The sequence below is a fragment of the Podarcis erhardii genome, assembly GCF_964252035.2.
Source record: "Podarcis erhardii genome assembly, chromosome: 8".
Lineage (NCBI taxonomy): Eukaryota > Metazoa > Chordata > Lepidosauria > Squamata > Lacertidae > Podarcis > Podarcis erhardii.
In genome coordinates this window covers 74,255,282-74,399,460 of record NC_138499.1, presented here as the reverse complement: position 1 = coordinate 74,399,460, position 144,179 = coordinate 74,255,282, and the positions used below count along the sequence as shown (strand labels likewise).

Genomic DNA, 144,179 nt, shown 5'->3' with positions numbered 1-144,179 from the left:
CCTCCACACCAGGTCTGGTGGGTGGCAACACAAGAACGAGCCTTTTCTGCTATGTCTCCCCACTTGTGGGATGCTCTGTCAATTTGCATCTCTTAGTAAGTATTGATCTGATGTGTAGAGATCTTTCCTATTCTGATTAGTACAAGAGGGTTCTAGAAGGTTTCTTCCTATGTGAAAGAAACAGGCAGAAGTTTTCTGATGTTTGGGTTATTCCTTCCAGGAAGCTGAGTACAGCTGGTTAAAACTGGTTCTGTTATCTTTTCTGTCAAGGTCATGCTGATAATAATAGTCAAGCCAGGAGGAGCCTGGGTTTCACTCACTTTCTCTTTCTAGCTCTTTGTTCTCGTGTGGTGCTCTGTTGCTATAGTGTTAAGGTTTAGTCTTATTATAAGTCATTGTTAAGGTTAAGGTTAAGTCTGCTGCAACTGGATTTCTTATGGACTGTGCCAATCCTGAATGTATTGGATTTGTGACCATTATGCTCATTTGTCTTCAGTAGCAGTAAAGCTCTGCTGGATGAAGTACAATTGCCTCTGGTCTATTTTTGAGAACTCTGCTGCAACGTGTTTAAGTTTTTCCTCCTCTGGATGACATGCTCTCCCCAAGAAGGCTTGCATGGTGCCCTTATTTCTTGCTCACAAGGATATATTCTTGAGACATTGGATATATATGTGCTAAATAGCTTATCTTCCACCATTTACAAGTATCTTATAAACATAGCTGTCAACTTTTTCCTTTCCTTGCGAGAAATCCTATTAGGAATAAGGGAATTTCCCTTTTAAAAAGGGAAGAGTTGAAAGCTATGCTTATAAATGCAGCGGACCACCTGGGCACAGATCAAGGACAGAGAGGTGGGTCTATCATATGTTATTTTCAGCCTTTAATTTGAGATGCAAGGGATTGAGTTTGGGATCTTTTGTATCACTGAGCTATGGTATAGAAAAGGAGATGTCCATTGTTAACAATGGGCTTGGAATATCTAACTTTAACACTGTACAGCAACTCATAAACAAGAAAGGGAGCAGGTGGCACTGTGGTCTAAACCACTGAGCCTCTTGGGCTTGCTGATCGGAAGGTTGGCGGTTCGAATCTTCGCGACGGGGTGAGCTCCCATTGCTCTGTCCCAGCTCCTGCCAACCTAGCAGTTCAAAGGCATACCAGTGCAAGTAGATAAATCGGTACCACTGTAGCGGGAAGATAAATGGCATTTCCGTGCACTCTAGTTTTCGTCATGGTGTTCTGTTGCACCAGAAGCTGTTTAGTCATGCTGGCCACATGACCCAGAAAGCTGTCTGTAGACAAACGTCCGCGTCCCTCGGCCTGAAAACAAGATGAGCGCCACAACCCCATAGTCACATTTGACTAGGCTAAACTATCCTGGGGTCCTTTACCTTTTTTACCTTTAAACAAGAAAAGAGCTAGTTCCAGAGGGTGGTAAAGTGAGGCATGTTCTTGGGTCCCAAGTCCAATAAAGGTCCCACTGCTTCAAAAACAACACCATACTAACTTTGCAAAGAACATCTATGAAGGTCAGAGACAACATGAAGGAATTTCGGGCTTCTCTGCCCTATTTTTTTCTAATTTAAAGGTGACTATCCAAGGTACAAGGGACGCGGGTGGCGCTGTGGGTTAAACCACAGAGCCTAGGACTTGCCGATCGCATGGTCGGCGGTTCGAATCCCCGCGGCAGGGTGAGCTCCCGTCATTCGGTCCCAGCTCCTGCCCACCTAGCAGTTCGAAAGCACCCTTAAGTGCAAGTAGATAAATAGGTACCGCTTTATAGTGGGAAGGTAAACGGCGTTTCCGTGTGCTGCTCTGGTGCCGGTTCGCCAGAGCAGCTTCGTCACGCTAGCCATGTGACCCGGAAGTGTCTGCGGACAGCGCTGGCTCCCGGCCTCTAGAGTGAGATGAGCACACAACCCTAGAGTCTGTCAAGACTGGCCCGTACGGGCAGGGGTACCTTTACCTTTACCTTTTTACCTTGCCCAAGATGCACACCTGCATTTCTGCAGCCACATCTCTTGTTCTTGTGAAAACCTGCTTCCATTTGTGGGTCCCTCTTGCAGCATCAAGGCATTTATTTTCTACTGGTCAAGGTTACGCATAGTTCTGTCTCCAGGAGTGATGTGGGGTGGAAAATATCAACACAAGAAATAACATTTCAAATATAAGCCTTAATATGATGTTCTTTCCGAAATAAAATTTAAAGACTTGAATGATTTTTTTTCAAAACTTCTTGGCAAGCATCTGTGTCCAGACTTCACAAGTAAATCTAAAATATCTGCTGTGATACAGGCAGTGGCATTCTGATTTTTAAACACCTTTTTAGTTTGTTTGTTTTGCTGTGTGATTTCTCAGTTTTATATGTTGTATATCACTCCTGGCTTATTCACACTAATCCTCTAGGCACACAGACAAGATTGTTAAGGTGACAGATTAGTTTGGCATAACCATGTACTAGTCAGAAAAAATGTCTTTAAAAAAATAATCAAGTTGAGAGGATCTCCTGGGAAACTGTTTGAGATATCGGCTTTGCTCATTCTTCTCCCTACACCTTCCCATTACTTACACTGAGTAATGCATTCCACTCATTTTAGTGGGCAATTATGTTAAAACTATAAATCACAACTTAATAGCATTCATTGTTCCTATGCAATAAAAATGCCTTAACTAGATTTCACAGTGTTTTAAGAAAGAAATTCTCTGTTGGCATATTTCATTTCAAGCTAGTCTGGCTCTTATGGCAACAAAAAAACTTTTCCACATAATACAATGCCTTATAAATCTTCAATGACAAACTAATTATATTAAATAAAACACTGTGCATGGAGGTTATTCAACTGATTTCCCCACCTCCCAACTACTTCATAAATTCAAAGCTTCCAGAATATGGCCTAATAAAGAATGCAAAAATCACAAGAAACCTACGGCAATTATTAAAATTGCTCAGACCCCACCGCACCCACCAATTTGATTTAAAACATAAGATTGTAACTAAGATTAGCCATATTTTACAGCTCCCCATGAGGAAAGAACTGAAGAAACAACTAAAGGAAAGCAGTTTAATGTGGTAACAGAATGCAATCGGAGTTTTGCTAGTTCCTACAAATACTTCACACTTGGTGGGGAAGGATCTGTCCATTTATCATGGACAGATGGAAATTTACCACATTGTACATGAAACTATGGTTGTTTGCAAAAACTTGTCAAGTAGTGGAGGAAATTTTACCCACATGTTTTTAATTGATATATTTATTGAAATATGAACACATAAATGGGAGAAAATAGTCTTTAACATATAAGCAAAAACACACATACACATCTGGTGTAATCAACATAAATAGTGAAAAAATATTTTTAATATTATATGGAGAAAGAGAGGAATAAAAAAGGGGGGAGAGAACAGCACAGAAGTACTTCCTCGATCTCAGCTCAGTGCACAGTTTGTCTCCAGTGAATTTTCCCCGAATAGCAAGCTGGAAAACATATGTTCCAGGAGCAAGGGTCAAAGACATTACCTGCTTTAATAATTAGTCTTGGCTTTCAGCCACGGTGAGTAGGGTTTAATCAGTAGCCTGACAGACATTTCGAGAACAAGTTAATGTGATGGTCATTCGCCTGATTGGATTGACAATCATCCATCTCCCCATGCAGCACTGGGGGGATTCAAACGGGATGACCTGCTACCAGATGTTCTCCTAGTCCTTCATATATCTCCTGTAATATACAGAATGATGCATTTGCCACTGCTGCATAGGACCAGCAATAAGATGGATCGACTGCTGCCTTTTTGTACCGTGCTGCTCTTTGGGAAGATTCAGGCATTCTTTTGGAAACTGGAGATGGTATCTCCATTTTCAAGGGGTTCATACTCTCAGCATCAAGTGTCTGGCAAAATCTTCAAGTTGGAGGGCATGGGATTGTTATTGGGGGTTGCTGAGACACCTAGTCTTCCAAACAGTACCACTCCTGAAAGAAACATGAAAGCAGAGCCCATGAAGCTCAGTGGAGTGTGCTGAGAATTTGGGCATATCAGCTCCTTGGAGGAAAAGTCCCACAGATAAGCGTACAGTGGTACCTCAGTTACGAACTTAATCAGTTCTGGAGGTCCATTCTTAAACCAAAGCGTTCTTAAACTGAGGTGCATGCTTTCCCTAATGAGGCCTCCCACCCATGGTGTTCAGCTTCCATTCGTCTTCCGGGGCAAAGTTCTCTGGTCGGAACACCTACTTCCAGTTTTGCGGAGTTCATTGTCCCAAGCACTTGTTAACAGGGCTGTTCGTAGATTGAGGTACCACTGTAGAGTGGTACCTTGGGTTACGAACTTATTTCGTTCCAGAGGTCCATTTGTAACCCAAAACCGTTCTTAACATGAGGCACACATTCACTAATGGAGGGCAGTACATAACATGAGGTTCCACTGTATATCAAAGCAAGTGACTACAGTGGTACCTCAGGTTACATACGCTTCAGGTTACATATGCTTCAGGTTACATACACTTCAGGTTACACACTCCGCTAACCTAGAAATAGTGCTTCAGGTTAAGAACTTTGCTTCAGGATAAGAACAGAAATTGAGCTCCAGCGGCACGGCAGCAGCAGGAGGCCCCATTAATTAAAGTGGTCTTCAAGTTAAGAACAGTTTCAGGTTAAGTATGGACCTCCGGAACAAATTAAGTACTTAACCCGAGGTACCACTGTATGAACATGTATGAGCTCATTGTTGTAACTACTATCTATTTGTTTGGGTTTATCTTGACTACCAAGATGGCAATTGCAGGACTTCCGGAACATTTCACCTTTGGTTCAATTCACTACGCTTCTCCATAAACCACATGACTTTCCTCTGGGTCGCACTCCCTTCCAAACCCAGCTTCATGCACTCCCTGAATGGTTTTCTTTGGCTGGAATATGTCCTTAAACTCAGAAGCGTATGGAGAGAGGCTAGAGAGAGCTCTGCATACAAAGTAGCCAATGGCACAAAGGTAAAACTTACAAAGGTAAAATTTTGCATTAGTTTGCCCACCCAGTTTTGTCTGTGGGCAGAAGGCTGCTGAGAGGAATGCAGCTCTCAGGATGAAAAAGGTCCCTCATCCCTGACAGGGGCAAACGTTGGTGCTTCAAATTTCAATGGCACCCTGTGCAAGGCCAACATTTGATGCCCGCCCCACCCCCGTCCTCTTGCCTTCCATTCTGCTTAGTTCACTGCATCATAACTGTGGTGCCCTACAGCACCCACTAGGCTCGGGGCCCAGTGCAGCAGAATTGGTCGCACTGCCTAAAATCCACCTCTGCCCCTGAACTAATTGCACAATCCTCATGCCAAAGTTCATTTTAGTTCTCTCCATACAAAGGGGAGGCAGATGGTAACTTCAGCAACCCCTGTGCACATTCTGGTTGGTTGGAACATGTGTTTACGGGTTGGTTGGAATGTGTGGGCATAGCAGTAGCATAGAAGCGAGGCTCCTCACAGGGTCTCTGCCATGGGAGCATATTCAGCCACTGCTTTTCAAGCTGCACTGGCTCCCGGTGGAGTACAGGGTCAGATTTAAGGTGCTGCTTTTGACCTTTAAAGCCCTTCATGGCCTAGGACCCTCGTACCTATGGGACCCCCTCTCCCAGTATGCCCCACGGAGAGCCTCAAGGTCCATAAATAGCAACACCCTAGTGGTCCCGGGCCCTAAGGAAGTTAGATTAGCTTCAACCAGAGCCAGGGCCTTTTCAACTCTGGCTCCAGCCTGGTGGAACGCTCTGCCTCATGAGACCAGGGCCCTGCAGGATCTGATTTCTTTTCGCAGGGCCTGTAAGACAGAATTGTTCCACCTGGCTTTTGGCTTAGAGTCAATTGGATTCCCCCCCCCCTCTCTTTCTTTTTTTCTTTTCCTTCTCCTCCTGCAATGAGGCTACATTTTAATATTTTAATGTTTCAATATTTTAATGTTGTATTTTAATTTTGTTTTTAAGTTGTAATCATTCAACTTTTTTATTATTGCTTGTAAGCCACTCTGAGCCCAGCCTTGGCTGGGGAGGGCGGGGTATAAATAAAATTATTATTATTATTATTATTGAAAATGAATGTCTACACAGGGATACACTTGGGTGGTTTCGCCCATTAAATACATTAAGATTCTAGGATCAGAAAACCCAGCATTTAAAAGAAGAGTTAAATGCTTCTTCATGTGCTCCAAAGCATGAAAATTGTAAGACACCTGGGCTTAACTTCCATATCATGCAATCAGGAAAATCATTCTGCGGTCTCACAATTTAGCCTCCAAACATATCTGCTTTCCCTTGGTCTTTCAGCTGTATTCTCTTCTTCTGCAAATAGGAACCACTGCACATCCCCAAATGTGTTCCTATCAGCGGTACTACAGTGGTACCTTGGTTCTCAAACTTAATCCGTTCCGGAAGTCTGTTCCAAAACCAAAGCGTTCCAAATCCAAGGCACACTTTCCCATAGAAAGTAATGCAAAATGGATTAATCTGTTCCAGACTTTTAAAAACAACCCCAAAACAGGCATTTAACATGAATTTTACTATCTAATGAGACCATTGATCCATAAAATGAAAGCAATAATCAATGTTCTATACTATAAAATAAAGAAGACAGTACTGTAAATGATTAAAAATTAAAATTATTATTATTATTTTCTTACCTGCACTGATGATAGTCATTGTTTGTATGGAGGCTTTTATACATTTCCGCAGTAACACAATCAATCAATCAATCAATCATAAAGCGAAAAACAAGCCACAGTCACAAAAATGAAAAAGCCAAAAAATGCAAAAAATAGCAAAAACAAAAGCACCAAATATCACACTTTTTTTTAAGACTTCTGGGTTGGCGCCTACAGGCAATGGTGGAGTTCCTCCGATCGGGAGGAATTTGCTCCGTGGAAATTAGGGTCTGACCGCCACGGCGAAGGTGGAGACCCGTTGAAATCACAGGCGGGAGAAGCTTGTGAACTTGGGATTCGGCTGGCACCTTTTTCGCCTCCCCTACTCACTGGGAAACCCTGATTTGGAGATCTGGAGTGAAGTGGGGTGAGCGGCGTGGTGCTTTAAATTGACTGCTTCTTTCACGGAGTGAAGCCGCATCGCTGTTGCCGGAGAGCGCTGACTTTTTCCTGTGGACAATTTGACTTTAAACAACTACCCATGAGTAGAACGGAAAATTGGATCTTTAAATTCATTAATTTGGCATCGAAGCGGGAAGGTTTTAAACAGGAAGTCCGCCTTCCTCTTTTGTAAATAGATTGAAGCAAAGACGTTGCAAGTTAAAGCCTTGGAAAGTATTTTGTAAAGGATTAAATCTCCATCGGTTAAAACTGTTAAAAACCCCCCTTGGAAGCAGGAGAAGAGGGGGAAAATTTTGGACTTAGTGAGCCTGCAGGAGAGAGTGAAAAATTAAATTACCACTGCTCTGAACCTGGAAAAGGGCTGCCAGCAGAATTAACGTTTTGGGAGAGTTCATTGACTGTGAATGGATAGCATGTTGACAGATGGCTAAATAAGAGAAATATATTGTTTCCATTTTCCTCTTCTGCGTTCAAAAAGGAGGAAAAGTAATTGAAAATTGAAACTAACTTTATATTTTAAAATGCGCATGAAAGGATCAATACAAGTGGAGACTGTTTCCCTCTAGAGGGAGCTTTTGAAACTGTTACAAGAGTGGAGCTGGGTTTTCTCCAGCTGCAAGATAAGAGCTGTGAGAATCAGAGATTGACCTTGGACTTTAAGAATGTTGACAGAAGGAGCTTTAGTGACTGTTTTATGTAAGATAAGCTACTCGCTGGAACAGCTTCACAAAAAGACGGATGTTATTAATTCCAAACTTGAGAATTTGGAACAAAAAGTGATAAATTTGGGACAAAAAGTGACCATCAATACAGAAATTGTTCAGGATCTGATACAGGAAACTACTTTGACAGGACAAACTGGGGAGAAGAAGGAGAAAGTTGTGGTTGTTGAACCTAAAGTAATACAAGTGGAAGCCCCAGCCTTTCAGAGGCAAATCGAGGACTATAAGTGAAGGCCTCTTATGAATGAATATAGAAAAAATCAGAATTCGAAGACTGGAGTCCTGCCTGGACTGGAGAAGGAAGGTTGGATAGACTCTTTCATGCAGGGATTTATTGACCTTTGGATTCTGAATCTGGGTCAGGAGGTGATTGGAGTTGTGGGGGTCTTTGGATCTGGAGGAGTCTTGAAACATGACTTGAGACATTGTATGGACCTTGGTTCTAGCTGTGGAGAGTTGGCTGGTCTGTCAAGAGGGAATGGGGGCATGGCTGGGTTGGGGCCTCCCCGAGACTTGCTCTTCAGCATTTTTAGCATCAAAGAATATGAAGAAGAATTGCAGAAGGGACTTGGAAAAGATTTAAGAGCCTCGAACAGAAGAGCTCCAGGTTGATGAACTATATGGAATGGATGGAAATGATTGGCAGAATCCGAGACCAGGGAGAAGAGATGGTGGTAGAAGATTGGGAAAGTTTAAAGTTTGTACATAGAAATATTGTAAAATTAATGAGTGTTTGAAAATTGTTGGAATGAAACTTTATGGCTTTAGCAGAAATGCTATAAGGAGTTAAGTATAAATAAGTACGTTAGTATTAATGGAAAATAAGGTTTAAAATATATTAAGACATTCATAATGATAAAAATAGAGAAAGATGGAAAGGATTTGCTGAAACAAGTAACAGAAGTGGAATACAAAAAGGGAGGTGAGAGGAAGTCGATGAAATAAGGGAATGAAAGATAGACTAATGAAATGGTATGCTATATGTTTTTTAAATTGTTGTTGCTTTGTTTTGTTTAATTTAGTGTTAAGGTTGTGTTTTGTATTATTGTATTGTTTTTTCTTTTGTTCTTTTTTCTTGTCTGCCGTAAGTTTGAAAAGTAATAAAGATTTTTTTTTTTTTAAAAAAAGAACACTGCAATCAGAAATGGAAGGCTTTAATTACAATGGGAGGGGCTTAAATTAGCTGCTCAAGGGTACAAACAGGATGAAAAAAGCCTTAATTACGATGGGGGCGGGAGTTAAATTTGCTGTGCAAGGGTAAAATGGAAGCTCAGGAGCATATTTGGATTCTGAGGCAAAGTTCGAAAACCAGAACACCTACTTCAAACACCGGTTTGCAGTGTTTGTGTTCCAAGTTGTTCAGGAACTAAGCTGTTCGAAAATTGAGGTACCACTGTATATGTATGTCTGTGTTTGCAGGGATAAGTGCCAGGGTGTTTGTTTTGTTGAAGGAAGGGCTCTCTATAGTCATAGCACAGAATATCTTTACTAATTTGTGTCCTTTCATGCCCCCATTTTTTTTAAGGATTCCACCCTCAAGCTTAAGAAAGTATTCTTTAAATAAAGTAAGACAGTGTTGGCTCAGTTTAGACAAACAGGACTAACATTTCCTGAAACGTAGTTGAAAATAAAGTCACACAGCTCAGTGCATTATGTAATCTCTTCATGTTTTATACCACCATGTGTTTATCAACTGCAATTTTATTTAACAGTAGCACCCCCCCCCAAAAAAAGAGAGAGTTTTAGATATAATACAGAGCTGACAGAAATGAAAATTTGTGTTGTGTGATCATAAAATAATGATCACAAATAAAGCCTACAGAGCTGACAGTGCGGTGGCTTAAATTACCATGTTCCAATTCACATTTCCTTTTCTGACATATTTATATTTTATTTTACAATATAAAACAATGATTCATGAGTGCAAATGCTTGGGAAATTGGGCATAGTTGACTAAGCATCACTTCACAGTCTATTTTCTACAACAGCCGCAGATTCAAAAAATGAACCTTGCAATTTACCAAATGGCTTTAAATATTTTCTTTCTTCTATTACACATTCCTTCAGTGTGAAGTTGTCATCTCTTTACTGTTACATTTTGTCATCTTAAAATGAGGGAAAAAATTATTAAAGCCCGTCAGATGGAAATTTACTTGTCATAGAGTTCTTACATTCTGCCCTTGGCACATGAGTTTCCAATCAACAAGGAAATAGATTTTTCTGGAAAATGTTAAAACTCTTTAGGTTAACACTGGAATCCTAAGCCTGATTTCTGGGATATAGGTTCTACTGAAATGTATGAGTCTAACTTATGAGTCAAAGTGTTTTACACTGAGGTGTTTATCTCAGACAGAAATGGGGGAGCTTTTCAAATCATGATTATAGATCCATAACTCTGGTGTATTTCAGAGAAGTAATGGATCACTAAGTTCACACAGCCCCTTTAGGTTCATCTTTGAGTTATGAAGGCTTAGCATTTAAAGTTTAGGGCCAGGTTACCTGAAGGATCACCTTCTCAGGAAACCCAAGTAACAATAGCAGTATCTGACCTGTTGCATAAACACTGTGCTCAGGTATTTGGAGTGGCATTAGCCAAGCTACCAGCTAACTAAACCTGAAGTTTAGTTAATGAAGGTCATATTTCTACATCATCCGACAGATAGTGATGTAGTTAAATTCAGGTGGTTTCAGCATCTTACTCTGTTTGTGTTCGTTCTTCCTTTCCATCTTCTTAATTTAAAAACAATAGAGTATGAAATGGCGTAAATAATTCTAAATATTAGGGGCTACACATACACATTTTTTGATGAAGGCAACATCAAGTGGTGATCACTGGCATGCGTAAATGTCCATTGCAGATACAAAACCGATGAAAAAACCTGTATGCACGTCAGACACAATACTTTTTCAATATAGGTACTTCACACATTCAGTTGCCAACCAGAAAGGTACAGAAATCAAGCCATGAGACTTATGTATGAACATGCACTTTGATTCTAGGCTAAAAAGTAAACTGTTGAGAGGTTGTGTGGGTGTACTAACACCTTGCGATTTGTCACACCTCTGGTTATCATTGAGAGATCCTTATATTAATAAGAGTGTGCAGGTGGCGTTCGGTTGTGCTTGTTTTTTTTTTTTTTTGTTTTACCTTCTGGCAACTCTCAATAAACTCCACATTGAATATTTTTTCATGCTGTGTTAAATCACACTTTCAATGACAGACTAGGCTATGGTCTGTACAATAACAGCAAGAAGTTCAGGCATCCAGAAGTGGGGAAATCCATTTTCAACAATAATGGTTTCAAGGACGAAGACTGATACTGATGGGAGGGAGGATGTTTGAGATATTGCAAGATGGTTCATTCAGAAACTATTGGTTCCTTTAAAGATCTGATGTGCTAAGATATCTGACCCCAGTCCCCTAAAAAGAAGATACTGTAAGAAAAGACAGATAAAAGAAAATTTCAGAAGTTTGTAGGTCATACTCCCCTCCCCGCAAAAAAAGGATTATAGGCTAGTGAGAATTGCAGCATGATTCGTTGTTGAATTCAGAGTTGTAGCAACCAAGCTATAATAGCCCCTCAACAAATAGCTCTATTTGGCATGCATTAGAGGGGGATATTTCAAGGTCTAACGGCTTACATTTCTACACTTACTCTACTCTATAAAATAAAAAAGTAATTTTATATGTCTGCTAGGGTTCTCTCATCAAACCTGATCTTTGTCACCCAGGAATTCTACTAATATATCTCTTTTGCTTTTAACCAAAATCCAAACAACATAGGAGGACAGGACCTGGTCACAGCAACACTCTCCCCACTTGTCCTCTCCAGCAAGAGAGGTCTCCAGCACTGGAGGCTGAGCATAGTCTTTATGGCTAGTTGCCACTGATAGCCATATCATCCATGAATAAGGACATAGGGAGAACCCAAAGCAGATGCAGCTGTGTCTTTCCAATTCTGAGAGTGAAGGTTGACGTATGATGAGAACATACCCTCCAACATTTCTTGGTTGAAAATAGGGACGTCCCATTCCATAATGATAATTTTACTATTTATACCCCACACATCTTGCTGGGTTGCCTCGGCCACTCTAGGCAGCTTCCAACATTTGTAAAAACATAATACAGTGGTACCTCGGGTTACAGACGCTTCAGGTTACAGACTCTGCTAACCCAGAAATTGTACCTCAGGTAAAGAACTTTGCTTCAGGATGAGAATAGAAATCGCGTAGCGGTGGCGGGGCAGCAGCAGAAGGCCCCATTAGCTAAAGTGGTACCTCAGGTTAAGAACGGATTTTTGGAACGAATTAAGTTCTTAACCCGAGGTACCACTGTAAAACATTAAACATTTTTATAAAAAAAACTTCCCAAACAGGATTGCCTTCTGATGGCTTGGGAGTCGGAGAACGCCATACCCTCCAACATTTCTCCAATGAAACCAGGGACATCCTAAGGAAAAGTAGGACATTCCAGGATCAAATCAGAAACCGGAACAGCTTGTCTAAATCAGGACTGTCCCTGGAAAATAGGGACACTTGGAGGGTATGTGAGAAGAGTTTCAGGCCTCCTTAGCAAAAGAGTAAGAGTGTCACCAAGTCATGTTTACAAACTTAGGTACATGTGGGCTCTGTAGGAATTCTAGTATTCTGCTGCATCCTTCAGAGTCTATAGCCTAGGGCACTGTCCTATTTGTTCACTCAGATTTCAGCCACAGTACATTACGTTCTCATATAGCATGGATTAAATTATTGATCTAATAACTTCACTCATCTAAAGCAGGTTTCCCCCTCTCCAGTCTGGATCAGGAACAGGAAGCACACGAACTTCCTGCTCCAACTAATGGCAGGAATGCACTGAAAGATAGAGGGAGAAAGCAGTATTTTACCAGGCCCTGTGGTGAAATTTCAGTTATAGCCATTAAAAAATAAATAAATGTGTATAACTTTTAAAAAAAATATAGTGACACAAACAATGCATCATCGGAGGCAATGGCCCTTGTTCGATTTTCTTTCCCTCAAGGTTCCTCTCTGCCTTTTTAGCAGCTCTTTTGAGCACAGTGCATCTTCAATTCAATTTAGCATTAAAGAATTCTACATGAAATCTAGCCCAAATGTTAGCATTTCTGCCAAGCCTTAAAATGAATCTCCTGCCAAAAGCATAATATTGTTTAACCAGATCAAATCATTATAATTAGATTCAATGATTCTTTGGAACTCTCCTACATTCATCTGTATACGAACCAAATCTCATGAAAATGTGGATTTTTTACAATTAAAAAAAAAATCAACAGCTGTAGAATGCTTTGGGTTCAAAACAATTAGTGTTTTCCAAATTACATTTTATATCTTCTATACCAAAGGCAAATGTATACCCTCTCAAAATTGTAGGGATTGATTTTAAAAGAGGAACAGTTTCTTCTTACCAGAATCAGAATTGGGTCTAAGTATGTCTTACACAACACTTGGTTGGGGGAGAACTAAAAACTCGAAGAAATTCCTCTGAATAAAAACAATTGGTGAATCCCCACTTTTTTCTTCATTGCTGCTCTGCTAAATTTCCTATAAAAGTGATGAGAAGAGTGATATTGCTCTTGTTCCTTCTAAGAGGCTTTTCTTTGCTAGCTCTTCGATTACGTTTTCTCTGAGGAGAATTGCTGCCCTATCCTTAATGATGAGTTTCACTCCATTTTGCAGAATATAGCTATACTTGGAAAAGAAGAGAGTTTATAACTTTCGGTTGAAATTCCTGCTCCAGGTAGCCATATCATTTAATGCTCAGGGGTTTTATTTCCCTCATTTTAAAGCAAACCAATATGATTTACATTCCCTGGACTTATATGCGGATTGGTATGCTGTGATCCTTCAATTTGCATATTTCTACGGATCTTGTGATACAGCTCATGGCTGAAGAATCAGTATCAAATTTTATAGGAAAATGTGCATTTTTAGGTTAAAATGCATACAGAAATGCAAATTTTAGGATCTTGAATTGTACTCACACCTACTTCAGTGTTACCTGTGATTTTCTTTCAGCATGCCACAGGTTACTGTTTCATTTTGGGGTGTGTTTTTTACATCTAATACATGGGTAGCATGTACTTGTCATTATACAAAAATAAATTAAGAGCCCTACCCAGTTCCTAAAATTTCCCATGTGCAAGAAGAACACTTTATTCTGGATTTGGAGAATTTGGAACCCACCAAATATATGTCATCATCCATTTATGTTGGATTTCTATGTTTTATGATGACATGTGTCCAAGTGTCCTTATTTTCCAGGGTCAGTCCCACGTTTACAGAAGTCATCCTGGTTTCTGATTTGATCCTGGAATGCCCCACTTTTCCTTAGGACATCTTTATTCTCATCGGAGAAATGCTGGAGGGTATGGAGTTACTTGAGCCATCTGTAGGCAGCCCTGTATAGGGAAATATTTTTTAATGTTTAATGTTTTGTTTGGTTTTTATGTATGTTGGAAGACACCCAGAGTGGCTGGGGCAGGGTATAAATAAAATCATCATAATGGAATAGGACATCCTTAGTTGGAGAGGTATGGATGCATGATTTAGCAAGCTCAACATCAAAAAAACGAAGATCATGGCCACTGGTCCCATCACCTCCTGGCAAATAGAAGGGGAAGAAATGGAGTCAGTGAGAGATTTTACTTTCTTGGGCTCCATGATCACTGCAGATGGTGACAGCAGCCACAAAATTAAAAGACGTCTGCTTCTTGGGAGAAAAGCAATGACAAACCTAGACAGCATCTTAAAAAGCAGAGACATCACCTTGCCAACAAAGGTCCATATAGTTTAAGCTATGGTTTTCCCAGTAATGATGTATGGAAGTGAGAGCTGGACCATAAAGAAGGCTGATCGCCAAAGAGTGATGCTTTTGAATTATGGTGCTGGAGGAGACTCTTGAGAGTCCCATGGACTGCAAGAAGATCAAACCTATCCCTTCTTAAGGAAATCAGCCCTGAGTGCTCACTGGAAGGACAGATCCTGAAGCTGAGGCTCCAATACTTTGGCCACCTCATGAGAAGAGAAGACTCCCTGGAAAAGACCCTGATGTTAGGAAAGATGGAGGGCACAAGGAGAAGGGGACGAGAGAGGATGAGATGGTTGGATAGTGTTCTCAAAGCTACCAGCATGAGTTTGACCAAACTGCGGGAGGCAGTGGAAGAAATGAGTGCCTGGTGTGCTCTGGTCCATGGGGTCACGAAGAGTCAGACACGACTAAATGACTAAACAACAAAAAGTATGTGTTTGTGGAAAGCTGAAAGTAGGGGTCAAGAGGAAGAAGCACATTAATTTTTTATGCTGAATATCCCCCAACCCTAGCAGTCTACAAAAGTGGACTACGAAAGTGTGTTGGGATAGAGGGACAACTGTCATTTACTTGGCAGGTTGCATACATAACAGGTGAACTACTTTTGACTTAGTGGGTCACACCAGCCTGCACTATATAACTGTTGCATACAGACTCATAGACTAGAATTTGCATTTTAATTACATACTTAGCTTTTCAGGGCAGGAACAGTCTATTGCCTTTATATTATGTGAGCCACTTAATGATAAGTGCTGAACAAACACAGAACTAGACATGTCTTTCTCTAAAGAGATTAGAGCCTTTCACTGTGAAGTGGCATCTCCCATTCATTTCAATGACTCATGTGCCGATGCAACATTTAGCAAATGGATTGGACTTAGTCTTTTGCTTTTCCCGCAATAAATAAGTCTACCCTCTAATTATGAAGTACTGCAGATGGCCTCTGAAGTAAGTTGGGCTTACAATGACGTGATCTACATGACTGTAAGCATCCGGTGTAATACAGGATTTGTGTCTTCATCACTTGTGCATACAGAATGCCCCTGTAACATTTTGACAATTAGCATATTGGCTTTGATCACTTACAGTGCATCAATACAAATTGATTGCAAAGAACCAATAAAAGACCTCTGCATCTTAGGAAGGATTAATGGTTTATCCAGCACTTTCTATTTTGAAAGAACAAGGGTAAATCAGCAGACTGAGATGGGCATTTTCAACCAAAGCAGATATTCTTGCGGGCAAGAGCTTTGTGGTCACAGCTCTATCTGAGCAGAGTTCCTCATCTATCATTATCAAGGCCCTTTTCTTTCCTCCATTCATCGAATTTTGTTAGATGCTCACAATATACTATGCTCACAGTAATGCACCTTGGATGAAAGGCCCATCCATATCTTCTGCAGAAGAATCCAGCAGCCCAGATGATTTCTGACTCTCCAAGATGAAAGTTCCCCTTGCTAAGGTAATCAGCAACAGAATACCAGCCCATAGCCGAAATAGGGAGAGACCTGAACTCTGATAAGGACTCTTGCTTGCCAGGATGATTGATTCTCTTTGACTGGGTCTTTGTGCAGTTCAGCTGAGCCATTCTGTGTTCAAGTACCTGGTCTTTAGTAGCTCAGATGCTGATTCATACTAGTATATGCAGGTTATCCCAGCATATGGTACAATAGGTAGTCATCTCTACTGCCTGAGCCACAACATCCTATAAGGTTCCATCCTCTGAAAATAAAATACAGTGGTACCTTGGTTCTTGAACAGCTTAGTGGTCGAACAAATCAGCTCCCAAACACCACAAACCCGGAAGTTAGTGTTCTGGTTTGTGGACATTTTTCAGAAGCCGGACATCTGATGCGACTTCTGCTTGAGTGCAGGAAGCTCCTGCAGCCAATCGGAAGCCACATCTTGGTTTTCGAATGGTTTCAAGAGTTGAATGGACTCCCAGAATGGATTAAATTCAAAAACAAAGGTACCACTGTAGTTGCTACAGTGGTGCCCCGCAAGACGAATACCTCGCAAGACGGAAAACCCGCTAGACGAAAGGGTTTTCCGTTTTGGAGGTGCTTCGCAAAACGAATTTCCTATGGGCTTGCTTCGCAAGACGAAAATGTCTTGCGAGTTCCTGCGGGTTTTTTTTCCTTCCCCCCTTTTTCTAAGCCGCTAAGCCGCTTATCAGCTGATCCGCTAAGCCGCTTATCAGCTGATCCGCTAAGCCGCTTATCAGCTGATCCGCTAAGCCGCTTATCAGCTGATCCGCTAAGCCGCTTAACAGCTGATCCGCTAAGCCGCTTATCAGCTGATCCGCTAAGCCGCCAAGCCGCTAATAGTGCTAATCCGCTAAGCTGCTAATGGGCTTGCTTCACAAGACGAAAAAACCGCAAGACAAAGAGACTCGCAGAACGGATTCTTTTCGTCTTGCAAGGCACCACTGTACTTAAATTATAACAGTCTGATGCTGTCAGATAATGGTATCAAAAAACAGCTATTCCTGCCTCTCCAGTTTGATTTTGAAACCAAAAATTTGTTGCTTTGATGGATGACCCTTACTAGTCAACGGAGGAAAATATTGCCTGGTCCCTTAGCAGCCTTTGATATTATTCACAACCATAAAAGCCAGCTCATGGTTTGGCGATATCCTCTGGCTGAGACAAGGATGAGGGAGCTAAGGTGGTATAGCCCAAGTATGCCAGGAATCTCCTTCACCAGCCTGAGATCTACTAAATACTATCCTGCTCACCCCAGCAGATGTTGCTATAGGATTGCTTCCTAAATCTCTGCTGCTGAGCTACAACTCTTATTGGTAACCTAGGTGTCATGATTTTCCAGGGACATCTCTTCCGCTCTTTTTCACACCTCTCATGAACTTTTATAGCTCGATGAGATTTGGCAGAGATCATTTCCAGTCGCTCTGTGTCTGTTTCGCTCTCAGTGCTCTGCAACTGTCTTTCTTCTCTCTGTGTTATGTCCCCCCTTCTGTGTGTACAAAGGTCGAATTCCTGGGGCTAATTGTTTCCTCCCCATCTCTTAGGAATTCTCGCTGTTCTTCCACTGTTCCAGTCTCTGTCTTGCCTGTCAGAGAATCCTGTTCTGACACGTGGGCAGCTTGTAGGAGAGCAGGCAAGGAGGAAGAGAGGCTGCTGCCATCGAGGCCCAGCCCCATGTGCCATGCTGGCTTTAAAGGAAAACTGGAATGGTTCTGTAAATCCGGGACTCTCTGTGGAAAATAGGGATACTTGGAGGGTCTGCTTTATCCTACAGCCGGTCTAGCCTAGTGAGGATGGTCATGTCAGGAACATGACTCCCCATAGCGTAGCAGAAAGAGCAGTCTAGGGAAGTGAACTAGAGACTGAATCCGTAGATGAGGGAGAAGAGTTAGTTTTCAGGCGGAGCAACCCACAGCCCCCCACAGAGGAGGATTTGGATGCCGGCTAAAGCGTGGCTAGGCAACTATCAGATAAGACTGGGACAGAAAGCTCTGGGAATGAGACAGGCCAAGTTTTTAGTCCCCGTAGTAGGAGATGGGAAAAACTCTGTGCCTTGCAGAAAGGTAGAGGTGCGAAGAAAGGGTTCTGGCGTCATTCCTGCTGGAAGCAGAATTCTGAGTCAGACTAGGACAACTAGTGTAAATGAGAGGAAACGGGAAGCCCCACTCTGGGTGTGTTTTCTTGTAAATAAAAACTAACTTGGAACTAACAGAGTCTCTCACTGCTCATCAGGCTGGCTGCTTGCCAAGGATCATTATAGGTCAGGTCCCAGGGTCCTATTTGGGCGCAGAAAAGAAATTGTGCCACATCGGCTGTGGTGATTAGCAAGCAGTATGGAGTTTGCGGATTGGCCAGGGTTGAAATAAATACTAGAAGAGTTTCTGTCTTTTTCAAACCAACAGAGAAGAAACTCCTGCCTACTACAGTTCATTTGGATCCTCAGCTTCAAACGCTAGCTGCTAACTGTGGGGATTTGGAGATGGAGAACACAGGCCAGCTCTGTTTGGTCCTTTGTATGGTCCATCACAAACTTGTCCTCATCACTGACATCATCTACCTCTTCACCTGAGCCTGAGGGTACATGCAAAGCAGGTAAGCTAGCACTAGGCCACAGTCCCTCCCCACATAGGCCCTGCCCGTGGCCTGAGGAGCTTGTAACTTGGCACACTGTGTGCAAAATCAGGAAGCTAACCAGATATAAAAGATCTCCTGAGAAGCAATACCAACCTAGGTGGGAAGAAAGTGGGAGCAGAGTGGAGCACAAGGAATCTTGATTTTTTTTTTTTTATGCTTTGTGTAAAAGGTAAAGGGACCCCTGACCATTAGTTCCAGTCATGGCCGACTCTGGTGTTGCGGCGCTCATCTCTCTTTATTGGCCAACCTTTATTAGCTTCTGGGTCATGTGGCCAGCATGACTAAGCCGCTTCTGGCAAGCCAGAGCAGCGCACAGAAAGGCCGTTTACCTTCCCGCCGGAGCGGTACCTATTTATCTACTTGCACTTTGACGTGCTTTCGAACTGCTAGGTTGGCAGGAGCAGGGAGCAATGGGAGCTCACCCCGTCGCGGAGATTCAAACTGCCAACCTTCTCATCGGCAAGTCCTAGGCTCTGTGGTTTAACCCACAGTGCCACCCTTTGTGTGCCTGTGTGTCTTTGTGTGCCTGTGTCTAATTTTGTCCCTTTCTAAAATTTATTTATTCCTGTATGTTTTTCTTTTTTGTAAATCTACCCCAAATTCAAATAAAACTGGGATTAAGGGGTTTTCTTAGAATGGTGGAGGGCATAAGTGAGGGTTAAGGAGGGTCAATTAGTGGTGAGTGAAAAATGTCCCTTTGTTCACCTGAGGAATGTTGGAGGGTGTGTTCTTATCAACCCCAGTCAGTGTGGCTAATGGCCAGGGATGAAAGAAGGTGTGGTTCAGCACATCTGAAGTGCCAAATATTCCCCACACCTGCTCTAAGTGGTTAACATAAAATAGCATGCAATAGTCATTAAAAATAGAAATAGACACAGACTTAAAAAAAAAAACCAATAGAAATAATAAAATTACCAGAAAAAGACAGAAATCAACAAGAGTTTAAAAAACAAATGTACACAATGAAATTACATGCTCAGGTTTGGTTACCTCTCCCCCTTTTAAAAAGCAGGTGTGGAAATGAAGGCACTGTTGTGTTTAGTTTATCAACTATAATTCTAGCATTTGTATAACCATTTTCATAATTGGAAGTCTCTTTGTTTGCTTTTTTTTTTTTTAAGTACTTATCAGTAGGATAGAAATAAAGATAATAAATAGAAAAAAAGTTGCCATGGAACTTTTCACATCTCTCTAATCTATGTGTATAAAATGTTCTAAATGAGGAATAAGCTGCAGTTCTTTGGCTGGGAGTGTGCAGAATGTTACGGGCTTTTTTAAGTAATCATTTTCCAAGTAGAGCCCTAATAGCACACACAAAAAAGAGGTATTATCATTGTTGGATATTTGTAGAGCTATCACTTCTAAGGGTGACATTTATTCCCAGCTCACAGTGATACGCCCGGAAACTAAATTATTTTTTCTTTAGAATGCAGCACTGTGTATTCTAGACTTCCCTTCCCCATTAGCACTTAACAGCTTTCTCCATTTGGTGACTGACAACAAGAACACAGTACCAATCACCAGGTGTTAAATTCAGCAGAGTTTTGACAAGGGGAGAAGCCTTCTACTGCTTCAGGGTAGACTGTAGAAATCTAGCTTTTTAGCACTTCTTGAAAGACCGCATTACACTTCTGCTATAAATATCCATGGATCTGCATAAGATGGAGTGCTGCTAATATATATACAGATAAAAAGTCCTACCTTTGACTTTTAAGAACTTTGCATGATTTATTTTTATTTTATTTATTAAATGTCTACGCCACCCTTCATCTGAGGAACACAGGGTGGTTGAAAATATAAAAATGCATAACATAAAAAACAAAAAACCCAAATTAATTTCTGGAATCCCCTTACAATTTTTGCATCAAAATGAAAAAGAAATGCCAGACAATTATTGCAATCATAGCTACTGGGAAATTATCCACTTTTATTTTTTCCATCTATTTGTTGCATGCATTCCATCCTGGGCTTATTTCCATTGCCAGCAGTGTTTTAATCACTAGAGTGAAAGAATGCAGCAAGGATTGCTGGCCTAGTCAGCCTTAAACAACTTCATCATCCCAGTTCAAAAAGGTCAGCTCTGCCATAATGAACAGAGTGCTTGGGAAGTCAAAGTTATGTGCCAATTTGGCACATAAAAGCACACTGGGATATTTCAAACAAAATATCTCAGTGTGTGTGTGTGTGTGTGTGTGTGTGTGTGTGTGTGTGTGTCTGGAGTATGAAACCATTTTGTATTGCTGGTTCATCCAAGATCCATTTTGGAATGCCTTTAATTGTACAGTCAAACCTTGGTTGTTGAATGTAATCTGTTCCAGAAGCCCGTTCAACTTCTGAAACATTCGACAACCGAGGCACGGCTTCCGATTGTTTGCAAGAGCTTCTTGCACTCAAGTGGAAGCCACGTCGGACATTCAGGTTCCGAAAAACATTCGAAAACCAGAGCATTTACTTCTGGGTTTTTGGCAATCGGGAGCCAAAACGTACAATTGCAAAGGTGTTTGGGAACTGAGGTTTGGCTGTTACTGCTTTATACTGTTTTAGAGTGTGTGTTTTTATGTGGATGATTGGCACCCAGGGAGTAAGAGTGCGATGTAAATCAAATGATATATAGATAACATTATAGGACCCAGAACCAAGAAAAATAACAACCTCTTTTAAGGGTTTGCATTTTGGCATAGAGAAGGAGGACATCCCCACTACAAACAGTCTGAAATTACATCACACATTACTGTGGCTCAGGCAGGCCAAGGTGAGATATTCCTGAGGCTTTAGCAAGTTTCATGTAGTTCCTGACACAGTTTATGCAAAACATTAGCATTTGATAAGACAATTGGGATGCCTGTCAAACATTCCCCAATGCAGAGCATCTGGGCAAACAATGACAATTAATACAGAAGGGGGTTCATAGATATAGGAGAGGAATCCCTTCTGGAACTTCCCCTGATTGCTATCTAACATACGTGTTCACAGGGAAGAGGGATTAAGGAGGCAGAGGAAATATTTAGGAGAGCCAAGATGGCTTTTGGATTGTTCTCCTGTACGTACTATTTTAGACGTGTGGCTTATATACTTACATATGTGTGTTTACATTGTGCAATTATCAATATTTATTCTATATTTGAGATCCTTGCTAGGAGGGAAGGGAACAGAAAAATAAATATCTGCCTTGCTTTCACTGCATCTTGCCTTTATCCACTCATCTCTGACCAATCATGGGCTTAGGGGACTCAGTCGCTTGGGGAGTTGGGCAGCAAAAGATGATAAGAGAGAGAGAGAGAGAGAGAGAGAGAGAGAGAGAGAGAGAGAGAGAGAGCTCTGTTTTGTCTAGAAAGTGCTGGTTTAGATGCTTCAAACAGTCAGTTCAGGTGCAAGGCAACTCTGTGTTCCTAGGAAAAGGCAGAAGAAAGATTCCTTTCCTTGCCTTGTTTATTTCAAAGGAGATAGAAGGAAGCAGTTTGACAGCAGAGATGGGACAAGTTTTAAATTTCATCCTGTTTCGGTCTCTCTGGCACTCAATCCCAGGTCTGTTCTGTCCCATTCTCTCACTTAGTATGCTATTGCATCCCACTGTGTGCACTTTTTAATATAACATATGCACTTTTAAAAGCTTTTCAATACATTCACCAGTAAAATATGAATTGTGCATCTTTATTTGAAATGCATATTTTATGCATACAGTGGTACCTCAGGTTAAGTATTTAATTCATTTCGGAGGTCCGTTCTTAACTTGAAACTGAAGCACCACTTTAACTAATGGGGCCTCCTGCTGCCGCCGCGCCGATTGTGATTTCAGTCCCCAATGAAGAAACTAGAAGAGACCTGAAAGTTTGGACAGTGGACACTAATCATCATCATCATCATCATCATCATCTCTGTATTTACCTTATTTCTTTCTGAATTCAGCTGCCCCTGTATGGGTACTAGCTGGAAAGCTATAAAATGTCATGTTCTTGGGTTTGGTTTGGTTTTTTTTTTTTCCATGAAGAGATTTAGAATGCAAAGCAAAGCAATCAATGAAAATTGATGCACGCTCACAAAAATATTTACAGGAAAATCAATCTAACTTCACTAGAATGCACCGTTGTTTGTTATTTGCTCTTCCATGATAGAAAATAATCTGAATGGAATTAAGGCAAAAGTTCATGACTGTTAAGAATGCTGAGACATAAAATGCAGGTAATGCAATAATGAGGTTGTGCACTTAAAATGCTTCCAGGAATGATGGAGGAAATAATCTGCAGATTGAATTGCAAATGGCTTCAGATATTGTATTTGACTGTAAGTTAATATTTGCTAATGACATTGTTTCATATTATGCATCTCACGTCAGAAGTATCACCCAAGGGGCCATATCAGACCTGCCTCCCACTTCCCTTCAAAGCCCCACCATTGCATCCCCAGAGAAATATGACATTTGCATAGTTTTGGCACAGCAGGGAGATATTCTGATGAACATGCAGTCCCAAGGATCCAGATCACTGTGCCTTCAGTGTACACAGTTGATTTCCAGGGTCTGTTCAGACATGCAGAAGCTTCTATGCTCTATTCTATTCTATACTATGCAAAGTTGGATGTGCTCTTATTAATTTGAAAGTTTCAGGCCTGACTGAAAATTGGTTCTTGCTCGCCTTTTTCCTTTGCAACCTCTTTTAGAACTACTTTAGAAAAGAAAAGAAACACTCACTTGTAAGTTGATACAGTTTTATTCTTCCAGTTGCCCCCTTCATGAAGACAGATACAAATAATTCATTTAGCTTCTCAGCAGTATCTTTCTTCCTTGACTGCATCGTTTTCACCTTGAAAGTACAATGGCTCTAGTAATGATCTGGCAAGCTTTCTGTTTCTAATATATTTAACATCCTCTTATTGAGGTTTCTGAACTTTTTGCTAGTCTTTCAAAGAATGTTCTTATCTTCCCTTAATGTGGGAAGATAGATTCTCTATCGTCTATTAGCTTTTCATAGTGTTTGGATTAACTTTATAGCTAGGATCTCTTCCTTAAAACAGGCAGCCATTCAGTTACATAGAAGAAACTCACTTGCTCTCAGGGATAATGCTGGAATGGGAAGGAAATTGTTTCTTCTCCTTGACACCAGAGTCATTACTAGCAGATTGTGCAATCACCACAGAATCATAGCGTTTAAGGCTGGATCCAACACCCACTTCAATGCAGGAAATCTATACTTGCAAAATCCCAGGTGGCTATCCAGTCCATGAAAATCACCAGTGGAGAACCCACCACCCCTTTTAGGTCAGGGATAAGAAACCTTTTCTGGCTGCTGGGCAGGATTAAATCTGACAGGTGGATAGGGCCACCGACCTGTCAATCACCTGACATCATTACGAAGGCAGGCAATGTTGCACTTTGAAGTTCCAGGTTTTAGGATCTCAAAGGGCACTGTAGAATAATAATACCAATGGTCTGATATCCATTTTTGTCATCAACAAAAATGAGAGATTATTTAAAATAAATACCTTTAAAGTTACATAAAGAATAGCAAAACAAACTTACCTAGCACAATAATAATTCCCAATTATCTGACCTCCTTTGTTCTTTTTGTTTTCAGAAAACAATTGATCGAGTCATATCTCAAAAAGATGGTAAGAAAAATGATATGTTACTGGAATGGGAAATGATAAATTCTTGATCTTTAGGAAACTATGCTCAGTTATAAAGACCCCCAAATAATGAGTTGATTTGTAACAAGAGATAAAGATGTAAACTGTATCCACTGTGTTTTCAAAATGATAATGGATGACATCTCTCCATCCATCAATCATAAACTAGAACCCATTCTCTCCTTATCCCTGGATGCATTTTCAAAATGACCTATTTCCTTCGTTATTCTTGTTTTTCTCATGCATAAATATTCTCCCATTAATTTATTGGGAGTTTTGCATCTTTCTGACTTTACAAATCCTCTTGAGTTTTAATTAGGTTAGAATCCTAAGGCACATCAAGAAACATCTACTTGCAAAGCAGCAGGTTTTCTCAACGGGGTTGCCCAGGTCTATTAAAAACAATCCTGGTTACCAAAAGTGTAATAAAAAATGCAGCGCTTTTCAAGGAGCAATGGTTTATTGGCAGCTCCAAGAGGATTCTGGCAGCAGAAGGAAAGCTGATCAGTGCTATCCTTTCTTCTTCTACCCCACCACTCAAAAAAAGTTAGAGCTAAAAGTGGCAGCCTATTATTTGGTGTAAATAGTACAGCTCCCCCCAAGTATCTGAAATTAGTTAAGCTAAAAAGAGGTGCCAGAACTCGCCATGAACGACTCCCTTGTTCTTTTATAACGGCAATGGTGCCCACCTGAGTTCTGGTGAGTTCTAGCTGGGGGGGGGGCGAACCCTGGATTTGCCTAGAAATGAGCAAAACTGCATAGAACAGCCCTTGAAATCCATTTTAGGTAGTAAATGTCCTATTTGACTCCCAGTAAGTTGGGATGTGGGTGGCTCTGTGGGTTAAACCACAGAGCATAAGACTTGCCGATCAGAACGTCGGCGGTTCGAATCCCCGCGACGGGGTGAGCTCCTGTTGCTCGGTCCCTGCTCCTACCAACCTAGCAGTTCGTAAGCACATCAAAAAGTACAAGTAGATAAATAGGTACCGCTCTCGTGCGAAGGTAAACGGCGTTTCCGTGCGCTGCTCTGGTTCGCCAGAAGCGGCTTAGTCCTGCTGGCCACATGACCCGGAAGCTGTACGCTGGCTCCCTCAGCCAATAAAGCAAGATGAGTGCCACAACCCCAGAGTCGGTCACGACTGGACCTAATGGTCAGGGGTCCCTTTACCTTTACCTTTACCTTTACCTTTACCTTTACCTTTAAACTAGCGGAAAGGTATAAGACAAGTACAAATACCTGCTGGAAATGTGGAGAGAAAGAAGTTACCTTCTATCATATGTGGTGGTAATGTAAGGTAATGAAAGCTTTCTGGGAAATGCTATATAATGAATTAAAAAAATGTGTTTGTTTGTTTTGTTTTTTTAAAAAAAACAGAAGCTTTTCTATTAGGAATTATAGGTACCGACATTCCAAAGGAGCAGAAAAGACTTTTTATGTGTGTGACAACAGCTGCAATGTTGCTATTGGCCCAGAGATGGAAAGAAGACAAAAGCCCCACAAGAGAGGAATGGCCAATTAAGATGATGGAATATGTTGAAATGGCAAAACTGACCAGAAAGCTCAGGAACCAAAAAGACAACAACTTCAAGAAAGAATGACCTTTTAACCCCACAAGCTTATAACTAAGGATAGGGAAGAAACTTGACTCAGTTCTCATTGAAATGCAAATTTATCAACCATATTTACTCGAATATAACGAACACGCTTTGGGGGCCAAATTACGTTGTGAAAATTAGGGTGCACATTAGATTTGATGGTGCATTTACATTCACCAGCAAATAGTTTTGGGGTTTCAAGGTTTTGAAAATTGAGGTGTGCATTCAATTTGATGGCACATTAGATGCACGTAAATATGGTAATTTGCACTTTCTGAAACAATACACAAACTGAAACACAGCCATCCTCCTTTCGTGCTTTTTAATGTTACTTTTTTTTTGAGCTCTTTGAGATGCAAACTTATCAATTATATCATTGTGGTGTTTGCCCTCCTAGGTGTGTGACATCATACTGGGTTCATAAGGAAAGGGTTATCTAATTGTAAAATGACTAACCAATGGGAACCCAATGGGCAGAGTTAACTGTGTATAAGGTTTAAGCACAGAGGTTTTTTGGGGGGAGTTAGAGTTAGGGTGGTTGAGAAGACAGTCTGCAGTTAGAAGAGACAGACAAGATAAGTCTGTGGGTTGGGCTAGGCTGGTGTGAGAGAGTGAGAAAATTTGTTAAGGGGAGTCAGTCAAACAGTTGAGATAATCAGTCAGAAGGTATTAGGAAGGTATAGGCCGGTAAAGAAACTAAAGTTAAGATACTGACAGGAATATTATCTGAGAAACCATAAACTTGTTAATGTTTGTAAAATAAACTTTTTTTTTTTTTTTTTTTGGTTCACTTTTAACAAGTGTCTGGACTCAGTGTTTTACCAGAGGGTAACGAGTTGGTGGCAGCGGGGAAGCGAGCGCAGTGGTACCACAGGGATCAATAGACCATTAAATGTCCGGGGACCCTGTGTGATCGCCACAATAATTTAAATCAGTGAGTCACAGTTTATCATTTTATTCTGGCTCAGTGCCCCACCCTTGAAGCAGCACCCCAAAGAATTAAATCCTTCATTAGATCCCTGCGATGTTTTGGTAGATCACGGTTGATCTCTGGCTCCCTTTCCTCTGCATCTGTAAATCTGACTCCTGCCCCTCCCCCTCGTCCCGCCCTCCATTGTTGTTTGAACTCAGGAAGGGAAGATGGAGCTTCTTCTATGTGGCTGTTTTCATCCATAGCGATGTGTTTGTGAGTGACTTAACTCCAACTTCCCTTGCCTCCCTCCCCCCCAAAATGAAATTTCCCTCCTGTACCTTACCCCCCCCCAAAAAAAACGGGGCTTTCTTCCTTCCAAAAAAAAAAAAAAAGCTCAACTTTGAGCTGAATCCCATAAATAAGGGGGAGGGGTAGATCACTGCCAGATTTTAATTCTGGGAGTAGATCTTAGTCTCTTGGGAGTTGGCCACCCCTGTCCAATGCCTTGAAATGCAGGAATAGGCAGCTGTCCCATATGGGATCAAACCTGCAACCTTGGCATTATCAGCACCACACTCTAACCAACTGAGCTATCCAGACTCATTAAATCAGTTTCCTAAAAAAAATAGTAATTCAGATATAGGGTAGGGTGGGTAATCCCTGGTTCAACTTTGGGCGAGGGTCCTTCATCAAGATCACAGGGCAGGGAGGCTGTCCACAGTTGTAATAAAAATTATTAGCATAGACTGCTGTTAACTGGGCAGTGGAATGGTCTATCTCTTACCAGCACAAAGTTCTCCGCACAGAGTTTAAGGAGGGAAAAAGAATTTTGAGACTTCAGTCTCTCAAGCTTCCACACAACCCTTCCATAAAAATGTATGATAAAGGGTTAAAAAGAAAGAATTTTTAGATTTACTTTCCTGCAGGAAAAAAAAAGCTCCTGCTAGGATTTTTAAAAAATATATTATTAGAATTGTTGATTTCATCTCTTCATCATTTTTGCCTGCAACAGCTTTTACTAAAGATGAGTCATAATCCCTAGGAAACATTAGGGTAATGCAATAGATATTTGGAACGGCACTCGGCATGCGATAGAACTCAACAGTGCAAGAAGCAAATTAACGGAGACGATAAAAAGAAAAAGTTTAGCCAGAAATTTATTAGGATAAAATATAATGACAGGAGGGTTTTTTGTTTTCTTTTGGAACTGTAATTCTTTTCCTTTCCCTTAGTCTCTCACCCACCCACACCCTTCTTTCAATAATACTACATTACATTAAAGTTTGGTAACTGAAATGCTCACGACTTTTCAGTATCAGTTATCATTCACAGAATTACCTGAGCTAATATAGAAATTAACATGTGTGCCATATATCTTGGCCCAAGTTTCTGAAACCTATGTGTCATCAAGGATTGCCTTGAAAAATTGCCTATGTATCTAGCTGTGTGGGAAGTACGTCTGTAGTGTGCAGATTAGAGGCCCCCTTGCAGATGGCATGCTGAATATGGATAAGGTGATCATGACGAGGGGTCACTGCTGAAGTCCAGTTTACACCTTCTTCACATGTTTAAATTATGCAAGGAGACAATCCGAATAGGGCTGATCAGTGGCATAGCATGAGTTACTGGTGCCCGGGGCACGACAAGTGTTATGCCCTCTGGTGGATTGGGCACACACCAGGGGACACACACAGAGTCTACATGAAGGGTGAATGGAGCCTGCCTCAAATAGGCTCCTCGCTCGCTGCCTCCAGTCAGGATGCTGTCAGTGGCTCCCAATTGGTTGTCCAGGAAAGTATAAAGACAAGGAAAAGTTTCTTACACTAATTTCCCCCCCCCCCAAAAAAAAACTTTACAGAGAGAGGCTATAGAACCCAGCCTCTTGGATAATGCTGTTGCCCCGAGTGAATCTCCACCCCCACCGTATCTCCCACTTCCCCATTATCATCTCCTCCTCTATGGGTTGTCAGGAACGTGGGCCCCCAGGACCCAGCAGAAGGGTTAACCTCTGAAAGTGAACAAGAAGCTAGCTTTCCTGAGGATGCAGAAGGGTTAAACTTCAGAGCTAGCAGTTCACAGGCTGATAATTCTGATGAGGGCTGGTTTCCAAAACTGATACCCCGCAGCCCTCTCTTCACACTCCTAGCTCAGATGAAGAGGGAGGGTTGGAAGATGGCCAAGGAGAGGACAGGCTGCCAACAGATAGGAGAGAGACCCTGTCCACTGACAATGGAGAAGAGACAAGTCATACTCTCAGTCCTCAAACGCAGCATTGGGAATGCCTTGAAAAAGAGCGAAAGGGGAAGGGCAGACATACAAGTTTCTGGCTTAGATCCTGCTGGAAGCAGAACTCAAATTCAGATTAGCGCATCTATTGTTGCTGAGAGGAGTGAGAAGCTCCACTCGGGATGTTTGTGTAATAAGAACTCTCTTGAACTGACAGGAGTATGCTTACTGCTGGGAAGCTGGCTAGTCACCAGGAATCATTATATGGGTGCCACTAAGTGCCCTCTGTCTTTGAGCTCTTTGCTCTGCTACTTTTAAGGCTTACTGGATTTTGGGAGATGGAGGGTCTGGAATGCTTTCTAGTGACAAGGTGCCTGCCAGCTGCTGCTCCAGCTCTGCCTGCTCCTCCTCTCCCATGATTTCCCAATTTCCCTCATCATCTGCCTCTGAGCTGCTACCTCCCTAAGTCCCCTGTTGTAAATCTATGCTGTCTTCCTCTTCCTCCTCCCTGGAAGGGTCAGGTGGAGAGGTGGTCTCCACCACTTCTGCTCCTCCTCTGCCCAGTCCCTGACAATTTGTTTTCTTTAACAGTGGAAGCAGGTTTTCAGATTATACACAGCTCTTATTCGGGCTTTGATTTTGAGACCAAAAATTAGACATCCAATAGTCTACAGAGAAACAACTGGGTAGTCAGGCTGATGGTTACTTGGCTGCAGAAGTTTACTGGCCATTGCTGTTGGCATGGAGATAGTCTAGGTTGAATGCAAACATGCCATTCTGATGTCATGTGTGATGTCACAAAGAGGATATGCTTTAAGTCTTGGTAAAGCCAGAAACAGTTAACAGTCAGACTGCATCTCAGCCCTGTCAAGATGGATCTCCATAACAGGTGATGAACAGTTTTATTTGGGGACTATATTAACTTTTACTATTGGGGGAAAGTTTTAGATTGGTTTGCCAGTTTTTACCCCATCAAGTTGAGACCAGTAGATATACATTCACAACCCTGTACCCATCAAATAATCAACTATATGGGTGACTTTGTAACTGATTCATACAACCACATTCCCTTTCTCCACTCTGTAGCAGCTTTTTCTCTGTATTTGAAAAGATAAAGAAGGAGAATATAATGAACAAGGAATATGATCTGGATGAGTATGGTGAGGATCTAACCTTGACAAGTGAGGGAGCTAGGAAGATGGCTTTGCGGTCCAGCATAGCATATAATGGGTGCTGCTTCATATTATTGAATTCCTGTTCCACAAAGAAGTAGTCTTTGAACTCTTTACTCTCCTACTTTTAAGACTCACCGGATTCTGGGACATGGAGAGTCTGGAATGCTTTCTAGTGACAACGTGTCAGCCAGCTGCTGCTCCAGCCCTGCCTTCTTCTCCTCTTCCATTATTTCCCAGTTTCCTCCTCATCTGCCTCTGATATGTGACCTCCAGCAAACCCCTGATGTAACTCTATACTGTCTTCCTCTTCCTCCTCCCTGGAAGGGACAAGATGGGGCGGTGGTCTTCACCACTACTCCTCCTCTGCCCACCCCTGACACCTCCATCCACCTGCCCACTAGACCAACCCAACCGCTGCCATGTATCAGCTGCCAGGCTCTGTGCCTGTTGTGGGGGCAGCTGGTTACATCTACTAAAAAATGTGTGCCCAGGGCCACAGCCCCCCTGCTGCCCCTTACTATGCCTCTGGGGCTAATGAAGAATAATAAATTTGATCTGTTCCAAAATGGTGGTCCTGGAGCTGCACTGAAAGCTGTTTAACAATCACATTTGAAACTTCCATTTAAGGGGTCCCCTTTTAACAGTGAAGGAGCCACTGAAGTGTGGCTCTTTCCTGGACTGCTTAGATCCCCAAAAGACCATCTCATCCCCAAGATACCCAACTGATCACTGCACTGCACCCCTCAGGAGAGCCCGCAGATCTCATTTCATCAGGAGGTTAATTCCATGCAATGTAGGAAGTGGGCATTTAGTGTGGCAGCACCTACCCCTTGGAATGACCTCCTCTTGTATATCTGATATACTCCATCTCTATTTTCCTTTCAGGAACTGTTGTAAACATTCCCTTTTCAACAAACCTTCTAAGTAGATATTGTTATCCCAGTTGTATCTTTTATGGATTTGTGGTGTATTTTATCTACATAATAGTTGCTGTTAATTGTTTTATATGTGACCAACTTTTTAAAAAGTATTTTTATATAAGGAACTTCCTTAACAGTTTTTATATATGCCATTGTTTCATATTGTCAGAGCTGCCCGAGGTCCCAGCTCACAAAGGACCAACACCAGTTCGTTGTTATATACAAAAGTCTTTATTGAAGTTCAGTTTCGATTTCAAAGCCGCGGCGCGCAGCTCTACGTCTCAAACTCTAGACCGCTGAAGCTCCGTCTGAATCTCCTCCCCCCAGACACCAGTTTAAGACTCTAGCCTTGCTCCACCTCTTCCTTTGCTCTTTCCTCCTCTGGGTCCGCCTGTCCGCTGGGGTCTTGCCCTTTCTAGACTCTTCTGACGCTGAGTCCCCTGAGTCTTCCCCCTGCCTCCGGCGGGCTTTAGGACCTGGTTCCCAATCTGGGTTTTCTGCTGTCCCGCGCGCCTGTACATTCGAACTTGGCGCGCGCGCCCAGCCGGCAACCTTTCTCCTGACCATTACACTGCTCCTGTCACTGCTTCCCCCTTCGGGGAGGCTAGCTGGACCTGACTTCCCCTCCGTTCCCTCACTCTCCGATAGAGGCGTGGTCAGCCCTGACTCATCTTCTCTCCCTGCTGGAGGAGACGCTGGCCCTGATACATGGGACTCTTCCCCCCCACTACGCTCTGGTGGGGGAGCTGGTCCTGATCTCCCGCTGCTGCTTTGGGAGTCCCCGCTGGCCCCTTGCTTCTGGTGCACCCCCCCGGGACCCCCCTTGCCCTGGCCCTCGGCGCCCCCTCTGGGAATCTTCTGATTCGCTGGAGAAGCTCATGGAATCTCTCGTGCCCCTGTCATACTCCCCTACGCTGCCCTCAGATTCTTCCCCTTCGCTCTCCATTTCCTCTCTCCCCTGTGCCTCTGCTCCTGAGCCCCTGACACATATACACTTTTATTGTAGTGAAAATCACTTTGGGATGCCTTACAGGTTGTGATTAATAAATGATATTAACAGTGCTTTTTTTCTAAAATGAATGTTTAGGGGTACTCTCATTTTGACTCAAGAAAATCACCATTTTATAGTTCAAATCGGAGGAAATAAATACATGGCAAAAGTACAAAGTACAAAGAACATGCATTATCTCATATTATACAACTGACAGCTCACAGTAACTACCACATTGGCATGAGGTTGTGTACACTAACATCTTCCCAATTCCTCTGCTTGCTGTTGGTGTCTGACACCAGATGCCGTCCTTTCAAAAACCATGAATTTAGTAATTGTCCTACTCATATTGAAATACTGCCCCTCAATGAGGCCAAACCTTCATCAGAGGTAGGGCAAAACAGGGCTTACCAAAGATCTGTAGGATCATATGCAGGGATAGGTGAATCAGTCAATTTCAGTTTCTCATTTTCCAGGCTTAAATTCAGTTTTCCACATTTCCACAGCCACTTGCAATTATATCTGTCATCTGTCTATCTCAGGAAAATTCATCAGCATTTTAGCATGAATGTCTCCATAACAACAACAACAACAACAACAACAACAACAACAACAACAACAACCCATCCATCTGGCTGGGGTTCCCCAGGATTTTATATGTTGTTTTGACTAAAATACACATTTTTGCAATTCATTTCCCTTAACATAATGCATTTATGTGTGTTATTTCCATATATTGCATACATTTTTTGCACATTTTGCCCTCATTTATGCATTTTTGTAGACATTGTATGGTTGGAGATTTGCATTGCAAAATTTGGAGAACTACACGTTTAGAAGTATGGCTGTGTTTTGGTTCATGTACTTGATCAAAAAGTACAAATTGGGTAGTTACTCATTGAAATTCAAGCAGAACCCCAGATAAGAGGCTGATCCAGGCCTCCCTGCTACAACAGCCTTGAACTGCTGACTCAACAACAGAGAAAGCCCATTTCGCTCCTCTTCTCTAGCCACTGCAAGTTGCAGGGCTTCAGATATGGTGGTGGTCCTGGTGCTCCATTCTGCCCTGATGTTCCCTGGCTAGAGATAAGATTGCCCCATTGGCTATTTGCATTCCCCCCCCACCCAAAGTCTTATGTGGTTTTATACTGGTTTTCAAGACTTGCAGCAGGAAGCAGGAAAGGACCTCTACAGGCCCTGTTCCTGCCATGTCTTAACAGAGAAACAGTGAGAGGCAAATTGGAGTTGGAAGCTAGAGCTTTTTATGGGAATGGTTTTGTTGTTGTTGTTGTTAATGGAAGGTCTGATGGGCTGGCATGTTTTTCACATTCCCTAGGGCGCTCTATCTACTGGGCAGTTTTTATGTGATTTGATAATCGGTTGACTGTGGCTGCCTGGTGAACTCCTCATGTTGATTTTTCATCATGGCCTTTTGTAAATGAAGCAACAGATGGAGGATGAAAAAACCCACATTAGCAGTATGGGGAGCATGAGATGGTTTATCAGAGGACAACCTCAGCTGAAATAAGGGACGGCAGGACACTCAGAGGAAGAGACTGCTGTCTATGGCACTAGAGATATGGTATGACAACCAACTGTGTTTTAGACAGCTCTAGTGGGTGAACCTCTCTCAAAAGCAGGCTTCCTCAACCTCGGCCCTCCAGATGTTTTTGGCCTACAACTCCCATGATCCCTAGCTAGCAGGACCACTGGTCAGGGATGATGGGAATTGTAGTCTCAAAACATCTGGAGGGCCGAGGTTGAGGAAGCCTGCTCAAAAGCGTCTCTCCTCACAAAGTGAACAAATCAAATGAAGATCCTGGGTGACTGGTGGAGGAAGTGGTGTATGGTGGTGGCAGTCCACCCCGCATGTCATCCCTAAGGGGGGGGTGACATCGCCGCTCCACCCCCGTGGGATGCTCGTCGCAGGCAGGTGGCGCCCCCCCCCCCAAGGGACATCGCAGGAGGGCCTTATACCCAGCCTTTGAATCACAAGTAGGGTTGTAATCAACTCCTGCTCACATCTGTTAACGGCATATGATTCATGTGCCCCAATTTTCAATGGACGGTTCCAGAATTACGAAAGTCATCCCAGCATCTGATTTGATCTTGCCAATGTTGCTGCTGCAGTTGAGCTCAGGAGGAAGGGTGAGCCTGAGCTTGTCTCGAGTGGAGACTGTGGCAGTGGCAGCTGAGAGTGAGCATCCTATTGCCTCTCCATTGCCTCCCTTGAGCAGCTCGTAGCAGCTTCTGGAGAAAAGGCGACAAGGAGAGGCTGCCACCGCCAGGGCCCAGCCCCACATGGTGCATAAGCTCTGAGGGGCAGTCAGAGGGCTGGGCTGCCCTGCATGGAAGGACAAGGTAGGCTTGCCATACATCAGGAAAATTCCTGACTTGTCCTGGTTTTCGGGTGTAAAAATGACGTGAGGGAGGGAATTGGCAAAATGTCAGGGGAAACCCGGATGTATGGCAACGCAGCGGAAACAGCACCAAAAGTTTAAAATCACTATTTTTGTGGGAGGCGTCCCCTCAAAAGCTCAGAAATCTGGGTTTGTTCCCCAAAAAATAAGGCAACCCTAGGATGGGGGGAATAGAGGGGAGTGCAAGGGGTCTTGATCATTTACAAAATCCTTTGTGTGACCGTATCTAAACTTGCACATTTCTAAAATTCATTTATTGGCGTGTGTTTTTCTTTTTGTAAATCTACCAAAGAATGAAATCAGGATTAAGGGGTTTTCTCAGGACGGGGGGGGGGGGATGAGTTCTGTGTCCCATGGGTGTTGTGGTGGCGGCAGATAGGCATAGCTGTCAACTTTTCCCTTTTCTTGCGAGGAATCCTATTTGGAAAAGGGAATTTCCCTTAAAAAAGGAAAACGTTGACAGCTATGCAGATAGGATAGGAAATGCTCTACACAGTGGAAGGGCAAAAAATGGGGTGTGTGAGAGGAGGGTCAGTTGGTCAGTGAGAAATGTCCCTTTTTTCATCTGAAGAAAACTGGAGGGTGTGTAACAGCTATTGTTTTATGTTTTGTTAATCAAGTTGTTTTGGTATGTTTAATCCCAGCTATTGCCACGATTCTCTTTATTTCCTTCCCATTGCATTTGCTCTATTCTTACATTCTTCCTCTGGCTCTGTATTCCCATGTGTGCCACCTATTCCTTGAATCAATGAGCCTCTTCCCACACGAAGCATCTTATTTCATTGGACGTGCGAAGGAGCCCTCAGGAATCAAATCGGACAAATAGAACTTTCATATAAACTCAAACATGATGCATCGCAATTGAGTTATTTCACAACTTTGGCTACCGGTATCCCAGCACAGGACTGTAGCTCAGTGATACAGCATCTGCTTTGCATGTAGAAGATGCCAGGTTCAGTCCTCATCAAGGATGTTTCCTATTTGAAATCCTAGAATGCTGCTGCCACTCACTGTAGGCAAAACTGAGAAGGATGAACCAATGGTCTGATTCGCTATAAGGCATTGCCTATGCTCGTCTTCCTAAATACAGTGGAAGCTTGGTTCTCAAACTTAATCCATTGTGGAAGTCTGTTCGACTCCAGAAGCCTTTTGAAAACCAAGGTGTGGGTTCCAGTTGGCTACCGGAGATTCCTGAACTCAAGCAGAAGCCGTGTCGGACATTTGGCATCCGAAAAATGATTGAAAACAGGGACACTTGCTTCCAGGTTTCCAGCGTTCGGGGGCCGATTTGTTCATCAACTAAGCTGTTAAAGAACCAAGGTTTCACTGTAAAGTGATATACCTGCTTTTGTGAACCAGCCCTTAGTAAATCATGTGGTCACAATCATCTGTCCACCTTGTGGAACACCCTCCCATCAGATGTCAAGGAAATAAACAACTATCTGACATCAGAAGGCAGCCCTGTATAGCAAAAAAAAATTAATGTCTGATGTTTTATTGTGTTTTTAATATTCTGTTGGCAGCTGCCTAGAGTGGCTGAGGCAACCTAGTCAGATGGGCAGCATATAAAAAACATTATTATTATTATTATTATTATTATTATTCACAGGTTTCTGGAATTCTTGCTGCCTTTCAATGTGGAGGCTTATTTGACATTTAGGACAGTTGCCGAGTCACACACATCAGTTTCAGGAGAATTGCCCAAGGCTGCCGATCCTTTTTTTACCCAGAAGAATGAGGTGTAATCACCGAGACACATCACCGAAGCTGTCAACAAATGTTGGCATTCCTTCCTGGCTGCTGTTCATTGCTTATCAAATAATCACTTCTTGTAATAGGGGAGCAGAGTGTAAACATGCTCTTTGCTAATTTGCCAGTCCTTGAACATCTGATTCTAAGGCAGAATGAACAGGAAATACTCATGAGCTCCGTGACGGCCTAGTTTGGTTCCAATTAAAATTTTAATGAAACTCGAGCAGAACCCAACTGTGACTGGTGGCACAGCTTTTGATTCAGCTGTGCCCTTCTTATGTCACCTCATTTGGCGGGGTTTCTATGATCAGACATTGATACTGGAAGCTGATGAGATCGAGATACATTAAAACTGAGGAGGGCTTGGAGCAAATCGCTCTACAGAGTTGCTCTTTCAGTTGTTGTTGTTTTTTGCTGTTGGCAGATTGACAGTCCAAATCACCTAGATCTCTGTTGCTTATTTTATTTTTTAATAATAATAATAATAATAATAATAATAATAATAATAATAATAATAATATATGGATATCCCAGGAGACTAAGAAGGGAGGAAAATGATTATACTGTACACCAGCCAGTGGAGGATGCTTGTGGCTATAAGAACAAGACTCCCCCACCCCTAAGAGAGGCTGTGGAAATAAATAACATTTCACAGGGATCCATGAGTGGATTAGCAAGTGAAAGGACTGTGAGATGAGTCCCATTGCTAGAAACAACTTCATAGCCTGAGCATGTGCTATGAGGTACCCTGGCCTTTAATTCTAAGTGCTCCCATCGTGTGGCATCATTCTCTAGCTGACTCTGATTGGCATCTTATCAGTGCACATGAATCCTCACACTTATTATTATTATTATTATTAATTGGATTTATATACCGCCCTATACCCGGGGGTCTCAGGGTGGTTCACAGAATCAAATCAAGATATAAAACCACAAAATACCTAATAAAAATAAAAACAACAACCCAATAGCCCCCCTCACAAAAAAAAAAATAAATACATTTTAAAAGGGCATAGGATGTAAATCAGATCAACCAAAGGCCTGGTTAAAAAGGAATGTTTTTGCCCGGCACTTAAAGGTGTATAATGAAGGTGCCAGGCGAACTTCACTGGGGAGAGCATTCCACAGATGGGGAGCCACTGCAAAAAAGGACTGTTCTTGTGTTGCTACCCTCTGAACCTCTCGAGGAGGAGGCACACAAAGAAGGGCCTCAGAAGATGATCTCAGGGTCTGGGTAGGCTGATATGGAAAGAGGTGGCCCTTGAGGTATTGTGGTCCTGAGCCGTTTAAGGCTTTATAGGTCAAAACCAGGACTTTAAATGGGGCCCATAAACTATGCATTTTTATGGTAGGGGAGGTACAACAGATGCAAAGGAACTGCAGGGGTTAAAACGCAAGGAAAACTGAGTGTTCTCCATTTCAGTTATTATTATTATGAATTGATTTTCTATTATCAATTTTGGAAAATCATCTGGATAAACTGTTATTCATTTTTTTTTTAATTTTTATTAAGTTTTGCATAAGTATATTTCACAAACATACAAAAGACAAAAGTAAATAAAACAAACATAAAAAAGAAAAAAGACATACAATACATACTACCTAAACAACACAACTTAACATTAATTTTACAACAACATTGATCGACTTCCCTTTATCTCGATTTCGGATAATGTTATCTTAGTTGTCTATCTGCTGTATCTATTCCAAAATGACATTTGTAACGTAGTAAGCGTTATCTCATGCCTACTGTGATTTTTTTTTTTTTTGATACATATATATTTCTGATTAACATTTTGATGTACCCCTTATCTCTATTTCCATATATGTTCTAAATTTATCCCATTCATTACTAAATTTTGTACGTTTTTGATTTCTTATTTTTTGTGTCAATTTTGCCAATTCTAAATAATCCAATAATTTAAATTGCCACTCCTTTAATGTTGGGATTTTTGGTGTTTTCCAGCACTGTGCTATGAGGGTTCTAGCGGCAGCTGTTGCGTATTGGAAAAAGGTCCTATCTTCTTCTTTGATATCCTTGCCAATTATCCCCAGCAGGAAGGCTTCAGGCTTTTTGACAAACGTATATTTGAGAATTTTTTTTAATTCATTATAAATAGATTCCCAAAAATTTTTGAGAATCTCGCACGTCCACCACATGTGGAAGAATTCGCCCTCCTTGTTCTTGCATTTCCAACACAATTTATCACCTGTTCTATAAATTTTATGTAATTTTATCGGCGTTATGTACCATCTGTACATCATCTTGTACATGTTTTCTTTGAGTGTCGTGCATGCTGAATAATTCATATCTTTGCGCCATAAAGCTTCCCATTTATCAAATTCTATGTTATACCCTAGATCTACCGCCCACTTCACCATCACCTCCTTTACTTCCTCGTCCTTGGTGTCCCACTCAAGCAACTGGTTGTACATTTTTGATAGTAATTTTGTTTTACTTTCTATTATTTCAATCTGGAATCTGGATTTTTTCTCATTTATTCCAATCTTTTTGTCTTCCGTCCATATTGAATTTATTTGATGATATTGAATCCAACCAGTCAACTTATTTTTTATTTCTTCATATGGTCTAATCCTCCACCCGGATTCTGTTTTGGTTAGTAGGTCCTCATATGTCCACCGTTCCCCCTCAAGATTTGATTTTTTAATTGTTAAAATATCAATTGGTGATAGCCACCAGGGTGTTTTCTGCTCCAGCAATTTTTTATTCCTTTCCCAGACTTCCAGTAGTGGCCCTCTGAAGATATGGTTAGAAAAACCTTTATGGACCCTTCCCTTATCTCGCCATAGATAGGCATGCCATCCAAATCTTAAATTGGATAAACTGTTATTCAAATGACATATTAGTGTAGGTTAGCGTAGAGTGTACAAGAGTATTGATAACAGACTAAAATGGAGAAAATCTGATCCACAGAAACCATAGGGGATAAGGAAGTGAAACATTGCTGTTTTAGAGGGTAGGGAAGTCTTTGGCCTTGCATCATTTTCTGACCTTGAGGAAAGAGTTTACTGTGGTCTTATAATGGGGAACCTCCTATTGTTTTCCCTACCTGTTTGCTCTAGTCTTCTAAGTTTCCCCAGGAGAAGCAAACAGATACATTTGAAGCAGAATTACATTGTGTCTCTGTGTGACTCCATTTGCTAGATGCTGAGAACAAGTAGGATCTTTGAGGCCAAGAGTCGACGTCCTAACCGGCCGTCCTCCATGGCTCTAATAAAAGTCAATTACTATCTCCGTGACCTTGGACAAGTCAACTCAACTTCATGGATCCTCCTGCTGCTCAGCTGTAAAATGAAGCGAGAGCTTAGAGGGAAACAGATGCTGCGTTTATGCGGCATTTTTCCAGGGTAAATAAATTATAGGATAAAATAATAATTAATTAATAGCTGGCAGTCAGTGCGTGGCAATTAGGCTGTCAGAGCCATTAGCACTGTACCTAAACAAAATTCATTTTCATTAGGGATGCTAATGCATTCAAGAAGCTGTTGACACCCCCATGCACATTCAGACTTGCCTTCACCATTGCCAGAAATTGACTTGCCTGAGGTTGGTAAGATTTGTTCAGTTGCCTGCCCAAAATTCTCATCCATGTTTGTCTCTTCTGGGGATAGCATTCTTGGCATTGCTGTAATTGTGAGATGTTATAATCATGTAATCATAGCACGGTGTGTGCTGTTTCTCAACCAATGAGATTTATGTGCTATCACTGATGTTGTGTGCTGTTATGCAACTTTGAAGCATAGGGAGACAGCCACGTAAGGCAGAGCCAATTTTGTGTATCATGAAAGGGCAGCACATGGTTAGATATTTAAAGGATGATGATGCTTGCCACCAACAATCATCCTTTTGGAGTTTTCTGTCTCAGGGACCAAAGTAATTTGATCACTCTCCAATACTTTAGATGCTGGGATGCTGTGAGCTCCTTTTGCTGCTCCAACTTAGCAAGCAAAAAGTCTGAGGTCTATCAAGCCAATGTTGGGCTATTCCATTGCACCTTTTGTTGCAGACATGGGATTGTTGTGTGTCACATGTCTGTTTACTTTCCAGCACAGATTGCTGGGTCCCGTGAGAACTTCCGCTCTGTGTATTGCTTTTCTTTTGAGACTCCAAGAAGACAGCAAGGAGAGACGACATGTTTCTTTGTTCTGATTTATGTAAAATAAATCCATGGTTTTAGTATGTATCCACAGCCTCAGCCTCTTCTGTTGTGCAGTTTACACTGCTACATATAGTGTGCTCAAGTCAGCTAGCTTGAGTCTCTGGTTTACATCGAAGCCAGAGGTTGATGAATCTCCACAGTGTGAAGGCTGAGAGGGAGATGATCCAGCTGGGGGCTAGCCAGGTGGCCTTTCGACCCCCGGATGCTGACAGCCCTATGAGGAATGGTTGAAGGAGCTGGGTATGTTTAGAGAAGAGGAGACTGAGAGGAGATAGGCTAGCCATCTTGAATATCTTAAGGGCTGTCACATGGAAGATAGAACAAGCTAGTTTTCTCCTGCTCTGGAAGGTAGGACTCGAACCAATGGCTTCAAGTTACAAGAAAGGAGATTCCGACTAAACATCAGGAAACACTTTCTGACAGTGAGAGCTGTTCGACAGTGGAATGGTCTCCCTTGGGAGGTTGTGGACTCTCCATCATTGGAGGTTTTCAAGCAGAGGTTTGATGGACATCTGCCTTGGATGCTTTAGTTGTTATTTATTTTGTGGTCTCCTGTGGCAAAGTTGCATAACTAGCATGAGTTATGTTGTCATCCCTTTATTCCGCTCCATTAATTTCAATGCATAGGAAACACAATGCAAATGGACCAGGAAATGTAATCAATTATATATCATTTGCAGACTGAAAACAACAATGAATACCAGCTGCATCTGCTGGGTTGATTTCTATTCCAAACATTGAATGAATAAGTGAGCATCATTAACTGCCACTCCTGTTTCCATTTTTTGTCTGAATTCTCCAACATCCCTAATGGCATGTTACCTTATTCACTGTGTAGACACGTGTGATTATATTACACACTAATATAAGGAAGTATTATAAGGAAGATAGATCCCCAAAGGATCTATCTTGTGATGTTGGTAGAGAGTAAAAACTGAGTGCTGTGTGGGAAAAGTGCTGTAATTGATGCACCAAAAAGCCTGAATAATAATAATAATAATAATAATAATAATAATAATAATAATAATAATAACAACAACAACAACAACAACATTTTTCACTAAAGGGGACACTCTTGTTTCAAAAGTAGTTCTTGGCTCTGGCTTTTAAAAAAATATTAAGAATAAAACATGGCAAATATTCCAAATATACAAATCAATATTCCCAAGCATACTTGGTTACTGTCTGGAAGGTGTTAAGGTTTATTTTTATAGACAACCCTGACTTTATTTTCCTCCATCCTTGCTCTCCGTTTACCTCCCACAGACCATGCAGTCCTGCCAGGCTGGCTGAAGCATAAATGCTAACTGTATCATGAGTCTCTACAACGGGAAATGTTACATGACCATTGAACACCAACGGAGAGCGATTGCGATTGATTGCCATGATGTAAAGCCTGCCTCAATGGACTTAAACCATGTGATCCGACTAACTAGATTTACACCCCATTGTTTTGTCTGGGGAGTCTGCTGATACCAAGTATTTCTTTGCTTTGGCAGAGAGGCTGATTTCCATCAACCTTTTGAAAGAGGATGATGGATGGAAATGCATTTTTCGTAAGCTCCTGAAGTACAGCGATAATAAATCAGCAAAACATGCATTAAAAGAACTTTCCCCTGATTCTGAATCAATTTCTTGCTTCAAAACCTCTGTTATCTACCCTTATTTATGTTTGTTCTTTCATTAATGCTCCTATATTTTTTACTCAGCGACGGTGTGATTGGGAGTTTCTTGAAACATAGGCATTCCCCAACTCTATCATGGTTTTTTTAAAAAATGGTAATTATTTTAAATCAAATTATACACATTAATATATACCCATCAATAACAAAACTGCATTTCCAAGCATTATTTCCATCCTGTACACCCAATTAATTGTAAATATTATTCCGTCTTCATAGAGCAAACAAACATAATAATCCTTTTCAAATGAAAAGCAACTGGAGAATTAAACTTTGGTGCCTTTTCATGAATACCTATTTCCACTGGTTATCTCAGGTTAATTGTAACATTATCTTAAATTGAGGGCAGGGACTGTCTTACCTCTGAACAACCTTTTTTTGTTTTTTGGCTGAAGAGTGAGATAAAAAGTTTAATAATAATAATAATAATAATAATAATAATAATAATAATAATAATATCATCTTTCCCATACAGTGCTCTTGCTCTACTATACAGTTAATACCTGTTTTCTAGAGATGACCTCAAGAAGAAGAGTATCTCTGTATCCATTCCTTGAAGAAGCTTAAAGCAGCAAACAAAAGACATAGATAAAGATAAGATGATTCTAAGATCCATCCAGGGAGCTTCATGGTTGAGCAGGGAGCTAAGCACCCACTACTGTACTTCAAGCTCAACACTTTCACTGCTATGTCAACTTGCCTTGATCAAAAGTGGGAAAGAGAAGTTTCTCCAGTAGTGTTTGCGTAGCCAAATCACTTGTAGAACTAGAACAATTGTTTTAATGAGGGGTTTCAGCATTAATTCCATGCGAGCTCCTTCAGAAACTATCCAAGAGACTGCATCATTTTGTGCATTTATGTCAGCCCTATGTTCTGTCTCTCTTGCATTTTGAAACTCAAAGTATTGTTCGTGTGGTTCCTACGTAGATGGTCTCCCATCCAGACACTGACTAGGCCCAGACCTGCTACAAAAGCTGAGGCTGCTGAACAGACTCTTCAATAAAACAGTGAACAGGGTGGCTATGTTTACAATTATGTAGATATTTTCATGTTGTAAGACACTTTGAATATGGTATACAATGAGGTGATGCTTCTGCTGCTGATGTTGATGATTATGATGTTGATATTTAGCTTCAAGTTGATGGTTTCATGTCCATTCACACCATAGCCTGTATGGAGAAGCTCTTTCTTCACCAAATCATGTAGTTACCTGTCTATGAGCCTTCCTCCATCCACCTCCTTCCTTCCACTCCAGAAGAAGGATAGGGGAAAAGGTCGATTGGGTTCTGCTGGTGACTCTTGGGATGATTTGCAGTAGATCTGCAACGGTAATTGTTGAACAAAAGCCATAAAACAGCTACCCACTACCTCCCAAAGTTGGCTGCTAGTCCTGAAAACAAACTTCTGGGCTGAGCATGTGTTCAGAGGCATTCCAGACCCTCCAAGTGTCCCTATTTTCCAGGGACAGTCCCAGATTTACAGAAGCCTTCCTGGCTTCTGATTTGATACTGGTATGTCCTGCTTTTCCTTGGGACATTCCCATTTTCACTGGAAAAACGTTGGAGGGTATGGCATCCTGATTCATCATTCTAAATATACAGAATATCTCCTCTGATGCCATTTTCCAACTGTCTCTGGTTGGTGAATCTTGACATCCTAGTGAAAACTAAGTTTCAGTCTGCCCATTTAGAGCTCTAGAGTAAGGATGGATGGAGGAAAGGCAGGAAGGCCAATTCTGACCAGGCAACCAGGTGAATAACAGAGCTCCCCTTTTTCATCCACTGTATAGTGTTTTAGGGAATGCATCTTGCCAAGACATGAAGTTACCTGGAGTTTTATAGGCATTCTTCCTCACCCCTTAACCTTCCCGGAAACTGGGAATCCTAATGGAAAGTTTTGTTGGGTGGGTAGATGGGTTTGTGTGAATGCACAGGCCGCCATTTTGATCTGACCATTATTCGCGAGAAAAGTTTTGCCCACTACCCAACCCTAACAAATATTCTGTTAAGAAGGCACCTCTCCCTGTTTCTCTGTCTCTCCCCGCCCCCTCCAGCTTTGCTTCCTATTTGTCAGTATCTTAAATGTCTGCTGTTTCAATTAAAAGTATTCCTTTCGATGCCACGGATCGATTCTTTCAGGCTGCCGCAGCTCACTTGCATTAACGATAAGGGAAATATGGCTTAAGTGGTCATCGGACAAAAGCTTGCTAGAATCACAGGGCTCAAGTGTAGGATTAGTTCCCTCAAAGCAGCTTAATCGTTTGTCTGTAATTGTAAAATGCACTTGGACAAAAACCTTGCATCCACTTTTGCACTCGTCGGCTGCTAATTCTAATGGAGCTGTTTAAAAACCACTCAGGAGTTACAAAGGGTGCAATCAGCCAATGCAACCGCCACCTCCCCGCTTTGTTTCAGCGGGGCTTTTGTAAGGGCAAAGCTTAGCCGAATGTGCTTCAAACAGCATATGTCAGCAGTTGGCTGCAGTTCTGTAGAATCTTACACTTATAAATATATGTTCCTGGTGCATAAGGTTGTGTACTCAGCTTGGCCTCTTGTAACAGCAGAAATAATCCATTGTTGCTTGTTTGGGTGCCGGGAGACCTCTTGCCAAACTGAGAAGACAGGTGAGTCAGTTGCAATTATGCTTATAGGGATGTTGTCTATCTAAACTTTCTATGTTAGCCTTGGAGAAGACTTGACGTTTTCATCCCCAAAAAAGTTTTTGATTTGCGTTTCCATTGAAATGAGGCTGTATTTTAATATTTTAATGTTTTAATATTGTATTTTAATCTTGTTTTTAAGTTGTATTTCAATCAATTTGTTTTTATATCGGGTGTTAGCCGCCCTGAGCCCTTGGCTGGGGAGGGCAGGGTATAAATAAAATTGTTGTTGTTGTTGTTGTTGTTGTTGTTGTTGTTGTTGTGTGTCATGGAAAGCTGGGAGAAGGCAAGTAAAGGGACAAAGAATATCTCTGCTGCCAGATGGAGTATTCCACTGAATGCTAGGTGCTGGTAAGCTCAGGTGAGGAGAGTCCTACTCAAGGTCCTACTTGCAGCTTTCCCATGGTCATCTAGTGGGCTACTGTAAGAAAAGCAGACCCTCCAAGTGTCCCTATTTCCCAGGGATAGTCTTGGATTTATTGAAGCCATTCCAGTTTCTGATTTGATCCTGCAGTGTCCCACTTTTCCTTAGGATGTCCCCATTTTCATCAGAGAAATGTTGGAGGGAATAATAATAATAATAATAAATAATGTATTACTTATACCCCACCCATCTGTCCAGGCCTCCCTAGCCACTCTGGGTGGCTTCCAACAGAATATTAAAAACATGATAAAGCATCAAACATTAAAAAACTTCCCTGAAAAGGGCTGCCTTCAGATGTTTTCTAAAAGTCAGATAGTTGTTTATTTCCTTGACATCTGATGGGAGGGCGTTCCACAAGGTGGGCGCCACTACCGAGAAGGCCCTCTGCCTGGTTCCCTGCAACCTCACTTCTCATAGTGAGGGAACCACCAGAAGGCCGTCGGAGCTGGACCTCAGTGTCCAGGCTGAACGATGGGGGTGGAGATGCTCCTTCAGGTATACTGGGCCGAGGCCATTTAGGGCTTTAAAGGTGAGTACCAACACTTTGAACACATTAATTTTACAGTTATAAATATCATTTTACATTGTGCTGATCCCCAGTCTTTTAAGATTAGGTGCCCCATGTTCTGCCACTCTTTAGAAACTCCAGTCCTTTTTTTTTTTTTTTTTTTAGCCTATTGGTTTCATCTGCTTTCAACTCAAAGGTGAAATTGACATCTGCAGGGAATTTCCAAAAGGCAGCTCTTTTGTGTTTCTGTTTTTTAAAAAATGCTTTTTGTTAGAAAACCACCAGTCTGGAGGGTTTGGAGGGACCCTACTTACTACACACTATACTATCAATATGACCAACAAATTAGGACAACCTTCTTCAATGGGCATCAAAAGCTTGAAATTGTCTTTAAATGAACCTTAATGATGTTGGGTGGTTGGTGGTTACTAGCTTTTGGAGACATCCCATCACTTCAAGTGGAAGCAGAAAGAAAATCTGAGTGTATCAACAAAGAAGCCTGACTTGTTCAGCTGACTGGCTGGATAAAAACAACCACCATGCTTGGGTGGTGGGAGCATTAATGCACACCGCTTGTCTTTGGGGAACTGATACTGCTTTAGGGACTGGTACTGCCTGCTTAGCTGTTTGCCTGCTCCCCCATGTTCAGTTTCTTTCTGAACAAACAGGCATCTGAAGGAAGTCTCCAGAGCTATCTTCTTGAAAGGAAACAGGATGTATAAAAGGCAGCCCCTATAACTCCCTATTGCTCGGGAAATGGGGAGAGAAAAAGAATGCAATAGTTCAGCAATAAAAAAAATGATCACTTTGAAAATGTCTCTTGCAGGTATGATTGTTCACATAACATGAAACTCCTTGTAAATTTGTGAGACAGAAATCCTTACTCCACTTTCCTGGGAGTAAGTCTCATGGAATTTGATAGGACTTTGTTTTGAACAGACATTATTAGGAATGCAACTTAAGGAAGCAATCCTATCCAAAAGAAACTGGCATAAAGCAAGCTCGTGTAAGTTAAGCTGGTGCAAAGTTTCACTCCTCAAGCATCATTCAAGCATCATCCTCTGGAAACCATCATCCGAGTAGGACCAGAACTCCTGCAAAGTGATGTCACCCCCCTCCCAGCTGAGACAGTTGCTCCAGAAAGGGTGTCATAGTCGATGGTATCAAAAGCCACTGAGAGGTCAAGGAGAATTAACAGGGAGGCATTTTCCCTTATCTCTTCCCTGTCATCATACAGGGCAACCAAAGCAGTTTCTCTGCCAAAACTGGGCCTAAACCTTGATTGAAATGGATCTAGAATGTCAGTTTCCTCCAAGAGTGCCTTTATCAGGTCTATAACCACCTGATCAAGAACCTTTCCCAAGAAGGGGAGATTGGCAATTGGCTGATTATTACTGAGATTTTCCAAATCCAGGGAGAATTTAAGGAGTGGTCTTACCACTGCCTCCTTCAAGCAGACAGGAACCACCCACTCTTGCAATGCGACGTTAATCTCCTTCCTGGCCCAGGCAGCTGTCCCTTTCCTGCTAGTTTTTGTTAGCCAAGGTAGGCAAGAGTCCAGATCACAAGTAGTCACCCCAACCAACCCAAATACCTTCCAACACATCAGGATTAGAGAGTACTCTGGACACTCAGTGAAAGTCATCTGCTGGAGTGGAGTCAAGACCACAGTAGACGCAAGCAATTTTATCCTCAAAATGTTTCACGAATGAATGACAGTGGGCAGCCATCAGTTTTGCCAACTCCTTCGGGCCAGATTGTAAAAGGACCCACACTACCTGGAAAAGTTCTGTCGGACGGTGAAATAAGGATGCAATGGGCACAGCAAAGTATGCCTTCTTTGCTGCCTCCACTGCCACCAGGTAGGCTTGATGATGAGCCATCATCAGTTTTCAATTTCATTCATTAGAGTCTTCCTCCACTCGTGTTCAGACATCTCCCAGCTTGTTTCCTCCCATGAATTGAGAGAGGGTGCTCAAGAGCAATCGTGCCAATGGCCCAAGCCATCAAGATATTCCATAAGTTGGCCAAGGCTTCAACAGGTACTCATCCACCAGAAAATCCCTGAGGGCTGTCTGGAAACCAATTGGATCCATCTGCCTCCAATGGCAGATCATCTTCAGAGGCCCCCCATTGAGCACAGGTCTTCAGCTGAGCTGGAGTTGGGGACTTAACACCAGGTAAACCTGGGAATCAGCTAGCTGAGCCAGAGACATGCTGCATCCTATGTGGATGCTTTCCCTTTAAATTTTAATTTCGTATCATTGCTTTGGATAACCAACATAACTTCTTTCCTTTTCTCATACAGACTGTGTAAGAATGACTCAGAAATATAGTAGCACTTAATTTGAGAATCATTTCAGGGGTGGGGGATATTTGAACCATAGAAGTTACAATTGAACATACCTTGATGAATTTGTAAATCAATGAGCATGGAAAGATTAAATTAATCCTAATATGGCAGGTGGGGAAAATCAATGATTATGTTATTAACCGAAATTAAAGTTCTGCTTAATTACTAGAAGGAAATGTGGTACTATAGGCAGATCAATTAATTAATTCTGTGTTTAAAAATCTATAGTATGAGAACATGCTGACCCGTCACTTATCAAATAGCTATGACTCTTTCAAGAGAGACAGAACAGAAAGAGCGTAGTCTGTGAGAGAGAACCCAGTAAACCTGATTTTAAAGGAGTTTGGCAGACTGGGATAGAACCAGAGTTAAATTTGGTAAGCTCTCTCTCTCTGTCTCTGTCTCTGTCTCTGTCTCTCTCTCTCTCACACACACACACAGAGAGAGAGAGAGAGAGAGAGAGAGAGAGATCTAACTGTGATGTGAACATAACAGTTTATGGATAGGGTCAGGGTCCCCCAGTTTCTCAGAGGTTTTCACCCCCGAGAAAAAAGCTTCAATTTTTGTGCCTCATTCTCAGGACACTAGAATTTCTTTAGAATTTAAGTGGGTGTGGAGCTTGAGCTTACTTTAGTACTTGAAAGTAGGGATGGAAGAGAAACTGGAATCAATTTTTAAACTACTTTTTAAACTATTTGTGATAAAAAAATATGTATTACACAAATAGTTGAAGACAAATCGTTTTACTTGTCAGGTTGGTAACAGTTGAGCAACAAGTATTATTTTCAAACTCCTCCTGACAGTGTCTGCATGAAGTTCCCAAACATCTCACCTTTGCAGTCAAGATAGAACTAACAGAATAACCAATCAACTGCCAGTTCCCAACTGTCAACTACCATTTGCCAATTGCCACCTCCTTCCCCCAATACCATTTATTCTTGTGAAATTACATTACAAATACTAACACATTTCACTAGCCAAGTAATGTGTACAAACAATCAAGGCTAAAATATTTGTTAAAATGCATACATTGGTGAAAAGAACATACAAAATTGTGTTATAATGCATTATAAAATGCATTACTTTGTTAAAATGTGCATATTAGGGGAAAACTGCACACAAACATGTATATTTGGAGAAATACATTGATAAATTTTCATGAGCACTTAAAAAAAATAAAAATGTCCAGAAACTGATGTGGAAATGTGGAGTAAGGACTTTAAGACTGGAAAAATGCAAAACTTAGAAAAAACGAAATGGACAGATCTGCTTATCCATATCGTGAGGTGGCTGAGGGTAGTGTGTGTGAATTTTTCTTCCCAGTATATTTTTCAGCACTCTGGACAGTTACAAATACCCTTCAGCCACCTCAAAAGTGAAAGCTCTATACCTCACAGCTGAGAATTTCACTGATTTTCTCTCTCTCTCCTTTGAAAATTTCCAAAACCAACATTTTTCTCATTAATTGACAGGGAAGGGGGGAGGGATTGGAGAAATGTTCAGCCCAGAACTATTTCAGTTCCTAGTACTAACTATGTGAGAGAACGTTATTGATAGAACAGTGCAATACTGGCTAGTTGACAACATTGCTTGTGACACCTGCCACTTATAGCTAGCTCTATTTTTTTGCTAAGCAACCTGTAATTCCATCCTAAATCAAAAGACAGTCTCTTTGTCTGTGGAGAAATGTCTTGGGTCAAAAGAGGATCTCTTTAGACATAAAGCCCTCTTCAGGTGTCCCCACTTTTCTACAGAACATGAATATGTAGTGGTGGCAACCTTTGCCTCTGCCAAGTATGTATTCTTTGGTGCATAGAACCATTGCTGGTCAACCTGTAACCCTTGAAAGGAAAATTCCTTATCTTGTGCAGAAGCAGTGCCTGCTGTCATGATACGACCTCCCTCTGTATGTGTGTTTATTCAATGTAGAAGACAACCCAAGCATCCCTATAAAGAGTTAAGATAAATGGGGGCCCCCTTCAATTGGACATTGATAGCCATATCCTCAATGAATTTGTCTAAACCAATTTTTTTTATCAGCCAGATCTCTTATTTCTCTGCTACCTGTTGCTAACAGTATTGTTGTTCTTGCATTGTTGTTGGGGGGAGTTGCCAATCTTTGTCAGCATATATTAATAATATGTTTGATGATTACCGTAGGTGCCAACTCCCTGGGGCCCTGGGTGCCTGAGCACCCACAAAATTCCCCATGAAGGGTTCAGGCACCCACAAATTTCAGTGCCAGGGCCATGCATGTTGCATGGCACCCACAACCCCAGGCACCCACAATCGCAAGGCCAAGTTGGCACTCCTGATGATTACTCTACTCCAGTTTTGAGGCTGTCCACTCCCCTATGCACAGGTTGCACAATTTAGCTTAAAATGCAGGCAGAAACCAAACACACTTTAAAGTAGTCTGTCATTTGAAGAGTTACCCACTGTCATTTGTAATTCATCAAGAGCAGGTAAACCTTTGTGTAATCCATTTAAAGGTCTCCACCAGCTAAACTGTGTTGACTTGCTGGGTCATTACCTACCAAATCTTAATCTCCATTATAGTGACTGCTTTCAAAGCTGTTTATCCTCTTATAATGGCTCCGTCATTTTCATTAATCAATGAGCTCACTTAAACATGCATCCAGCCTTTAACTGCTCAACAGATGTGAGTGTTATTCAAGGTCCACTTAGCCCAGACTGGAAAATTTAAAAAGAGGAGGAATTGAGATGTTATACCTTTGGATGAATAGTTCATGGTTCACACTGTAAGTTTGTGAGGGTGCTTGAGTGATCATCTTAGCTACATTGATTGTTGAGGAAGATAAAATTAATAGGGCACAACCCAGCCACCACTAGACAATGCAAATCCCTACAGCTTTTACTAGAAGTGCGTTAATAAAAATATTAAGTTTTTAAATTGAAATCAATGGGACTTTTATAAATTAAAGCTATTGCCGGCATGTGAAGATCACACAGGTTAAAGTAAATTTCGTTGTCCTGCTGTTAAAAGCATGATGGCAGTTTAATCCATTTGTTGTTGTTGTTCCTAGTAATTTTCAGTCTTACTAGGAGCAGGTTCATAGAGTGGTGTCCTTGTCCCTTTTCTTTCCTAGCTTCTTTGCAAGGGACAGTTGATGTTACCTGGTCACTGTGCTGAGGGAGGGGGCATAAAAACATCCGAATCAAGTCTATCCAACACTGGCTTGGCCTGCAGCTATTTTTGCACAGATCTTCTGCAGAAAAGGCCCCTTGTTCATCTACTTTTTTGTGATTTTGTTGCTGTTGTTTCTAGGGAAATGGCAGCAGGAGACTCTAATAAGGCAATTACCTACTGTTGGTTTCTGGAAAATATTGACTACAATTCCTCCTGAGTTGAAAATGTTCCTTCCCACTCCGTTCCCTTCAGATTCATGCACGTCATTAGACATCCTGTTATCACCTGGATGCTTTTATTAACATTACCTTTATGTTCACCTTATGGCATCCTGAGTTATGTAGCAATTAGATGCAGACAGCCATCAAGTACTCTTATAAAAGAGCCACTCTTTTGCATCTAGATGAGCCAACATTTTGCTCCTTTAGCACAGGGGGTGCTAATGTGGGGGCTATGGGTGCCAGTGTGCCCACTAGTACCTTTTATGTTGCCTGAGGAAAGTCTCAGTAAATACCTCCTAAAATATCCACTTGGTCAGCCTCTCCTATATTGGATACAGTCCTTGAAGCATGCCCATGTCTCATTTATTCCCTTGAAAGAAAGCTGATCTCAATGGGAAGCGGAGGGCTTTTTGTTTCAGCCAGAACTCACCGGAACTCACTTTCGGCACCTCTCAGGTGGGCGCCACTGCTATTATAAGAGAACAAGGGAGGTGTTCCTGGTAAGTTCTGGTACCTCTTATTTCTAGAAAAATAGCACTGTTGCTGAGTTCCAGGAGAAAAACCCTAGTCCAGGGGTCCCCAACCTGTGGCCCATGGGCTGGAAGCAGCCCACAGAGGCAGTTTAACCAGCTCACAAGCCCACCCCTGAACCAAGCAGCTCGCTTGGCGAGTCCCCCCATGCTGAGCTAAACCGGTGCAGTGCAGCGCGGGTACTCTCTTCAATGGCTCCAGAAATCGCTTCTGTGCATGACCTGATGCCGGAAATCACATCTGCGCATGTCCGCGGTGCTAAAAATTGCTTTTGTGCATGCCCAGACACTGAAAATCACTTCTTCGCAGGCGCGATTTCTGGTGTCTGGGCATGCACAGAAGCGATTTCTGGCACTGCAGACATGCACAGACGTGATTTACAGCGTCACTCTGTGCTGGTCCAGCCCACAGAGCATCTCTGCAGGAGTGATCTGGCCCCTGCCCGGTAAGCCTTACCGACCCCTGCCCTAGTACGTCTCAGGGGGAATCCACTAATTTCCTGGTGGCTTTTGAGGGGAAATATGCATTTTGTAAGGACAAATTTTCCAATGTAATAATAATAATAATAATAATAATAATAATAATAATAATTTATTTATTTATACCCCACCCATCTGGCTGGGTTTCCCCAGCCACTCTGGGCGGCTTCCAACAGAGTATTAAAATACAATAATCTATTAAACTTTGAAAGCTTCCCTAAACAGGGCTGCCTTCAGATGTCTTCTAAAATGTACATTTTCCAGTTTTTCTTCATGTGCTTGTGATGAGTGTACCAGAGATGAAAGATGTCTGATCTTCCTTGCCCCTTTTGTACTTATAGTACAGCCACCACTACAGCTGCGACTCCTCAGCTCATGAGTGGTAAGGGGTTTGGTGGTTGGCTGGTTTTAGGGGAAAAGTTTGCCCATCTCCACCTTAAACATACCTGTGCCATCAATTTCCTATTAATGCTGGTGTAGCAGTATTTCAATGACAGTTCATGTACAAACCCAAGATCAGCGAAACTGCTACTCACTTTTGAATTTGACTGATTAAAATCAGAGGACCCTCTGAATTCATTTGGGTTTTGGATCAAACAGTTTTGCTAAGAACACATACTGAAGAACTGTCCTGGTTCTATATTTCATTTTAGACAAACCAAGTCTTAACAACTGCAGAAGTTTTCCTTTAATCGTTTTTCCAGGGTCAGCAGAAAAGGGATTTTTGAACAATAGACTTTGCTCATTTCATGTTGTTTCTTACAAAGCAATCTCAAGTAAGATTTCTAAATGGACCAACTTTTCATTGTTTCACAGCAATTACTTGTCCTCCTCGCAAAATGAATCGCAGCCAACTCCGTATTGTAAAGAGCTTTCTATTAATCAGTTCAGCACTTGCTACACCAATATGTCTGGCTCTGCTGAAGGCATCAAGAGAGCTGTTTGTTTTAAATTACTATATCATTTCATTTGTGCCTTCTTCAGTACTAACTCTAGTGCTATCTAGATATTCCTTACGTGTGTTTATCTGCCCAAACATACATACAGAACTTAGGAAATTTCACAAATCATATTCAGAGTATGTATTGTAACTTAACTTTGAAAGTCTTACAAATATTTCACCAGAATAGGACTCAACAACTCATTTGTCTATCACCACTCCAGCTAGACAACTATTAACACTTAAGTTTTGTTAGCTCTGCTAATGAAGCCCTTGAATAGCTTTAGGATACCCCAATTGGGCCCCAAATCCCATCATAATAAACATCCTCTCCTAGTTCATGTAGTGGTTATAGCATTGCATTAGGATCTGGGAGACCAAGTTTCAAATATTCCCTCAGCCATAAAGCGCATGGGATGGCCATGAGCCAGTCACTCTCCTTTAGCCTTACCTACCTAACAAGGTTTGTTTGAGGATAAAATGGCAGTGGAAAGAACTGTGTATGCCACCTTCAGCCCCTTGGAGGAAAGGTGGGAAATAAATAAGTAAGACACTGTACCTTTAGCATCCTCAACAGATATTTGTGCAACTTAAAGCCAGTTATCTTTCCAGCTGCACTGGCTCCCGGTGGAGTACAGGGTCAGATTTAAGGTGAGGTTTTGACCTTTAAATCCCTTCACGGCCTTTAAAATTATTATTATTATTATTATTATTATTATTATTATTATTATTATTATTATTATTACCAGCTGGACCACATCCACTCCTCTTTGAAAGGATACTCTTTGATTTTTCTAGTTGCAATGCAATATATTCTGGTTAGAGATTATGACAGGATCTCATATAGAACCCCAATGTTGGCAGAAGTAGGGAGAAACAGGGGGAGGAGCCAAAACCACCCAGTGAGGACTGAGTATGCTCAGTGGACATGGAACAGATGATATGGGGAAGGACCATAGCTCTGTGTTAGAGCATCTGCTTTGCAAAAGGTCCTAGGTTCCATCCCTGGCATCTCCAGGTAAAGCTAGGAATGACTCCTTGGTCAGTGTAGACTTTACTAAGTGAGATAGACTAGTGGTCTGACTTGGAAGGTGTAAGGCAGTTTCCTATATCTAAACCCTGGCTAGCTGTTGCTGGTGGGTGTAAACAAGGCTGAACTGGATACACCAATGTTCTGGTTGAGTATTACACAGCTTTTTGTGTTCCTCTTATCTTGGGCAAGGGCTGTACTGTAGCTCAGTGGAAAAGTACTTGCTTTTGCACACAGAAGGTCCCAGGTTCAATCTGTGAACTGCCCTGAGACCCCGGGTATAGGGCGGTATATAAATTTAATAAATAATAATAATAATATAGGAACTCATTTCTAATGGAGTGAGGAAGGAGTTCATTATTCCAGTGCCAAATGATGTTACACTTCTTGACTCAAACAAAAGCACTGCTAAACTTACATTGTGGCCCCACGTGCATTTGCTCAGAAGCAAATCCCACTGTGTTCAATGAGTTTTTTCACAGGTTCGCATGATTTCTATGTCAATTTTAACTTTGCCAGCAAACACAGTCTAAAATTGTGACTTGCTTTAAAGCACACACACACACACACACACACACACACACACACACTGCATACAATGACCTGCAAATTAGCCTAAAACTCAGCTATGCTCATAAATGTGAGTGTTACCTTGATATTGTGTGGAGGAAGCCATACTGTAGCAAAGGCTGCCAAGATACAATCCTTGCTCTATCCTGTGATGGATGTGGTGAGCTTTCTTTGAAAACTCTGAGTCTCTATTAAGCCAAGATGTTCACCAGGGACATGGCATTTATTGCTGCAGTTTAGCACTGATGATGTTTGTTGTGAACCAATAATACACTTCTATCACTGTCTCCTTAAACATTGGCTGACCATAATTTATGGGTAGCAAGTGAACAATTCATCCTTAGGCTTAAGGATTTGATACGTGCCTGTTAAATGTTTCTTAGCAACCTCTACAGAACATTTTCATGGTCTTAAATCATGGTCGTTGCTAAGCCTTCATTAAAAGGCTCTACAGCATGAACCTTTCTTTCAATCAATACATCACCATCTACAACTGGTCATACAGAGAGGGATGGAGTTATTTATAGCTTTGGGGATTCTCTCTCCCCCTTCCCCCAAGTTCTTTACAGCCTAGCATAGAAAGCAATGAATATTTGAAGTCAGAACTGTATGTTTTGTAACATAGTTCAGACCGGACAGAATTTTTTTAAAAAAAACATGATTGACTCAAGGCACAATTTAGAGAGGGGGGCCATGCTACACCGAAATCCTACTCCTGGTGCTTGGCACACATTATTTATGTATTTAAATTATTGGTGCTAACAAAACCAGAGTCACAATAAAAGAAAATATTAATTAATTAAAAATGAAGCAAAAATGGCCATTTTTAAAACCAGAGGAGATGGCATGAAAGCAGTAGGAAGCAATAATACCATACCTATTGGAATAATACAAAAAAGGTATCAGCATCTGTCTAAAAAACAAGATCTGGTCATACAGAGATATATCCTGGCATACCAGTCATGAACAAGAATTCCACAACTGCAATGATGTCACCGAAAAGCCCTTGGTGAGATTCAGCACCCCTCACCCATGCATCCTGTTTGCTTAGCTAAAATTGACTCCGTCCCTCTGCTTTAAGAGAGTTGTTTTCAATGTCAGACCTATTCAGAGAAGACTCATTGAAATTTATGGACAAAACGAACAGATACATTAATTTCAATGGGTCTGCTTTGAGTAAAATTCAGTTAGATACAACCTTATATTATTTGGGTGGGACAGTCTCAATCAAAGATATGCTCCTTTAAGCCCACATTCCCAGCATGTTTGCACTGCTATCTCAGCAACATCTACACTGGATTGGTCATGCCCACAGAATGGAAGATGGCAGGATCCCCAAGGATCACCAAAGATCCTTTTTGGGGAGCTGGCTTCAGGCACCAGGCCTGTTGGCAGATCAACTCTGTGTTACAAAGATGCCTGCAAAGGTGACATTAACCCTGCCATGCTGGTGTTGCTTAAAGACAACCACAACACCTGGAGACCATCAGTCAGGTTGTATATCCACAGCAATGACCAGAGGAGGAATGACTGCTGGGAGGAGCACAGAAAGAATAAATGAAATGGTACACCTGCATCAGCACACGCTGACACCTTCATCTGCCCCAGCTGCAGCAAAACATGTCTCTCCCATCCAGCAGTTTGATATCACCTCCAATGGTGCTCTCTTCCTTTGTTTCCCGAGATAGGTGTGTGCCAGCTGGCAACTGGTGTACATTTATTTATGCATTTATTACACTCAGTAGCTGAAGCCAAAGACACCTCAGTAGCTGAAGCCAAAGGACTTAATTCTTCCCCCCACTTTTTATCCACACAAAAATCCAGTCAAGTTGGTTACGATAACCAAAGCTGTAGAAAAAGCTTCCTGGATGAGTATCTACCTGGCAGAGCAGTAGACAGGGAGGGCAGTGCCTCCTGGCAATGGCATCATTGCCATATCCCAGGATGCTACAGGAGTAGGGCATGACACTGGCAAGATCAGAGTTATTAAGTAGAATTGTTTCATTGACACTGAAATGGAGAATGCCTGTATCTGTATTGCTAACACTGGGGATTCTCCATGGCAGCATACTGAGAGCTCTCTGAGCTTTAGCTAGTTGATAATTAACTGTGATGTTCTCTGCTCTTATACTGAGTCGAAACAAAATTTAAGAAGTGTGCATGCATCTGAAGAAGTGTGCATGCACACAAAAGCTCAAACCAATAACAAACTTAGTTGGTCTCTAAAGTGCTACTGGAAGGATTTTTATTATTATTATTTTGTTTCGACTATGGCAGACCAACATGGCTACCACCTGTAACTTATACTGAGTGTTTAACTTTAGATCATGTGATGAAGGTATTCAATTGTAAATTCACTGTATTGAAGGATGGTAGCTGTTTTCTTTGTTCCCCAGGCACTGTGGGAGAAGGATGTGAAAGTGACTCCTTCAAGAGCTCAACAGCTTTGGGCTGGAATGCAGGCTATTGCAGAGCAAGAGATCTGTTTGCCAGATTCTGTTATTTTATTTCTAAGAAGATGGGCCTACTTCTTGGACAACCATGTCTTCTAGAATTATTTGGATGGATCTTTTTTTTGTGTACATGTTTTGAAGCAGTTCTAGTTAGTAAAGCTTTGAATCAATACTTATGAATCTGGACAATGTTTTATTCCAAAAGGAGTCAGTTTTTGTGCATCCAATTGCTTCAAGCTGCACAATATTAATATCTGCATTAAGGGTGGGAGCACTGGCATATGCAATGTAACATGCTCTGCAATGCACTCAAACTAATCTGACCTAACTACCAACATTTTCTTCTCCTTGGACTAACCTAGTATGTGGCAGGGACACCACTGCTGGGAGACCACGTCTGCAGTGATGCACTTTCCCAGCAGCTACTCCTGGAACCTAGGCTATCCCAAATGTAGTCCAGTCAATACACCACACTGACATTTGACATGTGGAAGAAACTTTCTTCCACTCTCATTACTTCAGTAGGCCCTGAGCAATTTCTTCTGGATTTCTGCCCCAGTAGTAAAAGGGCACAGGAGAACTCAGGCTGTTGAGTGTTCCTTCCACCCTCTGTGAAAGAGAACTTGTTGAAGTTTATTGCATATTGAGCATAAGTTGTTTTAGCACAGGCTATTTTCTTTCAATATCATTAAAAAAAACAAAACAGTTTGTAATAGAGGGGGAAAACCAAATATCTCCTGATGTTCCCCTATATAGATATATATAATAGAAACCCATGTCACCTAATGCACAAATTGTATATTGCCTTTTTTTCTGGACCAATCTGAGAGCTGTTCTTTCCTGCTGAAGTATATTGGTTACTCCAAAAAGAAGAAAAATGAAATCCAGGTCAAAGAGTTTCCATTATCAGTTGTTTTGCACTGGAAAGCATGTTTTTGTCACAAATTGTTTCACATTGACTTCCCCTGCATGGCTACAAAGGCTGCTTGTATTTTATTGCGGGAGCGATTAGATTCCTCAAAAAGAAATTGTTCCTTCTCATCCTTATCACTCCTCTGCCACTGAGAATGTGAAAAGAAATCTCTTTGATTATTTGATCCAAGCTATCTTTAGCAGACAGATAGAATTTCTCATTGGCAAATTAGGCACATTAAAATGCTGGTGATGGTGGGTAATCACTATTAGCAGGAGATATCCATCTAGAGATGTGTGAGAGAGGTTAAAAATCAGCCTTCCTCTGACATGTTATGGACTAGGACTAAGTTGGCTGGGGTCTGAGGGAACTGTAGTCAAAAATATCATGAAGGCATCCAGTTGGCAAAAGCTCTGCAACATACAGAGTCACCTGGAGGTCAGAGACCCTCAAGAGTTTGTCATTAGTCCAGTAGCTTTGAAGAGGTGGGGAAGAGGACAATGGCCTGCACAGAATTTTATTTTGCTTTAGGGTCAATATAGCAGAGCTGACCCACCATTGAGGCCAGCTGAGGCAGCTGCTTCAGGTGGAAGAAACACAAAAGGCTATGCTCCCATGGGTGCCCCACCAGCTCCAGCCCATCCACCACTGGTAGAGAAGCAGTGGAAGCAGTGGCTTCTGGCAAGATCTCAGAAAACAAGAGTAACACACGGGCAGGAAAGGGGTGGAAAAGCCACAGATCACATGCAGGCCTCAAACAGGAGGAGAACCCTGAGTGAGGGAAGTTGGGCAGAGGGGGAGAAATGGGAGGGGGAGCTGCAATAAAGTGATTGAAGCAGTGGCATAGTGCGGGTTGCCAGGGCCTGGGGCCACACGGTGGTAGGGTTGGTTGGAGAGGAGGGAAACTGATGGAGTATGCATGCACATTCATTTGCCTAAGGGCATCCACGTCATCCAGGAGATCGCAGCTGCAGAGATAATAAAAGAAGAGCCATTCTGTTGTCTGGAGAGCTCACTTCCTGGTTCCTGTTTTCAATGGAGCCCAGTGACGGAAGCAAGCAGCTGTATTGAGGCAGCACCGGGAGTTGAAATTATGGACGACCTAACAATTTTGTGCTTGCAACAACTCCTCTGCAGCACCCTCACACTACTCCACTGGATGGAAGAAGAAAGAGAAGAAGAGAAGCCCCCTGAAAGCAATCAGTTCAGACCCCTAACAAGACAGAATTCTCCTTTTCGTGGCAGTCCACTGGGTTTGAGGACGAGAGAGAGAGAAGTCCCACTTTACTGCTGGATCTCCCCTCCCCCCAAATTACCCACTTGACACAAATATTTTCCTCTTTGCTGCTGTATATGATAAGCCTCTCCAAGTTATGGCTGCCCATTTTTGGAATACTCTCTCTGTTGTGGTCTGCCAGGGACATTTGCTGACATCTTTTGATCCCAGGTGAAGACTTGTTCCTACTGCCCAGATTAGTTGAGTTTTTTCTGATGTTAGTGTGCTGCCAAAGCACACTTCATGGAGGCAATGTTGTTTTTATTTGTCTGTGATTGCAGGTGTTTGAGAATGTAATTGGTTTATATTTTTTTAAATGATATAATGAATTTATGTTTATGATTTAAAATGTAATTTATTTGGAGATCTTTTAGGTAACAAGCAACTGGTAAGTCAAAAAATAGTATAACTTTCTACCTCTCCGTCATATGAACTGATAGATGAACTACCACCCCACCTGGGAATAGACCCCAGACCCAGATGTATCCTTTTTTAAAAAAAAAAAAGTTAGAAATTGTTTTTAACTAATCCCCATTCATACTTACAAAAATTCTAGATGGAGATTAATAATGTCATGCATAGCACTTTATAGCGAGCACAGAGGGAAAACGTACACAAAACATTTGCCCACGTTAATAACTAACAGCAGATAATTTCCACAAATATATTTGGATTTGGCTCAAGTTCTTAACCAACCCAGGTTTTTTTTTTTTTTTTTTTTTACTTCAATTATCATTAAAAGAGACACTCCAAGGGGACAAATGGACACTTTTAAAAATGCTTCGCTTGTGGGTTCTATCTGCTTTGCACATATGCTGTTAATTTAATTAATCTGTGCATCATTGCGCATTGAACCCTTCTGTTATCAATAGGGTGATCTCTCCTCATTTCCATTTAGAAGCACGATCTTTGTGTTAAAAGCATAGTCCCAAATTTTGGCTGTTTTGACATTTGTACATGAGCTTTAATACTGCCAAGAAATATGATTTCAGGATCTAGACAAATTACATAACTAGATAGATCTTCTATTTCTTTTAACAGCATCGTTCCATTAAACTTTGGTCTGAGTGGAACTCACAGAGACTGAATTCCTCAAATAGATGTTATTCAAATAGAATTCCTCTAATAGAGATCATGGGAGGTGGTGAATTCTTGCCAGCAGTTGAATAAGGGATAGTAAGCTTAAGCTCTGTCCTGATAAGACAGAGTTGTTGATTTTGGGGACCGTTGTTGATATGGGGAGTAGGGACCAACCTGTTCTTTATGGGATCACAACCTCCTTCAGAAATAGTCCCACAATCTATGTCAGGGGTATGTAACCTGTGGCTGTCCGGATGTTATCACACTGCAACCCACACCACCCCTGACCATTGGCTATGTTGGCTAAGGCTGATGGGATATAGGGTTTGACAACATCTGGAGGGCCATAGTTAGCTACCCTTGGTCTAGAGATTCACCTGGACCCAACATAGCTGCTTGAACACCAGTATGGAACACTGGTGCAGAAAGAAGCCTTAGTGGTTTTGTCCAGTTTGCCAACTATGTCTGTTGCTTGGACAGAGATGGTGAATCTGTTCCTCTTCAGTTAACAACTCGAATCATCCCTGACCATTGGCCATGCTAGAGGGACACAGGTTCTCCTGATATTGGAGGGTGGACACTATCTGGCCACTATAATATATGCCTTGTTAGTTTCCATCTTGGACCACTGTATTGCAATCTGCTTAGGGCTACCTTTGAAAAGTATACAAACATTCCAGTAATAGGTTGTTGCTTTATTTGTAGCCCACCCATCTGACTGGGTTGCCCCGGCCAATTCTGGGCAGCTTTCAACAGAACATAAAAACACAATGTGACATCAAACATTAAAAACCTTCATATACAGGACAGCCTTCAGATGTCTTCTAAAAGTTGTGTAGTTGTCTATCTCCTTGACATCTGATGGGAGGGTGTTCCACAGGGCAGGCACCACTATCAAGAAGGTCCTCTACCTGGTTCCCTGTAACTTATCACATTGAGGGAGCTGGTAGAAGACCCTCAGAGCTGGACCTCGGTGTCAGGACTGAAAGATGGGGATGGAGATGCTCCTTCAGGTATACAGGATCAAGGCTATTGGAGGCTTTAAAGGTCAGCACCAACATAATGTGGTGACCATGATCCTGTACCAGAGCATGGGTGAGCATGGGACTGCACTGGCTTTCAGTTATATTTGCAGGACCATTTCATACTGAAAGTGTTTCCCTGCAGAATCCAAAATGGCCTGGAGTGAGGCTCCCCAAAGGAAGCTTTCTCCCCATGTGCATTAAGGTCTTGGACTTCACTGATCAAAATCAGGTCAAACTTAAGACTTTTCCACAGTAACAGATTCTGTGTAGCATTTATCAGCAAATGAGGCACATCAGGCCAGCATGCTTACCATTTTTTAGGAAGCTGTTTACAACCAGGCTTTGGGATAAAATGGGAAATAGTTGATAGTAGCTTTGATTTCTTTTATTAATTGTTGACTTATTCCAAATTGTTTCCTATTGGTTTTATTGCGTGTAGACCTCTCTTGACAGGTCAAAAGTAGGACATACATTTATTTATTTTTTTTAAAAAAGGAAACAAATAGACCCATGAAAAATTGAATGTCATTGCTTGTCTGGGACTAAATCAGCCAATCTGGTGCCCTCCGGATGTTTTCTCTCATTAACCCCAGGCCACATGGCAGTCATGCTGGCTTGGGCTGATGAGAGATGTAGTCTAAAGTATCTGGAGTGCAACAGGTTGACAAAGGCTGGGATAAAGAAATCAATACACAGTGAGAGCAATTAGCTTGCTCAAGGTTATGCTTCTTGCCACTTAAAGAGAACCAGGGAGGGAAATTCAGACCTGTTCCTTTCTAGGATGAGTATATCTGATCCACTTGAACTGCTCTTTGTCCCTGAAATCAGCAGAGCTGATTCAGCAGAGTCCTGATGCATTGCCACGCTAAATCAAACCAGCCGTTTATCTAGCCCAATATCCTATCTCTGACAGTATCCAGCGCTAGCAACTTCAAAGAATAAAATCCTACTGAAAACTGTTCGAGGATAACTTCCCCTCTGGGTCTATTTAACCTGCATTAGGAGGTTCTCTCATATCATGAAGTGAAAGGATTTATGTCCCCTTTAAAATTATATCTGCCATTTTTCATAACTCCTTTTCTTGATAAACCTATGTAAGGTCCCTCATCTACATAAGCACACAGTTTTTTAAGGAAGAACCTCATTTTGTGTTTTTTGATGCAACAAAAATTGTTTAGTATATGTGATGGCCCTTATTTCAATTCTGGTTCTGCATGATATATCATTTAGTCCAAACTGAAGGAGAAGTGGAAGCAATGCAGGAGCTGATAAATCTGATATGTACTTATCTAGTTGTTGATTTTTATAGTGTTTATAGACCAGCTAGAATCAGGTTCTCAGCATGTCTCACAGCAAGATTTTGTTTCTTAAAAAATCAGGAATGGTGAAAAACCAATAAAATATAAATATGCAGCTTAAAAACTCAGGGGCGAGATTAAAAGCAGCGGGACTTACTTCTCATATAGGATTGCATTGTTAGTGAATTTGGTACAGCATCATAATTGATTGGCACAAAATGTGTTAGGGAACAGCCACAACACTACCATTCATAGGATCTGATGTTTTGCCTTGTTGCCTGAGTCCTTCATGAACAACCAATTTAAATTATTATAACTGAATGTGTTATTAACATTCTGTCACTTGGATCAATTTTAATTAAGGCATTTGGGATAAGAAAATAAGAGGGTATACTTTAAATGAAAATCACAATGCAGAACCTGGAATTATAAAATGAACTTTATGAGAAATATTATTCACCCAGTCTTCTTCACATCCCACTCAATAAAGTTAGACTGGTGTCATCATGGCCTGCATTATATCTACAGGAATCAATTAACAAACTGTCATAAGAACTAATCCTGCCCTCCTCTAGTTGAAAAATTTCACATTATTAATTGACTCATGTACAGTTGGAGATACACATAATCTTCAATGGACTTGAGTGCCAATTCTTCTGAAAGCTCAACCTTAAGCAATCTAATGGCCCTCGCAGCACTAGCGCATAATTAAATTGTTTCCTTCTTTGGAATGTAGCCAGAAGGAAATCTTTGAGAACATACCATTTTCGCAATAAGGAGCAAGCCCATCTGGTCATGGAGGTTATTGAATTTCACATCTCATATGTAGGTTCTCTCAGAGTTGCAGAGCCATGTGGAAACATTAGGAAATTAGTCATTGGAAGACATCCATGAAAAGCATATAGTCCCCTTTTGAAGAGAGGTCAAAGCATAGAATGGTGATGGATTTGTGAAATAGAAATGGGAAGATCATACGAATTGGTTTGTTGACTCACATCAAAAGATTGTCAAATCCAGCGCTCTGTCTCCAATGGCAGAAAGTTGGATGCCTCTAGGAAACTTACAGAGTTTTTTTAGGGAATGCATATGAAGGTTGTAGACATGTAAGAATTCTGTTGCTCCTGATCAATTTTATTGGACAACACTGATTTCTAGTGCTGTGTGTATGAGAAAATAGTTAGTGTATATTCTTCATTGTCTCTGCTTTCCTCATCAGACTCATTTATCAGTTTCAGATCAAGGCATAAAAGTAGAGCCTCCTTGTTGGAGGCTGATGATGCGCAGGTCTAAGTCCAGGCAGTGCCTAGGGAGGATATGTTTTCTAGTGAATATACTGTAAAGTAAAAGTAAAGGTAAAGGATCCCTGGATGGTGGAGGGGCCGCTAGGGGGCACATCGGAAGATGGCTGACAATACCATCTCTCTGGCTCACACGAGGTAATTAAGAGGCTGTTATGGGAGTATGCAGCCTCCCTCGTTACCCCAAAGGAATGGGGAACGCTGCCTTGCCTGCTGTGCCCATAATTCACCCCCAGATTTGAAAGGGGGTGAGGGCACTAGGCACAAAAGCCCTCGTGTGGGTCGGCTCTCCTGGACGCTGTCTCTGATCTGCGCAGCTAGTTGCGGGAGCTCAAAATAAACAATCAGAACAGAAGCAAACACACATACTTCAAGCGATGATCGGGAGTAAGGACTGCTAACTAAAGGGATCTCTGGGAAGAGGAGCAACGGGCTGGACTTAACAATAAATCAAGAAGAGGAATAAATCAAGAAGAAGATTCATCAAAGGATCGGTACGTCGGAGCAAGACTGAAAAGGAGGGGGGAGAAAAACTTTTCTTTTTTGTCTTATGTGAGTCCCCAATAATCCCCCCCCAAAAAAAAGAATTGTTGCAATTACTGATCACAAGCAGGAGGAATAAGAACTGTGTGGAAATTAATTACTATGTAAGGACGTGGCTTATGGGAGCATCGGGAAACGAAAGTGAGTCCTTTGTGACGCAGTTATAAAAAGAGATTTATCATGGCAGGCCCGCCCGCAGGAATCCAGGGGGCGGAGGACTATGGCTGTTACTATGTTGGAGTGTGGGTTCGGCCTAGCAGGGGCCCCTGAGAAAATTTATGAGGGAGCGGTGGGCCTGGGGAGATCAGGACAGACTGTTGGAATGTTTTGTACGGAGGTGTTGAAATGGCGTCTCTCTACTTTTATGGCTCTTGGATGAGTGTAAAATCCACACAGGATATAACAATGTTTGTCTTCAACCCGCTTGTGGAGATTATCAGAGATCACAAAGAAAGGAGATAAGAACAAGAAGATGAGGAAAACAACAAAGAGAAGATTGAACAGAATGTGAATATTATTTTGACAGAACTGTGTAATTAAAGAGCAGCAAGAGAGATGATTGGATCCCTTTCGGAGCTTGAAGCATGGGTACCCCCAACAAAAATTTAAAAAAATTGGCTGTGTAATTTGGAATTATTGTTATTTGGAATTAATGTGATGTGTTTGGCCTGTTAATAAATTTTATTTTATTTTTATTTTTTAAAAAGATCCCTGGATGGTTAAGTCCAGTCAAAGGTGACTATGGGGTTGCAGCGCTCATCTCACTTTCAGGTCAAGGGAGCCGGCATTTGTCCACAGACAGCTTTCTGGGTCATGGGGCCTGCATGACTAAACTGCTTCTGGTGCAACACAACACCGTGATAGAAACCAGAGTGCATGGAGATGTCGTTTACCTTTCTGCTGCAGTGATACCTATTTATCTACTTGCACTGGCATGCTTTCAAACCACTAGGTTGGCAGGAGCTGAGACAGGGCAATGGGAGCTCACTCCATCAGGGGGATCCAAACCGCCGACCTTCCAATCAGCAAGCCCAAGAGGCTCAGTGGTTTAGACCACAGTGCCACCCTCGTCCCTACAAATATACTGTATGCTACTTTGAAGCCCCTAAAGGAAATATAGATGCAATATATAGTATATGACCTGCCTTTCACTAAATTAGCAATCGTACCAATATTATTCCCCTGCCCACACTTATTATTATTATTAGTCTTCAGACTACTGCAGATTTTAGAAGATATTAATCTAAGCCCAAAATGACTATCATCTTTCCACAAACAAGTGCAGCTATTTCAACTGCAAAGCAGTTTTCAGGTTTTAAAAATATTGAAAGTCAAAACTGCACGTGCAGTCCATGGAAGTACATTGCTATTATTTTCCAAAGTCTTTTGAATACTGTAGGTCTCTGAATTTTTACATATGGCCCACACTAACTTAACGTCGGCTTCATTGGTTATTATCATTGTGCCAGAAATGTACCTGGGGAATTCTTTGCACTGTTTCATGATGTGGAGTGGATTCCTGTTGAAAAAGTAGCAGTATGTATATATGAAGGGAAGAAATAAACCTCTCTTTCTACCTCCTAATGAAACCTCAGCCCAGCCTCTTTAGAGACAATAGCATCTTTATTATTATTTTTAAATGGGGCTGTAACTGTCTGATGTGACCCAAAGGTAATACACAGCAGCGAAAAAGCAACCTGCTTCTGTGGTTGCAGCTCTGCACTTTATTCAGCAGAGCACTCTCGTATCCTATTTTTGCCTGCCTGCCTTCCCCACTCTCTCCTATCCTTGCTCTTATGAAGAAAGGCACATTTCCTGCAGGTTTAAGCAATCTGCAGGAGGGAAGCTTTTATTTGGACCCTGTGGCTGGTGGAAAGAGATAAGAAGTAGTTGCAAGTCAACTGAAGTGGTTTTAGAGGTTGGAAGCAGAAACTGACAGCATCCATGCAGAGCCCTTGAAACAGGGGGTAGCGAAAGTTCACAGTGCAACATCCAGACACTATTAATCGTGCATCATTTGTAGAGTTCTGTTCCAAAAGTTAAAATTGGAATCCATGTTTAATCCCATGAGAATCACTTTTAAGTGTTGTTGTTGTTGTTGTTGTTGTTATTATTATTATTATTATATTTTAAAAAATGCTTTGTTTTCAATTTTCAGAGAAAAGCAAGGATGTAGTAAAAAGGAAGTGTTATTATTATTATTATTATTATTATTATTATTATTATTATTATTATATTTTAAAAATGCATTGTTTTCAATTTTCAGAGAAAAGCAAGGATGTAGTAAAAAGGAAAGAAAGAAAAATCATCAAAATTGGTACAACACATGCAGTCCTTAGCCTTTTCAGAACTGGGAGACACCTTTAGCCCAGACATGCCCTTGGGGACCCACATTTTATATTTACACAACATATTTGTTGAGTGGTAGTGGCCCCCATCCCCTTATACACCTTAAGTTCCCAATGTACCAGTTGAAGACCAATATCTTAGCTGATACATTAAGACAAGTGACCATTAGTGAACCCAGTAAATTCTTTCAGATTGTGTCAGTATTGGGGAAAAGTGTGTTCTCTGTATAAAGCAGTGCCATTTTCTCCTTTCACATCTCAAAGGACCCATGACTCTCTCTGATATTTAAATCTGCCAACTACTTCCATTCCATCTGGTCAACAAAATGTCATTTCCCAGTTCTTACTATTGCCTGCCCAGTGGAAACAATAACAATGCCTTACAAAGCAAATCTTTATTATCCTTTTCAAAAACCAATACATAAACCAAGAACATATACACACTGACCACTAATGAAACAAGTTGCAGATACTTTCCCACCTTTATTATGCTATTTTTGTGATATACAAATGACACAAGAAAACTTAGTATACTTGTTTGTATAACATTATTCTTGTTTATAAAACCCAATTAAAAAATGCATTTTTTAAAAAAATCAGCTGAGGTCTATAGTGTACAGTCTGTCCCAAAATCTTTCCACATATTGCAAAAAAAAATACCTTTCAATTTTTATTTTTATTTTTAAAAAAATATGAACCAGGTGTGATAAAATGCACTAATTTAACCACATATTCTCCGACACTTTTCATCTCCCTCTTTCCATTTTACCTACTTTTATAATAACCTTTTCTGCCCTTAAATAAAATTAACAGAACAACAAAAAAAGTCTGCAACCAAAGTTGAATTACATTATCTCTCTTCTGAAAACTAATGCACATTCTGGGGGTGGGGTGGGCTGTGCAGAGTTCCATTAACATTTTGGGAGAAGCATTTCACTGCAGAGGTCAACAATGTATCTACTCATGATGACATGCTGGCTATGAAACATGAAAACTCTGTTAATCAGCTCATTAAGTGATTGTTGTTACTAGCAATATTTGAGGAATTTGATTGTTCATATTCCACAGTGAACTGACCTGTTCTACAGCTCTTGGACTGATGTGTGGATGGGAACACAATTATTCTTTGGATTTCATACTAATCTGAATTTTGCGATGCAGAACTGCTGCACAGAATAAAGATGAGTGTCCCCATGGGCTACTACCTGTAAAAGAAAACTGGGAAACTGTATTAAGAGTCATACCTTGGATGACCACATAATACAGTATTACAATGGTACCTCGGGTTAAGAACTTAATTCATTCCGGAGGTCCGTTCTTAACCTGAAACTTTAGCTAATGGGACCTCCTACTGCCACCACGCCACCGTCATGCGATTTCTGTTCTCATCCTGAAGCAAAGTTCTTAACCCGAGGTACTATTTCTGGGTTAGCAGAGTCTGTAACCTGAAGCGTCTGTAACCAGAAGTGTCTGTAACCCAAGGTACCACTGTATTTAAATATGAATTTTTGTGTGTGGGTGTATCATGAACAAAAATAAAGAAATTGGATGGAACAAACTTAGAAATGAACACATCCAAAACTGAAATAGACCAAAAATAATCTAATGAGTCCATACCTGCTTGTGACAATACCCCCCCAAAAAAAACATACAAATATAAAGGTAAAAAGAAGGTAAAGGGCCACTGGGTGGTTAAGTTCAGTCAAACAGGACTATGGGGTACAGCGCTCATCTCGCTTTCCGGCCGAGGGAGCCAGCATTTGTCCACAGACAGCTTTCTGGGTCATGTAGCCAGCATGGCTAAACAGGACACCGTGACGGAAACCAGAGTGCACAGAAACGCCATTTACCTTCCCACCCCAGTGCTACCTGTTTATCTACTTGTACTGGCATGCTTTTGAATGGCTAGGTTGGCAGGAGCTGGGGCAGAGCAATGGGAGCTCACCCCATCACGGGGATTTGAAGCAGATTTTTTTTTTTAAAAAAAACGTAATAGCAGTGCTAGAGGGTCTGGCACAGAATGTGATGTCAGGGAAGATGGAGAAGGAAGAAGGGACTTAACCTTTTACTCTTGCCATGGCAGAAATACATAACTACTGTATGAATTGAGACAAAGGCACCCTATCCAGATCAGGACTCCAGCAGGGGCAAATGGTAAAATTACTAATGCGGGGGGTGGGAGAAGAGATTATTACTTCTCTTTTGGCACTAAGATGTAAATCAATTGAGATGTTATAGGAGTTGCAATAAAATAGATTAAATGCATGGGCATGTGGTTCTTTGAGGTTGCAAACGTTTGGTTAAGAATGGCCACTCACCACACTCCCAGGGGCAACATTTGCTCTGGCCTCAATCCACACTGCTAAACCTCAAATGCCTAACAGGCATTGTGGGGAATCATCCTGTGGCCTTGGAGCCACTGGGCTGATTCCCGTCAAAAAGGACCATTCAAATTGGCCAATAGGACCATTCAAACCAGTGCTACGAGGGTGGTGCCTTGCTGGATGGCTTGTCATTGGGTGTTGCTCCTACCCAGCCAGTCAGCAACACCTTAAAAGGCTAACCACATAGTGGGCCTCTGTAGCATGGTCAGGCCCACTTTTGTTTAAGAAATAGCTTTCTTTCAGATAAATAGCATCTGGCAAAATGGTACATAGAAGCAATGGCACACACTCCAATGCAATCTACACTGGGACTATTTATTGTGACTTTATTGCCAGATTTGGTTAAACTGTTTTTCAAAATCATGCAAATATGCAACACTTGGGGGGGATTCTGCTAACTTGTATTTCCTCATGAAGAAATACTGTTTGCCGTTTAATTACATTTTTCTTTCCAGGACTATTTCTTTGACTGAGAAGCTAATTCTTCTCCCATATGGCTTGTAAGACTTAACCTAATTTAACTTTTTAAGACCTTGTATCTCTTTAATTTCCCACTAATGGATAAACAGAAAGTGTTTACCTTTTTTAAAATTCCATATCTTTCCAAACAAAACTTTCTTCTTTTGTTGTGGGAAAATATTCCCTTCGAAATCACTTATCACAGCAGAGACAAACATTATGGTTGGCAGTGGATTTTATCATTTCTCTGGAACTCTCCACCGAACCAAAATAAACTTAGCTTTCACATACTGTTATAGATATTATCAGTAATCTTCAATTTATAGCAAGAGCTTCCTCCAAGGTCTTTATGACCTATTTATTGGGCCACTTGTGCCATAGTTGACTCATACCTATTTACTGTTGAAGTCCCAAGCAAATTTCCAACAAACAACAACACAAACAGTTGCCCTTGCTTTTAAGTTAAGCACAGGCAGCACAGTTTTGGAGGAAGATAGATATGAGGTCAAGATATTTTACAAAAAGACCACAATATTTAAGTCTAATTCTAAGTCAGCATTGACCAACCAGATACCTCTGGAAGCTAGGGTTGCTAGGTTTGTTAGAAAATGGAGGCACTCTGGCTAAATAAAATAACAAAGCAAAGAAAATAGCAAAGTAAGCGGTGCAAATCTAGGGCTTATTTCTGGAAAATGCAATGCTTGCTTGTTGTAAGCTTTTAACAGTTGCATCTCCTAGTTGCAGGCAATGACAGGTGAAGGTAAAAGGTAAAGGACCCCTGGATGGTTAAGTCCAGTCAAAGGCAACTATGGGGTTGTGGCACTCATCTTGCTTTCAGGCCAAGGGAGCCAGCATTTGTTCACAGACAGCTTTCCGGGTCATGTGGCCAGCATGACTAAACTGCTTCTGGCACAATGGAACACCATGACGGAAGCCAGAGTGCACAGAAATGTCATTTACCTTCCCACTGCAATGGTACCTATTTATCTCCTTGCACTGGCATGCTTTTGAACTGCTAGGTTGGCAGGAGCTGGGACAGAGCAACAGGAGCTCATGGGGATTCGAACTGCTGACCTTCTGATCAGCAAGCCCAAGAGGCTCAGTGGTTTAGACCACAGCGCCACTCATATACCACATGGTAACAGATGAGGTTTGTGGTTAAGCCATGTGTTAAGTATGTAAATGCTGGTGAGGCAAGTGTGAGCACTAAGTAGATTGCACCAATGGCAAGTCAGAAGCATAAAGGAAGTTGGGAAGGGTTAGGTGGGGGAAGAGAGATGAAGTGGAAATCTCCCGAATGTGTAATTAAGGTTGCTTATAACTACCGCATGAAGGTGGGACAAGTGGGGGCAGTTAAAATCAATGATACATGTATTAGACTGCTTGTGGAGATTTGTAAAATCATTTGTAACCTGTATGCAGCGTCTATTTTCTTAGACACCATTCTTGCAGAAGAAGTCCTTCTTGCTTCACTCCTTGTTGCTTGGTTATTGGTCTCTGCTAGACTATGAACCTCAATGTGGAGAGTTCCACAACACAGATCAGGAGTACCCCAGACCTTGATATTTCAAGGCCCAAACCTGGAACCTTTAGGTAGATCCCAGTGACGTGATGGAGCCGGCCTCCATGATGTCATTAACAGTGACAAATTAAGCATTAGCTGCAATCACGGGGAGCATATCATTCAGGTAAAAGCCAGAAACTTAACATAGGAGCAAATATGTCACTGGTTGATAATAGCATTAGCAGAAGAGGGCGTTCCCAGATCCAGCTGAAGTGAGAGGATCATTATAGGGGGAAGCAGGGTGTGTTGTGCTCATTTCTTCCTGAAATAATTCATCTAGTCTCTACCTCACTTCAAATGAAAATAAATACCTCCTCCAGTTCAGACTCTCCAGTCTCCACTCTAGTTTCTCAGCTGTCCACATGCTCTGCATGCTTCTGAACAAACACACACACACATTTTTAAAGGTGCTTTCATCCACCTGGAGATTCAACCCCTCCATCTGCCACCTGGGGAGAACCAGGCAAACCTCTAGGTCAGACCTGGAGACTTGGCAACCCCACTGGAAGCTTGCAAGTGCTGTGATCCACAGTGATATCTGCAATGAAGAGTCCAAGGTGGGGATCCAAGGAAAGTGGAGGCCAGTAGACTCAAGGTTCTGGAAGAGAAAGCCAGGCCAAGCTGTTGGAGAATGACTGGGGTTCCAGCTGTCTGGTACTGCTGGTGGACAACAAAAGTTCAAAGAATCTCTCTAGGCAAATCTAAAAAAAACACAGTATATACACCGACAACTGGGGAACACTTGTCTGCAAGTGCTCCAATTGGAGAACAGCCTTTACCAAAGGTGTCATGGGTTTTGAAGACACTTGAACTCAGGACGAAAGGGAGAAATGTGCTAAGAGGAAGGGACGTTTGGGAAACCCTCACCATGATCAATTCCCATGCAAAAACCTATGTCCCCATTGTGGAAGGACGTCTGGATCCAGAATTGCCCTCCACAGTCACTTACGGACTCACTGTTAAAACCATGTTTATGGAGGGCAATCTTACTCGGCTATGAGTGATCGCCAATGAAGAAAGACTGGTTAGAATCCTCCTGCTTTCATTGGGCTGAAACTGAATCAATCCTTCTGAAGGAAGAGAATAAACTGCCAAAGGGTACTTTGTCCAGGGTGGTCTTGAACCTGAAACTGGCCCTATTCAGTTTGGTGGGGTCACAAGTTGTGTGGGCTTGCATTAAGCAGCTTATCTGACAGCATGGCAACATCCAGCCCCTAATTCCACAGTGTATACCACAAAGATGCTGAGAAGTTAGCAGTTTCATCTGTTTGGTACTTAGGGACATGTTCTTTTCCCCTCCCAAGAACAACCTCATTGTCTTTGCTTTCAAAAGTGCAGGGTCAGGTAGTACAACAAAATATTCCACTGAGGGAATAATCTTGCTTTCTGAAGTGTTGAGTATTCCACTTGAATTCCTTATCTATTAAGCCTGGGAAGCACCTTCTGATCTCAAAGGTGCTCTAAGACTTGCCATGTCTTTTAAAGATTTATCAGGCTCTGGGCCTTAAAAGCACAGATGTAAACCACAGGTGGTGATAACAAAATCGATACAAGCAAGCTGGAAAAGTTGAGCATGGGCAGTGGCCAATAAAAGGTTGCCGTTTGCTTTTTTATTGTTGCACATCTGTTCTCATTCAGCAGGGGGTGGGGAAATCTATACAGTGAGCTAGTGCACTCCAGTGGTATGAATTTAAGTGCATTACAAATTTATAACATTTTTATGCATAGTGGCATGGCTTCCTCCCAAAGAAGCTTGGCAATTGCAGTTTGTCCAGTGAGGTCACTGAGAGTGCTCTGCTAGAAATTCACAGACAGCTACACAGAACTACAATTCCCAGGGAAAGAGAGAGACTGACCATTAATCATGTTCAAAATGGATAATATTGCAGAGTCCTTTGATAAGTCTATTCCAGCTAGTGCCCTTCAGATGTTTACAACTCAATAGGACCATTGAAGTCAGCAAGACTAACTTCTGAATATGCATAGGTTTTCACTATGAAGCAGCTATACTCTGGGAGTTGTATATTTTCAAACATACAAATCTCTCTCTTCCGGAGCAGTTGCTTTGAAATTGACTCATGTACTGTGCAGTCCTTTAACTCTTTTAGGGTGTGAAATCATTTTTATTTGGTTTTACAAATACAAGGTTATAAAAAAGAATCCAAATGTATATCCATTTACAGAGATTCCTCTGAATCTCAGGACTTCCCCCCACCCCCTCCATGGGGTCCCATTTTAAACATTTAATACTACATATTCTTTGATACTTCAATGTTTATATCAATCCACATTATCCATGGCAATTGTTACACTACAAGTGAAATCAAAATCCTGCTAATGTTTCCATCTGCTTTCAGTGGTCTCCTAAATAGCTTATATTCCCCCCCATTCTTTTATAAAGTTTTTGTCCTCTTGGTTTCTAAGTTTTCTAGTCAGTTTTGCCATCTTGGCATAGTCTATCAGCTTGGTTTGCCACTCCTCTCTGGTAGGGACTTTGTTTTCTTTCCGTTTCTGGGCTAGTAGCATCTGGGAAGCTGTTGTCCCATACATGAAAAGTCTTTTCTGTTCCTTTGGGATGTTGGTACCTGTAATTCCTAATAGAAAAGCTTTTGGTTTGTTAACAAAAGTTATTTTTAGCATTATTATTTTTTTCCATTTCATTATATATCATCTCCCAGAAAGCTTTTATGTGCAGTCCTTTAACTCTTATCCCACAATCCTATTGGGGCCCTTTCAACAACTGTCTTGATTTCATTCAGGCTTCCACAACCTGGTGACCTTCAGATGGTTTGGGCTAAGACTTCAAACATCCCTGATGACTGGCCATTCTGGCTGAAACTAATGGAAGTTAAAGTCTAACAAGTTACTGAGGACAACCAGGGCTGCCAAAGTCAGGTACAGAGCTAGGAGGGAAACCAGACTCCAAGTTTTCTTTAGGTATCTACACCTGTTGGAGAAGTCTGGTTTTATGGAATTCCCTCTCCAGTAACATTCATATATGCCTTGCTCTGTGAGATAAAGACTGTGATCCTGGATAGTGACCGATCCTAGGAGTTGGTCCCATTGAATTCAGTGGACATGCTGCCATATGGATTTGTATATACTCAAGCTGTTAGAAAAAAGTCAGAACCTTCATTTTGAAATTGTTTAACTTATTACTAGAATTAATTTCTCTTTTAAGGAAAAGATGGTATTACTTGTAAGTGATTTGCAGATTTTGCTGGTATGTTTTGCATTTACCATTTTGGTAATAAAAACAGTACAGTTGTACCTTGGATCCTGAACGCCTTGGAACGCGGATGTTTTGGCTCTCAAACTCTGCAACCCCGGAAGTGATTGTTCCGGTTTGCAAATGTTCTTTTGGAACCCAAACGTATGACGGGGCTTCTTTGGCTTCTTATTGGCTGCAGGAGCTTCCTGCAGCCAATCAGAAGCTGCAATTTGGTTTTCAAACGTTTTGGAAGTCGAATGGACTTCTGGAACTGATTCTGTTCAACTTCCAAGGTATGACTGTATATAAATAAAGAATTAACAGCATCAACAACCTGAACCTGTTTGCTCAGAACTACATTTCATTTATTTCAGTGGGACTTATTTCCAGATAAAGTATCTCACAGTGGCATACTATGCTTGCCTACTACCTGGAAGTAAACATCATAGATTTTCTAGGGCTTACTTCCAGCTAACTGAGTATAGGATTGCAGTCAAAAAGATGTACAGGAGGGAGAGCTGTTGCTTTAGTGACTGACTGATGAGACAATGTTTATGGGAAGATATTTTATGGAGATTTTTACTAGCCATTTCCTACAAAAAAAAAAAAATCACTTTATGTTACTTGTCATTAGACTCATAAAAGTAAATAATAAAAGAGTAGAAATAAAATATTCTTCCTGGAAGAGTTCAGGTAGGTCCTCCGAGAATCGTAAAAAAACTTTCTCTTTTCTTAAAGTGCAGAACATTATATTAGAGATTCAGCAATAGGGGTATTTTGAAAAGACAGAAAGAAGAGGGTATAACTGCTATGCCAGTAAAGCTGCAGTCCTATGACCCCTCTGAGTGAAGTAAGAATTTACTCCTATACTGTATCTCTGGTCCATGCCCAGGAGAGGGAACACCTTTAAATAAACATGGATCCTAGGAAGTAAATCAAGTCCAGCAGATCCAGGAGGGACCTAGCTTTATTACACTAATGTGCAATAGGGAAGAGCCCAACTTAACGTGGTTGATGTGGCAAAATAACCAGTCAAGGTAAGGTCTGCCACAAGACACATCAGAACAGAACAGAATAGGGGTGCAAGTGGCGTTGTGGTCTAAAACGTTGAGCCTCTTGGGCTTGCTGGTTGGAAGGTCAGCAGTTTGAATCCCCACAATGGGGAAAGCTCCCATTGTTCTGTCCCAGCTTCTGCCAACCTAGCAGTTCAAAATCACACCAGCACAAGTAGATAAATAGGTACCGCTGTGGCGGGAAGGTAAACAGCATTTCCATGCACTCTGGCTTCCGTGACGATTTTCCATTGCACCAGAAGCGGTTTAGTCATGCTGGCCACATGACTCAGAAAGCTGTCTGCAGACAAACGCCGGCTTCCTCGGCCTGAAGTGAGAAGAGCGCTATACCCCATAGTCAAGTTTGACTGGATTTAAGCATCTAGGGGTCCTTTACCATTACAGTGGTACCTCGGGTTAAGTACTTAATTCGTTCCGGAGGTCCGTACTTAACCTGAAACTGTTCATAACCTGAAGCACCACTTTAGCTAATGGGACCTCCTGCTGCCGCTGCACTGCCGGAGCCCAATTTCTGTACTCATCCTGAAGCAAAGTACTTAACCTGAAGCACTATTTCTGGGTTAGTGGAGTGTGTAACCTGAAGCATATGTAACCCGAGGTACCACTGTGCGTTTTACTTCTACACAGCACACAAAGAATCATAAAACATCGAAACATCCTTCTATGTACATCAAGAATGGTTACAGGTCATGGGATGCATGCATACATGGCTCTATACTGGTATCTACTTATTTGGCATGCCCGAAAACATTTGGTCTCAGCTAACCCCAGTTTTCTTGACAATCAGGCTTTTGATGGGGGCTATTGACATTCTAACCCCATATCTTATTTCCCTGTTCCCAAAACATGTCAAAGAGCTTTGAGGAGAGATACTGGATTAACACCCCTGTTCTAACTCAAAACAGACACAGCAAAAAACATCCTGGTTGGCCATGTCATTTGTGTCTCTCTGAGGTCAGATAAGGAGAGATGGAAAGCAACATTGGCGGGAGGCATGAGAGTCACAAAATGCAGACCCACAAAAATCAAGGTTAATATGCTGTATCTAAAAGGTTAAATGCAATTACAGGGGTACCTCGGGTTACAGACGCTTCAGGTTGCAGATGCTTCAGGTTACAGACTCCGCTAACCCAGAACTAGTACCTCAGGTTAGGAACTTTGCTTCAGGATGAGAACAGAAATCGTGCGGTGGCGGTGTGGTGGAAGTGGGAGGCCCCATTAGCTAAAGTGGTACCTCAGGTTAAGAACAGTTTCAGGTTAAAACAGACCTCCAGAACAAATTAAGTTCTTAACCCGAGGTACCACTGTAATACTGAAACAGTTATAACAAACAGTAACTTCATATAATGCTAAAGTACGAACTGAAGACTGAATTCTTGCTCCTTGAATAACTCAATTTATTTTAAGTGGTAGATATAGGATATTTTAAATGCAGGCATTTCCATCAGCTACCATTAGGCTTCAGATGACAGATTTTGATGTACTAGCGAAAGGTAGCAGATATGCAATTTTTCACTTATGGTTATATTTTCACCATCACTGGGGACACCTTTTACACTTTCTGCCTCAAACACCAGCAATGTCTTGCTTCACCTCTGATTTCCTATGAATACAGATCTTTTAGAGTTCCTTTGTTCCTCCTCTCCCCTGCTTATTGTTTATTATTTAATACCCTGTTCTTCAAAGGGTTCTCACAGTGGTTTGCAGACAAAGTTAAAACCTGTGAAGAATAAAATCAATGCCTCAATAAATAAAGCAACAGAGCAAAATAATGCTGCAAGCAGCATACCAAGCTAAACAGGTGAGCCAAACACATGGATAGCCAAAGAGGCCTGGGACAATGAAAAGATCTTCACCAGAGGCACACCATTTCCAGGCCTGGCCCCTGCATGCCTCCCACCTTGCTGACTGGGATGGAAATAAAGGACACAGCACAATACGAATGGGATAAAATTAGGACACAACTTTATTGACTACAGATGAATAGGTTTGGCATAGGCAATGGGTAACCATTTACTTCTGGCCCACCTGCCAGAAATGCGTACCCTCCAGCATTGCTGCAATGAAAGGAAGGATGTCCTATTCCATACCTTCCAACATTTCTCTGATGAAAATAGGGACATCCTACCACACCCTCCAACATTTTCCCAATGAAAATAGGGACTATCTTAAGGAAAAACTGAACATTCCAGGATCAAATCTGAAACTGGGACAGCTTCTAAAAATCCAGGACTCCCACAGCATGAGCTGTTGCTCAGAATGTTTCTCAGGTAATTTTTTAAATTAATTTTTACAAATATTGTTTACATTCAAATATAACCAATTTTTATACATATATAGGATTCCCTGAATTCTTGGACTTCCCTACATTCCTCCGTGGGTTCCATTGAAAATCTTTTTTCTACTGCATCTTACAATGTTATCCGAATTTTCTTCAAACTTCCAATCTTCTTGGTTTCTGATCCTCCTGGTCAATTTTGCCATTTTGGTATAGTCCATCATCTTGATAGTTGCTCAAAATGTTTTGTCCTTCCCATACAGCCTATCTTTTATATCTCAGAGTCTTTCTTCTGCCTACGGCGAGTCACCATGGACATGCTTTTTTCTGCCTGGTTTCTGTTCTGTTATGTGGAGTGATCTTCTTGTTTTAGGGGTGGGAGCTGGTTCTGGCAGACTGTCCACAGACACAGTATCAACTGCCGTGGCCTCTACTAAACCTGACTCCTGTCCTTGTTCAAGGCTGGGGCTTCCACTTATTCCCTCCTGTTCTTCACTCCTGACTCCCAGCTTCCCTGCTCTCTTCCTCCTCTGGGGTGTGTCCTGTTTCCCACCACCATGAACCTGGGTCCACCATGAACCTGGTCTCCTGCACTCTCTCTGGAAGCCTCTTGGCCAGGTGGTTCCCCACTGCTGTTCCTCATCTAGCCAGTCCCTGACAGATGCAGTTTCAGGCAGCCCCGTGCTTCCTCCTTGGAAGGGCATTTTAAGGATGGGCATGAAACCTTAATCTCATGCCCTTGTCCTCACTTTAATCATACGCATTCAGAAGCTTCTTACTTGAAGGGTTATTTTCTATTGCAAGCTTCACAGAACCTTGAAATATATTTCTGTTTCTGGACGTTTCATATCACCGATGCACATTTTCTATCCCCCTGTTTTGTCATGTGTGTGTTTTTATTTTATTTCTTTTCCCCAATCAAATCATTTAAACTCAAGGCAAGTTATTTGAGGACATTTTTTAACTCCAGCAGTTGTATTTATAACCTCATCCGTTACAGGCTTTGGTTTTGAAGATGCTGAAAGATGCAGACTTTTGGGGCAAGGTGGGGAATAAATGACTCTATAAACCATGGAGATAATAAAAGGTGTTCCATACAGAAGCAGGTTTCTCATTAAATAGAACCTCACAGGCTGAAATTCTAGAAAATCAGGGAAGTAATCAAGCAGCCACAGAGCAGCCAAGACAACTTTTTACCTACATGCCAGACTGAAATTGTCGGTAATAAAGTGTGCAGGTGAAAATTATATTTCCCAGAATAAATTCCTATTAAAAATAGGAGTGCCTTGGCTGAACAAGCAGAAGTAAAAGTGTGGAATTTAATTTAAAACTCCACAATGACATACTTTTTAACTATTATATTTTACCTATTGATTGTGTAGCTTATTTATATGTTCCCTAACACCGATTTTTCCATGTGCCTTTAGAGAAGGTAACTCTGAGTGTACCCAAGAATCAACTGAGACAGAATGAAATTAATATTATAGTTGTCATCAGGCTGGAGACTCTTAGTACTTTACCAAGAAAAAAAAAGGCATATGTGCCAAGGAAGTAAGCCAAATTCTACATCCTGAAACTTGAATACTGTAGTCCGAGCTGCATAAAGTTGTTTATTTTGCATATTCTAGCATTCTGCAGCTTGTCATAGAGAGGCTCAAGAAAACAGATGGCTTCTGATATTTTTTTCAGTCATTGCCTAAATTTCAAGCAACCCTCTAAAGTTACAGAGGCCAAGTATTCTCTCTGATGTGTTATCATTTCATACTAAGGAATATTTGATGTTAAGATGCTTTCAAAGACTTGAGCATTCTTAGATGGTGCAGACTTAAAGCAGGAGCGCCTTCTAAACCTGGATTAGAAAAGTAATTGAAATTGAAACTGCTGATACCACAATACAATTTATTACACAGATCTGTGCCATCACCACATTGGAATACTGTGTACAGTTCTGGTTGCCTCACCTCAAAAAAGATTTCACAGCATTTTTTTTTCTTTTCAAAATTTCAAATGTGCCCACTGGTCCAAAATGTCTGTCAACCTCTGCTTTAGTTTAAAGCAGCATTACCCCAATCTGGTGCCCTCCAGCCAGTAGGACTAATAGCCAAGCATGATTAAAGTTATACAAAGGATCTGAAGGAAATCAGTCTGGGGCTGCCTGCCTTAAAGTCTATTCTAGGTAGATTTGTGGAAAGCATGATGAAAGACAGAATTATTTAGCATTTAGAAGGACATAACTTGCATCTGAAAAGAGAAGTCTTGCCTCAACAGGTTTGTGGCATTCTTTGAGCACAGGTGGCTATGTAATATGGTGAACATTATATCATACCCTTCAACATTTCTTCGATGAAAATAGGGATGTCTTATTCTATTATTATTATTATTATTATTATTATTATTATTATTATTATTATTTTACTCTACCCATCTCACTGGGTTGCCCCCACCACTCTGGGTGGCTTCCAACTTATATATAAACATAATAAAATATTAAACATTAATAAAACTTCCCTAAATAGGGCTGCCTTCAGATGGCTTGCGAATCAGATAGCTCCATACCCTCCAACATTTATCCGATGAAAATAGGGATGTCCTGAGGAAAAGCAGGACATTTCAGGATCAAATCAGAAACTAGGATAGCATCTGTAAATCCAGGACTGCCCCTGGAAAATAAGGAAACTTGGAGGGTCTGTTATATGCTTGGATTTCCTCAAAATGTTTTGAAGACGTTGCTCAACAAAAGCTCCTTCCTGAACATAACCATCATGGGACAAAATGATAGCTTGTTCCCTTTATGGTTTGGTAACTGATTAAACAATAGGAAGCTGAGGACTGGAGTAAACATGCAGTTGTAGCAATGGGGAGATGTATGAGGGGCACCTCATAACAGAATCATGACTAATTTAGAGTGACCAATGAAGTAGCCAATTTTGCAGATGATTCCAAATTATTCTGGATGGTGAAACCAGAGCATATAGTAAACAGCTCCAAAATATATGTCCAAACAGAAGCCCAAAACCAAACCCTTAGACACCTCATAAATTATCTTCTTCTCTCTCCACAACAGATGTTGATGATGCTGGGGAGCTTTGATACTTTCACTCACAAGTGAATGTATCAAATTGCTTCCAACTCATGTTTTACATTAGTATATGCTCAGCATGACAAACATACCTGGGCAAAATGCACCCCGGGGGGCTGGTGCTTGCATTGAAGAAGCAATTGATGCAGAAAAGGTTCAACAACCCTTCTCTGTCAGCCATTTATTCCTCCCAAATCCCATTCCACCTAGCTGCTTTTTAGATGTCAGACTTAACTCTTCCATCAAAAGTCTAGTTTGGCTTTGCAAAGAGGAATGGTAATATATGGAAATGAATCTTTCACAGACCTGGGGCTTTCTTGTGGGTTGATCTGTGTTGCAATTTTTCAACCTAATATTAATTGTTGCAATTGTCCAATTTAATTCATCCCCCCCCCAGACTATGTATCATACCATACCATAGGTGCCTCTCCTGGATTTCTTTTTATAATAAGTTATTAACTTTCATGAAGCTTTATCAGTTTCAGTTCAATCTCTGATATAAGACACATTGCCTACTTGCAAACAAAAAATAATAGTTGCGACAAATTTGAGAAAACACAATTCTTTTTAAAGAAGAACCATTTTCTGAGGATGCTGTATATTCTTAACAAGATGTTAATAATTCATTTTTCTCTCCTTAAAAGTTGCAACTAGCATCTTGTGATTTATAATTCTAGAAAAATATATTAGTTTTAACATTCTAACTATAACGGATTCCTTTAAATGGCTGTGACCTTCAATCTAATCAGGGGATAAACAGAGGAAAAGGAGTGGTGGAGACCACCTCCCCAGACTGACCCTTCCAGGGAGGAGGAAGTGGAAGACAGCATAGATTAACAATAGGGGTTTGTGGAAGGCCGCAGCTCAGAGGCAAATGAGGAGGAAAGTTGGGAAATCATGGGAGAGGAGGAGCAGGCAGAGCCAGAGCAGCAGCTGGCTGATGTGTTGTCACTAGAAAGCATACCAGACCCTCCATCTCTCAGAATCCGGCAAGCTTTAAAAATAGGAGAGCAAAGAGCTTGAAGAAAGAGGGCACTTGCTGGTACCCATAGAGGAAGTGATGAGGTTGACGAATGAGGAAGTGGGAGAAATGTGCATTATAAAGTGGAGAAAGGATATGTGGTTGTATGAATCAGTCCCAAAGTCACACATAAAATTGATTCTTTGATGGGTACAGGATTGTGAATGTATATCTATTGGCCTCAGCTTGATGCGGTGCAAACTGGCAGACCAATCAAAAATTTCCCCCAATAGTAAAAGTTAATATATCCCCCAAATAAAACTGTTCATCACCTGTTATGGAGATCCATCTTGACAGGGCTGAGATGCAGTCTGACTGTTAACTGCTTTTGGCTTTACCAAGACTTAAAGCATATCCTCTTTGTGACATCACACATGACATCAGAATGGCCTGTTTGCATTCAACCTAGACTATCTCCATGCCAACAGAAATGGCCAGTAAACTTCTGCAACCAAGTAACCATCAGCCTGACTATCCAGTTGTTTCTATCTAGACTATTGGATGTTGATTTTTTGCTCTCATAGTCAAAGCCTGAAGAAGAGCTGTGTATAATCTGAAAACCTGCTTCCACTGTTAAAGAAGACTAATTGTCAGAAACTGGGCAGAGGAGGAATGGTGGAGACCCCCTCCCTATCCTGACACTTCCAGGTAGGAGGAAGAGGAAGACAGTATAGATTTACAACAGGGGTTTGAGGGAGGTAGTAGTTCAGAGGCAGATGAGGGGGAAAGTTGGGAAATCATGGGAGAGCCAGAACAACACTTGGCTGACATGTTGCCATTAGAAAGCATTCCAGACCCTCTATCTCCCAGAACACCATTATCCAAGTGGCTGGGTTCTATAACCTCATTCTGTAAAGTTTGAAATAAAAAGGACTGTAAGAAACTTTCCCCTGTCTTTATATTTTCCTGGGCAACCAGCCCGGAGCTGCTGACAACATCCTGACAACACTTACACTTTTATATTTATTTATGTATATAGTCGCATGCAGTGCTTTTTTTCTTAAAAAAAAATATGTTTAGGGATACTCTCATTTTCCTACTCATATTGAAATACTGCCCCTCAATGAGGCCGAACTTAGATTCACAAAATGTTTAGGGGCGTGCGTACATCTGCACCCCCTCCGGAAAAAAGCACTGGTCACACATCACTTTTTCTCACTGCCCAAACAAGTTTACAAGCCAAAAATTGAAAAAATACAAGTGAAATTTAAACACTACCAGCAAACTGCAATAAACGAAACTGTAGAGTTGAAATAAACGACAGACGAGTAGCAGGTGTCATCTGGAAGGCATCCATCCCGAGCATGTCTCGGGGAGTCTGTGAGAAGCATCTTTTTAAAAATTGCAACTGCAATAAGACACTGTAGTACGGAGTGGTCCTCTTCATTGCTTCATGCCCTTCAGGATGGTTTTTCATGTTGCTGTCATATGGAGAGAGTGTGTTGAACCTTGAGTTGGATGCAGAAGGAACTAGGGCAGAACAAGTTTGGAAGATTTGCAGCAGCATTTTGTGCCAGCTGTAATACCCAAGTTGTCTTCAACTGCTGCCCTACAAGAAGCATGTTGCAGTATTTAAGCCTGCAAGTTACAGACCCATGGATAAGTAAAGGAAGATCTGACCTGTCTAGAAAAGGGCATTTGCTCTACATGAACTGAAAATCGGGAAAGGCCAGAAATTCACAAGCCTTCCCCCTTCCAGCCCAATAGATCCCTAGTGAATGGCATTGAGGTTGGTGGTGCAGAGATGCCATTGTGGGTAAGGACTTTCACCAGAAACTTCTGGGTGCATTTCTAACTTCCTCTTTCTCTAACTTCTGGGTGAGCTGTGTCTGTACCCTGGGTATTAATACCTCACAGACATTTGATAGCTGAAAGAAATGGAACCTTGAAAACTTGAAATTATCTAGGTTTGCTGCCCAGAGTTCATTTGGGAGGAAGGCTGGGCTAAAAATCTAATGCAAATTTAAAAAATAATAATTCTTTTTTGCAAAAATCTAAGCTCTAATTGAATTGTCACAGATTTTGCTGTTTGCTTGTTTGTGCTATTTCAACCCATTTCCCCCCAAACTCTCACCCTCTGTACCCATATATATATATGTATCTGTCAACTGAGGCTAATATTTTGTGTACACAAAGATTCTGGCACCTAGTCCATGAAAACTGATGACATAATAAAGTTGTTGGTCTTTGGGGTGATACAGTTCTTAATCACTCTGAGTACTTTTAGTTTGATTACTGGTAAGTCATTTGTCTGAGCTAATGATTCATATTCATAGTTGCCCAATGCCTATAGTCCTCAGTCGGTTTCATGGGTGGGGGAAACTTTTCTTTCCTCTTTGTTTTTGTTTTTCCTTTTTGTTATGATATTAAAATTCTGCTCAAGCTAAAATGTGATTATTGAGTGAATCTGGAAGGTATGTATTGCCAGCGGGAGTAAGTAACACATCTGTCAATATTTTCCATATGGCAGGAATTCAAGAGATACCACATCTTTATTCCTTCGGAAGATGTCTGGCATCCAAAAACCGATGATAGCAGCAACAAAATTATCGAAGCAGAACTGATGTAAACAGTGCCTTTGAAGTGGATCAAAGCCTTACAGCAAGTATTTTCAGAACAATGATTCCTGAAAATAAAAGATCATTAGCTGTCAGTCTTAATGTTTCAGTTTTGACATCTCAAGAAATGCAGCTGCTTCCTTGGCGAGACTAATATATGAAGTCAGTTCATCTAGCTCATTGCTCTCTTCTGGGGCGAGTACCATCTCTTAAGGGTCTCAGACAGAGGTCTTCCCCAGTCCTGCTCCCTGACATCTTTTAAACTGGAGATGCTGGGAAATGAACTGATATGCAAAGCACTTTTCACTGCACTGTAACCCCCAGTCTTGCTAAAATACTGGCTCTGCCTCCTGTGCCTGACACGACACCCCTGTTTCCACTTTTGCAAGCCATTCAGTATCATTTCCTCCTAGCTACTTGTCCACCTGATTCTTCACTCCTTCCGAGGCCGCTCTGCATGGATACTGATTCTCTTTGTTAATATGAGATTTCTGTACATCTCCACTAGTCTATCTTTGCTGTCTTAGCCTATATTGCTGGTGTTGGTGTATCGCCAAAATAAACTTGAAATGAGCCTTCCAGCATAGCCTTGAAGCACATCCTTGAGGCATGCTTAAAACAACTGCTAGACAATGAGAATTCTCCCTAGTGACAGGTGTCTTTATCAGGGGGTGTCTGGTGAGATGCAGTTGAGTGTGAGGCAGTCAGTGTTGCTCAGTATGGCTGCTGGAGTATGTGAAAGTCTGTGATCCTGTCTCTGTGGCTGGATGGCTGAAGGGAGCTGTCAAGGACTGTGCTGAGGAGGGCTGCACTGAGGAGGTATGGTGGGAGCCTCCCTCTCCCCCTGATTCTGATCCTGAATCTTCCCAGGAACAGGAGGACAGTATAGATTTTGAAGAGTGGTTTGCAGAGGGGCATAGTTCAGAAGACAGAAGCTGGGAAATACTGGATGGGGAACAGCTAGCAGAAGAAACACTGGAAGAGAGAGGGTTAACAGATTCACTGTCTCTGGATAGCATCCACCCCCCTTCTCCAAAGTCACAGAGAACTCAGAAAGTGTCAGAGGGTACAAGCTCAAATTACAAGACATTGGAGTGATGTAGATTAATAGGGATGGGGGGGATGACCCCTAATTAGGAGCACCACCATTTCTGGGAGATGTGTTCTTTGTGATCATTAAAGATTCTAATTGGTAAGACGTTCCTTTCATTTGATCTCTTATCTACTGCCATGGGGGAGGAAGCCAATTCCCCAAATCCTGACAGGAGCAGAGCTCTGTATTTAGACGCGCTTTCACTTATGCAAGATTAAATATACTGCCTTCAGCTGTACTTGAGGGTCAATTTCAAAAAAAAAAATACACTGGAAAAATGGTTATGTCCATGTGGCGATGGCAGTTTTGAATCAGTAGCTCATGTGATTCTAACTTGCACTCTTTATAAAGCTTTGAGGGGTGAGGTTCTTACTCCTCTACTACATACCAGGTTGCTCAACCATTGGTACTGTGTCCTTTCTTCTAGCAGATCAAGATAATCGGGTGACAGCAAAAACTGTAAAAAATATTGCAGGGGCAATTAGAATAAGATCTATTATTTGATTATTTCTGTAAACCTCCAGAATGTATAGTTATAGTTGGTATAGTTAAGTTTTTACCTCTATCTTTGGTACATATCATTTTATTTCATTGTTATGGCTAGTGGCTGGTGCAAATAAAGATTCTGTATCTTATTTAATATGTAGCCCTGTAGTGTTATGCAGCCTGTAATGTAAATAATAAAGATTTTAGAGAAGAACTAGATGGATGAAGTGGTTATTCTTGTCACGGGAATTCACCAAGAGAGGGCTGGACTGCTGATGCTGTGAAGACGCAGGAAAATTTTTTGAGTAACTCTAAGACAGAGTATTGGAACCTCAAGAGTTGGCGCTCATGCACTAACAGGGTGAGTAGAGACTACTCTCTGAAGCCCTGGGAGTAGCTGCAGTTTCCTATGTTTGTCTGCACTGTCGCTACTCTAGTATTTATTTATTTATTTATTTATTTTAATCTAACAGCTTCTGGAACTGTTGCAAGATGAACTTCCTGGATGAGATACCAACTGACCTCAGCAATTTCATGGTCCTCAACCCACTGCATCCTGCTACATCCTTTCATTGTAGAGAACTAAGGGAAAAAAGCATTCCTAGCAAGCATATGCCATGATGGGGGTCAAATGGGTAGATGGAAATAAATCTTCTCGGTGGTCCATTTTCAATGGATGCCTCTGCCATAACTGTAAGTCACCTATCCACCTTTCTGGTGAGGTCGAACAGGTTGGAGAAGCTCCTTTGTACTACCATCACCTTTAGTTTGAATGTATGGAGATTGACTTTCTGAATCTTAGAGGAGAAAAGGTGAGACCTCAGGAAGTTCTGCTCCTAGTAACTACATACATTTAAACAGAGTGATCATGGTTTAGTGAGTTCATTCACACAATCAGCTTCAGATTCCTAATTCAATATATTTATTAAATGCTACAAAGTAAATGAATGAGGAATATCTGATTGCAAAAAAATGTCATTTTCTAACTAGCCTTCCATTAGTTATGTTTTTTTAAAAGTGTGTTAAGTACTTGTTTACAAAAAGAGCAAAATCCTTACACAAGACCACTTATGGATGCTGAAGGCACTGTGAAGCAATCTATGTAGCAAGTTGAGGCATATATAATACTAAAACCACCCCATTTTACATTGTGTTCAGGGTCTGGGTCGATTGATGATTGACAAAGGGAAACAGAAATGCACTCAAAATTCTTCAGCTGTGTGTATGTGTACATAAAGACACAATGAGTGTCTCAACATTTGTCATTCCTGTGAATAAGGAAGAATGGTAAATATGGAAGGTACTTGTATTTCTGTCAGATGGGAGGAAAATATCCTGTTATGTATTGCAAAGGAATTCTTTGGATGTGCCTTGTCCCTTCTGCTATAAGACATGGATAGTAAGTATCATGGCTGAGATGCAATGACTGAATTGGGAAGAAAGGAGTGGAGGTTCTGCATTCACTGTACTCACTGAAAACAGTGGGGCACACTTCTGAATAAACATGGAAATGGTTGTGCTATAAGAACTTGCACCGATCTACTGATGTAGCCAACTCACTTGCATGCCTTGCACTGGTATGAAGGATATGACTACAGGCTGTCTACATGCAAGGTGGGGAGATTATCACCCTTGGACCAGAAAAAAAAGGCCATTAAGATTGCTATCCTAAATAAAATTACCAGGGAGCAAGCACAATTGAACACAATGGAACACACTTCTAATTAAGCATGCATAGGACTGCACAGTTAGGCAGTCTCTTGCTTAAATGCTTTCTCTCAGTTTAAATGAAAGAGCGCCATTTTTGTTAACTACAGTTTTCTATGAGCCATATCATTCTAAATGTGTTCAAATTACTGATCTGAATATGAGCCAAGTGTGAAAAATTAGAAGAGGACAAGCTCAGTCTGAAACCCACTCTATTTCATGGCATCAATGTATCTTATATGTGCCTTGAGGACTTCCTTTGAAGCATGGAGATCTTTTGAAACTCTCTTACATAAATTAGACGGTCAAGGCCATTAGTGCCATCCCATCAATGTGTGCCTCAGTCACAAGAGTAGTATAAAATTTTAGCACAGACACTCTGCCCATCACTTTCCAGATCTAGCCTCATTAACCTACGTCTGCCTGAAAAACTGCATATGCAGCTACTATTGTGAATGATTTTCCTGCTCAGATAACACTTCTGAATGAATTGTGTTGACCATCTAAAAGCAGGTACTTCTGAAAATGCGCTTTGACTTGTTTTACTTTTGTTGTTGTTTTTTGTTTTTTAAAATCACATTACTAAACAAAACTAAGCATACAAGTCCATATTTTTGACCTTCCATTAAACAACAGATCTTCAAATCTTTATTTCCTACACAGTGGATGATCTGTAAGGTCAAATGACTCTCCACCCACTAGGGACTCAGAAAATCTACTGACCGGTTTCTTTATCATTCATTTCTACCTTGCTTCATCAAAAGGTGTTTCCTCCCTTTACTTGGCTGGAGAAATGCATTGCAAAATTTCAAGCAATTTGATATAAACCTGCGCTGGTAAAAATGGGTCGCCTGATGTCATTGTGATATCAAATGATTGACAAGTGGGTGTTGCTGTCAGACTTGGTTTGCTGGAGATGGAGGAGATAATGATCTAGCCTGCCAGCTTGGTCCAGTTTCCCACCTCTGACTTCACACACACATACACACACACAACCTTCCATCCTCTCAACAATTACAGTCCCACAGATATTTTCACCAAAGTCCATAATACAAGACTGACAACCTAAAAAAATAAGGCTAATGTTACTTTAATCTATGATCCCACCCCAATAAAACCTCATACTGCCCATTCATAGAGTCAGATACATCATCCGATAACCTGCTTTCTGTTAATGGGGCTCTTTGGTCCAGATTGTACAGCTGCATTTTTGGGAGAGGTCCCTCTGGAGATGGAACATAGCTCTGAGCACATGTGTCAGGAATGTGCCCCCTCTCCCAGAGCACAGCAGAAGAGTCAGCCTCTGAAATTGAGCTAAGTGAGCAAGGAGCTGACTCTGCCACTGAGAGCTGTCTGCCTGAGTTTAGAGAGGACAGTCTGCCCCTCCCCCAGGCAAGACACTGTTAGCTCCCAAGGAGAGGAAGAGTTGGAAGTTGGACAAAGCATTGCCAGGCAACCAGCAGATAAGCCAAAATTGGAGGATGTGTCTTCTGCAGTCCCAGGACAAGGAGGTTAGAGAAGCTCAGAGAGCAATGGAAGGGAAGGAGAAGAAAGGTGGGGTTTTGGCGTCCTTCCTGTTGGGGGAGGGACGGTGAGTCAGACTGAGATCATTATAACATGCTTTTCATGGAGAAGTCCCACATTCGTTCCCTGGTATTTCCAGTTAAAAGATGCAAGTTTTGAGAAAGCTTGCTGCCTGAGATTCTAAAGTGTAACTGCCAGTCAGAAAAAGAAAAAGAAAACAATACTGGACTATATCAGGAATGGAGAGCCCATGGTCTTCTATATGTTGTTGACTACAATTCCCATTATCCCTGAACACTGGCTACGAAGACTGAGAGTGTTAGAACTTGGAGTTCAGCAACTTCTGGAGGGCATGAGAGTTCATTCCTTGGCTTGATGGACAAATAGTTTGACGGTGTGAAACAGCTACATAATTTCTCATAGCCTTAAAGAGAACTGTGAAGTGATTGATTATGGAGCAAATGGATAGGGAGCACTTCATGTATTGAGTGTCTTGGGTCATCATTCCACTTACTGATATAAAAGGAAATAACTGAGAGCAGATATCTGTATGTCATATTCTATCTGTCTGGGTATGAAGAGTAATGATACGGAAGATGATAATGTTCAAGTTATAGCCCTAAATTTAATCTCTAAGGTACACTGAAGTAACGGAAAAACAAGGCCCAGTGTAACTGGTAGGGATGAAGGAATCTGATAATTTCAGTTTCTCTTTTTTGCCTCCTAAACTTACATTTCTACTTCAGTTTGTGATTTTTGCCCCCACAAGAAAATGTCGTCAGCAGCATTTTAGTGCACAGGGCACACACTTCTATATACAATTGTGCCTAACATGCACACTTTTGCAAAGCAATTTATATAATTTAAGTTACAGGTAGGTAGCCGTGTTGGTCTGCCATAGTCAAAACAAAATAAAAGAAAAAAATTCCTTCCAGTAGCACCTTAAAGACCAACTAAGTTGGTCTTTAAGGTGCTACTGGAAGGAATTTTTTTTCTTTTATTTTGTTTTGTATATAATTTAATGCACTTTTGTAAGTTATTTTCATTAATACATGCATTTGCATGCCCAGGTAATGTGACGTGCTGTTGTCATAACACAAGCAAACAAATAATGAAAAACCACAGACAATAATTATTGGATTTGAATTAGGCCACAACTTTATTGATTACAGGTGTGAGATTTGACTTGGCATTGGGTATCACCCATACTAACCCAGACCCTCCAAGTGTCCCTATTTTCCAGGGGCATCCCTGATTTAGAGAAGCTGTCCTGGTTTCTGATTTGATCCTGGAATGTCCCACTTTTCCTTAGGATGTCCCTATTTTCTTTGGATAAATGTTGGAGGGTATGGAGTTATCTATCCCCAGAGCCGTCTGAAGGCAATCCTGTATAGGGAAGTTTTTTTTAATGTTTTATTGTGTTTTTATATGTCGGAAGCTGCCCAGAGCGCCTGTGGCAAGCCAGTCAGATGGGTAGGGTGTAAGTAGTAAAATTATCATTATGGAATGGGACGTTCCTATTTTCATCAGATAAATCTTGGGGACTATGCTATCCAGCCCACATGTTGGACATTTACCAGTGATCAAATCTGTTGAGGGAGATGGGGATGAGAAGCAGAGACAAATGAAAGGATGCAACCTTGAGTTGAGAGAGGGAGGGAGATCCAAAAGGTGACTGCGGTGCCAGGTGAGGGGGCAGGCCAGCTTATATGGCTGAGGAGAGGACCTGAGGGAAGCCTCCCTCAGGAGTCCCGGTCAGCTCCACCCCAGAAGCTGCGCCTGTGATTGGCTAATTTTGTAGGAAGGCCAACTTGAATTCCCCTGGCTAATGGAAAAGGTGGTAATGTATCCCATTGGCCAGAAGATGGTGGAGGGGCTGTGATGAATGAGTGGGGATTTGTATTTAAATTTTACCCCAGCTTATGCATTTTTGTAGCACATTACTTGTTTGAACAATGGTATTGTGAAATTCAGAGAAGTTCAAATTTTGAAGGATGGCTCTGTTTTTGTGTATTATTTCAGAAAGTGTGAATTTGGTGGCTTCACCTTCACATACAAACTGAATTAACCCCCCCCCCCCAATTGCTAGTGCCTTTATTCTTGGACATGAGTGGTCTTACCATAGGTATGGCAGGTATTGCAATGCTGTGCTGGTTCATATCCACATATAAGACCAGGAAAGGGCCCATTATTTTTTTCTTGCTGCTTTCGTTTTACTGCTGTGATACCTTCCCCTGCGACTTTCTCTTTTAAGAGATCTATGAGTTATGCAGCATTGTCATTTACCATATTTACATATTTAATACTGCGGTCAAAGCGTCCTATGGCAACTGATTGGATCATGCAAATAAGGGGTAGAACTGTTCCAGAACTCCTGCCACTTCATAATTAGGGTGGGAGGTTGCAGGAGTGAATGTTTCTTTATATTAAAAACTCATAGCGGGCTTTCAAAAAATCAGTTTTGCAGGGACACGAATCCCTTGTAAAAGTGGTGGATGGTGGGGAGGTGAGATGCAGTGACTTGGAAGGAGGCAAATTTCAATATTGTTTGTTGCCTGTCTTTAAATATTTTTTTGAAAATGAAAATGAAATGAAAAATGAAAGCTGTGCAGATGCTAGAAGCAATGGCTCAGCTGGGAGTGGCACTGTATCATGATGCTCATGTTCATCATGTCATGTTGCTCCCGGGATGATTTTGGGTAAAAATCAAAACAAAAAGATTATTTTTCACATAATGTTTTCACTCATCCTTTGAAATTTGGCTGGGCTGAATCCAGCACTGTTAAAAAGAAAACAACAAATCTCACACATAAGCAACTAGAGATAGGAGAGATATATAGCTTGGACTTTTTTTCCCCTGAAATGCTAACTCTATTTGCATCGTGAAGCCCTTTTCTTTCCCCCTCCCATATCCCCACATAATGCCTGAAGGCTGTACTGTTCAGGAGCAAACCTACCACTTCTATTATTGTGCAAACTAGGCCAAAGTCCCTTTCATAGCAGCTAATTAGGACTTGCACTCTACCTGGGAGTGAATGAAAAGGAAATCATTGCTGAGCAGTTTTTGCAAGCTCTGCAGATGCACTTTGAGAATCCCCATTGGTTGAGTAACTCTGTTTATTTGTATGTTGACGCTTGTGCGTGTGTGTGCTATTTTTCTAGAAAAAGAGATGCTGGAACTCACCCTGAACGCCTCTGTTGTTCTCTTTTAATGGCAATGGCACCCACCTGAGAGAGGCCAGAACTGAGTTCTGGTTAGTTCCAGCTGGAAAAAAAGCCAACAAACACACACATATTTCTAGAATATATTTGTTTAGATTGCATTCTGTAAAAGAATCAATCAAAATGTGAGGGGAAACTAAGAGCTCATTTTCTTAGCACACTGGTTTTGGTTTGTGCTGGAGATACAAGCAAAAGTGAAAACTGGGAGCACTTGAAAGATTAAGAGACTGGCACTGGTACTGCAAATTGAAATCACTTACAGCTTGTGTGTGTGCTGCATATAATCAGCCTCCCCCAGACAGGTATCCTTCATATGCTTTAAACCAGTGTTTCCCAACCTTGGGTCTCCAGCTGCTGTTGGACTACAATTCCCATCATCCCTGACCATTGGTCTTGCTAGCAAGGGATGATGGGAGTTGTAGTCCAAAAACAGCTGGAGACCCAAGGTTGGGAAACACTGCTTTAAACTACAACTCCAATCAGCCCCAGTCAGCATAACCAATGGACCAAGATGATGTAAGCTATAGTCGAAAGCCATGGTTCCCAACGTGGGGCACACGCCCCACGGGGGGGGGGGGATTTGATTTTTAAGGGGGGCAATTCAAGAATGAGTTATTAACCATTGATGGCCTTTTAGGGTTCCTACACATGAATAGAAGTTCACTTTTTAATAATAAGAAATACCGTATTTTTCGCTCTACAAAACACACCAGTCCATAAGATGCACCTAGTTTTTGGAGGAGGAAAACAAGAAAAAATATATTCTGAATCTCAGAAGCCAGAACAACAAGAGGGATCGCTGTGCAGCAAAAGCAGCGATCCCTTTTGCTGTTCTGGTTTCTGGGATAGCTGTGCAGCCTGCATTAGCTCCATAAGATGCACACACATTTCCCCTTACTTTTTAGGAGGGAAAAAGTGAGTCTTATAGAGCAACAAATACGGTATATGTCATGGGGGGCATCAGGATTTTAGAGATGCTTAGGTGGGGCATGGCCAAATAAAGTTCAGGAACCACTGGTCTAAAACATCTGGAGAGCACCAGGTTGGGGGAAGGTTGTTGCAGTGGCACTGGCACCCCATAGCATAACTGCCAGGTGGCTGAAAGACCACTGAAACCCAATACTATTCTCTGAAACTGACCCAGGAGACAGGATCAGGACCATTGTAAAACAATGTCTCCAATACCAACATAAAAGAGTTGGTTAAGGAGGATGGTCAATGGTATCAAAAGCCAATGAGAGATCAAGTAAGAGTAACAGTCACGCTTCCCTGTCCTCTTGATAAAGGCAATCGATCTGTGCCACCAAGGCCAATTGAGTCCCATCAACAGGCCTGAACCCCAATTGGAATTGGTCGGGATAATTAGTTTCATCCCAGAGTACTTGCTACTGCTGCAGCACAACCCTCTCAATCAATCCATTTTCCCAGAATGGTGTTATTTGTGACCAGGAGACAATTGTTACAAATCAATGGATCTCAGGTGGGATTTTTAAAGAATTGTTGCTTCTTTAAAGCCAGTTAGAACCACTCCCTCCTGCAAGGATGCATAGACCACATCCTGAATGATGATAGCATAACAACAACAACAACAACAACAACAACCCTAAAATATTTTAAAATAACTAAATCCCAACAAACAGGGTCAAACAACCGTTGATATCAACTGTAGCAGAAGGACACTCAAGGTACCTGCCATTAAAAACTTTTTTTTTTCAAATTCATCCTTGGTAATATGGCACCAGACTAGACAAAGGATAGTTGTCAAGTCTCTCTGGATAGTCTGGGAAACTACCATTCTCATTACTGTCAAAGATGGGAACACCTGCAGCAGGGACTCATATGGTCTTGATAATAAACAGGCAGGCTCAGATGCAAGAAGCCAGACCTTCAGATACCCCTGCTCTAGGCATCATCAATGACACCAGCAAGAATGCGATGGGACCCAATGTGGAATAGGATGAATCTCTAATGTGTGTGTAAAATAAATAAATAAATAAGCATATTTTGAGCTCACTGCAATTGGAGTCAAGGGGAGTTGGTCCATCATAGCCATAGGGGTGAGAAACCTGTTTTGTTTTTTTGTTTTTTTAAAGTAGTTTACATTCCCAGGAAGCTGATTTTTTTCAGTCAGGTAGAATTTGTTCCCTTGCTCTGTACTGTACCGTTCCAGAATAAATACCTGTTTAATTGTCTTCTCATGCTATTCCTCCATCACAAAAGAGGTATCGAAGCACAACAATTATTGTAGAACTTGGGAAACTTTTCTTAGTCCTCTTGCATCTTAGAAAGGAGGCTGAGGTGAGGGAGCGCGTAATGAGATCCACTGTGGGGAAGTCAAGGAACAATTTGCAAGCTGGAGCTGTGTTAGTGCCTATCCTTCTGAAATCATGTAGTCTATAGAATTAAATCAGTTTCATGACCCAGTTACAAAACTCACCCAATAATTTATTTATTTTTTAATAATATTTTTATTAAGTTTATGAAATACAGAAAAAAAGAATAAAAGACAGATATAGAAAATAAAGTAGAGAAGTTACAAATTTCCATAATCCTTTTTTTCAGCAAATCCAATGGACTTCCCCGCATCTTCCTAACCCTGCGTTCTCTGTGATACAAAACATCAGCAATTTGTTAACTTATTTCAAAACTTATTGTATCTTTCATTTTATCATGTTATCTAATTTCCAAAGTGTTGTAACCGACATCTTATACGTTTTAGCTTAAACATAATAAAGTTATTTCATTATTCCACCTCTGACTTCTTGTACCTTAATTTTCATTTCATTAGTTTACAATTGCTGAAGCTAGAATTTCCTCAAAAGTGCATTTTTTAACATTCATACAACTTATAATGTTTTTTCAAATAGTCTTTAAATTTTTCCCAGTCTTCCTCGATTGTTTCTTCTCCCGAGTCTCGGATTCTGCCAGTCATTTCGGCCAGTTCCATGTAGTCCATCAACTGCGTCTGCCATTCCTCCAGCGTGGGTAAATCTTGTGTCTTGCAATGCTTAGCAATCAGGATCCTTGCTGCTGTGGTAGCATACATAAAAAAAGTTCTATCTTTCTTAAGTACTCTCTGGTCCACGATGCCCAGAAGAAAGGCCTCCGGTTTCTTAGGTAAGGTAAATCTAAGTACCTTTTTTAGTTCATTGTGAATCATCTCCCAAAAGGCCTTCACTTTCGGGCAAGTCCACCAGAGGTGAAAGAATGTCCCTTCCGCCTCTTTACATTTCCAACATTTGTTGTCAGACAGGTGATATATCTTAGCAAGTTTGACTGGGGTCATGTACCACCGGTATATCATTTTCATAATATTTTCCTTCAAGGCACTACATGCCGTAAATTTCATTCCGGTGTTCCATAACCTTTCCCAGTCTTCAAACATAATGTTGTGCCCCAAGTCCTGCGCCCATTTTATCATGGCGGATTTGACTGTCTCGTCCTGTGTATTCCATTTAAGCAGCAAATTATACATTCTCGAAAGTAGTTTATTTTTTGGCTCTAACAGTTCTGTCTCTAATTTCGATTTTTCCACCTGGAATCCAACCTTTTTATCCACTTTAAAAACCTCCTGAATTTGAGCATAGTGCAACCAATCTCGCGCCTTGTTTTTTATTTTTTCCAAGCTCAGCAACCTCCAATTGTCTCCAATTTTTTCAATTATTTCCCAATATTTAGGCCAATAGGCTTCCATGTTAAGTCTCTTACGTGCCTTGGCCTCCACCGGTGAGAGCCACCTCGGAGTCTTACTCTCCAATAAGTCCTTATATTTTGTCCAGACCATCAAAATTGCTCTTCTGACAATATGGTTTTTAAACAATTTGTGAACTTTAACCTTGTCATACCACAAATATGCATGCCACCCAAAAGCATTATCAAACCCTTCCAGATCTAGGACATCAGTGTTTTCCAATAAAATCCAATCTTTCAACCAGCAGAAGGCTGCAGATTCATAATATAACCTCAAGTCTGGCAGGGCAAATCCCCCTCTTTCTTTCGCGTCAGTTAGTATTTTAAACTTTATTCGGGGCTTTTTGCCCTGCCAAACAAACTTAGAAATATCCTTATGCCACTTTCCAAAACATTCCACTTTGTCCACGATCTGTAGGGCCTGGAACAGAAATAACATTTTCGGCAATACATTCATCTTTATAGCTGCTATTCGGCCCAACAAGGAAAGTTTCAATCTTGACCATATTTCCAAATCTCTTTTGATTTCTGACCAACATTTCTCATAATTATCTTTAAACAAATTCAAATTTTTGGAGGTCAGATACACCCCTAGGTATTTTACTTTTTTAACCACATTTAATTCTGTTTCTTTCAGGAACTCATCTGTTTCTGTAGTTGTCAAATTTTTTGCTAAAACCTTAGTTTTTTGCTTATTCAGCTTAAATCCCGCCACCCGACCAAAGTCAGAAATTAATTCTAGCACTCTTTTAGTACTAGAGACTGGCTCCTGTAATGTTAATACCAAGTCATCTGCAAAAACTCACCCAATAAAGACTCTGCAAAGTGTTTTGTTTTGTTTTTCATTTCTTGCTAGGAGCACCAACTCAAGTGAGTACACAAAGCTGGACTTAATTGAGACAATATCCCTACAGAAGATGAACTTCTCTAGCAGAGTCTGTGGTGATCACAGCTCACCCAAGTCAGATGACAAAAGCTGGATGTCAGAAAAGTCACAATGTATGGATGGGCAAGGCCTGGGGCTTCCCAAACAAGGTTGTTAAGCACCTGGTAGGGCACAATACATGGGAAAGCTGTGTTTGGCTTGATGGGTCACTGGAGCACTGTGTCTAGTTATGGGCACTGCAATCTAAGAAGGATATTGACAAGCTGGAACATGTGCAGAGGAGGGTAAACAAGATGATCATGGGTGTGGAAACCAAGCCTTACGAGGACGGTTGAGGGAGTTGGTATGTTTAGCCTGGAAGAGAAAAGACTGAGAGGAGATATGATGTTGTTGTTGTTTAGTTGTGTCCCACTCTTCGTGACCCCATGGAAGGGGCTTGAATAACTCAGAGAAGCTATGAGCTATGCCGTGCAGGGCCACCCAAGATGGACAGGTCATAGTGGAGAGTTTTGACCAAACGTGATCCACCTAGAGCAGGAATCGGCAAGCCACTCCAGTATCCCTGCCAAGAAAACTCCATGGACAAAGATAACAGGAGATATAATAGCCATCTTCAAGTATCTAAGGGGCTGTCACATGGAAGATGGAGCAAGCTTGTTTTCTCCTGTTCTGGAGGCTAGGACCCAAACCAATGGCTTTAAGTTAAAAGAAAGGCAATTCCCGCTAAATATCAGGAATACTTTCCTGACAGTAAGATAGCTGTTCAATAGTGCAATGGACTCCCTTGGAGATTTTTTAGCTGATTTTGGATGGCTTTCTGTCATGGATGCTTTAATTCCAGTGATGCAAGAAGTTGGACTAGTTGGTTCTATTATTGCTACCCCTGGTCCCCTCCCAAACTGGTGGGTCGAGCTGGCTGGGACTGATAGCAGTTGCAATCTAAAACTTCTGGAGGGCATCAGATTGGGGGAGGGCTGGTGTGTTTGTGTGTGTGTTGCTATGAAGCCACTGAAGTGCCTTATAGTAAGCTATGATAAGTTTTTTACTTACATGTTGGACGTGGGACTAAATGGATTAAAAGTCACAATTAATAGGTGCAAAATTTAAGGTATTGAGACTGCACTCCTACCTGGGAGAAAGACCCAATGAATTCGCTGGAGCTTGATAGATAAAACTTTATTCGTATTAGACAATGGCCATAGCAACAGTAAAACATTACAGTATACACAGAAAATGAAATTTGATATAAGAGCACAATTTAAACTCATGAATCAGCAATCAGTTAGTGGCCCTTATTCTGACTGCCCCTGCTATGAACCTAGCAACCTTTGCTCTTATCTGCTCATTTTGATCTGATAGAAGAAAGAACATTGTGGCAGTAGTTGAGCACCCTGGGGTGGTTAGTATGAGTAGGGTGATGATCTCATTCCTCAGGTCTTTTTAGAGAGTACAAGATGGGAGGACGTGTGCCGCTGTTTCGGTGCTACCATCTCCACAGGGGCAAAGGCGTTTCTCAGGCGGGATCTTTTGGAATCGAACCTCAAGTACCCCAGATGGCAAAACATCCAGTCTTGCAAGTGAAAAAGCACGTCTGTATTTTGGGATGATAAGTTTGTGCAGATATGGAGCCAGAGAATAAAAATGGAGAGGTGGAAAATGAATATACCAAGGGCAGAATTTCCTTATAGTGTCCAGGTTGTTCTGACGCTCAATATCTTTTAGACGTTGACCAGTTAGGCTGTTTGCTTTAGTAGGGCCCATACTGAGTAGGTGTTGTGGGGATAGGCCACAAGAGTGAAGTTTTTGATAGACGGTTTTAAGCCAGGCACTTTTATGGAAGTCTTGAAGTACTAGGGATAGTAAACCGGGGGGATTTGAGGATTTGGAGCTTACTTCAGAGCAGACATGCTTAGCGTTGAACTTAAATCTATTTCTATCCCCTGCTGTAACAACAAAACAAAGAAAGATGAGGACACTTTAAGAAAACCTCTCCCAGAAAGAAGCAATCCCTCCTCTTCTCCTCCAACTCATAACCTATCTGATCCTATTATGGACATTTCCTTAATAGTCCTGACAAAGTGTCCATCCCTTCATGGGGAGATCGGCTGATTGTTCTCAATACCATATATTTCTCCAGACTTCAAGATGGGTTGGAAATACTTCAAAGTGAGCATGCCTTTCTGCATCTACCAAGCTCAAGATGATGTAATCTTGGTGAAAGCAAGCCTGCAGATTTTGAGTGAGAGACCGACTAAGAAATCAAGACAGCTGAAAGTAAGCTCTGGGAGCATGGTGGTGAATAGCTGGCACTCTCCTAATCACTGGTGAGACAGTAGATTTGGCTACCCATTGAAGTGCTTAGGTTGTGTTTCCACCTATGTTCAACCTGTAAATTTGTAAATGAACTCAAAAACCCCAATAAGCTGCTGGTGATCTGTTGGGACCAGGGGAGACCAAACCTGGGTAAGCTCCATTTCTTTCTTGCTTTTTCACAACTCAAAGAAGTGGGGAAAATTTAATACCCTCTCTGCCTATAGCATGAGTCTGTGGCCTTCTAGATATTGTTAGACTCTCCCATCAGCCCCAACCAGCATGGAGAATGGTCTGCTGTGATAGGAATTGCCGCCATGAATTGCTGGCCAACCCAAGCTACAGTCAGTGGGTTGGGTGACAAAAGAGGGTTAGAATTAGGGCTTTTTTCCAGCTGGAACGTATCAGAACTTAGTTCCAGCACCTCTCAGGTGGTTGCCATTGCCATTATAAGAGAACAAGGGAGGCGTTCATGGTGAGTTCCGGCACCTCTTTTTCTAGAAAAATAGCATTGGTTAGAATCCTTATGGGTTAATGAAAGAAGATCTTACTCATTGTTTTGTTATGTTGAAAATGATACCAGAACACATTCGGCATATATTCTGAGTCAAATGCAGTAGGAGGAATCACAACCCTTTCACTCGCGTTTGATACCATCAAAGAGCAGCATTTCTTTGTATGCATGTGGTCCTGTCAAATCCAGAGTTTATGAAACAACCAAGGAATCAGTGCTGTTTTCTCCCTGTCTCCCCCTCAACCTCACAAAAATAGTGGTAATTTAATATATATGAGCAGGGCTTTTCTGCATTCTGCACTGAAATAACTGGAATTTGTTTGTCTTTATACATTAGGCAAATGGTACATATGTAATTATTTTGAATAATTCCTTCTGATTCTGTTAACCATGAAACCCTACTCCAGTTTTTAAATGATGTCCAATGCTTCCTACCATGCTTGTCCCTCTCCAAATTGTTGTTGTTGTTACCCCCTCCAAATTTTGTTTGTTTGTTTGTTTCTACACCACCCATCTGCCTGGGTTGCTCCAGCCACTCTGGGGGGCTACCACCCAAAAAATAATAAATTAATAAAAACACAAAACACAATAGATTCAAATCTGTCTTTACAAGCTGAGAAACTAGAAACATTCTGCTTCAACGAAAGGTAGGGTTCCCTGACTCTTCAGTCCTAGTTAGAATGTGTGCAATGCTATTCTGGACCTGTACAATATATGCATTGGAATATGCTTTTTAAAAATAAAATAAAATTAGGCAGCAGTGTGTGGCTGTTAAAAGGAGATCATAACCCAATACCGATGCAGAAAAAATAATAGTTTAAATGGGAATATATTTCCTTTCTGAACTTCCCCTCTAGAAAAATCTGTCATAGGCAACACATTCCTACAGTTGGTCTTGTATTTTTTTAAAAATAATAATAATAATTGGCTGCTCTTTGTGTTCCCAATTAAGGGTTTATTAATTTTAAGGCAAAGGCAGATGCTGGCAAGCATTATTAAATCTAATTTTAAAAGATACAGTTCAGCTTTCTGTTGACACTAGAGCATGCACATTTGCTTTGAAGTTCTAATTGGCTGGAGTTTCTAGTTTCCTTTCCAAATTTTCTCAATCTTCACACATGAATATGGTGATGGCAGAAGGGTAATTATGTATTTATTTTTGAATGAGCAAGAAACACAGCCTCCTAAAAGTCTCTGCACTATATGTGGGTAAGGACGAAGGAGAAATTTGTACAGTTCATACTGTAATCTGAACACAAAACATTCACACAGATCCTCATTTTATGATGCAGTTCTCCAATTAAAAAACACTTTTTAAAAGTGTGTGTATTAGGGAAATATACCTATATTAAATAAAAAGAATTGTATAAAAAGATTGTAGCAGCCAAACTGGAGTGGTGGTTTGACACATATTCTCTCAGGGAGAAGGAGAAGATTTCAATAATTGAGGAGGGGAGGGGAAAGTATTCTCAGGAAATTCTGAGAAACGTTTTTCAGTTAATACTAAATGAAACCACATTTTTAGTTCATACTGGAAAAATAAAGGCAGTAATGGGCTCAGAGAGGAGGACTGTAAGGAGAGGTCAAGTCTGTTGTTTTGTTTTTCATTAAAATGAAAATAATATCGAACGATAATACAACTGGATCCACTGATCACCAAAAATTATCCACAGGCAGTGAAATTTAGGTTTAAAGGAAAGTTCTAGTATTGTTCTTTTAAATTAACTAGTTAATAATTGACTATTAATTAGTTAACAGGTAATTAACTAGTTTTCATCAAATAGTAATCCAACAAAAGGAAAGCTAAGGGAAACAAAAGCAGTCCTAACCAGATCCGGTGATGGGCAAGAGAGGAGCGCTCTCCAGCCATGTCATGGTTTAAATTCCTATGGCCACACCCCCAACCAGTGCTGATTGGACAGCGGGGCCGCCCCTGGATGGGGCCCCACCCAGTGCCAGTGATGTGGCCAGGACAGCACGAGGGGGGCTTCAGTCTCCAACCCCCACCGAATCACTGCTGGGGCCCAGATGCCCAGCCGCAACTCCTCCCACCAGAAAAGGTGGGCGGACTTGTGGTGGTACAACTGCCTGGGGGAGAATTGGGCTTCAATTGTAGACCCATTAAACTCCCAGTGCTTGTCTACTCATAATAATAATAATAATAATAATAATAATAATAATAATAATAATAATATATTTATATCCTGCCCTCCCCAGCCAAAGCCAGGCTCAGAGTGGCTAACAACAATAAAAATAGTACAGTTTACATAAAATCACAGTCAATTAACTGAAATAGATTCTAAAATCAATTCAGAATCAAATTAATGGCAACCATTGGGCTAGAGTTCTATGAGGATTACAGAAGGAGGGAGGAGGTCAGACTGTGCCTTAGCCAAAGGCCTGGTGGAACAGCTCTGTCTTGCAGGCCCTGCGGAAAGAAGTAAGTTCTATTAAGTTCTGTGGAACTTGCAACCAAGTACGTGTGCACAAAACTGAAGGCAAAAGTGGGGCAATTGGCTGTGATTTAAGTTCTGCTGTGGCAGCAGACAGGGAGATCTGTCAGGAGGGTGGCACTCATGTTTAGCGAAAACACATGCTTCCTCAATGAATGCCTACAGACTACTCAGCGCATGAAGATGTTGCACCCGAGAGGTTACAAATCCACTTTGAGCCTCTCTGATAAAATAATTCCAGAGTTGAGATGCACTGCAACCTCTCTCCTCACCCTCCCAGTTCTGTCAGTGAAAGTATACCCAGCTAATCTTAAACCTTGTTGTGGTACACAGGTTATGGAGGCAAGTTCATAAATATACCGGGTTTGTATACATCACCATAATCTTGCATTGACTGTGTAGACACATTAATTCAAGAGTTATAATCATCGCCACCATTTGCAAGGGATGCACTGGCTTTTTATCTTAAGCAAAATTAAACTGACTCTTGCCAGCATTAAGAATTTGAGGAGTGGGAGGCGGGAGAGAACTTGAGCCTTGAGGATATTTAACATGAATCCTATACATTAAGCTAAAATGTTCAAGTAAACCTGCTAATCCCAGAGACATGACAACCGTGCATTATTGCTAAAGCTCTTAGTCATGCCATAATGACTTGAGAACATTTATTTTTAAACAAGATACAGCCTGCGTGTCATGTTGTCCTATCTCTCCCCCCCCCCCCCGCCGAAGGCTAGTAGTTATTTGGATTAGCTGTGCAAGCACATATCGCTATGTCTTTTGTGATGTGCTTAGCTGTAGACATCCTTTACCTCGGGTTCCTTCCAGGCAGTTCTTCTGGAGACAGCTGACTGCAACAAGGTGGCCCCCATCCTCCACTGTACTCCACATATATATTCAAGGAGGACATTCTGCAGAGAGGAAACAAAATGCCTATATTATTATTACATTTTAGTTTTGCGTTGATTCTTGTACGAAGAAATTAATGATAGATTTAAATGAGATAGCTTTAAAACTACACAAATTCAAGTTAGCAATCCTTGAAGAAAGCAAAGCTTTCTTTTCAAAAATCACACACACAAAATAATGCAAGAGACATAAGAGGAACCACTCAAGTATGAGAGAGTCAAGGGTCAAAGTTTTCCCTTTAGAAAGCCAGGAAAGAATCAGAGTCTGTCCCAGAATAACAAACAAGGTGGCAACCGTTGCCAGTTTTGGTTCCCAAACCCAATTAGTGATGTTGCAGGAGCTTGCCTGAACCTGGCTCAGAAGCAAAGCCCAAGCTTTTGAAGATCTCCATTAAACAGGAAGTGAGCATCCTACCTCCTGAAGTTTCTTTTCTGACTCAGATCAAAATCCCACTTCCAATGCCTGTCTCCAGCATTCCCCTGCCTCTTCCACCCCAGCTACTCACAAACACTCCTTCCCTTCCCTTCTCCTTACCTGGTTGACTGGCAGGGTACAGGTGCGGTGGGAGCAACAGAAGAAGGGAGAAAGAGAGAGATTTTTCTTCCCACCCCTCCATGCTTCCATTGTTCCACATAAAGGAGACTGGATTCAGGAGGGGTTAGTGCAAAGTAGTTCCCACGGCAGATCCTCCAAATGTTCCTATTTTCCAGGGACAGCACCAGATTTACAGAAGCCATCCTGGTTTCTGACTTGATCGCAGAATGTCCCACTACACAACTAATAGAACGTTCAACAATTTAAAAGCTCCCCAATACAGGGCTGCCCTCAGATGTCTTCTGAAGGTTGTATAGTTGTGTGTCAAGACCCCGTAACCACCCCCTCATTGAAATGAAACACACAGGACACAAATATTATGTTAATGTTATTGGGCAAATTTTGGCAACAACTTTCTAGATAACAGAATGTGAGCGGTATTGGCTTAGGCATTGAATGCCTGTTGTGCAGGGAGTCCAGTAAGGGTAAACCACCAGAAGGGGGAGCCCCATTGATACAGACCAACTTGAGCTCCCCCAGGTGTCCCTGTCGGGGTTGTGTCGTAGCCCTAGCCCTGGCCCGGGCTTCGGACAATCCACACGCCCAGATTCCTTTAACAGAATAGCCTTAAGCTTGGAGGGGCAGGTGATGGCCACCTCTTCTCCCCCATCAAAAGGTCAAATAATGCCTAGAGGCGAGCCAAGAGGAAGCCTTCCAGCTCCCGCCTTGGCTTAAATTGTCCCGGCCACACCCTCACCAGCCAGCGGATTGGCTGGCTGGTTGCTGATGTGGCTGGCTTCCCCTGGGGAATGCGGGACTTCGTCCCCACCCCCAGGGGAGAGTGGGTGGCCATGCAGTCCATCGCAACTCCTCTCCACAATGAGGTGGAGTGGATTTACTGTATCTCTTTGACTTGGAGGGGTCGCGTAACTCCATAACCTCCAACATTTTTGCAATGAAAGAGGGGACATCCTAAGGAGATGCAGGACATTCCAGGATCAAATCAGAAACTGGGACGGTTTCTGTATATCTGGGACTGTCCCTGGAAAATAAGGACACTTAAAGGGTCTGCAGTTGGGGTAAGAACATAGTCCTGTGTGGCATTTGCCCTCCTAGGTGGGTCAGAAGGAAAGGGTTAAATGAGTGTGAAGTGATTGGCCAGTGGGAATCCAAGGGGAGGAGTTAGAGTTAGAGTTGGAGTTGTTTGGAAGTCATTTGGGAGTTGGAGAAGGAAGAGGGAGGATAAGTCTGTGGGTTGGTCAAGTTGTGTTGTGAGAGAGTGAGAGAAACTGATAGGCGGAGTCAGATAGACAGCTGGGATAATCAGTTAGCAGTTATTATTATTATTAATAATATTTTTTATTTATACCCTTCCCTCCCCAGCCAAGGCCGGGCTCAGAGCGGCTTACAAGCAATAATAAAAACAAGTTGAATGATTACAACTTAAAATCAAAATTAAAATACAACATTACAATATTGAAACATTAAAATATTAATTATTAGGAAGGTATAGGCCGGTATAGAAACTAAGGATAAGAAACTGACAAGAAAAATTAACTGAAACCATAAACTTGTTCATGCTTATAAAATAAACTTAATTATTTGTTTTAATGTTAACAACTGTCTGGACTCAGTGGATACCCAAGAGAAACGGGTTGGTGGCAGCGGGGAAGTGATCATAGTGGTGGCACAGGGATCAATAGACCGTCAAGCGTCCGGGGACCCTGTGTGATCTCCACACCCTGTTTCACACACTCCTTATAGCGAAGGCATCCAAGGATGAATTGTTATACTGGATGGTGTGGAAGGACACAACCATCTCATGGAAATTAGGTGGGCATCCTATCTTGTGAAGAGTCCTTTTTGGCAGTAGTATCTGTTGGTGTAATGTCTTATATCTTGAGTCAGCACATTCCCCACATTTGGATGTTGAGAGAAAAGAGAGCAGGTGCACTGGGAAATCTGGGAAATAGGGACACTTGGAGGTTCTATATATGTTCAGGGCCCTTTCTCATGAATGCCCAATCCAAGTCTGCAGGCGAGGATGGGTGGTATGACCAGTTGGCATGTTGAGGTTTGGAGGTATGGCCAGCAGGTGACTTCCTCCTCATATATGTAGTGAATTAATGTGGGGTGGTCAAGAAGGAGGTTTCTGCATGTGCTGTAGAGGGAAGTGAGGAGCAGATGGAGCTTGTCAACTTGAGAAGGTAGCCCATCTAGGAGAAGGAAAACTCTGATCCTAAACCTCCACTGCCTTCTGGAACATCTTCAGGAGAAGAAGAGGCTAAGGAGCAAACCTGACACAAATCCAGAGTGGAGTCCCTAAGATGGTTGGATGGTGCCTTGTAAGCCTCCTTCCAACAAATTATGGAGCCAAGCTAGTGCCAGACATATTGCTCTGCTTTCCTTTGGACCACATCAGCCAGACAGAGAGTCAGGTCTTGTTATCTGGGCAGCCCAAGACCTCCCAACACGCTGACCAAGCTTGCACCCGGTCGAAGTCACTTAGGTGCTACTTCACCCTTAGAGGCACCCTGTACTGTCTCTTGAAATAGATGGATGTATCAACAGTGTTTGAATACACTTTTTAAATTCTCTATATAAATAGTTTTAACTTTCGTAGTAATCCATACAAAGTACCCTTCTTTTTGTTTTATCTACGAACAGTATTAAAAGAGAAGCAAGAAGTACGGTAGATCTTCACTAATTGAGAAGGTGTGCCATCTAGTGTAAAGGGAGAGGGAGAGACTGGCCATTTATTTCCTCCCCCCCCCCTTCTCTTTTAGTTGCAAAAGCAACTGATTAGTCTTATCTGCACATATATCTTTCTCATAGGGAATATCTAAATTCCTTCTGCCAATTATTTTTGTCAGACTCCAGTAGGAACAAAAACTTGTTCCAATTCAGGCACAATTTGCAAATTGATTTTTTTTTTAATTTTTTGGTAAATTGGTGCTTTCATTCTGCTTCAACAGTGATGTATCTAAATTACCTTCTGGATAAATCGGAGGACTGAAAAATCCATTTTTACCTTCCCTGCAGAAATGCATGTTTGTACCATAAGCGAATAATTTATTTTTTTATCATTGTCTCATAAAACTGGGATTTAATTCCAGGCTCTGACAAGTTTATGAATCCTCATAAATATTAGGAAAGAATTGGAGATGCATGCGGTGTTTAAGGAGAATGATAGAGTTGCAAGGTTAATTTGCATTGCAGACTGAAGCAGAATCTCCGGGTGACAACAGATTATTTGAGTGTTGTTTAAATCCAAATGGCTATTACCTATACTTTAGCATCCTGTTCTTCCCATCATGCAGAATGAGCGGGTGATTCTTTATCTAGATTCTTTATTTTTTAGCTTGATAGCTGGAAATAATTGCAAAGGTAAGGACTGAAGAGAAAGTTTTGAAGCTGCAATGTATAAAGGTGACATATACATGCCATTTACATTACATTTTGCCTCCCGCACTGCTCAACACTGGTATGTGGCCCTTGCAGTTTGCCTGCACGATTGGGTATGTTTATCCCTTGCTACATTTGGGTAACAGTCAGGGCTGTCTTAAGCATATCCGGTGCAGTGGTGCAAAGATCCCTCAGGCGCCCCCCTCATTTCCCAGAGTTGTCGACCTTTCCCCAAGCCTCTGCGGGGGTCGCTCTCCTCCCGCGGAGGCTTGGGAGGCAAGCTGCATGCCCGCCAGCCATATGGTTGACGGGGCACAGCTAGCAGGTGTGCAGGAAAAGGGGAGGCCACTGGCAAAGCTGCACAGCTCCCCTACTTGCTGGGGCACCCCTGAGAGGCCGGCACCCTGGCGTAACGTGCCAGCACGCACAATAGGAAAGACGGCTCTGGTGACAGTAAGACTGCAAACCTTTAAAGCATGCCAATGCACTTCAAGGAATTCAGTGAGAAATCCAAATGTTCAAACCTGCAAATAATAATGAGCAATAAATATTTTCAAAAAAGGTAACAGCTATTTGGTAAATTCAGTGTGTGTGTTTGTGTGTAACCATTATTCCATGGGGGTGGGGAATGCATGTTCCCATGGGCTATCAAATCTATCCTTTGAGGAAAGAGGGTTGTATACAATGACAGTAAATTAATATTCAGTTGATAGAGGTCAGGCATTTTCATTTAATAAGAATTTGTTACAGGAGTGTGTAACTATCCATTTGCATCCTAATGGGAGTCTAAAAGCCAGCTCCCATCACTGTTGAATTTAGCTCGTGCAGAACAGAAACATCAGAATATTTCTTGGATTGACTTGCATAATGGCATAAAGTTCCAGTTACTCTATTCTTTCATGTTTCCCAGTTTTCTGAATAATGAGAAGGTGTGAAGAAAACACAGAAGTCTTCTGTTGCTCTTTGTTATAAACTTTTCCTTAAAAAATATTAGGGGTGGATAGCTCTGTCTCTCTGTTTTCGCTCTCTGCATTTCTCATTTTTCCAATTTTAAATTCATTTCTGCGGCAATTTGCAAAATAAAATAGAATAAAAATGTCATGAAATTTCACCAGAATTTTTGTGTTAATTTCTCTTATCAAATTCATTTTTCCTTTGCAATTTTGCTAATATACATGTATGTGTACATCAATTTCTCCTAACAGTGGGGGAATGTATGTTATTTTCACTAATAGATGCACTTATCTGCACACTTTACACTAGTGTATGCATTTTTGTACATGTTATTTAACTAGAGAATTGTATTGCAAAATTCAGAGGTGCTTGAGTTTCAGATGATGGCTGTGTTTCGGTTTGTATATTGCTTCAAAGAAACAAATATACATGTTGAGCAGGGAGGAGAAGGAAGTTTGGAAACAACCTCTGTCCTTCCAAGTCAACAATGCACCATATAGCTCTCCAAGAACGCTTTTTAACAGCCAGCTGCAAAACTCAAAATGGATTTTGCAGATAGAGTATTGTTAGGAGCTACTTCAAGGCAAATAGGGTGTGTGACACAAATCCAGTAACTTGAAGTAACCACCAGCTATCAAGCTGTACAAAAGCCTAGAAGGAGTGGCCCATTTTATTACTATAGAACATGTTTTGGTTTTTATAATACTATGGACAAGTTCAAATACATACCCATGCTTACCCACAATGAATTGTGCAATGAGATATGGGTGCATGTCAGTGTGACATGTAAATATTCACAAAGGCCCAATGTGCTCAATACTTTTCTCTAAAATAGGAGGGAGGAATGCTTCATATTAGTTTAGTGGGACAGAGGTGGCGCTGTAGTCTAAATTACTGAGCCTCTTTGGCTTGCTGATCAGAAGGTCGGCAGTTTGAATCCACATGATGGGGTGAGCTCCTGTTGCTCGTTCCCAGCTTCTGCCAACCTAGCAGTTCGAAAGCATGCCAGTGCAAGTAGATAAATAGGTACCGTTGTGGTGGGAAGGTAAACGGTGTTTCCGTGTGCTCTGGCTTCTGTCACGGTGTTCCATTGCACCAGAAGTGGTTTAGTCAAGCTGGCCACATGACCTGGAAAGCTGTCTGTGGACAAGCGCTGGCTCCCTCAGCCTGAAAGCAGGATGAGAGCCACACAGCATAGTCAAATTCAGCTGGACTTAACAATCCAGAGGTCCTTACTAGTTTAGCAATGAATGAACACTCTCAAATTCGCCTCAGATCAATATGGAAATAATCTGAGGACCCCCCCCCAAAAAAAAAAATCTTGAAAAAAAGCAGGCCTCAGAACAAGCCAAGCCAATTGGAGTGATCATAAAAATGTCTCACATCACAATCAGTTCTGATGGTTCCCCATCTGCTCAATCCCCCTTCACTTCACTTTCCCCCATTTCACATTTCACTGGTCATGAGCTCAGTTCTCCATATGTCCACATCATTTTGCAATTTGTTTCAAAGTCCTTCTGAAAATTCACCACCACTTTAGTGTGAATGGACGTAACATGTCATGTTGCTTAATATGCATATTTTTGCAAAAGAAATACCCCTAAAATGTTTATTTATGTGTCCCCCCACCCATATATCTATTTTTATGTACACTTTAGAACAGGGTTTCCCAAACTACTGTAGGATTCCCATCATCCCTGACCACTGGCTCCAATAACTAGGGATGATGGGAGTTGTAGTCCTATCCTACAGCAGCTGGAGACTCAAGTTTAGGAAACCCTGCTTTAGAATAATAGATACAGTTTTGTATGCACTTACCTGGTTGGAGAACTGTGTTACAAAATTCAAAAGAAGTGTTAATTTTGAAGAATGGACATATTGTTTCAAAAAAAGCAAATTAGGAATGGAATTGTGTTTCTCCCCCATTCCTATGTCAGGAGATGGCTGAAGGGAGGTTTTCCTTTTCTCTCCTTCCTTCTGTGTCACCCTGATTTATTTATTTTTTGAAGTAGCATCAGGATTCACTAAGCTCAAGGGAGAAGGGATGGGAAGGGGTTTTTTTTGGGGGGGGGCATAAAGGTTGGCAAGGATGGTCAGGCAGGAGAATCAGGAATAAAAGGCCTGCAATATATGTTGTGAGCATGCTGTGGTGTGGTTTGCCTATTCATTCAGCTACCAGAGGTACAATGTCTGTATTCCAGGTTAATAGCAGAACTGGGTTTGTGTTGCTTCAGTGGAAATGAGCGTCATGTAATATAGCAGTTTTGATGAGTTCCATCTTCAGCATTCACTTTTTTAGACTGCCACATTTTCCACAGACAAAAATAAGAAACTGTGCAGCCCCCAATAGTAGTTAAACACACTTCTAATGACAAATTCCTATGCAATCCATGTATTATCCTTCATCAGCACAATTTAATGATAACTCCGCAATGAAAACATTTCCCTTCTGCTTTATAATGATGTCATTACACTACAGAACCATGAGAGTAAATGCTTTTAATCTTGGGGTTTGAAGAGAGACTGTAAATCAGGAAAGAATAAAGTATGTAATTTTGAGAGATTAGCTATGATTAATATTCAGTCATGGAAGACACTAAATGTCGACACATTTAGAAGTACATTCTTCTAAAAGGAATTTTTGCTCACTGAACTTGTCAGCCATTAAGGTGCTCTGAAACGGACCGCTGGCTGCACAGTGATATCGGGAAAAAGATGATGTGATTTTTGCCCATCCGTTGCATTCTAATTTATTTTGCTAAACATGCTTATCTCACTGAAAATAAACACACAAAGGTGTTTTCTGCCCCCCCTTTTAAAAAAGTTTCCAATGAAATAAAATAAAATCCAGGGACTATTTAATAGGTTGTTTAATCTTACTGACATAATATTGTTTATCAAAGATTGCCATTTCTGTTAATAAGAGATCAGAGACGAGCACAGAAATTACACATAGATTTGAAAAGTTGTGATGGCACTTCCAAAGGCATCTATAGCTTTACAGTGATACCTTGGTTCTCAAACTTAATCTGTTCTGGGAGTCCGTTTGACTCCTGAAACTGTTCAAAAACCAAGGCACGGCTTCTGATTGGCTGCAGAAGCTTCCTGCACTCAGTTGGAAGCCACAAAAGCCACGTCGGACATTCGGCTTCCTAAAAACATTCACAAACCGGAACACTTACTTCCGCATTTGCAGAATTCGGAAGCTGATTTGTTCAACAGCTAAGCTGTTAAGGAACCAAGGTACCACAGTATTTATTTTGCCAGCCATGGTTTATTCTACCTATTTTGCAAAGCCCTGCCCTTGTGTCCCCATCTTCTCCATGCCATGCCAAACCAAACCAATGGGTAGGCCAGCCCCACTGACCTCACATGGAGAGCATTGACCCAGTGAAGTAACAGCCTAGGCAGATATACCCAGACGACTTAGCTTCAGGATGCCACTGAGTAGAACTGACAGCTGAACACCAAGTAAAGTGTCAGGATGCTGTCAGTGGCTCCTGGCTGGTTGTCCAGGAATGTATAAAGACAAGGAAAAGTTTCTGACCGTCATTTTTTATTACAAACATTACAGAGAGAGGCTATAGAACCCAGCCTCTTGGATAATGGTGTTGTCCTGAGTGAATCTCCAACTGTCTCCCACTTCCTCATTCAACATCATTATCACCTCCTCTATGGGTGCCACTAAGTGCCCTCTGTCTTTGAGCTCTTTGCTCTCCTACTTTTAAGGCTTGCCAGGTTCTGGGAGATGGAGGGTCTGGAAAGCTTAATAAGGAAAACATGTCAGTCAGGCGTTGTTGTGACTCTCCCATGATTTCCCAACTTTCCCCCTCATCTGCCTCTGAGCTGCTACCTCACTCAAACCCCTGCTGTAAATCTATACTGTCTTCCTCTTCCTCATCCCTGGAAGGGTCAGGATAGGGAGGGGGTCTCCACCATTCCACCTCTGCCCAGTCCCTGAAAATTAATTTTCTCTAACAGTGGAAGCCAGTTTTCAGATTATACACAGCTCTTCTTCAGGCTTTAATTATGAGAGCAAAAAATAAACATCCAATAGTCTAGATAGAAACAAAATGGGTAGTCAGGCTGATGGTTACCTGGTTGCAGACATTTACTGGCCATTGCTGTTGGCATGGAGATAGTCTAGGTTGAATGCAAACATGCCATTCTGATGTCATGTGTGATGTCACAAAGAGGATATGCTTTAAGTCTTGGCAAAGCCAGAAACAGTTAACAGTCAGACTGCAGCTCAGCATTGTCAAGATGGATCTCCATAATAGGTGATGAATAATTTTATTTGGAGATATATTAACTTTAACTATTGGGGAGAAAGTTTTAGATTTGCCAGTTGGTAACCCATCAAGTTGAGGCCAATAGATATACATTCACAACCTGCACCTGTCAAATAATCAACTTTGTGTGTGACTTTGGGACTGATTCATACAACCACATTTCCTTTCTCAACTCTATAGCAGCTTTTTCTCCGTATTTGAAAAAAAAAAAAAAGCCAAGAAGGAGAAGATAAGGAACCAGGAATAAGATCTGGATGAGTATGGTGAGGATCTAAGCTTTACAAGTGAGGGGGGTAGGAAGATAGCTTTGTGGTCCAGCATAGGAATGATGGGTGCTTCATATTATTGAATTCCTGTACCACAAAGAAGAAGACTTTGAGCTCTTTGCTCCTCTACTTTTAAGGCCCACCAGGTTCTGGAAGATGGTGGGTCTGGAATGCCTTCTAATGATGACGTGTCAGCCAGCTGCTGCGCCGGCTCTGTCTGCTCCTCCTATCCCATGATTTCCCATCTTTTCCCCTCCCGCAAACCACTGTTGTAAATCTATACTGTCTTCCTCTTCCTCCTCCCTGGAAGAGTCAGGATGGGGATCTCCTCCTCTGCTCAGTCCCTGACATAAGGGCATGCAAAGGAAAACAGTGGAGGATTTAAACTCATTCTGCTGGCTTCCTAATGGAGCAGAAAGTTGGGAAGCAGATGATGATGGAGCCAGCAGGAGATAGAGGGAGGGTCGAGAGCCAAGTGGCTTAAAAGATACAGATGTTGCAGCATTCCCCACCCTTACAGAACAGAACAGCCCTGAAGGAAGGTGCTGAATGATGCTTTCACAGTAAGCGGAAGTTTCCTATTTGCCATTGTTTTTTGTTGCCTGTGTTTCTTTGTGGCCATTTACTCTTCACCCAAAGAGAGAGAGTGCATTCACACGAAATTTGAAATTTTATATATGGATGCACATTTAGAAATAACTACCATAATTGAAACAGAAATTCAATATATCTCACCCCAGTGGGAAAGACTGTGACCAAGTGACATGTATGCCTGTTCTAGGTTGATCTAAAAATCAATGGGCAACTTCTTTCTTGTCATTCTTTATTTTAAACTCAACTTGAATTTATCCGAAATTTGTATCTGCTGTAAGTTTACACCAGTTTATGCCAGATTGCTTTATGATGGCTTCTTGTGTATAGGATTGCTCCCTTAGTGAATCTGTGGTTGTTGTTGGGACCACATCTTATACTGTTTGCTGCTATGTTCTCTCCTGCTAAATTTGGGGTGGAAAGCAAGCACGATTACATATTAAACTTCTTTCCGGAAATGGTAACATAAATTTTATATAATCAAGCAAGAAGCATTGATATTGGAAAGAAATAAAAAGGGGCGATAAATTTTAGCTTCACAAAATGTTGTTAGTACAGTTAGTAATAGGACAATTAAATTGTGTTGTAAAAATGTGATTAGAGGTAAATGCTGAGCAATCCTTATCTACATGCAGATGAAATAAAGGGAATACTTCATTGTCTTCTAAAGTCCTGGGAAAGTAAATGTTTTACCAATAAAACTAAATCCACCATAGGGATGTCCAATATCCTTGAATATGTGAAATTTGAAATTTCAGTACACCTGTGTTTATTTCCTTTAACTGTTACTGCTTTTAAAAATTATAAGATATAATCGGTTTTGTGAATTGCAGTGCAATCCTAACCGTATATAGTCCAACTGAATTCAATGGATCTTAGGTAAGTGGGTTTAGGATTCCATTGTTAGTGGTGGCTACATCAGGAAATAAAATCTGGGAGTGCAGAAAAGGGGCAGCATATATATTTCTATGTGTCCCACATGTTAAGATCGCTGAAAGAAAAATAACATATGTCAGATAGGAATCCAGCATGTGAGTTCCTTGTTTGCTGTGAGGGACTGGCAGGGCTCTGATGAGTGTGTAGCAGAGGTGGGGAGCAAGGCAGAGGCTGACTCAAGGGAAGGGATCAGTGATTTATTGGGTTTTGTGCCTCTTGCAAGGCAGGAGCCATGGCTGGTGGTAGGGGAAAAGTCAAAGCAGTCGGAGACGGGGGAGAAGGTGCAGGATGCTCTAGGAGCAGAGGAAGACAAGCCAACTGAGAGGGGTGGGGTGGTAGAATCCCCTCCATCCCATCCCAGGCTGTCTTTCAGGACCAGGAAGGGCTTGAAGGGGCAGAAACAGAGGCGACTTCTGTATAGGAGAAGTCACAGCTTGTTTGTGAATGCCCTATCAGGCAGGAGTACTTCAGTTTCAGTGGAGGCATGGTCACGCGGTTGCGTTAACAGTCCGGCTTTTAAGTGTGTGCTTTATCAATGGTGAAATAAACTACTTACTCCTTTGGGGGCTGAGGGTGCTCTGGAGAGATTGGAGCAACCCTAAATCTCTTCCAGCCATTGATCATGCAAGACGCAGGGAGGAGATGCAGATTGTGGGGCATAAGCTAGGGCTAGAGGAAGAGGAAGAGGTGCAGGACATGCTAGGAATGGAGGAAGAAATTGTTCCTGAGAGGGGCAGACTGGTAGAATTCCATCTGCCCCCTTCTTTGTCCATAAAGAATTAAACTACTAGTTGTTTATCCTCCTTGGGGTGGGTGCACTCAGGGCACTGTGGAGGTGCTTGCTCAATGCTCCCCCATGGCACCACCCATGGTAAAAAAAGGTGAGGCAAAGGATCCCTGGAGAGTTAAGTCCAGTCAAAAGCAACTATGGGGTTGTGGCACTCGTCTCGCTTTTAGGCCAAGGGAGTGTGGCACTGTGGTCTAAACCACTGAGCCTCTTGAGCTTGCCAATCAGAAGGTTGGCGGTTCAAATCCCCACAAGGGGGTGAGTTCCCATTACTCTGTCCCAGCTTCTGCCAACCCAGCAGTTCAAAAGTACGCCAGTGCAAGGCGATAAATAGGTATCGCTGCAGCAGGAAGGTAAACAGTGTTTCCGTTTGCTCTGGTTTCCATCATGGTGTTCCGTTGCATCAGAAGTGTTTTAGTCATGCTGGCCACATGACCCGGAAACCTGCCTGCAGACCACCCATGAGCCTTAATTAACTAAAGTTTAGTTGTTAATGAGTGGTATCTTTTATTTGTTAAATGTGCCACGATGCAAATTTGTACTGAATTTGATTTAATTGATTTAATCTGTTTTTTTTTTATAAAAAAAAAACATGATTAATCAATTAAAATACTTTGAATGGTAGATGGTTCTGACAATCTTAATTGTGTTTTTAATGAGTTTGGTTTAATCAAAGGCAAATTTGTGAACCTCCATTTCCATAGTAACCAAAATCCATTCTACTCCCCTAATCAACCACTGTTTAGATACTGGAAGACCAGCTGAGCAAGATGAATAATTTTAGTCCAGACTAAGAGGGTGAGAATTCAGAGCAGTGGGATCTCTATCTACAGATCTTATAACATCGCCTTTCCCCTACCCTGTAGTGGAATTCCATTATTAACATTGCTAATGACCAGTTTTTAAATGTCTTTGAGATATTTTGCACGTTACCAATGCACACATATTTAACCTACTTTCAGAACCAACAGTTGCTTGTCACTTTCTGAAAAGCAGAAATGAGAACCTGCATTCTACTTGAAATGGAAAAGGCAAGCATAGAAAAGAATGAGAGATTTATAGATCAGTTGTAAGGATTATTGTTGTTGTTGTTATTGTTATTGTTATTTATACCCCGCCCATCTGGCTGGGTTTCCCCAGCCACTCTGGGTGGTTTCCAACAAAATATTAAAATACAATAAAACATCAGACATTAAAAACTTCCCTAAACAGGGGTGTCTTCAAGTGTCTTCTAAAAGTCAGATAGTTGTTTATTTCCTTGACATCTGATGGGAGGGCATTCCACAGGGCGGGCACCACTACCAAGAAGGCCCTCTGCCTGGTTCCTTGTAACTTTGCTTTTCACAGTGAGTGAACCACCAAAGGCTCTCGGAGCTAAATGATGGAGGTGGAGACAGAAATGGAGAACTTGTGGCCCACCCATGGCCATCTCAAGTCAGTTTCTTGTCAGGAGTGGACTATCAAATGGTACCAGCACCACCACCTCAAAGTGCATGGTCCTCAGGGCTGATTAAATTATTTTGGCACATTTGGCAGAAAAATTCCCCAAGCAATTCTCTCGCTCTCAGATAGTAAAAATAAAATAAAATAATTTAAAAATAGCAACTTGCTACCTTTTCATGGCAGCTCAAATAAGCTGCCAGAAGGAGTCACATTACTCCTTAATAGTGTGACCAGATATATGCCCTCCTGATGTTTTTGCACTACAATGTGTGTGTTTAAAGCAAATATAGATATTTTCACATTGGCAGGGAGAATGTGAATCTTTTCCCTCTGAAATTTGTTCTGACAGGATTTATAAAGTAGCCCATAACTTGGGCTACGCCGTTAAACGTTTTGTGCTTCTGCATGCATCTGGGTTCACTTAAGCAGGTTGATATCTGCCTCTTTTGTTTCTGGGCAGCCCTGTTTGGGCTATGATTTTGTCGGCACTCAATCATTTTTCCTCTGATATCTGTGGTCAGGTTACTATTGGAGGCAGTGCTAATTAGAAAGGAGACTTTTCTTCTCCCCAGGGCTGATTATCAGCCACAGATAGGGGCATGCTTGTGTTGGCAAATAGATCAGATGCAAAATTAGGTACCAGAATAAATTTGGAGCCTTTGCTCAACCCAGACTCAGGATGTTCACCAGACACTAAAGAGAGAGGAAAGATAAAGGAGGAAAATCTGTTTGAGAATGCTAAAGTCAAGGGGTGCATTTTTCTTTTTCTTTTTCTACCTTTAATCTTTATTGATTTTAAATATTGCATCCATTCACCACAAAAAGGAAAAAAAAAAGGAAACAAATCCAATACAAAGAAAATTTTACATATAGAATAAAGTTCTTCCATGCATTAAGACTTCCATCTTCCTCAGCATGGGTCCTTCATTTCCTTGTTAAAGGCATAATGTATGACATTTAACTTATCGTAAATTATCTATAATCTTTATAGCATATGGTATTGCAGAAGTTAATCAAAGCATGTCAAAGATTTCATATGGGAACAATGTTCTTTAAATATAATCTGTATACGGTATATCTCATTCTTTCTTGAACTTTTGGTCTGTTTGGTTCCTAATTTTTCCTGTCATCTTTGCCAATTCTACATAATCAAATAATTTCTCCCGCCGTTCCAATTTAGTTGGTATTTTATCTCCTTTCCACCATTTGGCTATCAGCATTTTCGCGGCAGTGGTTGCATACATAAAAACCCTCCTCAAGTCTTTCAGAATGTCTGCAGCCATAATACCTAAAAGAAAGGCTTCTGGGTTTTTTTATGAAAGTTAAACTTTTTTTTTTAGCTCATTATAAATCATTTCCCAAAAGTTCTTTATCTTTTTACATTTCCACCACATGTAGTACATTGTCCCCTCAGATTCTTTACATCTCCAGCAAAGGTTTGAATTAGTTTTTCTAAAGATACTTATATCCAGTTTGGGGTCAGCTGAATTGCCCTTTGACGGCTTTCCTGTTGGTATGGGGTTTTAGTCTTCCAGAAGAAGAAGAAGAAGAAGAAGAAGAAGAAGAAGAAGAAGAAGAGTAGTAGTAGTAGTTTGGATTTGATATCCCACTTTATCATTACTCGAAGGAGTCTCAAAGCGGCTAACATTCTCCTTGTTGGCCCTCTGGTCAGTGCCTGGGACCAAGTTTGTCTTCCATATTTCTTCTGTTCCCACAGAGTTGCTGAACCCCTTATCTCCCTATGAGGGAAGGTGAAGCAAGCACATTATATCTGGTGGTCCGCCTAGCTGGAGTAGGTTGGTCTTCTTTATGCTGGTAGGACTTATGGGTACAACCTTCCATGATATTTTGGGCCTCTGGCCAGTGATCACATAGTTGTCATTAATCTTCCAAGAGCAAAGGCTCTGGGTTAAGACATTTTACTCATACTTAAGGACTACGATACTTTCTTGTATTCAATGGCATGTATTCTCCGCATATAAAAGAAATGGGTGAAATGAAACATGAAGAAGAAATTGTCGCATTGATAATGACAATAATAATTCAGCCAAAAGATTGCATCTGGTATCCTTCCACTAAGATTTCCCAAGAAAAATCTGATTCATTTGTGCAAATTGAGTAGAAACATAGAAGTCAGAAGATGTGAAAACACTCATTATTTTCCATAAATATTTATGGGATGTAATATTTATGCAACAAAGACATGGGGCAGTTTCATCACTCTATGGGAAATAATCTGAAATTGATTTTATCCTCTTAATGTAATGCGCCAGTTTTCACGTTTAGTTGTTCTTGGGTGGAACTAACAATTTGAAGGCAGCTTGAGAACTTGTAATAAAAAAGGCAAGGCTTACTTAAGATAAATATGGATATTAATTCTGCCACATCCAGAGTCTCAATAAATGCATTTACTTTTTACATGATCTAATTTTATAAAACATTTGGAGAGACTACAGAAGGAGAGATGGCTCTAAGCAACAAATATGATTTTTTTTTATAACTGCTATCATGTAGCTATGCCTCTCTCTATAACTTCTTTTGGAATGGGTTTCATATTACTTTTTGCCAGCCATTTGACTGAGCAGGATTGATGGTGTAATCAAAAGGAAGACTGCCACAGATGGAAGCCAGAAGCAGTTCTTTTAATCTGCTTTGTTTCTCAAATGTAGACCTGGCTGGTAAGTATCGAGGATGCGCTAAGGGGAAGCTCTGTTTCTTTTAGAATTATGTTTGTACAAGACCGACAATTTTATTTTAATATACACAGTGCCTTGGGAATTGGCAAATGAGAGTGACGCAGGCAGGTTGCAAGAATCCGATGGAGGAAGTCAGCTTATTTTTGGAATGTAAAAACAAAACAATAAAAGAGCCTAGGATGACCAACTTTTCATATCAAAATTTCGGAGACTTGGATGGGGCTGTGAACTTGACAAGAAGTGCCTGTCACAGTAGAGCCATTGGTAAGCTCTGCTGAGGCTGTCTGATGTAATGGCTGCCCTCAAATTAGAGTTGAGGGGAGAGGAGGCCTCACAGAGCCAACCTGTCATGACGGAGCCAATGGAGCAATATATTGATGATATAAGGCACATCATGGGTGGCTTGACTATTTTACTTGAGTTGTTTGCTCTGTATAGATGGCATTTTCATACTCTCCAGTGGATGGCACAGATTCCATTGATCTGTAGTTGCTGAATGTCATGTATGGTTGGGGGACTTGCATGGAAGTAGCAGCCTGGATAGGATGGGATGGGAAAGGAGAAGCTTGTGTGTGAAAGAAAGAGAGGAGTCTGGGATATTTAAGGCAGTTGGATGGTGTCTTGTAACACCTCCTTGCAACCCCTGCAGACAAGCTGGAAGCAAATATATCACTCTGTTTTCTTTTGGACCACATCAGTGAGGTTGTCATCTGGGCAACCTAGGACTTCCATATACGCTGCCGAGGCTTGCACCCCATGGAGGTCACTTTGGTGCTGCTAATATAGCAAAAACCATGCAAGAGTTGTGAGTTACGGTCTATGCTGTAACAGCAGGCGCTTGTCATGGGCCAGGAGTTGGCTTCACCTGCTGAGCAGCAGCCTGAAGGAGCAGCAGGCAAAGTGACTCCACCTACTGCTGATCAGCCGTCTTATTCCTGATGAGAAGCAGATGACTTCAGCTTTCTTCAGCAGGGTTTCTAGCCTCAGTCAGTTGCTGGAAACAATATTTGTAGTTCCTGGCCAGACCTTGCTGCTTCTTGCTTCTTGTGACCTTGGACCCTCGACTTTCTTGACCCCTGGATCATCTGACTACGTGAACTGAGATACTCCTGACCTCAGGACTGGACTCAACCTTTCATATGGACTCTGCCTCCAAGCACATTCCCCCCTGAGACTTGGCTGGTTGGCCATTGCTGGGAGCACAGGACTACAACAGTGCTGTGATTCACCAATGGTTTGACTTCTTTCCCAGAGGCACAGTCAATTGTCTCTTGAGACAGATGGATGTCAACAACAGCTATAAGTAGCAATTCTTGCCAATATATTATGGGTGGAGAAAAGGGTTTAATCCCTATCCATTGTCCTATATCCAGGAAATTTTGTGTGTGTGTGTGTGTGTGTGTGTGTGTGTGTTGCCTGCATTGATCTCTGGATTTAGAATCCCTGGTGAAACATTTTGTCCATTTTCATCACTGCCACATTTAAGAACTCAATGTGCTTGATAATAACTGCTGTCAAATAAGAACTCTAAGGTCAGGTATATTTTCCGCCTTTTTAAAGAAGCCAGGTGAACTGAAAAATTAACAACATTTCCCACGAGTCACACAGACAGCAATTTAACACCAATCTAAGTTCTGTATAACTCAGTGAAATTGAATTCCACAATCAACATTTTGTGACATTTTAATTTTAAAATTTGCATGGAGCACTGTTTTCTAGCACTCTACCCATTCCTTAAAACCGTCAAATGTTACCCTGATGATAGACACATTTATACTTATTTCCTCCAAATATCCTTAATATCACTTTGTGGTAATGAGCTTTTGTATAAAGCATGTACTTGATTTACATAATGCATGCTCTTCCGCTGTATTCTTTTTCATTTGCTCCCAAATAAAAGTAAGTGACGCCTGAAAGTGCAATTTTTGCTCTTTCATCCACTACAGTTTAAACTGTATATTCTGGGTTTTTGAGGGAAATAGAAATAAATATATTTCTATAAAAGTTTGTATGTGCAGGCACATGTGTTTTTTCCATTTCCAGATAGATCACAATTACCTTATATTGCCTGCAAAGTCTTTCGGGCCCCCGAATTGACCAAAATCAACCAGACATTCATGCTTGTCTTTTTATTGTTGCCATCCATCAACAGCCAAATATTATCTAGGCTTGTTCTCATTTGAATAGAATCTAAGTTACTCTCTGCTATGAGTATATTTCTAAACTGTTTAGGGACTATGTGATTGTTCTCATTGTTTCAGACATAGCACAATGTCTATGTATTTGACACTCCAATTTCCCTTATATAGATACAAAGTGATTTACTTGTCAAATTTACATCAAAACCTATGTACCTCAGCGAGATCCAAAATGATTTTGCTATTTCCTCTGCATACATTTGCCTCCTGTGAAGGCTTGCTGTCTTTTTTTCTCGTTTGGGAGTCTGGATTTGAATACAAAGACTTGGCCATTTCGACAGCTCTCAGAAAGGTTTCCTTGCAAAGGGAGATGGATTGCAGACTCAGACCGTAAAAGGGGGGTTAAGGGGACTTATTGGGGTTGCAAGAAATGAGATTAGTACAATTATTTAATGCTGTAACTGAATTTCGTTTCACCTTGGTTGTTCCAGGCCATCAGCTGGGATCAATGTAAGTATTGATGCCCGTAGTTGTCTTTTCTTTAAACTATTTTTCTCGCTTTCTACAGGGGTATCCCATAGTCTAGATTCCTCGGCTTCTCTTTTATTTCATAGCAACTGCTCCAGTCTCTTTGGGTCTGTATATCAGTAATTCTCAATGTTCCTCTCGATACCAAACTTAATCCCTCTAAAACATTACAGGTATGCACAGCTGCCCCTAGTTTGCAGCTTCCCAAGACATTTCCCTGGTAGCATCTAGTGAAACAAAGAAACAATGTAGTGTCACCATAATTGCAATCCACCCACTCTAATTCATTGGCTGTGGGATGTGAAGAAATTGACTGAAATGCTGTCGCATCAGAACTCTATCTTATGAGCTATTAACAGGGAAATATGTGGGTCTAATGTAAGCATGTGTCCTCTGTAGCTGCAGACCCTTAATCGCCGCACACTCCAGCAAGGTCTCTGGAACATTCCTGCACACTCACACAAACAAGTTAAAAGTCTCTCTTCAACCCCTTTCCCCTGCCCCACAGCTGTGCAATAATCAGATCTAAAATAAGGACTTTTTTTGGGGGGGGTGTCTTGACTTAAACTTATTGACAAACCATTTTTGGTGCAGAATTCAGCAGGCAGGTTGCTCACCGGAGCAAGATGGTTTGAGCATATTACACCAATCCTGGTCTGACTGCACTGGCTACCAATTAGTTTCCGGGCCCAATTCAAAGTGCTAGTTTTGACCTATAAAGCCTTAAAGGGCTCAGGATGACTGCAATACCCCAAGGACCATCTCTTTCCATATGAACCTACCCGGACCCTGAGATCATCTTCTGAGGCCCTCCTTTGTGTGCCCCCTCCTTGAGAGGTCTGGAGGGTGGTAACACGAGAAAGGGCCTTCTCTGCAATGGCTCCCCATCTGTAGAATGCTCTCCCCAGGGACTTTTGCTCAGTGCCTTCATTATACACCTTTAGGTGCCAGGCAAAAACGTTCCTCTTTAACCAGGCCTTTGGTTGATCTGATTTGTAGCCCATGCCCTTTTAAAATGTATTGGGGGGGGGGGCTATTGGGTTGTTGTTTTTATCTTTATTAGGTATTTTGTGGTTTTATATCTTGATTTTATTTTGTGAACCAGCCTGAGACCCCTGGGTATAGGGCAGTATATTAATTCAATAAATAATAATAATAATTTCTAGAACCCCCAAAAGCTTGAGCTAAAGAATTCATCTCCCATGTTCAGGTTTTTCTGCCCAAAATTCTGGACATCTCTTCTGTGATTAACTTCTCCATGTCCTGTTACACAGAATTCCTATCTGGTTTTCATTTCGTCCAGTATTCATGAATCAGGCCCTCTTTGAGCTTTGCTATGTTCTGACCTTGCTGCAAGCCAACTTTATTTCTCAGCAAAACTCTCTTCAATTACGAAGTCAGACCTAAAAACGATCTGTTTGTTACAGCCATTCCTGGAGCTTCTGAAATCTTTTCAACAAGTCATTGGGCCCAGTAATGGAATACTTTTCATGTTAACAGAGGGTGCTCCTTATTTGTACGGCATTTGAGACCCATCAAATGGAATGCTTCTAGACCATTGTATCCATTCGTTGCTGCAATCCAGCAACCATTTGAGCTCTTGTGTGTACTAAAAAGTTTGTTTGTTTTTTATCGCAGGTGCAGTTTTTCAGCTTTAAAATGGGAAATGGGAGTCTAAAATTCCAGATTGAGTGATAATATTCTTTATGCCATTATTCATAAAAGATTCCCCCTCTTACATAAAATTTCAGTGGCATTTAATTTGGCCATGCATTTCAAATAGCATATAAACTAATAGTGTAGAACAAAAAGAATGTAATGAGCTGGTGTTCATTGCTGGGATGCATTTACGATTGTGTGGAACTTACAAGCCACTATCTTTTTTTTTTTTTTTTTTTAAAGAAAAAGATAAAAGATAAAGATTTATTTATTTGAAAGGATTTTTGACATCTCGCCCCCCTTAAAATATAGAGCAATCCTGGACATTTGTTTAGTCGTTTAGTCGTGTCTGACTCTTCGTGACCCCATGGACCAGAGCACGCCAGGCACCCCTGTCTTCCACTGCCTCCCGCAGCTTGATCAAACTCATGTTTGTAGCTTCGAGAACACTGTCCAACCATCTCGTCCTCTGCCGTCCCCTTCTCCTTGTGCCCTCCATCTTTCCCAACATCAGGGTCTTTTCCAGGGAGTCTTCTCTTCTCATGAGGTGGCCAAAATATTGGAGCCTCAGCTTCAGGATCTGTCCTTCCAGTGAACATTCAGGACTGATCCTGGACATTAAGCCAGCTGAATTCAATCTGAATTCCAGATAAGGCAGTACCATATATGGCAATGGTTTTCAACCAGTGTGCTGTGGCAATTCTGGCCAATATATTACAGGTGGAGAGAAGGGTTTAATCCCTATCCAGTTTCCTAAATCCAGGGTGCCTTGAATGGTAGCCAGGTGCCACAGGCAACACTGGCATCTGTCCCTCTTTCCTTCCCTCCCTCCTCTGATGCCCTCTCTCATCTCTGCCTCCCAGTGGCTTGCACAGCTGTTTGTTTCAGCAGTCCTGGCTACAAGCTCTGCAGGCAAATGGTGCCTCTGGGGATGGTCACAGGGTACTGGTTGCCAGGAGCTGAGGAGGCCTCAAAGTAAGCAAGCAAGCAGGTGGGGGAGCCCAACCAGCCAGTTCGCCAGCTCTTGCTGTTGGGAATGGACGGACAAGTTCCAGGCCCCCATGGGGCAGTGTGAGGAGGCACCTCTCTTTGTGGCAGAGGGGCAGCTCAGAAATCAGGGGCAACAGCAGCAGCTGCCCAGAGGATGCCCAAGGAGAAGGGAGGGGAGAGGAGGCTGAGGGAATGCTCCACAAGGGAGGGTGTTTGAAAAGGGGTGAGAGGTTGCCAGCTCTGCAAGCAAGGGGTGACATAACTGGGTTCCCGAGCCCTACAGGGGTGCCCCAAAATGAATGTAGTTGGTCAAGGGAGCTGTGGACCCCCAAAAGTTGAAAACCTCTAGGATATGGAATGCCTCTGCATGAGAGCTATGTCTGCTTCTCTTCCACAAGTTTAATGACTGAGGGCTTATACACACCTGCCTATTGCCTGGTTCTTTCCAGACACAAGTCCATGCCTTAAAGCGGGAATTGAACTCATTCATCCCACTGGCTGCACTGTTTCCTTTCAGAGTGTGACATCACACTTAAGACTTAATGACTACGTTCTTCAAAATAAGCTAAAAAAAGGTAAAGGACCCCTGGACAGTTAAATCCAGTCAAAGGCGACTTTGGGGTGCAGCACTCATCTCACTTCAGACCGAGGGAGCTGGCATTTGTCCAGACAGCTTTCCAGGTCATGTGGCCAGCATGACTAAACTGCTTCTGGTGCACGGAGGACTGTGATAAGTGCCAGAGTGCACGGAAATGCCGTTTACCTTCCCACCACAGCGGTACCTATTTATCTACTTGCACTGGAGTGCTTTCAAACTACTAGGTTGGCAGGAGCTGGGACACAGCAACGGGAGCTCACCCCATCACAGGGATTCGAACCACCAACCTTCTGATCGACAAACCCAAGAGGCCCAGTGGTTTAGATCACAGTGCCACCCGCTCCCTAAAAAAAAAAAGCTAACATTTATTTAGCTCATATTAATCTGTTTAATCTAAATTAAATGCATTGTTAAGTGTGTTTGGGACACGTCATTTAGAGTGTTAACCTTTGAACAAAAGAGCTAACTAGTTTCACGTGGAATGCAAATGCCTACAGCTAATTATCAAGTGTAATTGCATATGCTGGGGAAGCTGTGCTGATCTTTTCCCTGAGATATCATTTCCAGCAAACACACAGATAGACATCTATTTGCTGGTAATGAATTTCTGGATGTCACACTTCCATGGCTAATGAACCAAGATAAAGATAAAAGGAGAAAATGAGGACAAGAGGGCAGAAACTTTGCATAGCAGGCTTGATCCACAACTGAAAACAACCACTTTTAGGGGGTGATTTTTTTAATTATTATTTTTTGCAAATGTTAATGTTGAGCACCTAAATAAGATGGTCTTTTGGCCAGACTATGCGAAACACACAAATTACATGTGGTTGTTTTTGTTTTGGTTTTTTTGGGGGGGTTGTTATTGGGTTGTTGTTTTTATTTTGCTTATGTATTTTGTGCTTTTATATTTGATTTTATTCTGTGAACCTCCCTGAGACCTGCAGGTATAGGGCAGTATATGAATTCAATAAATGAATAAATAAAAGTTTTAAGCGCCACTGCTTTCTGTGGTGTGTGCATTTGTGTGTTCAGTGTTTTAAAAGAAAAACCACAACAACTGGAGGTTTAATTTCCACAAACCAAGGAAATTGGAAAGTCAGGTTGATAGGGTTCCCATATTTCAAAAAGTGAAAATCCAGACACAAAAGTTGTTGAACTTTTTTTCCCCGGCATAGTTATTGAGCTTCTTCTGCAAATTCTCAAAAAATAAAATAAAAAAAATATATGAAATTTTTGACCTATTTTTAATGAAATTCGCCAAAATCTACACTTCCGACATGGGTTGCCGTATGTCCAGATTTCCCCATACATTTCAGCAATTTCCACCTGGAGACTATTTCTGATGACCAACTCCTGGCTATGTCTGGGAAATTCTGGATGTATAGCAACCCTAAAGGCTGGTATCTTAGCGGACATCCCAACAACCAGCAGGGATGTTGTGCAGTGTCACAAAATGTGCTTGCTTGCCACTTGCCCTTCATGCACCCACATTTTTCCTTGGTCTTTCAGGCTCAAATCCAGATGGAGAGGAGGGAGTGCCAAGAATGCCTCAGATTGTTAAACAGAGAATACTTCAACTGTCTGGTGCTTGCTCCTGGAGGAGAAATCCCATTTGGCATAAACTAAAGGTAAAGGTAAAGGGACCCCTGACCATTAGGTCCAGTTGTGACCGACTCTGGGGTTGTGGTGTTCATCTCGCTTTATTGGCTGAGGGAGCTGGCGTACAGCTTCCAGGTCAAGTGGCCAGCATGACTAAGCCGCTTCTGGTGAACCAGAGCAGCGCACAGAAAGCCGTTTATCTTCCCGCCAGAGTGGTACCTATTTATCTACTTGCACTTTGACGTGCATTCGAACTGCTAGGTTCGCAGGAGCAGGGACCGCGCAATGGGAACTCACCCTATTGCAGGGATTCAAACTGCCAACCTTCTGATCAGCAAGTCCTAGGCTCTGTGGTTTAATCCACAGCACCACCTGCATCCCTATAAACTGCAGAGACGTGTTCAAATGAAGCAGAGGTTAATCACATACCCTGCAAGTGTCCCTATTTTCCAGGCACAACCGTGGAATTATGAAAGCTATCCCAGCTTCTGATTTGATCCCAGGAAATCCCTCTTTCCTCTGCCGGTGTCGCTGCTGCTGAGCTCAGGGAGGAGGATGAACTGTTGGTGGCGCCAGCAGTGATTATTGACACAATAGCTCCTGAACATCTTCAGATGCAGAAGTGAGTAAAAGTGCTCAGTATTAGTTCTTAGTTAAAAAGGTAAAGGTAAAGGACCCCTGGATGGTTAAGTCCAGTCAAATGTGACTATGAGGTTGTGGCACTCATCTCACTTTCAGGCTGAGGGAGCTGGTGTTTGTCCACAGACAGCTTTCTGGGTCATGTGGCCAGCATGACTAAGCCACCTCTGGCTCAATGGAACACCATGATGGAAAACAGAGTGCACAGAAACGCCATTTACCTTCCCGCTGCAGTGGTACCTATTTATCTACTTGCACTGGCATGCTTTTGAACTGTGAGGTTGGCAGAAGCTGGGACAGAGCAATGGGAGCTCACTCCATCACAGGGATTCAAACTGCCAACCTTCTGGTCAGCAAGCCCAAGAGGCTCAGTGGTTTAGACCAGTGTTTCCCAACCTTGGGCCTCCAGCTGTTTTTGGACTACAACTCCCATCAACCTTAGCTAGCAAGACCAGTGGTCAGGGATGATGGGAATTGTAGTCTGAAAACAGCTGGAGGCCCAAGGTTGGGAAACACTGGTTTAGACCACAGTGTGACCCATGTCCTATTATGTTCTATGGGTATCAGTAAGTATAATGCTTCTAGACTGGCTAGACCTAGTATAAAAAAAATCAGGATCCTGACCTTCTGCCCTCGACTGGGATCTCAGCTGTGGCTATTCCATATCCTTTTGCAAAACTAAAGCAACCCTTCCCATAAAGAGTTAAACAGCACTTTTATTCAAGTATTCTGCAATGATATATTGTGAAATATTGCTACCGATACAGCTGCCTGTGATAATTTCTTCTTTGTAGACAGAGGAAGCAATCCTGCTTTCCTGTAAAACTGCCAAGGAGGGAGATCTATTTGATACAGGGAAAAGCGTTAAAAGCAGATTCCCTAAATTAAAGAAATGGCATATCTGAAGCTGAAAGTGTGAGATGTGGAGAAATGTGGGCAATCTTTTATAATGGCATCCATAGTCCTGGTATTCTCTAAGTTCAGCTCTTCCATTCATTTTTCTAAGGTCAGTTTTATTGCTGTTGCTAAAAGGTAGGAAACACCCCTGGAGCAGCAATTGTTAATGGTCAGTGACTCTTACTTTCCTTGATCATACGTCAAGGTCTTTTTGTTCCGGTCCAATACATTTTCCAGCCAAGTGAGGAAGAAATATAATGGCATAGTCCTCTGCCAGAGCATGTCTTCCACACTTTACTTCAATATGTGCTCCTTCAATAATCCTTGGGAAGATCGCAAGCACTGCGGAGCCCACCACTTAATGTCCATGATTCAGGGCAATTGCTCAAGCTTTTAACCATATGCTGTCTCTCTGTCTCAAAATTGATAAGCATGACATGAGGAGCAGTAGTGAGCTTTAACCCTCCTTTCCCAGAAACATGAACACTACTTGCTCCATTATCAGCCTTGTAGAGCTAAGGAGATCTCAGTTGTCAAGAGATTTCAAATGCTGCATTTGCTTAGAACTGCGGTGTGACTTCTTGTTATCCTCCAAGCGTGTGTGTATAACATTATTTTGCTGAGTGATATAGCAGACATTCTGACTGCAATTCCCCTATCCGTCCAAGCTGTCACAAGGAGGAGAAATAAAGACTCGCTTCCACATATATTTCCTTTGAAAGATAACATGAAGAGTAAAAGTGTCCCCTGTGGATTGCATTACTCTCGCCACAACCCCCGCCCCCCGGCTATTCTACTTGTTGCCAGTCACACACAACTGTGTTTTGTGTGATACAGGGAACCATCAGTGGTGCTATTTCTGTCAACCTGTTGATGCTATTGTGAGTGCGGTATTGCCTAGAAGGCTCACTGGTTTGTAACTGAGCCACTGAAAACCAACAAAGATACTTCAGACATCCAGCGGGTGTTCACTTAATTAATCAATTTGACAATATTGATTAGAAATTGCTGCTCAGACTTTTCAGGAACAATATGCTGTTCTTATTTTGATGCCATTTCAATTGTTCTGGTTTTGTGTTTGCGTTCATACTTTATGATTGGGATATTTCTTCTTCTGCATACTACGTAGAGAACTTAATTCTTTGTTATTGCTATTAATAAGTAAATAAATTCACAACTGTATGAGATTTGTACTTGAGAGACAGCACACAAGAATCAGGAAGAAATGAGCAAACTTTGTGAAGAAGAAGAAGAAGAAGCTGCTAATAAATTTTAATCTAATAATCTAATAAACTTTTCTTTGTCTTTGTGGATTTGAGACAAACACTTTGACCCATGATAGAAGAATTTATATTTGGCCATACAAATGAAATGTTCAGTTTCACAACAGGGGAAAGAAAGGAACCAGTAGATTTGTGCCACCATACCCACATAGAATAGGACACTTAACTGGAAAGCTTGATATTATGATTATTCATTCACTAGGTAATGTAATTGAATTGACTGCCTGTTGTGCTTCATAAATATACTGTAACTCAGCTTTAAGCCAAAGCAGCCGATCTTCTCTCTCTACAAAAGCTGGTGTGTCAGCCTCAAGGATCAGATAGGATTAAGGCTAAGGACAAAATAGAGCATATTGCATTTATTTAATTGGACACCTTCCAAATTTATTGTGTGAAATCTTGTTTGACCTCCACACCTCTGGTCAAGAAGGACACTTGCATCGGTCTTTTGTGTATGCAGATCTACACAGGCCCAGTTCACCAGTATGTGCATATCTTTCAATGACCTGTGTAAACTTGCCTCCATTGAAAGAAAGAAAAAAACCCCGTCAGAATGTAAGAAAGCTCAGTACCTAATATCTGAAGTTTCCCAGGTGACATTTTTCTGAGACAATGTCAGAAATTATTCTTTTTTTTCATGCACTGTTAAAAAAATAAGGCCCCATTGCATAATTTGCTCCAAATATGGTTTTTATCATTTGTTTTGTTTTTATGTAGCAGCTGCCATTCTGAACATGTACCCCCCCCCCCCAATTCCTCAGAATGAAGCTAGGTTTAGGTAAAAGGTAAAGTTAAAAGACCCCTGGATGGTTAAGTACAGCTGAATTTGACCATGGGGTACGGTGCTCATTTCACTTCAGGCCAAGGGAGCCGGCGTTTGTCTGCAGACAGCTTTCCGGGTTATGTGGCCAGCATGGCTAAACCACTTCTGGTGCAACAGGACACCATGATGGAAGCCAGAGCACAAGGAAACACCATTTACCTTCCTGCCACAGTTCTACCTATTTATCTATTTGTGCTGGTGTGCTTTCCAACTGCTAGGTTGGCAGGAGCTGGAACAGAGCAACCGAAGGACCAGGTGCGCAGCCTGGGAGTCATTTTGGACTCACAGCTGTCCATGGAGGCGCAGGTTAATTCTGTGTCCAGGGCAGCTGTCTACCAGCTCTACCTGGTACGCAGGCTAAGACCCTACCTGCCCACGGACTGTCTCGCCAGAGTGGTGCATACTCTAGTTATCTCCCGCTTGGACTACTGCAACGCGCTCTACGTGGGGCTACCTTTGAAGGTGACCCGGAAACTGCAATTAATCCAGAATGCGGAAGCTAGACTGGTGACTGGGAGTGGCCACCGGGACCACATAACACTGGTTCTGAGAGATCTGCATTGGCTCCCAGTACGTTTCCGAGCACAATTCAAAGTGTTGGTGCTGACATTTAAAGCCCTAAACGGCCTCGGTCCTGTATACCTGAAGGAGCGTCTCCACCCCCATCGTTCAGCCTGGACACTGAGATCCAGCTCCGAGGGCCTTCTGCCGGTTCCCTCATTGTGAGAAGTGAGGTTACAGGGAACCAGACAGAGGGCCTTCTCGGTAGTGGCGCCCACCCTGTGGAACACCCTCCCTTCAGATGTGAAGGAAATAAGCAGCTATCTTCTCTTTAAAAGACATCTGAAGGCAGCCCTGTTCAGGGAAGTTTTTAATATTTAACACTGTACTGTTTTTAACACTTGATTGGGAGCCGCCCAGAGTGGCTGGGGAAACTCAGCCAAATGGGCGGGGTATAAATAATAAATTGTTGTTGTTGTTGTTGTTGTTGTTGTTGTTGTTGTTGTTGTTGTTGTTGTTGTTGTTAACCGGGAGCTCACTCCATTGCGGGGATTCTAACCACCAACCTTCTGATCAGTGGTTTAGAACACAGTGCCACCCCTTTCTGTTCTGTTTTGTACTGATGTGTTTCGTGGCAGACCTTTCCTAGATCTAGGACATTTTGGACAATGCAAAATGGTGGCAAGGCAGGGAAATGCAGTTGTTGCTATGGGAAAAATAGAGGCATTCACCTATTCAAGTTTGATACTTAAAATATGCTTAATTTAGGTCCATGGTCCTGAAACACCCCCCCCCCAAAAAAAATGGTTGAGGACCTTAGCAGACCACTGAAATTATTTTTCCGTCTGTGCTGTGCTAGATTCTGTAATATTGGCATTTGAAATTTTTATTTCTTCTTTTTTTTTGCAAATATTGCATTTTATTTTATTGTAATACAGTAATATACAATATAAAAAGAAACAATAAGAATGCAATTAAAAATTGATATTACTATTTAATGCTTCTCCTGTCTTCAACCCCAAACACATAGACATACCAGCGGACTACCTGAATGAAACTGATTTATGACTTGTGGTCCATGGACCACAGTTGTATAGTTTTAACTGATTTTTACTTTTTATATTGTATGCATAGCTGTCAACCTTCTCTTTTTTTGTGGGAAGTTCCCTTATTCCAGTGCTATTTCCCGCTGCTTCCAGCTGCTATCCTGGATTGTTAGATATCACGTAGACTGTCCCCGGGATAGGTGAGGCTGCTGCTCCCTTATTTTCAAATCTGAAAGTTGACAGCTATGATTGTATGCTTGTGAACCACTTGTAGAGTATTGCATTTAAGTGATAAATGAATTGGTTTTAAATAAATAAATACGCAAACCCTGGCTTGTATTGCTTATGCGAACAATCAGAAACTTTGAAAGAGTTCAAGCTGAATACTCAAAATAAGTACTTTGTCCCAAAAATTTAATTTAAATAGAAATGTAAGAATGATATTAATCAATCTATTTTTTCATACCATTGGATTTTTTAAAACAACAACAACAACCCAGTTTCACTGGGATTAGGAAGGTAAAAATACAGGTTTTTTTGAAGAATCTTTCAAACAAGACTAAAGCAGCCATAGCAACCCATAAAAAGGGGGAACTGTCTATGGAAAGAAGCACAGTTTTGCTTTGAAATGCATCTATTGGTTCTGCTTAAGAGTCCAAACTTCAAAGGGAACCGTCCTGCTTGAATTCCCAAGACCAATTGCTGTTTATCAGAACGATAAGAGCTGCCTATGTAATTCTACAAAGGATGCAATTTCCATAGCAGTCTGTGAAAATGAGCTCGTGGTGAAACTTATTTGGCGTTCCTTTCGAGCCCAGGGTCCATGGGGTCGTGAATTGGAATGTGTTTATTGAATCTGAGAGAAAAGCGCCACACTTGAACAGCCTGACCTGAGTATAAGGTGAAAGTTTGCAAATGAGAAAGCAAAATGCCAAACACCCATATTTGGTATAGCATGATTCCGCGAGAGACTGTGACCTTGACTTTTCCCATACTACTGCAAGCTTCTGTTATCCTATGGAATCTCCAATATCTTGGAGTGCATTAGAGGCACGACAATGGAGCATCTTTTCTGAGATGAATTCTATTGTTCTTTGGACACATTGAAACCTTTGGATTTTTTATTACCTTTTTAAAGGAAAGTTGGAGCTTACTCATTTGGCCAGTATTCTCACATTACCGTATTGGCCTGAATATAAGCCATACCTGAATATAAGCCATACCTTTAAAACTGGAGGATGGGGGGAGAGAAAATAAAATTATATATATATATATATATATATGCAGGTTTTGGTGTCCTCGGGTGTCTTCCCGTGTAAAAGTTGGGGTGTCTAGGCGACGTTTCGACGAGGTCTCACTCGTCATCTTCAGGCTGGTGCTTTCGGCTTCTTGTTACTGGAACAGAGCAGGATCTCAGTAACAAGAAGCCGAAAGCACCAGCCTGAAGATGACGAGTGAGACCTCGTCGAAACGTCGCCTAGACACCCCAACTTTTACACGGGAAGACACCCGAGGACACCAAAACCTGCATTCCTGTACCCGTGAAAATCTACGAAAGCATATATATATATATATATATATGTGTGTGTGTGTGTGTGTGTGTGTGAGAGAGAGAGAGAGAGAGAGAGAGAGAGAGAGAGAGAGAGAGAGAATATAAGCGCTCCATTCCTTTCAGCTCCTGGCTGCATACTGGGGTATGCAACCTTTCCCCTTCCTCACTCTCTCCCTTCCCAGCCTTGGGGGAGAGGATGGGGGACTATGCATGGAGCGGGCACTGCTTTGCCTCGCTCCTGGTGCTGTTTGCCCTGCGCTTCTGGCTGCATACCGTAAAGTCACAAATATAAGCCACAGTTTAACTTTTCATGGTTGGAATCTGAGAAAAAAAAGTGAGGCTTACATTCAGGCCAATACGGTATTACAATCAAGCTGGAATATCAATCAGAATCATACAGATACCTCAGCTAGTACAGCATGAGACCCCTTAATCTCAGGGTCATGGGTCAGAGCCCCACGTTGGGTGAAAGATTCTTACCTTGCAGGGGTTTGGACTAGATGGCATTTGTGGCCCCTTCAAACTCTGCCATTCTGTGATTCCATTGCTACCCTTTGGCACATACAGAACCTATACTGTGGAATTGCTTCTGTCTCGGGTGCCTGTTTGTCACAGATCGCATGGGAACCTAGCTCTAACAACCATTCATTTAACTGTGCCATTCCCCTTTGCTTGCCATTGCCTGTTCCCCTCATCCCAGATCATTGGCCAAGCTGTGGGGGGCTGGTGAAAGCTGTTGGGGGCCAACAACATCTCAAGAACCACAGGTTCCCCATCCGAGTTCTAGAAAAAGTCCGGAGAGGCAGAAGGACTGAACTAAGGAGGAACCTAGGCAGCACTTTAAAAAGCAGAAACATCACCTTGCCAACAAAGGTCTGTATAGTTAAAGCTATGGTTTTCCCAGTAGTGATGTATGGAAGTGAGAGCTGGACCATAAAGAAGGCTGATCACAACACCATTCCTTATAAAAAGGGGGGAAAAGTTTAGTTCATTATAGTCACAGCTGCCAATTCATGTGATGAGAGGTGCAATATGTCCCTGATTGAAAACAGTGGCACTATACAGTGCCACTGTTTTCAATCAGGGACATATTGCACCTCTCATCACATGAATTGGCAGCTGTGACTATAATGAACTAAACTTTCCCCCCCTTTTTATAACAGATGCAACTTTTCTGCAATAGGTTACTGGCTTCAAGGTTTTCAAGCAACAGAAGTATTCTTACAATGCAAATCAGCTAAAAGAAGGAATGGTGTTGTCTCTTAGGAGTGAGGTACAGGTTAGGAATATTCAGGTTGAGCAAGAGTCTGTCCAGCTCAGGTTTAGCCAGTGCTTTTTTTCTGGGGGGCCACAGGGGGCCGCATACCCCTAAACATTTTGTGAGTCTTTTTACTTTTGTCCATTTACTGTATTTATTTTTCCCAATTTGAACTATAAAATGGTGGTTTTCTTGAGTCAAAATGGGAGTACCCCTAAACATTTTTAAAGGGGGAAAAGCACTGGGATTCGCAATGTTATGATCACTGCAGATGGTGACAGCAGCCATGAAATTAAAAGACGCCTGCTTCTTGGGAGAAAACCTAGACAGCATCTTAAAAAGCAGAGACATCACCTTGCCGACAAAGGTCCGTATAGTTAAAGCTATGGTTTTCCCAGTAGTGATGTATGGAAGTGAGAGCTGGACCATAAAGAAGGCTGATCGCCGAAGAATTGATGCTTTTGAATTTTGGTGCTGGAGGAGACTCTTGAGAGTCCCATGGACTGCAAGAAGATCAAATCTATCCATTCTTAAGGAAATCAGCCCTGAGTGCTCACTGGAAGGACAGATCCTGAAGCTGAGGCTCCAATACTTTGGCCACCTTATGAGAAGAGAAGACTCCTTGGAAAAGACCCTGATGTTGGGAAAGATGGGGGGCACAAGGAGAAGGGGACGACAGAGGACGAGATGGTTGGACAGTGTTCTCGAAGCTACCAGCATGAGTCTGATCAAACTGTGGGAGGCAGTGGAAGAAAGGAGTGCCTGGCGTGCTCTGGTCTATGAGGTCACGAAGAGTCAGACACGACTAAACGACTAAACAACAACAACAATTGTGACTGATTTGCCAAGCATACAAACTGTGGAAAGAGCTCCTCTGATTTATCAGATTGCATTTTATGAGGCTTATTTCAGGCTTACAGAGCAAGTTTACCTGTCAGAAAGTATGCCTTCAGTACTAATGTCCTTTAGGATCCCTACAGTGAAGATGAAACACCAGGAGGCAGGAGGTCAAATTTCAAAGTTGGAATGAAGTCAGCTTTTAAAATTCAGGGCATTGGCTACTCAAATAATATGATGGCAGGGCTCAAAATCATATATTAGGTCAAATCAGCATGTTGCATTCCCCTAAAATTTAACTCTGTTTTTTTTAAAAAAAAATGTGTATGGTTTTGTTCCAAAGCAATACTCACTTGCCCATTAAGGTCAGTGAAAAATCATGAGAAAAAGAAAATTTAGAGTTTACTAAAACAACAAGAAAAATCCCTTCTATCTCTGAAATAATCAGCCCATAAACCTCAATATAATGCAATATTGTGCAGAACCAGCTTTTGTTAAGGACAAACACACCATTTTAAACTAATGGGCATAGACTGTTGCAATTTCCCTTAATGATGTGGCACTTTTGGAGGGCGGGGTGAAGAGAGAGAAAAGCCCACTATATATGTAAATTTCTTTATGTCTCGTAAAATAGAAACGTCTCGTGTAAACCTCCGCAAAAACCATTGCACAGCACAAATAGAGAGGGGTTTGGGGGAAGGGAATTTATGCCAAAATGGTTTGTCTTGATGACATCCATCCATTAGTGGCAGCCCATAAAAGAATCTTATAAACATACTTGGAACTGCTTGGTGATGATTTTTCTTGACAAGCGAACATTATGTGCTGTGAGTAGAAATTGAGTAATATGGGCTGAAAACGCAGGAAGTGACTCCAGTCTTTTTTATGCAAGGTAAATCTCAAGAAAAATGACCCACTTTGGCAGTGCCCAGCAGTTAAGATATCCCCCGAGGAGCCACAAGTGAAGATCTATGCATTCCGCTTATGTTTTCTGCTTTATCGAGATAGATGCTGATCGTCTTCATTTCTATATTAGACGGGTTGCCGTTCGTGCAGCTACTGTTAAAATTGCGCCAGCAATTTGGTTGCAAACATATTTTCAAGGAATTTAAACTAATCAGGAGCAGGGATAGCATTGGCTTTGGATGGCAGCTTGCCATGCTAAGGTTTAGATTCCCGCCCCGCATCCCTTGTCAGAAAAGAAAGGGGCAATCTCACAGGGTCCTCAACCTGCCCAATTTGCAGCCTGTCGTGGTTCCCTCCTTGTCAAAACACACACATACAGAGAACAACAGCAGCAGGGACTTCTGGTGGTTCAGCTGAAGCAAGGGTGAAGAATCTTTCTGGCTCCCTGGGTCAGATTCTTAGCAAACTTGGCCTTACAGGCCTATTATTATTATTATTATTATTATTATTATTATTATTATTATTATTATTACACATTTTAATCTTTATTATTTTACCTATTAAGTCTCTTCACCACAAACAGAACAAAAGAAAAAACAGATTGCATCAAATACAAAGAAAATGTAACTTATAAAATGTCCCCCCCCCCATATGTTAAGACTTCCGTCATCCTCAGTATGGGTCCTACGTTTCCTTATGGACTGCATATTTATATATCCTTTAACTTCTCATAAATTCATCAGAATCTTTGTAGCATGTAACATTCCAGAAGTTAATTAAAGCATGTCAGAGATTGCACCAGAAGCGGTTTAGTCATGCTGGCCATGTGACCAGGAAAGCTGTCTGTGGACAAACGCCGACTCCCTCGGCCTGAAAGCGAGATGAGCGCCACAACCCCATTGTCGCCTTTGACTGGACTTAACCGTCCAGGGTTCCTTTACCTTTACATTGACTAATAGTGGCTCTATGGATTTTCAGACAGGTGATATCCCTAGCCAGGCATCTTCTGCATGCCAAGCAGGTATTTGACTTCTGAACCATGACCCTTCCACACTTTGGATTCTTCCCCTCCCCCCCCCCCGTCCCTGTGGCACCATGGCTGTCTGAGGCAGTGGCACCTTTGTGAGGAAATGAATTCTTCCACAGTTCTTGGAACCTTGATGATGCCAGGTTCCAGAATCTGGGGAAGCCTCTGTCTGAAGAGGTATAATTCAATAATAACTAAAGATGGAGCATATATTTGAGCATGGGTGGTTCTAGTGAAGCTGGTTTATTTGCAAAGAGGTTGGTTGGAGAAATAATAATAATAATAATAATAATAATAATAATAATAATAATAATGGCTTATTCTTTGTACCCCACCCATCTGGCTGGGTTTCCCCAGCCACTCTGGGTGGCTCTCAATAGACTATTAAAACCATGATAAGACATCAAACTTTAAAAACTTCCCTAAACAGGGCTGCCTTCAGATGTTTTCTAAAAGTCAGATAGTTGTTTATTTCTTTGACATCTGATAGCAGGGTGTTCCACAGGGTGGGCGCCACTACCGAAAAGGCCCTCTGCCTGCTTCCCTGTAACCTCACTTCTCGCAATGAGGGAACTGCGAGAAGGCCCTCGGAGCTGGACCTCAGTGTCTGGGCTGAACGCTGGAGGTGGAGATGCTCCTTCAGGTAAACTGGGCCGCGGCCGTTTAGGGCTTTAAAGGTCAGCAGCAACACTTTGAATTGTCCTCGGAAACGTACTGGGAGCCAATGAAGAGGATACAATAGGGCAGGGATGTCCAACAGGTAGATCATGATCTACTGCTAGATCACTGGACGTCTGTTGTAGATCATGGTAGATTGTGTGATGCTCAGTGATTCCCCCCTCTCCCCAAATAACTTTGCCACCCCTAATAAAAGCTCAACAACTTTGCCTGTCAATAACAATGGGTAGATCACAGCCAGTATTTTTATAATGCGAGTAGATCACAGTCTCTTGGGAGTTGGATGTGCCTGCAATAGGGGGAAGGAACATTTGACCTCTCTATCAAGCCGTCGGGACTCTACCCAGGTTGTGCCCTCCAGACCACACCGTGTTTTCATTTCACCTGTCTGAAATGTGTCCTCAAACTATGATAACACCTCTTACTTACCTGGATAGGAGATAGGGTGTATCTGGCCACACCCACAATGGTTCTCCATTTAGAAACATGGTCCCTTAGCTGAAAAAGTTCCCCTACCTCTGAGATACTGCTACCAAAACAAGTCAATTCAAAACAAGTCTGTAATTAATTTCACACTTGATTTGTCCTTTTCCTAATTATAGTAACTGTTGTGGTTGGAAGTTTCTTGGAAGTACATTTTTCAATACCATTAAAATCCCCTACAAAAGAGGTTGTTTTTTTCCCCCTTTTGTTTTTTTTTAGCAGGAAGGATTTAAGATAAAAGAAAGAGAGAAAGAAAAATGTAACGTATGGAATTGCAGGTCTAAAACTGCAGTTAGATAGCTATTACATGCTCTGGAATTTTGTTTCGGTGGGGATGTGTGTCAAATTAAAAACAGTTGGCTATTATAGTTTAGAAGGATATTATTTCATGCCAATCTTTGGCTTTTGGCAGGGCTGACTCGATTAGATACACTGCCTCTCCATCTTACAGAAATTTGCAGAGAGATGACTTTTAACATTTGCTGCCCTTACCATTCCAAGGTCTACAGACTGGTGATTTTTGTTGTTTGGTATGTTATTTATAATTTACAGGGCTGCAACATTTATTTGATTTAATCCATAAATTAATCAGCATACATTAAAAAAAAGTGTGGAACTACTTACATGTATCCATGGCAGCTCTGAACTTTTGTTTGATGAACAGCCGTCTCCTGTACTGCAGGGCAAAATGTTTTTGAAAAATGAGTATTTTGAAATGTCAAACGACTTGGGCTAATATAATCTCTTGTCCCCAGTAGTGCAGCTAGGGCCAGGTTGCTTGGCCCACTTCTAAGGGTCTGGAGCCCTGAGGAATCTGTCCCCCCAAATGTATTGTTTTATTTTAACATTTCACAGGGGAGACATTGCTGTGCTGCTGGAGGGAAATGTCACTTTTTCTAACCTTTATTCAGATCATCTTATAATATGTGTGGGATGTTCTGAAGGCAGCGAACCCAACAACTTCCATAAGGTGTTTCAAATAAAAAGGTACCTTTCTCGTAGCCTGGCAAAAAGCATGGGTGAGTCTTTCTTTCTTTCTTTCTTTCTTTCTTTCTTTCTTTCTTTCTTTCTTTCTTTCTTTCTGGGGGGATGTTATAGGAAAATCCTTGGGCTCACTTGGATTGTCAAACAAAGACACCAGCCAGGAATATAGGAGCAAAACAGCAGCCTGTAGGCCTGATCTTTATTCAAAAGATTGTTGCAACAGAACTTCCACCCATCACATAGGAGAAGCAGGAAGAAACCCCAAACAAGGGGATGCTCCCTCTTTTATAAGTTTACCTTTTCCCCATAAACACCTTTGGTGAAGCATCATGCATACATCATAGATACATGATACATATGTCACAAACGGGGAAGGGTTTTCTTGGCAGGTTAGCCCTATCCCTCACTTGCCTTCCACCTCACACCCATCAAGTGATATGTTGTTTAGTCGTGTCTGACTCTTCGTGACCCCATGAACCACAGCATGCCAGGCACTCCTGTCTTCCACTGCCTCCCACAGCTTGGTCAAACTCATGTTTGTAGCTTCGAGACCACTGTCCAACCATCTCATCCTCTGTCGTCCCCTTCTCCTTGTGCCCTCAATCTTTCCCAACATCAGGGTCTTTTCCAGGGAGTCTTCTCTTCTCAATATGCCTGTTGTCTTTGTCCATGGAATTTTCTTGATAGGGATACTGGAGTGGCTTGCCAGTTCCTACTGCAGGTGGATCACGTTTCGTCAAAGCTCTCCACTATTACCTGCCCATCTTGGGTGGCCCTGCATGGCATAGCTCATAGCTTCTCTGAGTTATTCAAGCCCCTTTGCCATGACAAGGCAGTGATCCATGAAGGAGCATCAAGTGATACAAAGGAAACATCTACAAGTTCCTGAGTTTCCTGGTCAGCTAATCACACCGAGAACCTAATCCATTCCTGGATGGTTTGCTTTGTCCATGGGATGACTTCCTGTCTGACACCCAACTTACCAGGATGCCAGTGATTATCTCTTGTGCAAGAGGCTGCTGAGTACATGACCCCAGGTTTCAGGGATTATGGCTGTCTTTACCCATTCCCCAAGTCCCCCCTTCAGGAGCCATTTGTTCCCTGAGTAAAATAAAGTTGGAATGGTGTTGATCTGATGTAGGGCTGATTTTATATGACTGTTTGAAGGTTTGGTGCACAAGGGAAGGTGAATACTATGCAACCTTGAACAAAACTGTGGTGGGTTTTTATGGGGATATTTACAAAATTGAAAGGTGTCAGTTTGGGGATGGTCTGGGGGTTCAGTGTCCCATTTAACCCCCCCCCAAAAAAAACCACCTTTATAAAAAATCCAGTCACGGGGGGAAGGAAAAGGAAGAAAACTTGACAGCTGCACCTTATAGAATTCATTCACTAACTTGAACCCTGATAAGAAATGTTGTGGGATGTGTGAGAGCAATTAGGGCCTGAAGACAGGGAAGAATATTGTTGCAATGTTTTGGGTGGGGACAGGTGCCCAGGGCACTCTCAAACCTAGCAGCATCACTGCTTGGCTTCAAAAAGACAGGGATGAAAGATATAAAGAATGTTTGCAGCCTGTAGTTTAGGGGAGATGTGCATATAGGTGAAACATTTTGGGAAACTTTCTGGGAAATGATATATAATGAAGTGGGGAAAAAATGTTTAAAATAACTTTTGTAAAAAAACAAACAAACAGAAGCCTTTCTTTTAGGAATTGTGGGTACCAACATTCCAAAGGAACAGTAGAGATTCTTTATGTATGTGGCAACAGCAGCACCGATGCTACTAGCCCAGAGATGGAAAGAAGAAAGAATACCTACCAGAGTAGAATGGCAAGTGAAATGGCAAAACTGACCGGAAAAATCAGACACCAAGAAGACAAGAAATTCAAGAAAGAAAGGGAAAAGTTTATAATTTATTTAGGAGACCACTGTAAGCAGATGAAAACATTAGCAGGATTTTCATCCCACTTGTAATGTAACAAATAAAATAGACAATATGGATAGATACAAAACATAGACTATGAAATAATATGCAGTTGGAAATGTTGACAATAGGACCCATAGAGCGGATGGAAGGAAGTCTCGAGATTCAGAGAAATCTCATTTTATGGATATGTATTTGGTATTGTAACTAATTTACATTGGTAAAATCAAATAAAAATGATTTTTTTTTTTTTAAAAAAAAGATATTTGAAAATGAGTCCAGTATCTTTCTCTTTCTTTCTTTCTTTCTTTCTTTCTTTCTTTCTTTCTTTTTGAAATCATTTTTATTTGAGTTAGATGCAGTTAAATCAATGTACAGTATTTTTGGCTTGATACGACACACTTTTTCCCTATTAAAAAGTAAGGGGAAATGTGTGTGCGTCTTATGGTGTGAATGCAGGCGGGAGGCTCTGCTCAGTGCTCCCTTTAAAGAGCCTCATGGAGCATGTGTGTGGCTCTTGGAGGCTTTTCTCCAAGGAGGGAGAAGGGCCAGTGGCGTAGCGTGGGTTGTCAGCACCCAGGGCAAGGCAAGTAATTTGCGCCCCCTAACCCTGGATTTGCGCCCCCTAACCCTATCCCTAACCCTAACCCCCAGATGTTGCGCCTGGTGCGGCCGGCCCCCCCCCCTGCACCCCCATGCTACACCACTGAGAAGGGCAGCCTGTCAGTCCCTTCTCCCTCCTTAGGGAAAAGCCACCAAGAGCCACAAACACGCTCCATGCGGCTCTTCAAAGGGAGCACTGAGCAGAACCTGTATGCATCTCAGGCTTGGCTCAGCGCTCCCTTTCACGAGCCACGTGGAGTGTGTGTGTGGCACTTGCAGGCTTTTCCCTGAGGGAAAAGCCCCCAAGAGCTGCACACATGCTCTGCACGCTCTTTAAAGAGCATGCGGCTCTTGCTGACTCTTCCGGAAGGTGGGGGAAGGGACAGAGGGCAGCCCATCAGTCCCTTCCCCCACTTCCTGGAAAAGCCCCCAATAGCCACGCTCCTTTTAAAGAGCCACGCGGAGCATGTGTGAGGCTCTTGGGGGCTTTTCCCTGAGGAGGGAGAAGGTCAGCCCATCAGTGACGGGCTGCCCTTCTCCCTCCTCAGGGAAAAGCCCTCAAGTGCCGCACACACGCTCCACGCGCCTCATGAAAGAGAGCGCTGAGCAGAGCCTGAGATGCATACAGGCTCTGCTCAGTGCTCCCTTTAAATATTTTTTTTTTCTTGCATTCCCCCTCTAAAAACTAGGTGTGTCTTATGGAGCAAAAATATGGTATTTAGATGCAGTTTAAAAAGGAAGATAAATTTTGGAAGCTAAGGGAGGGATGGGGGGAAGTCTGGGGGTTCAAGGAACCCCATAGAGGTACTGATATGGACCATGGTTTGATGTAAACATGGGGGGGGGTGTAAAAATTGTTTTTTTTTTCTTTTTGAAACTTTGAAAATAAAAATTGAAAGAAAATGAGTCCAGTAAATCTTAATGACTAACACATCATGGCATAAGCTGTCGTGTACTATGGCCCACTTTAACAAGGAACACTGTTCTCAGATGTGTAAAGATTTTTTATTTTTTAAAAAAGGTAAACAATGAGGCCCATAGACCAGGAAATCCAAAATTTCCATCATGGGATGTTTCCATCCAAAGCTGAAATGGTGATCAGGCCCAGATCAAGGAGTATGCAAATGAGAGCACATGCCCCAGGTGGCAGGTTGGAGGGCAAGCAGCATGCTATGTGTTTAGTATAATGAGAGATGAACCCTTGTTCTTAGCTGAGTCCCAAACAAGCAGAATCAAATTTACCGGAGTCTCTTTTTGAAGGTTTCCTCCCACCCTTGGAAAATTATGTCTTCTCAAGTCAGAAGATGAGTGCCCTGAGACTAACATTCTCTCCCACTCGTTTCTGAATGTTCTCAACTTTTATGTCAGGTTGTGTCCATTTGATTAGTGAACACAGACAGGAAAAGGGCACTGTTGACATGTGATGGTAAATATTGCATGGAATCCCCGATGGTGTGACTGACCAACACCTACAGAAATTTTGCTTGAACAAATATTGGAGCACTGTTGAACTAAGAAGAGTCCTCATAAGGATTACCATTGCTGTGCATGGTGTTTTGAAGTAAGTAGGGAT

The 144,179-nt window shown here is 41.7% G+C and overlaps 1 protein-coding gene and 1 long non-coding RNA gene across 10 annotated transcripts; one reads left to right on the top strand and one right to left on the bottom strand.

The window, feature by feature from the left end:
• The first annotated feature begins 28,816 nt into the window (after positions 1-28,816).
• Positions 28,817-139,552, top strand: LOC309348095 (uncharacterized protein). Of its 9 annotated transcripts, XM_081873189.1 has the most exons (6): positions 28,817-29,991; positions 115,096-115,242; positions 127,074-127,192; positions 127,667-127,785; positions 137,884-137,926; positions 139,506-139,552. In XM_081873189.1, the coding sequence occupies exons 2-6, from the start codon at positions 115,167-115,169 to the stop codon at positions 139,509-139,511; spliced, it is 363 nt and encodes a 120-aa protein (XP_081729315.1). In that variant the 5' UTR covers positions 28,817-29,991; positions 115,096-115,166; the 3' UTR covers positions 139,512-139,552. The 9 variants fall into 9 exon arrangements, 1 of the variants encoding a protein (XP_081729315.1); XR_014159139.1 differs by lacking the exons at positions 28,817-29,991; positions 115,096-115,242; positions 137,884-137,926; positions 139,506-139,552 and adding exons at positions 116,254-116,307; positions 118,670-118,767 and having other exon boundaries at positions 127,667-128,227; XR_014159138.1 differs by lacking the exons at positions 115,096-115,242; positions 137,884-137,926; positions 139,506-139,552 and having other exon boundaries at positions 127,667-128,227.
• LOC309348283 lies at positions 79,883-82,748 on the bottom strand. Its single transcript, XR_014159327.1, has 2 exons — positions 82,665-82,748; positions 79,883-80,141 (listed from the first exon to the last, which is right to left on the bottom strand). It is a non-coding gene; the product is annotated as an uncharacterized lncRNA (long non-coding RNA).
• Positions 139,553-144,179: the final 4,627 nt, after the last annotated feature.

Coding starts and splice junctions, on each gene's coding strand:
- LOC309348095 (XM_081873189.1), top strand. CDS start 115,167: ATGCCCTATCAGGCAGGAGTACTTCAGTTTCAGTGGAGGCATGGTCAC. Junction 115,243..127,073: donor GTTAACAGTCCGGCTTTTAA/GTGTGTGCTTTA, acceptor TTGGTCTTTCAG/GCTCAAATCCAGATGGAGAG. Junction 127,786..137,883: donor GAACATCTTCAGATGCAGAA/GTGAGTAAAAGT, acceptor ATGGATTTTCAG/ACAGGTGATATCCCTAGCCA.